This window comes from Wyeomyia smithii, chromosome 2, assembly GCF_029784165.1.
Source record: "Wyeomyia smithii strain HCP4-BCI-WySm-NY-G18 chromosome 2, ASM2978416v1, whole genome shotgun sequence".
In the NCBI taxonomy this organism is placed as follows: Eukaryota; Metazoa; Arthropoda; class Insecta; order Diptera; family Culicidae; genus Wyeomyia; species Wyeomyia smithii.
The window spans coordinates 66,435,621-66,579,799 of NC_073695.1; the positions used below are offsets into that span (position 1 = coordinate 66,435,621).

The following is a 144,179-nucleotide window of genomic DNA, read 5'->3' on the forward strand; positions in this document are numbered from 1 at the left end:
TTATTATATCGGATGATGTTGATTAGTTATGATTAGTGACTGATTCCTTCGTTAACAAATCGGACGTTTCCATAAAACTGCTGCTATCTGAAATAATAGTGAACATAACATTTACAATTACATACCATTATAATTAACACTGTGTGAATATTCTCAACATTCAGTGTAGTTGACCTCTAGATTCTTGCATCGTTGTTTTGTTTAAGTTTAGTTAACTCAAAATATTTACTGAACTGCATAATTAGAGATCAGCTCAATACTTACCTTACCAAACAGTCCCAAGCCGTGGTGTGGCCTTTGCTGTACTTAAGAGTCGTTTCCATTCCACTTGGTCCATGGCTGTCAAGCTATTGACATCCCTATACCGAATAACAGTGAATGACAATGAACTCATGTCCTGGACTCAATCTCATTTGTGCCCGCTGTCAGCTGTCAGATAGGGGTGTATGAAAAAAGGCGGTGATATGCTATCTCCGTTACACCTACGTTGAGATGTTAGCCCTTGAAACATGATGCGAGCGATGTCATAGGGCTGATGGCTGCAGTTCGCCAGCTCTGCAGTTTGCTTAGGGTCCGCAGGTCTTCCACCTGATCGATCAAACTTGCCCGCTGTGCACCTTTCCGTCTCGTCTGATTTCAAGCATCATCTCTACCGGGCTGTCGTCCGACATCCTTACTACATGCCCAATCCACCGCCACCTGAAGCTCAGCTCAATGATGGATTTAATATTAAAAATTGAAAAAAGCTTAATTGATGACTACCCCCAAAATCAATAACCATAATTGGGTGGTAGTCCATATGGTTTACCCATACAGTCATGACTATATCCCGAACTAGCTTTTAAGTACGTTTTATGGTTATTGATTATGCGGGTAAACTTTTATCTAGTCTCTTATTTTTTATCATAATAATGCTGTCGGGCCCATTGTGCTCAATAGTGTATACGTAGCTGAATGTTTTTGTCACTCTGCCATCATCATGGCGCAGTCATCATCGTACTTTTTTGTCTTCACACCACCAATCAAGATGCAATCTGTCAGAGTTTTTCGAATAATCGATTTCTAGCTCTGGTCGTGCGAAGTGTAATATTTCTGTGCGGTGCAATTTATCCTTTGAAAATAGTGAATTATTCTGGCTAGCGTCGGATAATAGCCTAAACCCGGTGGCCTTGGGAAGCGGTTCCGGATGCTTTGCTGACTTTTTGTGCAACGGTAAACTATCGAACAAACAGTGATAGAAAAGGAAAAGTTTATCATTGAATGATTTATCTGCCGTCCGCAAAACCTGCTGCTTAGCGGAGTCGGTGGCATTTGGTGTGAGTGCGTAATGGAAAAAGCCAAACTACAACTGGTAGTGAGTACGGTATCTGGAGAAAAGTGAAATCATTCCGAGCGATTTTTCGCTGATTTTTTTTATGATAAAACATTGCCTAAGGAAATTTGCAACCGTGCTTGCAGGTGTCAGCAGCGGTTATCTATCAGCGATTGGTGCTGTCGCATTGTTCTCCAGACAGGTGAATATTGTGTTAGAATTACGTTGGAACATACGTACGGCTATGTCAAGTGCATTATATCACAAGAGCGGTTGTACATTGGCTTAGCGAGATAGGATTATCGATTCGTCCGCTTGCAAGCTTGTGCACGGTGTAGGGGTGGGTATCTTTTTGATCATTGTAATTTTGAGCTGTTTATTGACCGATCCGACGCGTTGTCCGTATTGGGGTCATTGATACTGATTTGTGTAGTTGGTACCCGGTGCTATGCTGTGTGTTGCAAATACATTGTGTCTATTTTTTGAGCAGTCGAAATTGCGTTCGATTTTTTCCCTCTACTATCCTCTTACAAAGCAAATCGAAAAGCGCAAAAACTTGTTCAGTGAAGTTGTCGGTGCTGTTCCAGTTTCAACAATTGCGCACATTTTATTGTTTCCTTTTTAAATATTTATAGATAGGTTTAATATCCGTAACAAATCGCTGCTGTCAACTTGTGAATGGCTATGAACCGCCAGTTAGACCAACTATGAAAGGAATTTGTGTTGTATGCTTTTGAAGTTAGGTTTTAAAATAAATTGAGGTGTCCCAAATGTATAGGAGCACTACCTTAGTTGGGTATAATTTTATTCCAAGCACAAAACTAGTTTCCAATTTCAAATCATTTCATATTGGTTTTCGTTTTTGACTTATCGAAACGATAATCGGAAAGCCCAAATACGTGTAGGACTGTCTTTTACCAAAGTAATTAACCGTCGATGTGTTTTGATTTGCACGCATCGTTGGTCCTGTCTTCCTTTCTTTTCTCGTGCACTCGCTTTGGCAAGTTATAAATACGCATGGTGGCCCCCAAAACTACACCTTGAATGTGTGTCGCAAACTTGTCCGCGTCTTCGTCAGACGTGTGTACTATCTTGACCGGCGCAATACGAACGGGACGGCTGGTCGTTCAACATCCATGAGCAAGCAATCATCGCCTGTCAGTTTGCTGTTCACGCGGCTAGTGTTGCCCATCCCAGATGAGCAATGATTGGCACATGGATGGTGCTAAAGTCGAAGGTATCATCCTAAATGTTTTGCTGCGCGGAGGGATCGATGATGTCATGCATTTTGTTTCTCGGAACTCATCGATGCTGTGAGCTTTTTTTTACCATATTAGTATGCTTCATGGGAGAGAAAATGTTTGGGTCTGCTGAAGGGATTTGCAAAACAGGTTTCACATTTGACTGTTCGTTACTGTTCAATGCCTTAATCATTCAGCTGGAATTATGTTCAGTGTGTACAGACTTTGTACAACCCACGCGCATCGGAGCACGAATTAAACGTTTTTTTCTATTAGAGATGTGGCGAAGTAAATTAAATCTATCGATATTTTATAACCAGCACATTTTTCGTAGCAAACTGCAGACTACGTAATAAATAAAAACGCCGTATTACTTCGTATTTATCTACAAATTTGTTGTACTTTTAAGTTGAATTAAACATAAGCTCGTGAAGGCGATAGTCTGTGAGGGAGGAGTTCAATTGTTTTTTTTTTGTTGATGTTCCAGAGTTTCATAGAGCAACATATAGGTAATCATCAAGCACATACGAAAAGAATATGTACGTACTCCTCGTATTTACGAATAATGGTCTATCTAATGTACTTGCAGGTTGAAAAAAAATATAAAAAAAATTATATGTTGATTCTCCATATATTGCGGCATACGTGAATATTGTTAACAAAATTAGAATTCGGTTAAACGTAGTGCGAATTCTTTGAAGTAAAACATATTTTACATAATTTACAATAATTTCACAACAGTATGTGCACTGACAAATTAAAAAAAATATTTAGAGAATCGAAACAAGGCAAGTTTTTTAATTTTTACCACAAAAAGCACAAATTTTCAGTTCAAACACGGTTAAATTAACATTTTCTTCTATATATCTACCGTACAGTGCCCATTCACCGTGAGGGTTCCGATCACCGCACACTCCAGAAAAGCGTTGCTGAAGTATCGGTGGAAATATTTTTCAAAAAGTGTCTTTTGTTATGAAAAAAATACTTCCAAGAGAAAAGTGAATGGAACCTTCACGGTGAATGGACACTGTACGGTAAATATAGTGATGTGTTTGACGCCTGTGGGGCTAATAGCGGTTTCGATTAACTTAAGATTAGTTGAGAGAATTCGTTATCGATGTCGTTTTTGATTCATTCTGCACAAATTTGGCACATTTTAAAACTGCATATTTTCCTTATCGCGTCAAACACTAATTTGGTGAGTTCTCAAATCTTAACCAACTAAGAATTTCTCAAGACAAATTTGTTTTTTTTTAAATACGCACAACTTCCCACATTCTATTTTTTGGTCAAAAATTTCGAAAAATTGTTAAGCATACGTTGAGAAATCTACAAAAAATAGAATAAAAAAATGCTTTCTGATGAGCAATTTTTCTATTTAAGAAAAAATAGTTTGTTTGATTCATATAATGTGTTCAACAAAGTTGTTGATAGTACTTTTGTTGTCCCAAAAAAATGTACACCTTGATAAAATTTATTTTTCAATTTTTTTTTGGAAAGACAAAATTACTATCTATAACTTTGCCAGACAGTTTACCGATTAAACAAACCGTTTAGGCGCTAAAAATATTTTTACCAGTTATAGTTTTGTCTTTTTCATCGAACAGTGGGAACACGAAAAGTGCATGGGAGCTAACATTTATTTTTTGTGTCACCCTAGTAGGCATGTTTTTGAGTTCTTTCTCCGTTTTATTTATCAATTCCTCCTCAGTTTGGCGACAAAATTCTTGATGGGACGCAGCTGGAAGTGATGCGCGGGTTAAACGACTTGGGTACAACATTGATATTGTGCCCCTCCATCTCCTCCAACGATCGCTTCCAGTAGTGGGTCGACGCCAGATCCGGCTAGAACACCGCGCCTTCGCGGCCCACTTAAGGTATTTCTTGATGAACGACGCAACTTTTGGCCGGCACTTCGTACTATAAATTTCCTTGTTCAAGGCCAATCCGGAGCGAAGGTAGAGCGACTTTGGCATCCTTTTCTCGCTGATTGGCAGCTACAGCAGAACCTTCTTGAGAAACTTTGTGTGTGAAAGAACTTCACTTCACTTCCTTCGTGGGGTAAGTAGAATACGAAATGCCCTGCCAGTCGTTGTCGTCCAGGGTGAGATAGGTTTCGTAGTCCATCACCACCACCACGTCGCGGTTCGCCGGGAAACCATCCATCTTATTCAGTCGCTGCCACTTCGTTATTGCCTGCAACTCCGAGATCAGTGGACAGAACTGCCGCTTTCTGACATGTCCATGTTCGCCAGGTACTTTTTCACTATTTAACCAGTTGCACCGACCTCCCGGCCAAGCGCACGCAGCGATGTAGCCACTTTTTCCTCGGTTTTCCTCTTCAGCATGCATCGAAGCTTCCTGTCATTCAGGGCCGTCGGCCGTCCGGAACCGGGGTTTTTTTCGATGCCCCGATTGTTATGCCAAAATGTTGTAGATTCAAAATCAATTGGTTTCAAAATCATCCATGGTTGCAACGGATTTATCGTGTCTCATGCGTGCTTCCACAGCAGCATGGAAACTATTTGCAGCCATAAAAGTGTGGCTTGACTCGAAATATTAAAAAAAAAAAAAATCCTGTACTTGAATATTTTCTCTCCATTTGAACGCTTGCGTTTTCTGGTAACAGAATAAGCGAGAGTATCAAAAAAGCTTTCATCGGAATCCAAGTCAGCATTCACTAGAACTCGGAAGTTTTTCTGGTCGGCAGCCATGTCTAAACCACGCTCTACACTGAGGGATATATTTGAAACACGACACGACGTGTTTTGCAATTGCCACTCAGTGTTGGTGTTAGACAGACGGCATGAAGAGCGAAATTTGAAACACCGGAGCCAGTGTCAGTGTAGTATTTTCGGCCTCGGTGCTTCAAGCTTTGGCAAGCTCCGGAGACGAGGGCTTTAGTTCCGGAAAACACTGGCTTCACGTAAGAAATAATATCAACAATGTGAGCTTTTTCAACTGGTCCATAGTGCTCATTTTATGTTCGCTCTGCTTGGCCAGCATGTACGAACGTACACAAAAATTCAGGGGATTGGAGAGGGGAGCAGGAAGGCTACAAATTTTCATTGAGGAAATCGGTTTAATTCTCCCGACACCACACTTAGACGATATTCGCCGTGTGGACCGGTGCACCGTCCTGTTGAAGGGCATGAAGATACTTCTCGTAGAGGTCTCGAAGTGACAGAACCACAACCTTCTCCAGAACATCGGCCTTATAGTACGCGGCGTTGATTTTCACGTTTTTTTTCTCGATAAACACCAGTGGGAGCTTCCCACACCTGGATACGGCCCTCCAAACTTCACCCACGTGACGCTCCGGAACCGCGGGATTTTTCTGTGAAACAGGGGGATGCTGGCTAACGTTGCTGCCCACAGCTGATTGTTTTGGACATTGTGTGGCTGTTGCAAGACAAAGAGTTTCTCATCAAAAACATGAATTTCTGACCTCCGTGCCGAAACAATTTTACTACGACGTACTCTTTCATCGTGCTTGGTAAATAATCAACAAATGTTAGCAAGTTGATACCATGCGCGTCGGTTAGCCTATATATGAGGTTGAAGCTGACACCAATAAGGCAATCCACGGGTGACGTTTTTTTGCTTGTACGTTTGTTATTGTTGCTGTTTTTCAAGTTGTAAAATCAAAACACGGCCAAAACCGAAATCTTTTAATGTCGGCAATAATATCAAAAGTGATTTTATATTGTTGTATTTAGGATTGGCACTCCCGATACTAGAGCTACCGATCGGATAACATTTGTTTTTCACGCTTCTGGATCCGGATTGCATCCAAGTTGAGACCGATCGAACATACATAAAGCTGTCATAAGTTGAAAACAGACTGAAATCAGCTGATCGCAACTGTCTCGTGGATTGCCTTATACACAAAATGCACATGGTGCGCACCTACACAACGGTTGTATTCGAACTTATTGAGCACCTTGTAGGTGTCGGCAGTGCTGGCAAGATTGAAGGTTTATTTAGACAATTTTGTTGTACACAGATTACAAGATGCTTGCTTACTGCAACTGTGCTTCAATTCTATTATATACTTGATGAAACCAGTGACCGTTTCAGAATTAATGCTCCATACCTGGTATGGATCTGAGAGGTAGCTTTTGAAGAAATTGTACCTCGATAAGGAAGTGTCCCGCAAAAGCAGAGCAAAAGCACAAGTGTCGGTTAAAAGTTTGCCGATTTCTTTGAGCGATAAAGAGCAGTCCCGTGATGATGCATAGCACGTGTTGCCATGGAGTTGTGCTGTCATGTAATTGAAGGGTGTTATGGTCAAAAATGTTTGATTTTGTCATTTGCTTTTCGGTTGTGAAAACGGCGTCGAAGCAAGAGAAACAACGCACCAAAATTTCGCTCGCGCATTGTGAAATCCGAACTGCTCGCACGCTAAGTTGGCAAAGTCGCTGAGTTCGGCCAAATAAACCGTCACCAACGTAACGCGAAATAAACTGTCACCAACGTAACGCAAAAGTATTTGGAGAACGTTTGCCGACTGCCAGCAGGGCCGGCGGTTGATATGGGTAGTAGTACCCACTCGGAAAAACTACCCATGCAGCATCAATTGGGTCAGTTCCACCGGCCAAACTGTGAAAATTACCTGGCGAACATGGATATAAATGTCAGGAAGTGACAGTTCCGTCCCCTGGTCTTGGAGATGCAGGCAATGACGCAGCGGCAGCGGCTGAATAAAATGGATAAATCGATTTGCCCGGGAATTACGATGTATTGATGGTGATGGACGTCGAGCTTTATCTCACCCTGGATGGCAACGACTGGCAAGGCACTTCGTATTCTACTCTCCCACGAAGAAAGTGAGCACCGAGGTGAACTTCATTTCACACACCAGGCTTCCCTGAAAAGGTGGTGCTGTAGCTGACAATCAGTGAAAAAGGGATGCCAAAGCCGCCATTCTTTCGCTCCGGACTGGCCGTGATCGGGGAATTTTATAGTGTAGAAGTGCATGCCGGAATTTGCGTCGTTCATCAACTTCGTCGCGTAAACTGAGGAGGAATTGATAAATAAGACAAAGAAAGAATCCAAAAACATGTCTTCATGCATGTTTTTGCTCGCCATGGCGAATGTTTCGGGTCACTGCCGAAAGGCAGCCTGCAAGAGCGTCGAATATGGATGGAAAATTTATCAAACCCCTATCTTAGTTTTTTTTTCTATCACCATCTGAAAAAAGCAATTTTTTGATGCAAACATTACTGTTGAATAAAATTCGAATATCAAATTGTTCTCATACTCTGCTGATTTTTCGAAAATTTTTGTTCAGGTTTCAGTAGATCCCCCCAAGCTTTTTGACCATGCCTTTGTCACCCAGGAACCTTCCCTATTCGCTACTACCCACCCGAGAAAATAGTGTAACGCCGGCCCTGACTGCCAGGAAGACGAGGGGAAATCGGTTTCTGACGACGAAAAAACTGAGCAGCAGTTTCAAGCGGAATCCCAACCTTCCCGTCCGAGATGCCGTAAGTAAGCTGGGAGTGTCGTCTAAAATTGTGAGTTGTGCTAGAAAACGAACCGGACTGTCGATCATCAAAACCATCCAAATCCTGTAAATAAGCAAAACATGTCGGCCAGACAACGATCGCGAAAGCTGTACGTGAAAATGCTGACGAAGTTTGATTGCGTGGTACAGGATGATTACTGGAACTTAGGTTAAGGCAGACTTCAAACAGCTTTTTGGACAGCAATATAAGACAACTAAAAAGAGGAAAGGTGGAAGAGATTTTCAAACACATTAAGCTCTCGAAGTTTGCAAAGAAATATCTCGTATGGCAAGCCATCTGTTCTTGCGGTTTGAAGAGCAAGTCCAGGTGGTGTCATCACATAAACCTTCCCAACAATTCAGAGCTCCACCATGATGAAAAGAGTCAAAAGAAAAGTCCGCCAATTCGCATTCACTAAGAAGAAAATTTGAGTAAATATTTTTCTTTGTTCTAAACGAGAAAAACTTGACAAAAGAAACATGATTTGATTTTGTAATAAAAAAAGACCGATTTTAACACATTTTTGTTTGACCAATTTTGGACTGTAACACTCTTTAGTTTACTTTTTATGACGGGTATAGAGGCACCGAAGCCAAAAATGGTTCGGGTCCAACGAATTGTTGAGCAGATCCTTGTCTTACTAGGCTCACACCACAGCATATTCACTTTCCTCGTTGCCCCAGTGACCAGGTATCAAAAGTAACATAGCTTTGTTGAGGTGGAAAAGCTCTCTGAATATTGCACTGTCCGACCACCCGTACGAACACATACGATTCGCATAGATTCTCTAGAATTCCTCACATTGGATTCGTGAGCGTCCTTGAAAAGGATTCCTGAAAAAAGAATCCTCAAGAATGCCCTGTATATGGCTCTAGGGTTCTTGAATAAGAAACGTGAGTGGGAATCCTCTGAATCGTGTTTGCGATTCCTTTCACGATTCCGTCACCGAGTTATATGTATCCTGGGGATTCTTACTCAGGATTCTCTGCATGTTAGTAAGGGTAGTCTGGAATCACATTTGGCAGACCTTCATACCAGTAATGCAGCTTAATTGTCTGAAAAGATTTCGACTTTCGCATGTCCACAGTTGCATTTTAGAAATATCGTAGCGCTAATAGATTGCATAATTTGGTAATCGACCGTAATGTTGATATCGGGGGATTTTGGCTTAGCGGTCTTTCAATTATTAGAAACAAATTATTTGTTTCTGTCCGACGTTTCAACACCGGTTGGTGTCTTCATCAGGGAAAGAATGCTATGAATTCTTCGTCCTGTGGCTTTTTAAAGCTTATAGCATTCTTTCCCTGATGAAGACACCAACCGTTGTTGAAACGTTGGACAGAAACAAATAATTTGTAATTCAAATTAAAAGACCGCTTAGCCAAAATCCCTCGATGCTAATATATTGCGTAACTTTCTGCTTGAAAAAAGGTTGGCCACTTACCCAGAGAGTTAGTAGCCCTTATATCTCAGATACAGTCTGGGATTCGATTTTAAAGTCATCCGTGTAGAAACGGATGGTGGCCGATGGAAGACTTGGTTTTGGTGTCAATCATTCTGTACGGAACGTCCATGCTGGTGTTAGTTTGAACTTCTTAGGCCGCCATCGAGGATCGTTTCATGTCTGCGCAGGCTTAGGGTACCAAGCTCTGCTTTCTTCGTCACATGAAGATGTGGAGGCAGCAATCAGAGCATTGCTTCAAGGTTGCAGTCAGGCCTGACGTTGAACTTTCTTGAGCTTTGCCTGACCTGTCGTTTTATTTACCTTAGGCCTTAATACGAGAGCTGCGTAGGTTATTCGTGACCGAGCAATTGTGATATAAAACCAGAAGGTCAATTGCGGTTTTAGCACCCTGGTCTGATTTAGGCAATGCTTCATCTTTAACAATTTATCAGTGGTGTGTCTTTAAAAAGCGATTGTTTTCCACCCAAAAATCTTTTCGTATATTTCTGATTGATAAAGCAAATGACTTTTATTGTACATGCCTGCAGAACGAAGCCCTACATTAAAAAAATAATTCTCATGTGGTGTGTGAAGGATTGATGGAGATAGCGTCTTTTTTAATCATTATTCTCACGATTTAGCAAATGATTTGCGGCTTAAAGGCAACGTTCTTGTCGGTACACTGACTAGTCATGGCGAACTTAATTATCAAAGCGTACTCAACATGGTCATTGTGATTTGCGAAAATTTGATTGTGGTTCACATTGTCACATTTTCTCTGAACGTTCTGTTGTACGTATCTCTATTTTGGAGAATTATTAAACAGAATTTTACAAAATAAATAAGACGCCTATTCTTTTTCAGAAATTTGCAAACTTCTAACAGTCATTAGGGTGCTAATAATTGGAAAAATTGAATTTTATGCCTGACCTGGAATCTTCCGATTCGCCGTATGCTAAATACGAATAATAATTTTAGAGGGATGTGTTGTGAATTATTAAAGTATCTGGCATAGATCGATTTTTGAAGCCGCCAAAAACGTACAACTTGCGGACAATTAATATGACCGCAGCGGCACGCATGAAACCACCGTTTCTAATGCAGCGTAAAATAAATATTTTCATACACTGTCATCGCGCTTGTTGAGGTAATTTAGGCGGATTTGCAGGCATCTTAATAATTTATTCGACACACATGCACTCATCGAAAGCATGGCTGCTGACCGTAAATAGTAATTCGAGATGCAAGTAGATAAAATATTGCCACAATACCTACAAGCGCTGAAGGGGCTCCATATTTGATTCTGGTCGATCTGATGTCGACGTTAGAATCGTTTGAATACTAGCACTGTTCGAAGATTAACAAATGGAATTGCTATTTCGGTAAAAAAAAACATCAATTGATTGCACAAGGGGCATATCAAATCAACAGATTTCCACATGATTAAATTTATGTGTGATAAAAGCTCATGTTGAGCATCAAATAATTGCGGCGGCGAATTTTATAATTTGGCATCGGTTTGTTCAATTTGGAGACTGTTATGCGGTATTCAATGGCTCACGATGTGCGTTGTGTGCTATACGCATAATTCGATGTCGCCCGACGATGAAAAGGTGGAAATTGGAAGTCTTACAGCAATGCTTTGTGTTTGTTTGGTTGACTGTCGCCAACGATGCCCAAAATTTTTGATTGGAATGTAATTGTGCTGACCTACAATTTAATATGTGATAATTGGCACATTATTCAATTTCTCCAGCTGTTTTCCGGTGCCGGTCACGGTACGTTTTTGAGAGGACCGCTTCAAAATGTAATTAGTGCTATTCGGTTTCGCTTCTGCAAGGTAGATTTATAATGCGATGATCACCGATTAGGTTGTGTTAACGCGCTTCGAACAACAATGCTTGAAAATCATTAGTAGCAGATGTTGGACATTTATTGAGTCATCAGGGCGGCCGAGTGCTGCAAGTAGTGGGTGATTATTATATAGGAAACACATGCTAATTATATACATTCCGGTTTGTTGTTCAGAGATCAACAGTGACTGTATTTAGAATAAGTAATGTTACTTATATCTCTATATTAATCTATCTTTATTGCTTTTCAATTATGATTAATGGTTTAAAAGAATTACTTTATATTGAAAGTTACAGCCGTTACCGATACCGTTTTTGTTCATTTTTAAATTATTACACATACGTCGAAGCGATCGAAATTTGAAACGGGGACAACATTGTTAAACTGCATGGAATACTTAAGGTTTAAGATTGAAGCGGCATACATACTAGAAATGAGGATAAACGACGTTTCACACTGGAAAAATGTAGTTTCTACTATTTTAGTGGTTAGTACAAATGAATTGTATAGCGGTCTTGAACCGAATCCATTTAAATTGTGTTGATTTCGAAATCCATCAAAAAGTGTAAACTCTGTTTCATGCTATGATACCATTTACAATTTGAACTCCTTCCTAATTCATGGAACTGGCAAGGTTTAATAAATAGAAAATATTTATTTCGGTGTTTTTCATTTCGAATCAAACAATCATAAGCTGATTTTTATAGCCACGCTGTTTTTCAATAACATATAATTTGTCTTGAAGTTACCTACCGCTTTCAAATTTATTCGTTTGAAACTTGCGTACCTGACCCCTCCAGAGCCGAAGAAATGAAAATTCTTTTACCTGCCATTCCGTCAGGTCTAAACCGAATTTGATCCAACCTTTTTCAAAAGATCACAAATTCATCATAGTTTTTGGGACAGCACGAAATTTTTCGTTGTTCCGAATTTATCGAGGAGAACCGTGGGGTAAGTACCGTTCTAGAAACACAGGCTAGATTGAGAACGGTAGCAAAAACCTCAACTTTTAAGTTTGGGCAAGACAACACTGCTGGCAATTTGGCCACTACTGGTTGAAGCCTCTTTACTCCATATTGAAAATTATGCGACTCTACGAGTCAACCTCAAAGCAGTTTTTTTAATAGGGGGGTATGTTTTATGATGAATTAATTATTTTCTAATAATTATTCAGAATTTTTATTGTATGTTCTGCCACAAACGATGGCATATCAACACTATTACGTATATTTTAAGCTTAATTTCATTAAAAGATTGCGATTGCTTCCGCAGTTGAGTGAATATAATTGTAGGAAAATTGTAAACCTACTTGTCAAGAGAAAAGAAAGGAGTTTAAAATTAAACCTTAATCTAATCTTACACCTTTCTTACTGACTATAAAGTGAGCCAATCGTTGTCATTGAGGATTGCGATTTTTGGCAGAACTTATTGATAATTTGGGTTGACATATTTTCTAATGTTTCCACATTAGTAAGCCTGTGTAGTTCATTCGTGCTAAACCAGCGAGGACGCTTCAATATCATTTTCAGCAGTTTGTTCTGAATCCTTTGAAGCATCTTCTTTCTGGTTGTACAACAACTTGTCCAGATGGGGACTGCATATAACATTACTGGTCTAAATATTTGTTTGTAAATTAACAATCCTCAAAGCATTTAATTCCAACCATTTAGGGATCGTAAATTCTAGCGTGGCAGTTGTTCACCCAATTTAGTAACAGCGCGTTCCCATGACAGCACAGTCCACTGGTTTCAGCATCGGCTGAACGGTCAAATTACGGCCACCTTACAATGAATTCGACACTGCTCATGCGAGTAATTTATAACAGACAACAGCGTACAATGCAAATATTGAAACCTAATTAATAAACAACACGATAAATAAATACCTAATATGGACGGATTTTTTTGTTTCAAATAAAACTCACATTTTTTTACCTGTGTTATAAAAATCACATCCAAACCGACATAAATATAGATGATTTAGAACGGCTTTAAGAAGTGCTCGTTAACTCCATTGCGTGTGGATATTGCTTTATTTGCTACACACTGTTGTCACTGTAGGTGATTATCATCACTGTTACTACCAATTGGTCCAGGATGCAGTTAAAAATTCGAATCAAGAGTTCGATAGCGAATCATCGCTTATTTTCTTCTTATTTTCTTGTTATCAACAGTAAAGGTGACCAAAATGTTCGATCAAGTCATCAAGTTTGATTTTTTCTAATTTACAAAGATAGAAGAAACTTTTTTTACAAAATTGCTTAGAATTAATGGGACTACAACATTCTCTGTTCTTTTTCTACATTAATGTACATTATGTTCGGCTACATATTAGAGTGGCCATATTTTGGCCGTTTTTGAAACTATCGATCTTAATGAGCGCCGGGCTGAAAAAGTTTCCTCTTGACCTCTACAGTAAGCCACGAAAATTTGAAGTTGATCGGAGTTTATTTGATAGACCTACAAAGCGCTCATATTTTAGAAATCGATTTACATGAAAATTGTACGGTTTTTAAAATTTCTCTAACATATATCTCTCGCTAAACGTATTTATATATACTTATATTTACATAAAATAATAATTTTATTATTCTTATTTAAGTTTAAAATGATCTATAACTTTTGATGTTTGTAAAAAAGTGCGGATTTTGAATGAGATGGATATTTTTTCGGTATAAATCAACATGCAATAGAAACTGAAGTTCGTCTCCATTATGTATTGAAGCACGGTAATCTTTCATAATTTACATCGAGTAATTTTTTGACAGAAGTTTGCTTTTCCTCATTATTTTTCTCTTTGGCTGGGTTACGGTCTAAAAAATCAATATTAAGTTCAAAACTCGGAAAGAAAGCATCGGTTTTGTATGAAATGAGATGGGATCACATACTAGTAACTGTTCAGGATTTGAATGCTTGAGAAACTCGACAAAAGCTACAAAACGAAGTTTGCTTTTCCTCATTATTTTTCTCTTTGGCTGGGTTACGGTCTAAAAAATCAATATTAAGTTCAAAACTCGGAAAGAAAGCATCGGTTTTGTATGAAATGAGATGGGATCACATACTAGTAACTGTTCAGGATTTGAATGCTTGAGAAACTCGACAAAAGCTACAAAACGATCCCTTGCTTTCAATCGCGTGATTATTTTTCGTTAGATTTTGAGCAGGACATCTGAGTCTAAAAGCCAATCCAACTTATCCTGGGATAAAATACCACAAGTGATTCTTCATCATTTCAGTTACAGCGTCTGAAACTACTTTATTAATCTCGGCACATGCGAAAGAATCATGTAGAAAATTCATAACTCGATTAGAACATCGTTCGTACCGCCGCCTTGAGTTTTATTGACTGTTGTATTGCAAAAACTGAAATATCTAACTGCTGCTGAAAAACATACTTACGATATGTTTCGGCTCTGATTTGTTTTTAGTATTTTTTTCAATCCTGCGCTCGTAAAATTCTACGTTTTTATTTCATTAAGCATTATGAGGCACCTTTCAACCATAATCAAATCATTTCAATACATTTCTAAAAATAAACAGTTATTCTTTTAAATATTCTGAAGGAAATTATTACATTATTTTTTCAATTAGTCAAAAGCTTGGCTTAATGCAAATATAGTAATACCCTTCTGCCTGGCCAATCTCACTGGAACACATTTTATAAAAAACTTCAGAATTCTAAATAATTCAAGCTTGAAATTCGGAATATACGAAACATGTGAAAGTGGTCAAGGCGGTCCTAGCCACTAAATTCTATATATTCCACAATGTCGGGGTCAGGGTCACGTGAATATGCGACATAGAGCTGTCCATGTGAGAAGCATGAATACTCGGAGTTTATGCCACAAATTTTCAGTGACTGTCCTTGGGTTTTATCAATAGTTATCGCGAATGCGCGACGTACGGGAAATTGCAGACGTTTAAAATTTAACGGCAAATCGGTAGGAGTAATCGAGATACGCGAGTTATTACGACTTCTCCTTTGTAGTTTCCTGTCAGAATTGTCGCTTCAAGGACATTTGCCATCGGGTAGTGGCAGCAATGCATCTGTTCGGTGGTAAATTTGACCTTGAATCTATAAAGTAGTAGTATTTGAAAATATTTGATTAGCATTCCTCCCTCAATTGAGTGTTCAAGTTATTATACTTCATTTTTCTTTTGTTCAAGACTCGTTTAAAGACTATGGAAACTAAGTGTACGATTTTGAGATATATGGGGTGTCGAACGTCGTGCATTTCGAGCTCGTCTTGTTCTTAACCAATCAACTGCCCTTCGGGACTCGTATATTTCCTGACTTTTTAATATTCTATCTTCAGTGTTGCGGAACCTGACACTTTTATTGACCTGCTACTACTCGTGTCTTAACTCGCAAAACTGGAACAAAAACAACGAATTTAATTTTAATTCAACGGCATGTTAAGTATTTGAACATTCCACTTACAACAACTTCATCTGAACAAAAAACACTTCGATCACAGCAGAAATTTGTCAAAGTCAACTGGAAGATATGCAAGAATCAGTTTGATCATGTAGATTAGGGAACATTCCTTTTATAAAATACCCTTAGCGGCATCTTCGTTATGAAGCATTCCCACTACATGTGGAAGAAAATTATTCAAAACCAACTAAAACCAGTATGAATACTCCTCAGAATTCTTGCAATAACAAATTATTATTTTTAATCTATTATGTTTATTTCGTACCGACAGTGTTTTCTTCTTTCTTGACAAACAGTCACAGCACAGCACATTAACAGAAACCGACGTTGAATTTAAGTGGCACCAATACGAAAATCGCATAGAACTATTCCATAAAATATTAAAAAAAAATGAAGACTATCGTTTAAGTACGCCCCGGTGATGAAAACTTGTTTCGAATTTTTCCGATCAAAGGCAACAAAAAATCGTTATTCACTAAAACTCACAGAAAACCTCTCAGAATCTCAGAGGGGCGGGAAATATCAAGGGTTGGTTTTTAACGCTTTATAACTTTTCCAGTTGATTTTCGTTATTGCCATGGCATAGTGACAATATGGTTTTGTCCTGAACAAAAATTCTCGCAAAACCTAATGGCCAAACATTTTTTGGGTATCTTTTTTTTTCAAACATACATGATACCAATTGTTTTTCACGTGACCATGTGACATAAAGCTGTTTACGCGAGAATATGCATGTTTTAGGTTTCATGCCACCAGTTATCAGGGCTTTGGGCATTATCGAATATCACCCAACTGCGGAGCGCGAAGGTACATACAGACGTTTGAAATTGAATGGTGAATTGGTAGGTAAATATCTGGATACACGGATACACGGAGCTTAGAAATTTTCGCTTCAATGACATTGATATTCCATCTGTTTTTTGAGGCAGATCTGCTGCCTAAGCACAGTGCAATTGACACTTCGAACCAATATAGTTTTCGATTCAACATTCAACAACTAATTGTAAATCCAGAGATTTGTAGGGATGCGATAGTGCCTATTTAACGAAACATGAACAGAAATCGATGTTTTTTTGAGAAGCAAAAACTACACGTTCATTTTACCGGCTAACAGAATCATTGCAGCATGAGCAAATGTCAATGATCTGAGTCAGTGTGCATTTTAGAGAAAATTGAACATATTGATTAGACCCGAGCAATGGTAAATTAAATCATCGCACATGTTGTGTTATTGTTCTTTCTTCTCGTTTATCATATAAATAAAACGATTATTTGCAACTTTGCTCAAATAAGCCAGAAATTTTATTTACATTATCAAGCATATGCCCTTGAATTAAATCGAAGCCACGTTGAGAGTATTCACATGCATGTCGAGTTTGTTGCTACCACGCTATAGCTCTTTGCATAGAAAAGGTGTAGTAGGCAGCGAAAACGAATATCACTTTATATGTGAATCGTTAACAGGTGCTTGTTTACTCAACTACGACGCCTCAATAACGACGCTACAACAGCTTGTCTACCGCTCATAGCCTGCGAACATAGTAATCTAATGACGTTGTTTTTGGAGTAAAAGGCGGGAAAAGGCGAAAATGTATTTCAATTTTTTTTAAACTTTATCAGTTGATTATTGTTATTTTTATGGCTTATTAACTCGTCGGAGATCAAGACAAAACGAACACAAAAAGAATCATTTAAATCCGTTGTTTCTATTTGGAGTGAAACGCCGTTATACAGACACCAACTTATTTTTATTCAATAGAAGATAATAGCTTGGTGTGCTTCTTCTGAACAAAATAAGTCCCTCTTATAATAAACTGACCAGAAGGACGCCCAACGGAACTTCTCCAGGAAATTATAATTGGTGATATTTGGCAGAAGGAAAGAGGCTTGGTATAGTATAGCAAGTCAGTGTGTAAATTAAGGGTAAAATCTTTACACACAAGCAGGGATAAAATGATAACCAGCATGCCACCTTCAATAGCGGTATTGCTAATAACAGAAGTGCAGGATACAGCAGACACCCGGACATATCTCACAATAGGTCAACTATTCTAGTCGCAGTGAGCGGGTCCATACAGGAAAAAAAGGTCTTTATAATCGCCGTGAACTTGATTGCGTTTGAGCCGGTTTAACCGAACTATTGGATCATTGATTGGCTATGAATGAACTGGTTTCGCTTGATGCTTTTGTAAAACGGTTGAAGACGAGTGTTTAAGGGTTGCTGCTTTTGCCATATATTATATTATTGCATGAAAGTTCATAAATATGAAGAAGACAAGTAAGATTGGTTAGCTTTCGGCCGAGCAAATCACTTAAATGAAAACAGCAACACAAAATTGTCCGAAATACTCCAATCCACTAGCGTATTATGAGCTTCTTTGGCGTATTTTGGCCGGAACGGGAATCAATTTTAAGCGCGCCCAAGAACTTTGCTGTTCCATCGTAGCTCACAAGAATTGCGATTCGATCAACATAAAGTCTACCGACTATATTTGTTACAATTTTACCGTCCTCAGGGTGGCCACTCAATCGGGAAAACGGGAAATGCGGGAAAAAGTCGGGAATCGAATTACATCGGGGAAAATGCGGGAAAAAGTCGGGAATTTTTTTCATTTAATCGGGATTTTGTTACCAAGATTTTTTCAAAGTATTGTGTATGATGCAATTACAAATGATGGAGAAGTTGGAATACAGGACTGCAAGTTGGTCCCCTAAAAGTCACATTTTTCTTCAGCAGTCAATTTTTTAACCAAAAAGTCACTCAACTTACTTTTTTGACCCGCTGACCAGCTGACTACTTTTATCAGCCCTGCTTTTCAAATGAAATAAATGTTGACACCAAATGTCTTAGAAGAGCATAAAACGTCGAAATCTGGTGTTATCTGTAAAAATTGAATGGACTCTGTGGGACTTCGAGCGCGAATTGGAACCGGGGTCGAAAACCGGTCCGGAGTCTGGGAATGGAAGTTGCCAGTTTATCGAGAAAAGGTTTTTAGTGAGAGAATCAATAATAAATTCTTATATGTACAATAGAAACTGTTTCATTTTCTAAGAGCAATGCAAAATAAGTTTCACTGTACAATCTCACTAACATTACTAGTTATTAGTAGTTATTCGAATAAACAAATTGAGGATAAAATAAGTGGCACACAGTTCTGATTCTCCAGTTTTTCAAATAGATTTTTATTTCAGCTAGTATTTTTGAAGAAATATTTGGCGAACTCTAGCGAAACTAGCTACCATTTCCGCTTAGAAACTCAATGCTGGTGAAATTTTGGGTTAGGGACGAACTTGCTATGCGGAGCAGTTAATTGAAAAAACATTACAGACTTGCCACAAAATGGAGCAAACATTATTATTTTTGTACATATTTCAAATTCGTATTTTTCTGTGAATTACACAATTTGACTGTAAAAAAAAACTATTTTTGATGTAAATACAATCAGAAATGTTCTCAAAAAACAGCATAATCGTTTGCGAGGTTTTTCAAGAAAACATTTTATTTATATTATTTGTTGCAGCATACGACTTCTGATCTTAGGGTACGATGCTGGCCTAACTAGTCAGTCGTCGTAGGTTTGTGTCTCGGCTCGAGAGAGACTGTTACTGTCTGCAAGATCGTAGCGCTAGCCCTGCAATCGCCCCGTGCACTAAGAGCAAGCGCACCGGTGAGTTGCCATTTGAGTTGCTATTTTCACAACGCTGGCCGTTGCTATTTTGGATAGCAACCGATTTTCGCACCGGTCGTTGCTAATGGGGATTACCAATTCCACTATTTCTTTTTCACACCGGCAGTTGCCAATTTCTGAAGACCGTCACTAGCCAGCGTTGGCAAAATGTTTGTTTGTGATGTATTTCGCATATTTTTTGCGAATCTAGTAATAACCAACTTATCCGTCAGTCAATCGTTTCCGGAATGATCTACGTTCTTTCTACTTTATAAAATGTTCCCTCCATTTCCCGTAACTTTGTTTTAACTTTGTTTTCGTTCTCCAAAGTTAACGATAGCATAATTCTTTTGTAGATTTTTTTACTTGTGCGTACATAGGGATACCATCCGTCCTGATTTAGCAGGACATGTCCTGATTTTGAGATCATATTTGGGCGTCCTGATTTATTTTTCATATTCTAGCATTTGTCCTGATTTTCATAGGACATACAATTATCTACAATCACCAAGCTCATATTTCAAGGCACAAGTCGGTGAGTTTTTAACAGAAACGTAAATGTTGCCTGATATTAGAAATTGTTGGAGATTGCCCAATATTTTTTTTTTTCATTTCTGGTTGCCAGTTCGAATTCGTCGCTGGTAAAAATAAAAACAAAAGGACATTTTTCTCCGATAAAATTCTTAAAGTAACATTTTATGAGGTAAAATTGTAAAATTTGAAGTGATGACCGTTTTGCGGGCTAAAGAAATAAGGGGCCTATTACAGTCAACGAGGTGAGCAGCGAGTTACTCGCCTGGCCAATTTAGATATAACAGATGGTGAGTCGGCTGGATCTCGGACGAGTAGCTCGTCTGCGAAGCTGCTCCACTCAGCTGTCACCAGCCAAGTTTCAGTCGCGTTTCCTAATACAACATTTTGCTCGTCAGTGACTCTATGCGAGGCAAATTGCTCGCCTCGTTTCTTGTAATCGGTCCCAAAATCTGGAAAAATCTATAATGCAGAATTGAAATATCTGGGAGATCAAACCTGTCTATCTTGATACATGTTCAATAATGTGAATAATTCTGATAAATCTCGATACCTGACCACACAACGCTCACTGCGTAAATTATTTCTTTGGTTAAGCCTGAGTAAAGTGAATAGTGTTAAACATTTGACAATTTTTATATTTAATTTTAAACAGTTTGCGTGTGCTGAATTCTTTGGGGACATACAAATTCCTAAAACTTCAAAGTTGCTCGATAAAATTGGATCGTTCGAGATACATGTAGAATAAATTAACAACCGAATAGCATTTTGAAGTGCAAATCACATACCACCAGTTTAAACCAGAATAAAAATAATTTGGATCAAATTTGTGCCGAAAAAATAGATGTCCTGATTTTTACCTCTGACCAGATGGTATCCCTATGCGTACATAAACTTTTTCATCCTTATATGTTTATTTGAAGTAATTCCGTAAAACTGGGCACGTCCCGCAACGTTGCACAGTGCGTTGAATGTATGGGAACGCGGGACAAAAATCAAAACAGCTATTCTAGTTTTTTTTTCAATTGGTGTGACACGAAAAATGTTTAGTACTGATGAAGCTACTATTTGCATAATTGGCGAATGTCAAATACGTAATTGCAAAAATGTCTCAAACGCCATTTTTTGTAAATAGGCATAAAATGATAATATTCCAAGAATATTATCCATTACGAGATAAAAGGCTTGAAAAGCATATTCAAATAATTTAAAGGCGATGAAAAAGTGACCTAAACGCCATCTCAATTAGTTTTTATTATTATTTTTATTTAATACCCTTTTGATTATGTTTATATACGGTTTACTGTTGCAAAATATTCAGACATCACTACACTTTTCACTTTTTATTCACTCTCACTATTTAAATCTATCACTTTTCACTTTTCACTTGCAAATACGTATTTCGGCACTGACATAGTGCCTTCGTCAGTGCTTATTTGGACTGATTTGGACTGATTTGGACACAGTCCAAATAAGCACTGACGAAGGCACTATGTCAGTGCCGAAATACGTATTTGCTAGTGAAAAGTGAAAAGTGATAGAATTAAATAGTGAGAGTGAATAAAAAGTGAAAAGTGTAGTGAAAATTTTTCTATCAAGACGCTCGAACATAAGTGAATAAATTCAGACATCATTAAGCCAGGAATCTTTTATGTGTTTTACACATAAATACGTTTTAAACATAAAAATAAGGGACATATGTACGATAAACTGCTCACTCTTGGTTCCAGAGGTATCATTCGGAAACGCGAATTCCGGTTGAAAGAGCAAACTTGAGCAATGGGAATCACTTCCAAAGTTTGAAGGATATCCCAAATAAGGGGAAAAGGTGAAATTCAGAGAGGTGCTTTGGCGTACTTTTCTTGACGATCGATTTTAAATCGAAAGTGTCTTTTTTCTTCAAGCATAAAGGAGCATGACCAAGAAGCCTTTAACTTCCAAATGCGCTACGTTTTGTTTCAATAGTAACATGTATAATGTAGTAGTTACATGCCTCTACCGTTGGCATATTGGTTTTAACTTGAAAAGATATAGAGTATATTAAAAAATTAATTTGAAAACTATGAGAATTTTTCAAAAATAACGTATCTTTTGAATAGTTGAAACCACTTCACAGTAGATGCGTTTCATAATCGTATGGATGAACTTACGAGGTTAATAATATCATTACAGTACGTCTCAAACATGTATTAAACATATCAGCATATAGAATCGGTTCAATAAGAAATCAACTTTTTTGATTTTTGTCTATGGAACGTAGCACTTAAATGACTGTTCTACTGAAAGCTGGCGAACTGTCATTAGTTGTATTCTGTATTTCATGCTGTCTCGGTTCCCACAGTTTGCTATTATTATTTGAAAATTTGCTGCCAAAAAGAACTTAAATATAGAACGCGTAAATTGTTTTCGATTATTTGATTGATTCTGGTGATGAAGAAAGTGATTTCGCAAAACAAATTTCCTTATACGCGATTAAGAAAATGGTTTTTGGAAAGATTCGGGGCGACTCTCAGCCTAGTAAATAGCCAAATATTGACCGCCATACGGAGGAAGGTGCCATCCAGCGTTTTAACAACGGTCTATACCGATGACCATTTCCAACGCCGCTTTCGAACGCATCTTAGGTTGTTTTTGAAGAATGCGGTTTTGAGAACAGCGGTAAAGGAGAAAAATGGTTTTTTATACGACCGAACGAAACGAGAAAATAGTTGGTAATACTCCCGAGCAGATTTGCTTAAACCTTCCAGGTTTATTGAATAATATTGGCCAATCTTGTGAGAATTTGGGCTTTCCGCATCGTGTAGGTTGCAGACCAAAATGGTCATCTCAATAAAAAACCTATACAAAATGTTAACCTGCCCGAAAAAACACCATGTGAAAAATTTCAGCTTGATCGGAAATAAAATTGAGTAGTGGTTCACGCCGACACTTTCGTCCTACGACATGTTTAACAAGCGAGGCAAAACACTTCGTCTTCCGAGGCCGACCAATTGAGTCCGCATTCGAAACACTCACCATCTTCGTAATATTATTACGAACATTCACTATCGAGCACAAAAAAAACAACAGTTTGACATTTCATCAAATAGCAACGATTCGGCTCGTTGCTATCGCGTTGCCAAATTTAATAACTCGCTACTACCTAGCGACCCTATACATTAGAGAAATGACAAGACACTCACCGTTAAGGCAACTGTCAACATCAAAACGGATAACGGCAATGCAAAATGATACAACTCGCCCGTTTTGATGTTGACAGTTGCCTTAACGGTGAGTGTCTCGGCGTCTCTCTGGTGTATAGGCTGACTACTACTACCCGAGGAGAGGATTGTTATTTCCCAAACCAACATAGCAACGCCCGGTGCGGTTGCCGCGTTATGGTGGGAGTTGCCAAACTAGCTTTAAAAACTTCAATTTAGCCACTGGTGGGCTTGCTCTAAACAGTTGGCTGCCAAATCTGTGGCCAATAAACAAAAATACTTTAAATATTCCAAAAGCCAAAATAATTAGCTTGATTGGTTTGATGTTTCCGGCTAAGCTGTAGATGGTAGTTCTATTTAAAAAATTGATTGAATATCTCAAAAAGCTTATTTTTTTATTTCTAAGTTGCCAAATGTTACAACGTTGATTATTTGAACACGGGAGATGTTAAAATTTCTGAAGATTTTTTTTTCGAAACCAGAACGATTTGTTTGTTTGGTGCGATGTTTTCGGCAAAGTTGTTGGCAGTAGTTGAGTATTAAAAATATTCTAAAACAAACATTTCAAAGAACTGATTTTTGAAAAATATTATTATATTTTTTGAAAACTGCATAATGTAAACTGAACATTGATGCTCATGGAGAAATAAAAACTAAAAATTCTTTAGAAAAAATCCTAACAAAAAGTATTTGGGTAATTTCCAAGAAACATTTTTTTTTTCAAAAATTTAAAAGAAATTAAAAATAAATTTGTTTCCTTTTCAACGGTTTCTGCAAAACATGTTCGTGCAGTAAAAGACTTTTAATTTGAAAAATAACTCAAAAGCTCAAAAAGTTGTGAATTCACTTTTGAAAAATTTTGAATCTATGTAACGCGTGATAAACGAAATACAGTTAAATTGCAGTATTTTCCTGAACGTAAAATAACATTATCTTTAATTTGAAAAAAAAAACGCAAATCCATGTCACAAGTTTTGTTCCCTAAATACTCAATTCAATCAAAATATTTTTTACCCTTAGGTTAAGTAGTTTTATGTTCTCCCTTAACTTCCCATGACTTTTTCCGATGATTTGAACAACAACAAAAAAAAATTTACGCAAAGTGCTGTTTTGTTTGTTGTTGTTCCCCTAATTGGTTGTTATGCGTTGAATAAAAACGGTGCTTATATCATACTTTAAGAAGACAGAAAGACAAGCATAATGAATACACAAAATAGCTTACACGATTATTGACTGCCTAATGGAAGATTTGCAAATTTGAGAAAATCGCAAAAATTATATTTAACCTGTCTACCATGGAAAGGCAAAAGTTGCATTTTATGTAACTAATCAACTGTTTATGAAGAATGTCCCGAACAAATTCGGTAGAAGTGATATGCGCTGTTACTTCCAATTTAAGGTTCAAAAATTGATGTTCAACCGTCGATAGAACATAACCTAGTTTCCGTTTTTGAGAATCGGGAATTTCTGCAATCATGCGGGAAAAAGTCGGGAAAAATGCGGGAACTCGAAAATGTAAAATGAGTGGCCACCCTGCGTCCTAATGAACTAGATCTTTAGTGATGAACTATTTCATAAAAAAATAATAATGAAACTAAACAACAATATCGCACGCTTAGCCGTGGGGTTAATAGCGGTCTCAATCAACTAGATTATAGTTGAGAGAATTCGTTATCGATATTGTTTTTTGCACATTTTGCATGTGTAGGATAAGTACAACGATACACCGTGCCCCAGTGCTGAGTCGAGAAAATTTCTAGCTCGAAAAGTTCCTTGACTCGATCGGGAATCGAACCCGATATCACAACCGTGTGGGAGAGCTAGCCGACCGACCGACATCGCTAACCACAGAGCCACGGGGACCACCAATAATGATACTTAAACTAACAATAAATTTATACGAAAAGTTCCAAATAATAATTTACAGAATACTACATTGCCAATGCAGTCGGAATTTGCTTTACCATTTCGATTTTGACACGGATATGCTGCATTGAAGTACAATTTAGGGTATAATCACTGAATGGCAACTTCAAACCCTCTAACTTATTTAAGAGATCATTCACGCAAAAGTTGGAGTGTGCGTAACCAGATCATTTATGAGCGAAATTAGCGCATTTACTGATTAAAATTGGAACCAGTACAACGCATGTGCGTTGGGCATAACGCATTTGATGCTCTAGCGTATTTTGAATGTATTGCGCAGCTCCAAACCACTACACTTATAAAGCATCAGCCGATGTTCAGATGGTTGGCATCGTTAAAACAGTGCAACCAGCAATCAACACTGATAAGTTGGGTACTGACTCCATTGAAGAAATTATTGTCTGATCGATTCACTTTCATGAATCAGGTCATTTGAAAACATCATTCAATCATTAACAATAAACAAAAACATGAGATTAGTCCAAAACATTTTGCATTTAATTATGACTCTGGTTTCATTCACATGCATTCGGTTCTGGGTTATGTAGTGACACGGCCTAATAGAGCCGATCGATCAAGAGCATAAGATAAGGCCTCAGATAAATGAGTGCTGATCGAACAGATTGTAAAAGTGTTAAGTCGGACGAATTAAACAGCTAAGTGGATGATTCGCGTTTGATACGGTGTTTCAACGCGTGCTAGTGAAAATAAATTGTACATCGTGTAGTGAAAATCAGGATTACCAATAATTCTTTTGTGAGACAATTGATAATTGTTTTACAAAAGTGTGGCAAAAGAAAAGAAGGGACGCGGAAATATTTCAAAAGTGGTGAAAAGCACAGCAAGTCAAAAAGCAAGAAAGTCACAATTACGATCGTACGCTTGCTGTTATTCGCTGCATGGGCATTTGAGATCGTGCGGCTAGTGTTGGTTGCTGGATAGACGAAAAGGTTGCGCTGCTAGTGTTGGTTGCAATATACTAGAGCTTCGCGGAAGCTGGGTGACGGATTTCTGGAGAGTGGGTGACATCTCACACTTTGATCAATACTTGGGACTGTACACGGCGAGGCGAAGTGAACCTACACTTACGCGAGATACGGAGAATTATTTATTGATCATCATTGGAAGCGCGGTACTAAGCGCTCATCGCAATCAGCTGAGGACCATGAAGATAACTCGTAGGCCAAACGTAATTTCCCGTGCATCTGGAGCTGCTGAAGAAAAGCGGGTGGTTGCTGATGACGAACAAAACAAAAGCGAATTCCGAGGAGCCTTGGTGTCAGAAGAGCGGTTACCAAGAGATTCATTGCTAGATAGATACACAGCTGGAGGTTGTAAAAGAAAAATCATTAGCCCAATTGTTAGGCGTTCAGAAAGATTAAAACGAGCAAGAATAGAAAAACAAATCAATTTCAAATGATAAATTAACCCTACGACCACAGGCTATCGAATAAGTGAATATACGAAAAAAAACATTATATATAACTTATATTACAATTGTTTTAGCTAGTGTAATTAGCATTCGAACCCTATTTAAATTGAAATATTTATATTGATATATATATATATTTAAAAACCCTTATATTATCAGAATTCAAAAAAAATATAATGGATAAGAACTGTAGTGACACGGCCTAATAGAGCCGATCGATCAAGAGCATAAGATACGGCCTCAGATAAATGAGTGCTGATCGAACAGATTGTAGTTACCTCAAGAATTAATGTTCTCTTCTAGTTGAGACTCCAAACGAGTAACACGCATTTTATTAGGGTACTGGCACCAGCGTCAACAACTTCCGCGGCAACAAGGCTCGCCATTGGCTGTTTCGGTTGCTGACGATTTTCAGGGATGCACGAGCCGTTGATACACACCGGCTCGCGAAAGCAAAGAACGGTTTTTTGAGCGCCTCGAAACTGATCGTTCGCCCGAAGCCGAAGATAACCGAGACATTACGATTTTTGTGTATATGATACATATTCTGATTTTGATCTCTGTCAATGTATTACTTGTACAACTTTTGCGTTATGCATATCACGCATTGGTTGTGCGAAGTTAGAGCAAATTCTGTGCGAATTGAAAGGACACATTGGATGATTGAAGCTTGAACTTTTGCGTGTTCATTTATCACGTAACGTACTCAGAGGAGGGAGGTATTCAACAAAGCATTCAACTGCCGGAGGCCCCCATGCAAAATTGCGTTTCTTAGAAGTCGGAGGTACTCAAAATTGTCGAAATTTCCCGTTACGTAATATGTTAATGTCCCTAATTGTATGCTTTTATATTTAAGGCTGATACAAATTTCGAATTTTTTTTATGTTCAAGGTTATCAAAGTTAGCAGAGGCGGTGGCAAAAAATAAATAACACATAAAATGAAATTGAAATTTGTAACGGCCTAAAGAGTATTTCGACACAAAATATACAACTATTTTAAGAAACAAAGGCAAAAAACTGCAAAAAGTAGTAAAAAACCAGCATTTTTTATGAGAATCAATTTTTTTCAAATATTAACGTTTTGTGGGTCCATTAAATGACCTTGGATCGACTTAAAATTTTTATGGTTTATTATTGGAGTAAAAAGGAAACTTCTTCCGCCCGGCGCTAATCAAAATCGCATGATGTTGCAAAAAAGGCCACTCTACTACATATGCATAACGTACAGAAATAAACTGGCTAAGCTGAAACGAGACCCAACCGCAAGAAAAGCGAGCACTGCGAACGATCTCTTGTGGAAGCTGAGTGAGGTATGGTTCTCTAGGCACGATACTAGGTTTTACACTACTCGTCATAAATTTGGAACCGTTTTACTGAGTATTTCAACACCCAGTTTAGCATCACTTAAATTAGGCAGATTTATGTAACTCTATCTTTAGATTCTGGAAACCTAGAGAATTGTGGTCTTCAGCAAAGTTGCTCAGGATGTCAAGGGTTTGTAATTGGCGGATAATTTAGTGCGGAATTCAGCCGCAACTCAGCGCTAGTATGCATGTAGTTTTGGGCGTTTCGAACTTAGTTTAGCTCAATAATCCCATCATTCAGAGAGTTGCGTTTTTTAGCAAAATTACTCAGAAGATCAGAAGAAGAAGATTTCTGGTTGGCTAATAGTTTCGTTCGGAATTTTTCTTCAATGTGCGGCTAGTGTGCATAAAGTTTCTAGTGTTTTCAACTTACTCTATCTTAAACTCTGTTTAGAAAGTTGCAATATTCAGTAACTCAGCGAATATTCTAGTTTTGCATTTGAGGAGGTGACAACATGTAGCATGCGACTATGTTGGTATGTTGACTGTTTGATCAAAACATTTCACAACCCCTTTTAAAATTGACGATATCGCGACTAAATTGATTACCTCGGCTGCAAACAATTGCAGTAGACATGTCCCTAATCCGATGTTGAAGGATTTGAACAGCACAGAGGGCATTTCGTGATACTTTCTGCTCGAAAGACCGGAAAAATGTGTTCGAAATCTAAAAAAAATCTATCCGTGATCCGAAAAAATTTCGCTCGCGCAGGCAAAAGTCTGTAAAAATCTGCACACATTTCAAGAAAATCTGCACAAATATAAGGAGACTCTGACAAAAATCTGCAGGAACCTTGAAAAACAGCAAATATCTGCATATCAATAAAAATTTGCACACGGACTCCAAAAATCTGCGTTTTGCAGACAAATCTGCACATTCAGTATCCCTGGTCGGCTTACATGCAAGCCGAGTGGTTGTGACTTCAGTACATGGCACGTTCGAGAAAGCGCGTGTAACCCCATCCAACGAGCAGACACCCGAAATGTATACACGAAATCAGAAGCACTCGCCCTGGTGGTTGCAGAAGTCGTCGAGGTCGTGTTTCAATGAGAACACTGGGTGTTTTTGATTTGTGTTGACACTGAATTGTAATAAAAATAACCTCGATGGAATAGTTTGGAACACACATGCGGAGTTATACTGTGTTTCGACATGCTTTACAACTGGTGGTACTAGCCGAAGACCGCAACTTTCTGGGTAGTAATAAACGCACGATAAGTTGAAGTCTAAATACGAAGAACTGCATGCACCCTAGCGCCGCATAGCGGGGTAATTCTAGACTGCATGCACCCTAGCGCCGCATAGCGGGGTAAACTAGATTGTCTACCATGTAGAAGCCTTCAGCCTCCTGAACAAGTTTGCTGAGCACTACAACTTTCCAGCAGGTCGGAATCGTGAGACTAGTTTAGTTCAAAATACGACAAATTGTGGGACCACTACCGCCACATAGCGGTAAAACTTCACACTTAATTGACCACCATACAGTAGCCTTTGATCTTCTGAACAAGTTTGCTGGAAACCGCAACTTTCTAGGTTATCAAGAACACGAGATATCCGCCTATTCCAGGTGATGCCAAACATTTCAGGAGGCGTTGCAATATTCAAACTGGGTTTCGCAATACCTACTCAGTAAAGCGATTCCAAACTTATGACCGGTAGTCAACGGGATCCGGAACTTTGGAATGCTATTAACAGAGCTGTGAATTTTCACTGCCAGCAACAGAATATCAGTTGAATTTGAAGGCTGTGAGTATCGATTTAAGCAAGAACGAGCTGGAAATGAAGTTACTTTCAGGTTCAATCGGTTGACAGTGGTAATATGTACTGACAATTGTGATTTCGCGATGTTATGTACTTCACCGGTTTTATGCATTGGATCGGCTCAGACCAAATATATTCAAAATGTTACTAGATAATATCATTTTTTTCACTAACATGATTTTTACTGAGAATTGACACGGGTGGTACTCAATATCAGCCTCAATCTGAGAGAATGAAATTGCTGTTGTGTGATATTCATTTCGTAGTTTCGGAATTTCGCAGCTTTGGTTATTAATATCAAGATTCCATTCTGGAAGCGTTCTCAGACCCTTGAACACTCACCACGTTGGGTTTATCAACTTACAAAAGACATACATCGCTGGAGAATCACGATTAACTTAAGAAAAAGGTGTGTTTTACTAATTACACAAAATTTTCACGTAGTATTATTATTAACAGGAAGCTACGTGTGTAAATAAAAATGCAGCGATCGGCGTGAAATTTTGTATATAGGGGTTTTAGCGGCCGGGAAAAGTTACTAAGATAGTTCGGGACCCCCCCCCCTCTTCTGGAAGTGAGGGGTTCCATACGAATGAAACACAAATTTCTGCACATCTCGAGAACTAACCATGTAAATAAAACCAAATTTAACAGGAGAATGTGTTTAGGGGTAACAAATCTGTCCGTAATAGTTTGACACTCCTCTCTCTTCCGGAAGGGAGGAGTTTCCCTGATGGTTTGACACTCTTCCGTGCTCTGGAAGGGGAGGGAGGTTTTCCACTCAAATTAAAGAGATATTTCAACCGGGTTTTCCAGAAAACAGCCTAGAATGATCGGGTTGATGCAAAGAAGCCAAAACTCGACTCCAGACGCCATTTTTGAATTTAAGATGGAAACTTCCGGTTTACAGACTAATATGGGTGTTTCCGGGAACAGAATGACGCCAGCGATTTCCGGTTTCTGAAAACAGCTGACCAAATACCACCCTATATGGGTATTTCTAAAATCGTAATGATGCACTGAAGCCACAGATCGACCCCAGACAACAATTTGAATTGTAAAATGGCAACTTCCAGTTTCTGTAAATCAGCCAAAACTGGCCGATTTCCATCCAATATGATTGTATTCGGAAACAGAATAATACACAGGAGCTAATAATCGACAAAAGACACTGCTTTAAATTCTGAATAACCGAATACCACCCAATATATGTCTTTCGGGAATCAGATTGATGCCAGAAAAACAGCTGAAAATGACGACGAAGTGGGCGGGACGAAGTTTGCTGGGTCAGCTAGTGAAAATATTGAAATGAAACCATGAAAAAAGCTGTTATGTTTTGAGCATTTATTTCTTAGTAATTTTTCATCATGCCATGTGTCGATCTAGAATACTTTTAAAATTAGGTACTAGTTGTAATGGGGATATACTACAATAGTTCTAAGAAGCCATCCACATACCACGTGGACAGAATTTTAACGATTCTGACCCCCCCTCCCCCTCCGTGGACAACACTGCCGGTACCCGCATAACTGTCCCATACTGATTTTGGTCACTTTTTAGTTATCATCGGGAATCGACTTAATTGTTATCATATTTTCTGAAAAAAAATTAAAATTGATTCTTTTATATGGAAAAAATACCAAGTTGTTTTTGTCCCATATTGAAAGTATCCGCATTACAGTCCCACTACATAGTGGTACAAACTGCAAACATATAATTTTGTTCCAGATTAGTGTATATCGGATTATTTTAGGCATATAGAAGTATTTCATTTAATTAACTAGACTAATGTTGTTTTTCTGTAGTACAATTTACGTTGCCAATGATACTGCCGGTTGCTGGTTGAATTTATATGTGACTAGCTGACCCGGCAAACTAAGTCCCGCGTATTTTAGTGTTTAATTTAATAATTTTAAACATTTCAAATTTATAGATCCCTTGCGATTGGATTATATCGTTTAAAAATAATTGGTTTTATCGGAATGGCAACATCCTCAACTTTTGGCTTTTGTACATGACCTCTATTCCGGATATATATTGGGTGCATTACAGTTATTTTCGTTGTTTTCCAGAAACTGAAAGTGGTCATCTTCTGATTCAAAATGGTGTCCAGGGTCTATGCTTGGCTTCTTTACATCATTTCGATTACGGACTTATTCATATGTAGTAGTATTCGGTTATTTGCGGATGTTCTCCAGAAGTTGCCATTTTTCAATTAAAACTGTTGTTTAAGGTCAATTTATAGCTCCTTGCAAGTCGCCATTTTGGATTTAAAAATGGCATTTGGAGACAATTTCTGGCCCCTGAGCGTCATTCTGCTTTGAGAAACACCCATGGGTGTTATTTGGTCATTTTCGGCTGTTTTCCAGAAACCGGATGTCACCATCTTCGAATTCAAAATGGTGTCTGTGGTCGATTCTAGCTCCTGTGTATCATTCTGGTTCCGAAGATACTCATTTTGTATGGAAATCGGCCATTTTTGGTTGTTTTTTAGAAACCGGAAGTAGCCATCTTACAATTAATAATGGTGTCTGAGGTCATTTTTAGCTTAATTCTCGTTCCAGAGATACTCATATTGGGTGGTATTTGGTCACTTTAGGCTGTTTTCCGGACACCGGATGTCGCCATCTTGGATTTCAAAACAATTTCGGTCCTCCGTGCTGTCAATCTGCTTAAAGAAACGCTCATATTGAGTGGTATTTGATCATTTTAGGCTGTTTTCCAGACACCGGAAGTCGCCATCTTACAATTCAAAATATTGTCTGAGGTCGATTTTAGGCTTAAGTGGTCGATTTGTGGCTTCAGTGCATCATAGCAATCCCGGAAATACCCATATTGGGTGGTATTTGGTCATTTGCCGCTGTTTTTTCGGGAACCGGAAGTCGCCATCTTGGATTTTGAAATGGCATTTGGGAACAATTTCTGGCCTCCGTGCGTCAATATGATTGAAGAAACGCTCATATTAAGTGGTATTTGATCATTTTCGGCTGTTTTCCAGACACCCGAAGTTGCCATCTTACAATTCAAAATGTTGTCTGAGGTCGATTTGTGGCTTCAGTGCATCATAACAATCCCGGAAATACCCATATGGCGTAGTACACAAATCACGTAACGCTAAAAACCTAGATTTCAGACCCCCTCCCCCCCTATGTAACGATAAGTAACGTTAGATATGACTCCCCCCCCTAAGGTTACGTAACGCTGGACAACCTGCCCCCCCCTCCAAATTTGCAATTTTGAGCAAACATCTCAGTTACGTAACGGGCTCAACAACCCCCACCCCCTCCCCCTATGTAACAATAAGTAACGCAGACTTATCCCCCCCCCCCTTCATGCGTTACGTAATTTGTGTACGACGCCTGTTGGGTGGTATTTGGTCATTTGCCGCTGTTTTTCAGAAACCGGAAGTCGCCATCTTAGATTTCAGATTTTTGGCCTCTGAGCGTCATTCTGATTGTAATGGTCTGGTTCTGGTCTGAGGTCGAATTGTGGCTTCGGTGCATCATAACAATCCCGGAAATATCCATATTGGGTGGTATTTGGTCATTTTCGGCTGTTTTCCATACACCGGAAATCGCCATCTTACAATTCAAAATGTTGTCTAAGGTCGATTTGTGGCTTCAGTGCGTCATAACCATTCCGGAAATACCCATATTGCGTGGTATTTGCTCATTTGCCGCTGTTTTTCGGAAACCGGAAGCCGCCATCTTGGATTTCAAAATGGCATTTGGGAACAATTTCTGGCCTCCGTGCGTCAATCTGATTAAAGAAACGCTCATATTGAGTGGTATTTGATCATTTTCGGCTATTTTCCAGACACCGGAAGTTACCATCTTACAATTCGAAATGTTATCTGAGGTCGATTTGTGGCTTCAGTGCATCATAACAATCCCGGAAATACCCATATTGGGTGGTATTTGGTCATTTGCCGCTGTTTTTCAGAAACCGGAAGTCGCCATCTTAGATTTCAAAATGGCATTGGGAGACAATTTTTGGCCTCTGAGCGTCAATCTAGTTGAAGAAACATTTATATTGGATGGTATTTGGTCATTTTCGGCTGTTTTCCAGACACCGGAAGTCGCCATCTTACAATTCAAAATGTTGTCTAAGGTCGATTTGTGGCTTCAGTGCATCATAACAATCCCAGAAATACCCATATTGGGTGGTATTTGGTCATTTGCCGCTGATTTTCAGAAACCGGAAGTCGCCATCTTGGATTTCACATTGGCATTAGGAGACAATTTTTGGCCTCTTAGCGTCATTCTGGTTGAAGAAACACTCATATTGGGTGTTATTTGGTAATTTTCGGCTGTTTTCCAGACACCGGAAGTCGCCATCTTACAATTCAAAATGTTGTCTAAGGTCGATTTGTGGCTTCAGCGCATCATAACAATACCGGAAATACCCATATTGGGTGGTATTTGGTCATTTGCCGCTGATTTTCAGAAACCGGAAGTCGCCATCTTGGATTTCACATTGGCATTAGGAGACAATTTTTGGCCTCTGAGCGTCATTCTGGTTGAAGAAACACTCATATTGGGTGTTATTTGGTAATTTTCGGCTGTTTTCCAGACACCGGAAGTCGCCATCTTACAAATCAAAATGTTGTCTAAGGTCGATTTGTGGCTTCAGCGCATCATAACAATTCCGGAAATACCCATATTGGGTGGTATTTGGTCATTTGCCGCTGATTTTCAGAAACGGGAAGTCGCCATCTTGGATTTCACATTGGCATTAGGAGATAATCTTTGGCCTCTTAGCGTCATTCTGGTTGAAGAAACACTCATATTGGGTGGTATTTGGTAATTTTCGGCTGTTTTCCAGACACCGGAAGTCGCCATCTTACAATTTTAAATGTTGTCTAAGGTCGATTTGTGGCTTCAGCGCATTATAACAATACCAGAAATACCCATATTGGGTGGTATTTGGTCATTTGCCGCTGATTTTCAGAAACCGGAAGTCGCCATCTTGGTTTTCACATTGGCATTAGGAGACAATTTTTGGCCTCTTAGCGTCAATCTGGTTGAAGAAACACTCATATTGGGTGTTATTTGGTAATTTTCGGCTGTTTTCCAGACACCGGAAGTCGCCATCTTACAATTCAAAATGTTGTCTAAGGTCGATTTGTGGCTTCAGCGCATTAAAACAATACCGGAAATACCCATATTGGGTGGTATTTGGTCATTTGCCGCTGATTTCCAGAAACCGGAAGTCGCCATCTTGGATTTCACATTGGCCATTCTGGTTGAAGAAACACTCATATTGGGTGGTATTTGGTAATTTTCGGCTGTTTTCCAGACACCGGAAGTCGCCATCTTACAATTCGAAATGTTGTCTAAGGTCGATTTGTGGCTTCAGCGCATCATAACAATACCGGAAATACCCATATTGGGTGGTATTTGGTCATTTGCCGCTGATTTTCAGAAACCGGAAGTCGCCATCTTGGATTTCACATTGGCATTAGGAGATAATTTTTGGCCTCTTAGCGTCATTCTGGTTGAAGAAACACTCATATTGGGTGGTATTTGGTAATTTTCGGCTGTTTTCCAGACACCGGAAGTCGCCATCTTACAATTTAAAATGTTGTCTAAGGTCGATTTGTGGCTTCAGCGCATCATAACAATACCAGAAATACCCATATTGGGTGGTATTTGGTCATTTGCCGCTGATTTTCAGAAACCGGAAGTCGCCATCTTGGTTTTCACATTGGCATTAGGAGACAATTTTTGGCCTCTTAGCGTCAATCTGGTTGAAGAAACACTCATATTGGGTGTTATTTGGTCATTTCCAGACACCGGAAGTCGCCATCTTACAATTCAAATTGTTGTTTGTGGTCGATTTGTGGCTCCAGTGTATCATAACAATCCCAGAAATACCCATATTGGGTGGTATTTGGTCATTTGCCGCTGATTTTCAGAAACCGGAAGTCGCCATCTTGGATTTAACATTGGCATTAGGAGACAATTTTTGGCCTCTGAGCGTCATTCTGATTGAAGAAACACTCATATTGGGTGGTATTTGGTAATTTTCGGCTGTTTTCCAGACACCGGAAGTCGCCATCTTACAATTCAAAATGTTGTCTAAGGTCGATTTGTGGCTTCAGCGCATTAAAACAATACCGGAAATACCCATATTGGGTGGTATTTGGTCATTTGCCGCTGATTTTCAGAAACGGGAAGTCGCCATCTTGGATTTCACATTGGCCATTCTGGTTGAAGAAACACTCATATTGGGTGGTATTTGGTCATTTTCGGCTGTTTTCCAGACACCGGAAGTCGCCATCTTACAATTCAAAATGTTGTCTAAGGTCGATTTGTGGCTTCAGCGCATCATAACAATACCGGAAATACCCATATTGGGTGGTATTTGGTCATTTGCCGCTGATTTTCAGAAACCGGAAGTCGCCATCTTGGATTTCACATTGGCATTAGGAGATAATTTTTGGCCTCTTAGCGTCATTCTGGTTGAAGAAACACTCATATTGGGTGGTATTTGGTAATTTTCGGCTGTTTTCCAGACACCGGAAGTCGCCATCTTACAATTTAAAATGTTGTCTAAGGTCGATTTGTGGCTTCAGCGCATCATAACAATACCAGAAATACCCATATTGGGTGGTATTTGGTCATTTGCCGCTGATTTTCAGAAACCGGAAGTCGCCATCATGGTTTTCACATTGGCATTAGGAGACAATTTTTGGCCTCTTAGCGTCAATCTGGTTGAAGAAACACTCATATTGGGTGTTATTTGGTCATTTCCAGACACCGGAAGTCGCCATCTTACAATTCAAATTGTTGTTTGTGGTCGATTTGTGGCTTCAGTGTATCATAACAATCCCAGAAATACCCATATTGGGTGGTATTTGGTCATTTGCCGCTGATTTTCAGAAACCGGAAGTCGCCATCTTGGATTTAACATTGGCATTAGGAGACAATTTTTGGCCTCTGAGCGTCATTCTGATTGAAGAAACACTCATATTGGGTGGTATTTGGTTATTTTCGGCTGTTTTCCAGACACCGGAAGTCGCCATCTTACAATTCAAAATGTTGTCTAAGGTCGATTTGTGGCTTCAGCGCATCATAACAATACCGGAAATACCCATATTGGGTGGTATTTGGTCATTTGCCGCTGATTTTCAGAAACCGGAAGTCGCCATCTTGGATTTCACATTGGCATTAGGAGATAATTTTTGGCCTCTTAGCGTCATTCTGGTTGAAGAAACACTCATATTGGGTGGTATTTGGTAATTTTCGGCTGTTTTCCAGACACCGGAAGTTGCCATCTTACAATTTAAAATGTTGTCTAAGGTCGATTTGTGGCTTCAGCGCATCATAACAATACCAGAAATACCCATATTGGGTGGTATTTGGTCATTTGCCGCTGATTTTCAGAAACCGGAAGTCGCCATCTTGGATTTCACATTGGCATTAGGAGACAATTTTTGGCCTCTGAGCGTCAATCTGGTTGAAGAAACACTCATATTGGGTGTTATTTGGTCATTTCCAGACACCGGAAGTCGCCATCTTACAACTCAAATTGTTGTTTGTGGTCGATTTGTGGCTTCAGTGTATCATAACAATCCCAGAAATACCCATATTGGGTGGTATTTGGTCATTTGCCGCTGATTTTCAGAAACCGGAAGTCGCCATCTTGGATTTAACATTGGCATTAGGAGACAATTTTTGGCCTCTGAGCGTCATTCTGATTGAAGAAACACTCATATTGGGTGGTATTTGGTTATTTTCGGCTGTTTTCCAGACACCGGAAGTCGCCATCTTACAATTCAAAATTTTGTCTAAGGTCGATTTGTGGCTTCAGCGCATCATAACAATACCGGAAATACCCATATTGGGTGGTATTTGGTCATTTGCCGCTGATTTTCAGAAACCGGAAGTCGCCATCTTGGATTTCACATTGGGATTAGGATACAATTTTTGGCCTCTTAGCGTCAATCTGGATGAAGAAACACTCATATTGGGTGTTATTTGGTAATTTTCGGCTGTTTTCCAGACACCGGAAGTCGCCATCTTACAATTAGAAATGTTGTCTGAGGTCGATTTGTGGCTTCAGTGCACCATAACAATTCCGGAAATACCCATGTTTGGTTGTATAAGGTCATTTGCCGCTGATTTTCAGAAACCGGAAGTCGCCATCTTGGATTTCACATTGGGATTAGGATACAATTTTTGGCCTCTTAGCGTCAATCTGGATGAAGAAACACTCATATTGGGTGTTATTTGGTAATTTTCGGCTGTTTTCCAGACACCGGAAGTCGCCATCTTACAATTAGAAATGTTGTCTGAGGTCGATTTGTGGCTTCAGTGCACCATAACAATTCCGGAAATACCCATGTTTGGTTGTATAAGGTCATTTGCCGCTATTTTTCAGAAACGGGAAGTCGCCATCTTGGATTTCGAAATGGTATTTGGAGACATGCCAGAAGAAGGAAGGGTGTCGAAACATTATGGACATGTTTGTTACCCCTAGAAACAATCACCTGCCAAATTTGGTTCCATTTAGTTGATTAGTTCTCGAGATAAGCAGAGATTTGTGTTTCATTTGTTTTGAACTCCTCCCTCACAGAAGAAGGAGGGGAGTCGAACCACTATGGACATACTTGTTACCTCTAAAAACTTTCACATACCAAATTTGGTTGTATTTGGTTGATTGGTTCTCGAGCTGTGCGAAATTCGTATTTCATTTGTATGGGACCCCTCCCTTGTAGAAGCGGGAGGGGTGTCAAACCATTATGGATATATTTGTTACCCCTAAAAACATCTAGAAATTTGTGTTTCATTTGTATGGGACCCTTCCCTTCCAGAAGAGGGAAGGGTGTCGAACCAACATGGACATATTGGTTACTACTAAAAACATCCACTTGCCAAATTTGGTTCCATTTGCTTGGTTAGTTTTCGAGATGTGCAGAAGTTTGTGTTTCATTTGTATGGGACCCCTCCCTTCCAGAAGAGGGAAGAGTGTCGAACTAACATGGACATATTTGTTTCTCCTAAAAACATCCACTTGCCAAACTTGGTTCCATTCACTTGGTTAGTTCTCGAGATGTGCAGAAATTTGTGTTTCATTTGTATGGGATCCCTCCCTTCCAGAAGAGGGAAGGGTGTCGAACCAACATGGACATATTTGTTACTCCTAAAACCATCCACATGCCAAATTTGGTTCCATTCACTTGGTTAGTTCTCGAGATGTGCAGAAGTTTGTGTTTCATTTGTATGGGACCCCTCCCTTCCAGAAGAGGGAAGGGTGTCGAATCAACATCGACATATTTGTTACTCCTAAAAACATCCACATGCCAAATTTGGTTCCATTTGCTTGGTTAGTTTTCGAGATGTGCAGAAATTTGTGTTTCATTTGTATGGGACCCCTCCCTTCCAGAAGGGGGAGGGGTCTCGAGCTATCTTAGTCACCTTTCCCGGCCCCTAAAACCCCTATATACAAAATTCACGCCGATCGGTTCGGTAGTTTCCAAGCCTATATGAATCAGACAGACAGACAGACAGACAGAGCTGCATTTTTATATGTTTAGATGGGACAAAATATGCGAGTACTTTTGAAATGTACCCGCATATTTTGTCCCATTATGTCTTTTTTTCAAGTTATATAACGTAAAACCAATTCCATCCATGGTTTTTTTGTTCTCAACGATAAACTTGTGGTGCCATGAAACTGTGAAACTGTGTGGTTCTGGATGTAATTGCTGGAAATCCGAAAATTCACGGATAATATTAAATCGCCGTTTTCTCAACATGTTGTATTTCATTATGGGACAGTTATCCGGGTACCGGCAGAACAGCCCATATACCGGGTACCGGCAGAACAGCCCATATAATTCTTAAAAAAAATGTATGGACCGTGGACATTAGCAAATCCACCCCCCCCCCCCCCCCAAAGCTGTCCACGTGGTATGTGGATGGCCCCTATTGATTGGACGCAGTGCAGTGGAACTAGACTCCACTACAAATAAAAAAAAGGTAGGGTAGAGCGGGGCTAGTTGGTCATTTTTAGTTAAAATGTTCTGTAACTTTTTGTAGGGAATGTTTTGACAAAAACTGATTACATGGAAATGTTGCGTTAAGTCTGTAGTTTCTAGAAAAAATATGAATGACTCGAAATAGTCTACGATTTTGCGAATATTTTATGTTCTTTGAGTGGATGTCAAATTGACCAACTAGCCCCCAAGTTGGGGTAAGTTGGTCAAGATGTGGGGTAAATTGACCATTTTTATTTCGAAAGGACAATTCAGTGAACCTTCCTTCATTTTCAATCTATATCGAATTCGATATTGGAGGAATTTTTCATGCATCCCAGTTATATTATTTATCTGTCAAGCAATTATAACACTTATAAAGAACATATGATAAACAGCAAAGGTTGTATTTTATGTACCTGTCAGACATTCATGTCATACGAGAGATTATAATGAATACTTGTAATAAAAATCCGTTATCTGTTCATTTTATAGCATCAGATTAAATAACATGTAGGTACGTAAGACTTATTCCAATATTTTCTCCTTCCACAGGTCTGAAACTTCAATGTGCATGAAAACTGCCGCACAAATTATGCTCTCTAGCGCCAACTAGACAACGAAGCAAACGGAGAATGTACCAACAGGCGTTCTAATATTTCGCGTACATTGTATCGCAAAAGACCAATGGACGGTCAACCGTATCCAGGCTCACCTCCGTTGCTGCATGACCATAGCCACGAAAACGAACGACTCGAGGATGGGCCGAATGCTACCGTTCTAGGGGATGCGCTGCGACGGGAGGACAGCGGGCTGTTCTCCCCCGACGCCATGCGGAACGGGTCCAATCGTGTGTCGACAGATTCGACTTCGACGTATGAAATAGTTGACTGCCAGTCACCCGAATCCAACGATGAGCTGTGGAGCAATGTGGTTAAAATAACGCGAGCCACCAGTGCGACCGTGGCAGCGATGGTCAGTGGCTCTGCAGAAATCGATGAGGATCGCGATCAAGATAAGGATGAGTACGAAATACAGGAAGCTGCTGAAGGAGAAGCGCAACAACAGCATCGTAAGTTTGAGCTGGCTCGCTCCTCTACAAAAGAGGAAAAACAACGACATAATGAGGAGATCTTAATTATGAAATCAAATTCGATCTCATCGGAAAACAATTCCTGGGAGGCACTTTCGCCATCTAAGCCACTCGCAGAAGGTGAAATCGATACAAATACTAATCATGAAACGACTGAATTTCCTTCACTGGTGCGAAGTAAGCCAGGAACTTCGAAAGCGTGTTTTATAGATGCTTCGTCGTTGTATGACGATGAGGAAGTTCCTTACCCCTCTTTTGCAGAGTCTAGTCTGCAACGCCAGCCGCCACAGCAGCATCAACATGATATAGCTCCTATCTCATTATCGACAATTCTTAGTGATGATGAAAAATTACACGGCTCTTGTAGTGTGCCACCCTCGGTAGATGTGAAGGATCAGTATTCGCTATCAAACAATGATTTTTTGGCTGGTAAATTGAATATAAAGGAACGGGAGAGTACAGATTGCAGTGAAGAGGCGATTGCAAGGCAGGAATCTGAACGCAAACAAGGCACTTTTCTTTTCCAAAATTCTATTCAGCAGTACTCTGGTCACTTGATAGATCCTAGCTTACAATTTCCGGATGAAAGCTATAGTGACATTTCCCTTCCGAGTGTGTATTCTTCGAGTAGCGATCCAAATTATGAATACACATCCATCACAATGGATAATAATCCAACACGGTTTATCACAACTAGTGGGGGTATCAATACGAGTGGATATAACTCCGGATCGGCAGATTACTCCAACAGGATTGCGCATACGTTGGATAGCGATAACTCGCAGTACCCCGATACTCCTTTCAATTCTATTGTCCATGTTAATTCGGCTGTTAGTATTGCACCGATTACACACCGGATCTCAGAGGACAGTCGGGAAAGTTCCGTAGATAGGGAGTCGCATGCGAATCCGATTAGAATCCCTAAGCGGGTTCAGAAGCACGACGAATCTGCTCCAATTGTTTCCGGTGGTGCGTCGATTGAGGATTTTACCCCAAAGCAATGTGAAAGTCCTTCCGTTCGTAGAAGAACCGACACGTGTCCGATCGTATCCGGAGGAATGAGTTTTGAGGATAGTTTCAAACCGGAAACCCGCACACGAAAGCTTAGCAGCTCCGCAAAATCATGGGTTGTAGATTTGAAAAATTGTCCAGATGATGAAAAATCTGCAGCAATGTCTTCTATTGAGCACAATCGTAGCGGCATGGGCTTCTACGTAGATCTGGGCAGCATTAAAACTCCGGAAGAGGAAAAATCCATAGGTATGCACGCGAGACCGCAAAACCGCGCTCATCAAGATCTCATGAAGAAATCCACAGGCTTCTATATAGACCTCTCCGATGGAGAAAACTCACGAAGTAACACACCAAAACTACCTAGAGCTAACACTCCTCCGGTCATTGCCACTAATTCTGGTAGCGATTCTCGAGCGGAATCTGTTGAAAAGGATTCTGCGAAGAAAAACATATTTTCAATGTTCATCGATATTGGAAATGATGCATCGCCTAAGTCCTCATCCGTGCTTAAAAAAAGCGTTACCGGTTTCGCTCGAGCGAAGGAAGAAGAATCTGTTGCGACTTCAGCTGATGTATCTCAGCCAATTAGACCGATTAATTTATCTGCTGATGATAAAAAAAATTGCTACATGTTTATTGAATCCACAGCTGCGCCGATTGTACGTAGAAGTAACGCCTGCTCGGCTACAAAATCAGACTCGAAACGACACTCTTGGAATCCGACCAGCACCGAGGGTACTTTCCACGAGCGGCGTATTATGAATCGAGAGTATCAACGGTCGACTAGCGTAACCAGCGACAAAGGCATCATGAACATTTTGGAGAAGATTCCGTTGCTATCCAAGACGAGCAGCATGTCGATTGATTCCTCTGTGTCTCCATATGAAGACTTCACTTGTTCCAAATCAGAACTGAGCAATTATTCCAATCAGTCTATTTCTTCTAACTCTGCACAGTCTAGCAATGAGTCTAAAATTTCTCCAAAAGAAATAGTGAATGGTGCACCGGAAGGGGAAATGACAGCTTCAACCAAAAAGAAACGACGTGACGTAAAAATAAACGAAACCTTTGACAAGAGCAGTCAAGGGTCGGTCACTGATGGCGTTCTATCGTCCAATGACGATACTTCTCCGATCTCCACAACGACAGATACTGATGATGTAACATTCCAGAACAATCCAGCTGATGAACCGAATGCTACCCAACCGGTGGAAGAACCAGAAGAAATCCGACCGGTGAATGGAGTCAATAAGCAAATGGAAACGATAGTTGAAGCAGTTGAAAGCTCGCCGAAACACGTCGGCAATGGTTGTCGTGGAAAATCACAGCACACGATGGAAACTTTGCACGCAACCATCGAAAAGCAGATACAATTACTTGAGACCGTGTCAGAAAATGCTGAATCACAAAATACTTCCTTCGTAAAGTTATCCGATATGGACAAGCCTGGCCCTCCAGTGAAGTTCGAGCTTCACTCGAGCAATGGAAATACAAACAGGGGTGGCTCTACAGGCGGCACTGGCGGCTACATGTCAACGTCAGCCGGCTCAAATCGGGTGGCACGACTTTTCGGAGACAACCATAATAAATACAACACTATAGGCACATCTCATCAAACTCAACATCAGTTGCAGCACCAACAGCAACAACCCTCAAGTCACCCATATTATGGAAACGGTACAGGTTCAATAGAACGGCATTCTTGGAATATGTCCCGATCGACGGGAAATAACTTCATGAATCTAGTATCCTCGGTTGAGAACTCCCGCAGTCTCAGCCGACTGTTTCCGCATTTATCGAAAGGTAAGCTTAATGTTTCAATTGATGATCATTTTGATTGATGGGATTTTATTTGTAGCTTTTAGTAGCAGTTTACCTTCGGATGTGGGTATGAACTCCGTTAACCGTGGAACTGAGCTGCACGAGTTTTTGACGTCGGATTTTTCGTGTACTTCTAGTATCACTTCTAGTCGATCTGGTATTGGTGAGTGATTTGCTTTGTTTCTGCTATCATGATAAAATTATTGGTTAATTTCAGAGTCGATTGATGAGTCGATATCTAGTCGCCAGCCGCGCCGGCTTGGAGAAGATTTGCTGAAAATGTTCCTCCAGGAGATTGCTACCGATGTGACGATCGAAGCGGAGTCTAAGAAGATGCGTGCCCATAAGTGTATTCTACGATCGCGCTGCCAGTACTTCGCAGCCATATTGGCTGGTGGATGGATTCAAAATGCTGGCAATGTGATCAGCCTACCCGGCTATTCTTACGCGGCAGTACACTTCGCACTCTGCCATATCTACTCGGGGGCATCACATCCGCCAGAGGGCATCAGCTTGATGGAACTCGCGGCATTATCCGATTTGCTTGGTCTAGAAGGGCTGAAGGAAGTGACGGCGTATGCTCTGAAGACTAACTATTGTCACAATTTCCATAAGGTAAGTCGCTCATGTTTTGGACTAGTTCAAGTTTTGCTTCATTTGTGGTTTTTAGCCTTGTTCCGGCTGCACCGATGGAGTGCTGCAAGTTCTGCCGGTTACGTTGAACCATGGTTTGGATGAACTGTATCGTAAATGTCTGAAATGGGTTTGTAAACATTACGTGAAAATCTGGTCCAACAAACAGTTCTCTTCACTACCAGCGGATGTAGTTAACCGTTGTAGACAGCAAATTGTGGCTCATTTGGTAAGTATTGTTGGCATTGCATGTTTGCATCATATAAAATAACTTGGGAAATTGCTTTCAGACTTCCGAAACGGTGCTCAACACTATTCTGGACAGTGAACAGTTATTAACGATTTTACACCCTTACAAGTGGTCTGTTGACGTGGAAGGTGTGGTTCGAGATATTCTGGACGCTGCCTACGATTACATACACGATCACTTCGCCTCGCTGCTGGCCAGTGATTGTTTCCTTTCGCTCGGCCATAACTACAGCTGGGCCATTTTGCATGTGGAACCAATTTTGCTGCGTGCAGCTACTAGTCTTAGTCCAGATCAGGCATGCAAAAGCTACCCTCGTGCAACAAGACTTCACAAACTGTTACAAGCCAAGGTGCTTACAATGACCTCAACACCGCTCTCGTCAGGTGATAACCTGAATATCGTGAATGTGTACGAGAAGAAAAGCAAGTTGGACATCGAGTATAGCAGGGAGGAAGAGGAAATGGATTGGTGCGACGAATTTGTCGGGATGGTGAATGCGATTCTCTCGGCTGTGGAGCAGTGTTTGATCAGACAGTGCGCCCGAGCAATGCGAGTCAATTCCTGGCAGAGAATGGACGTCGAGTTGAGGAACAAAATACAGAAACTTGCTTGTCTGATGGAACCGGCGGAAGAACGAAAATCACGGTCAAGATATTCCTATTCCTCTCAGACATCTTCGTCGTCATCAATTCATTCCCGAACGAATGATTTACGCCAGGTTCGACTGGCTATTCAAGCTCACACAAAACGATCGTACGAAAATCAAAACAACCACAATGTCAATAATCGAACCAATACTCAACACACGCAGACCATTGGGCACCATAATGACTTTAACAGTGTGACGAAATCCCACAAGTCACATGAAATCACAGAACGAACAAACATTCGACCAGAGCTAACTGTTGAAAATGGCAGATTATCTAAAACCTCATCCAGAAGCAATGTCCCAGAAACGAAACAAACCAAAGCGAACGTGAAGGTGGGTTTGCTTAGCAAGAACAACTTATCTAGCCACAAACGGTCACAATCGGAAGACATGGGATCGAAGGTTGCGAAGACCGTTGAACCGTTGAATAATTTGAAACCCAAGCTCAGCAATGTGAAGCCCCGCTATCTCGAGCCGAAAAAGCCGAAAAATGCTAGTAATTTACAAGTGCAAAATGCATCCTCCAGTGGCAGCTCCACTCGAACTTCAAGCCCTGCTACAGGGCGCAAACGAGGACCGATGGGTATGTACTTAATGAATTATGATGTTCATCAGTTTTGGTCCGTAACAAGCTACGTTTTATTGAGAGTTAAATTGGAGGTTACACTCGGTTATTTCATAGCTAGATTCATTATGATTTGGTTGGCGTGCAGCCAAACCGAACCAAGGGACAAAAACATTATTTTAAGTAATCGTCTTTTGAAGTTTAATCACCCCGTATGTTTTCTGCAAGTTGCTACTGAGTACTGAGGGTTTCTGTTTATGTCGTTTCGTTTTCGCGGTGCAGCTACACTCGGACTACACTTTTTACACCGTAAATGTTTTATTTCACTTTCCGGACTGCACTTTTTCTGTCTCTGACTACACTTTTTATGTCCCGGACTACACCCGATAAAAACAGAGTGTACTGTAGAAAGTTACCAACACATTCACACGTATGTGTCAAAACTTGTTTGTTTTGGTTCTCGTTCCACGTTGTAAAGTGTCAGGTAAATTTTTTTCAGCACATTTGCGAGATGCACATGTAGCGTTCGAACACGAAATAAAACGCTTGTCGAAAGTTTTAACTACGTAAATCTTTATTTAAATCGCTCGTTACAGAATCCGCGTGCGCGTTCAAAGGGGTTCTTTGTTCTTCTGTCTTTGCTCACTTCTCCCACGGTTCAGTGTTGCCAGTGATACCATATAGTCCCCCCCAATTACGCAAGAAATCTAACGCGATGTCCCGAATTCGTAACTTTAGTGCGGTGGTCGTCTGGCGGGTATCTCTCTAGATCCCGGTTACAGGAAAAAGCTGGTTTAACACGGTCGATCGAAATACGCTGTTGTTTATCAGAAATAAGAACATCTATGAATTTTTCACCCCGCTGAATCACTTTAAACGGGCCCTCGTATGGATGTTGCAGCGGTCGTTTCACTGAGTCTACCCGAACAAATACATGTGTACACGTTTTTAAGTTAGCATTAACAAACATCGAGCGAGTGCCATGAGGTCGAATATTATGCGGTTTAATGTTATCGAATGTGCGATGCAGCATTTCGGCGAATTCAGACCGCGTTGAATATTCTGAAGAAGGCTGGAAGAATGCACCAGGAACACGCAAAGATTGGCCGTAAACCAAATTCGCGGCAGAGCCCCTTAAATCATCTCGGTACGCTGTTCTGAGGCCAAGTAGAATCATGGGAAGCTCGTTGAACCAGTTCTTTGGATTAACACACATTATCGATGCTTTCAACGTTCGGTGGAATCGTTCCACTAATCCGTTTGCTTGCGGATGGTAAGCCGTCGTGCGAATATGATGAACACCCAAAATATATGTCAACTCCCTGAACAGATCTGACTCAAATTGCCTTCCTTGGTCAGTTGTTAAGTTCTCCGGAACCCCAAATCTTGAAATCCACGTGGAGTAAAGTGCTTGAGCTACCGATGCTGCTGTCATGTCCACTAATGGGACTGCCTCTGGCCACCGTGTAAACCGATCGACCATAGTCAACAAATAGCGATGTCCGTTAGATGGGGGAAGAGGTCCCACCAGATCAATATGCAGATGTTGAAAACGAGCTCTGGGAACGTCAAATTGTCCTAGCGGTGACACAGTGTGTCGATGTACTTTCGATCGTTGACAAGCTAAACAATTTTTTACAAATGTATTTATGTCACTATTCATAGAAGGCCAAACAAAACGCTCCGAAATAAGCTTCCTTGTAGCTCTGGTACCGGGATGGAAAATTCCATGAAGGTTATGCATGACGTTTGTACGATGAGCCTTCAGGACAAATGGTCGTAATTTACCAGTAGAGGTGTCGCAGAAGATTAACTGTGAGCAGCCATTCATTTGTCTAGCTTCAAACCTTAATGAGGTGGATGACGACTTCATCAGCTCATCAAGATCAGATTTTTGTTCGCGTCCGATTTCTTCGTAATTTATTGAAACGGCGGCAACACTTTCGGCGCGAGACAGTGCATCGGCGACGTGGTTTTCCTTTCCACTGAGGTACTGAATATCCGTTGTAAACTGTGATATAAAACGCAGAGAGCGTTCTTCATGTGGCAACCGACAGTTAGATTCTGTTGTCAACGCGTAAGTCAGTGGACGGTGATCGGTAAAGATTGTAAAATTGCGTCCTTCCAGGAACAGCCGGAAGTACTTCACAGCCATTTTCATTGCAGTTTATTCTCGTCCAAAAGTGGAGTACTTAAGCTGTGACTTGGAAAATTTTTCCGAAAAAAATCCTACAGGTTCCCACACTCCATCTCTTAATTGCTGCAGGACGGCTCCAGCCGCAATATTTGATGCATCTACGTTCAAAGCAAGCGGTTTGGACGAATCGGGATAATGAAGAAGAGAGGCTTCCGCCAACGATTTTTTGCAACGCTCGAAACTTAACACGGCAGCATCTGTCCAGTTCAGTTTGATAAGTGCTAGAAATCGTCGAAGGTCCTTAACCGTGGAAGGCTTCTTGTATTCTAAAACCGCTTGAACGCGGGCTGGTAGCGGGCGTACTCCGTCATTGTTGACTAGGTATCCGAGAAACTTCACTTCCTTCTGGGCAAACACACTTTTCTCCAAGTTGATCACGAGTCCGTGCTGCCGTAAGCGTTCGAAGACCATTCGCAGATGCTTCTAGTGCTCCTGCAGGGATTTAGAGGCGATGCATATATCATCTATGAAGATGACAACAAAATCTAGGTCAATAAAAAGGCGATTCATATAGCGTTGGAAGGTTTGACTTGCGTTGCATAACCCAAATTGCATGCGGGTGAATTCAAACAAGCCAAACGGCGTGATGACCGCTGTTTTCGGAATGTCTGCCTTCTCTACTGCAACCTGGTGGTATGCTCGCTCCAAATCGAGGGTTGTAAAAACGGACTTACCGTGCAGCAAATTCAACAGATCGTGAATGTGCGGGACCGGGTAGCGATCAGGTGTTGTGGCCTGATTAAGACGCCGGTAATCTCCAACGAAGCGCCATTGTCCATTCTTTTTGGGTACGCAATGTAGAGGGCTCACCCAACTGCTGCTTGATGGTCTGCAGATTCCCAGGTCACACATAAGTCGAAACTCTTCCTTGGCTGCTTTGATTTTATCAGGATGCATCCCTCGTACTTTTGACGCTACCGGTGGACCACGAGTAACAATGTGGTGAGTTACGTCACTCTGTGACACAGAGCGCATTGTCGAAGGGAGAGTAATTTCCCGAAATTCTTCAAGCAACTTTCGAAAAGGATGACCGGTGTCCACATTTGTGATACTATGCTGATCAGCAGTTATCATACCACCAGAGGCTTTTGAGATCAACGAGAATACCAAAGTGGACCAAAAAATTGGCTCCAATTATTGGTACCGTCACTTCAGCGATCAGGAAGTTCCAGGTTAATTTACGTCTTAACCCAAGATCCGTGGATGGCAATTTCGTTCCAAACGTTCGAATGCGGCTGCCGTTGGCGGCATACAGTTGCTGAGTTTTAACACCTTCAACGCGGTCCATCCTAGAAACCGGCAAGATCGAAACGTCTGATCCAGTGTCAACTAAAAAGCGAGAATTGTTTGTTTTATCGAAGATTATCATTCGGCAGCTTTCAGATACTCCTGCCACCTTCGCCGACGACGGTGGGGAGATGTTTAGTTTTTTGAATTCCATGTACACGGCTCACGACATTGTTGAGCATCATTCCCATACTTCCGATGGTACCAGCACATCCTAAATCCCGATGACGAGCGTGAATCTCCAAACCGGCAGACAATTCTCTCATTTTTGCCAAGAGGTGGGTTGGTCTCGTGTCACCGAGGTCTTGGGCACCTAGCAGCTGCTCGAGGTGGTTTTCAGCGGATACCGCAAAGCGGGAAACTAAACGTTCCTTGACGGTTTTATACTTGTTTTGTTCCGGAGGCGCTGCTACCAAATCAGATATATGACAAATGACTGATTGGTCCACTTTCGCCACGATGTGGTAAAACTTAGTCTCATCATTAACGATTTTTGCTAAATGGAACTGTGCCTCGGCTTGGGCAAACCACATGGCCGGATATGTTTTCCAAAAATCCGGCAGTTTGATAGCGACAGACGCCGTAATGTGATTTTCGTTTGCATTCGCCATGTTGAGGTTAGATATCGCGTTTAACTAACAACACGAATGACGAGGTAAAATCGCGAAATTTTAATGTTCGCGACGTCGCGGGTCACCAATGTAGCGTTCGAACACGAAATAAAACGCTTGTCGAAAGTTTTAACTACGTAAATCTTTATTTAAATCGCTCGTTACAGAATCCGCGTGCGCGTTCAAAGGGGTTCTTTGTTCTTCTGTCTTTGCTCACTTCTCCCACGGTTCAGTGTTGCCAGTGATACCATAGACATATGAAATGGAAACGAGACAAAATGACGATGGCGATAATGACCAAAACAAAAACAGCTATCCCTATTACTACGCATATCAATGCAACTACACTGAAAATGTTTTATTTCAAGCTGCAAAGCTACAAACTAGAAAAGAAGAAAAATTCAAAATCATAAATGAAATGTCATGAAAAAAGATTATTCTTATCATAAATACTTGCTAGGTTGTTGAACTTCTAGTCTCATAGATATTGTTAATCCAGTAAATTTATTAGAACTGCTTTCTTTTCTCTTACTCATTACAGGAAATGTCACCAAACATACTCGGGACTCGAATATTTCACTTGACAGCCTCGCTTCACCGGCGAAAACCGGCAAAAATCTCAAATCAAACCATCAACCCACTATCAACGATATGGACGTGTCAATCGACTCACTGGCTGAGTCGTTGAAATCTAGCTCGATGAAAACCAACAGCAACACAATTTCTCACGAATCTCTCATTTATCACGAGTATTTCAAAACCAAAAATACAAATATCGATAAGCCCTCTCCTGTGTATTCCAAATCCAATCCAATCATATTTAATGACCGGCCCAGCGGACCCAAATCAACCGATTCTCTAGCGGCCAATAAAAATGCTTCACTGACAAAAAATAACCTAAAACCTAGTGGACCTAGTAGCACCAAGCTTGGTCCCGTTGTTAAATCGACCCCCAGCGGAATTAATCGTACCGCGTCAACGGCAAGTGTAAGCTCGAACTCATCATCCTCATTCGTGAAGAAAAGTTTTCTATCACAGCGCTCGCGGGAAATTCTCGCCCGCCGTTCACATGAAACCAAAACAAACTCGACTAATTCGAGCAACAAATCAGCTGCTTCATCACCGAGTCTTCTCTCGAGGGATAAGTCCACAGCGAGCGATGTAACAAAATCAGGGTCACCGGCCTCGCAGCATACTACGAATGGTGCAGGTGGAAGGAAAATTTTCCACACAACTTTACACCTTCGCAAAACAGCCAAGTTGCAGCAGGAACCTCATGTGGCTCACGTTAAAAATTCGAGCGATATACCTAGAGCGGTGAAACACAGTGCAATCCCGATTGCAGGCAATCATCAAGGGCGAAAGTCTTCATCATCGGTCAATCGGACAAACGGCAGCAATAGCAACAGCGGTCGCCCACTGAAACCAACCAACATGGTCGTGATCCAGACCACCAGGCTATCGGATGTTAGCAGTAATCCAATGCTCGACGAAATCACGTCTTCATCATCGTCTTCCGATAATGTCAATGCTGGTGGTAGTGCACCACCAGCCAGGCTGGAATCGAAACTCGAACGGTCGAACACATTCTGCATGGAGGCATCCGATAATCCGGTCATGCTGCAGATAATAGAGTAGACACAGCCCAGAATAGTCAACAGTAGTCTGATTATGCTATCAATCAAGTTGTGCATAGGTGAGTGCATTCACGTAACATTTGATGATAACGTTGGATGCAGGTTTTTTGTGAGCAGAGTGGAGAATACCTGCGTATTGTTTTTCCATCATTTAATAACTTTACAAAGTTTTATCGCTCAAAGACGTCATTTTCACTCTTTCTCCATTCTTCAGATGCGTTGGACCTCCGTTTTCAATGTGAGATGGAAATTGATTGCCTTCATCTGCTGTTGCGATTCACTATTACGTTCGCATCTAGGTAAGTTGAATGCTGCAAATGTCGGTCAGGTCTGTCGATCAGGCCAAACCGATAGATAAGAATGCGAGGTGAAAACAATTTTTTACTCATTTGATAGTGATAAACCAGTGTGAGGTTAAGCATACACCTATTTATTTATATTCTGGCACAAGTAATTCCAGATTAAGATTAATAATCAATACGAAGCAGTAAAAACAGCAAAGCACAGCTGATATACATTCTTCATCGTGTTACTTGTCTAGTCATTAATAATCTCAGATACTTAAAGTTTGTTTACTAAGTTTCGAACGGATCGGAATAATTAAAGTTAGAGATGGAAAACATTCCAAAAATCTATGGGGATTGAGTGTTTGCTAGGACAAGTTGATCAGTATTTTTGAGATGCATTTAAAAAGGGCAGGAAGTATGTTGTATCCATTTTAATCAACCAACTATAACTATCGGAGTACTTGACAGAAAATTTATTAGAACATTGAATGATGAATAACACAAACTGAAGCTAAAATTATAGATTTTTTTTTATAAATATATGATTAATAAGAGAGATCATAAATCACCTGCACTTTTGGCTGCAATATGCTTCTCAAAAATTAATCTACAAAGAAAATTGAAGAGAACAAAGCTTCCAGGCCAATTTTAGTGTTTAGTTTGGATATATGTATACTTATATTAGAGTTTTTGCCTAACCTTTTGCCGCTTTTCTTACGCGTGCGTAACAGAGCAAAGAAGGAAAGAATGCAACGTAACGAACACGGTTTATTTCTTGATTCGTTGAGACTAGTAAATTTTAATCATACGTTGGGAACAATATCGAACATAATTATACAACTTTTGCGATTTTTTGAATCATCGACTTCTTCAAAAAGTCACAATTTATATGAACAATCTTTACACGATGCTGTTGCTGCTTACTATGGAAAACAAGAAACAACTGACTTTAAATTGTATTTCGCGTAGTCACGCAATTTCCTCGGATTGTAGAATGATAGTGTGCAATGTCGACAGTTGCAATTGTATCTTTCGATATTTTTAGTTTTTGGTTTGATTATTTCTTCAATGCGATTGGTTAACTTGAAGATTTGATGAAAAAAAAAAACGTGTTCCTTCAATGTCCTACGTTTCAGTTCTTCTGGAGAATCAGTTTAAAATAGTACGTTTAGTGATCTGGTTAATACGCTTGTTATTATATCGTTTCATTAGTTTGGAAAAATGATTTTCCGTTGAACATTCATATCGCTTTCGTTCGAAATGCTGTGTACTAATTCGTCCTATATAATTTAGAACTATGTTTAAAAGCACATTCCCTCCAAATATACGCTTGGATTACTTCCCACTGAATATTTAGTGTTGTCAAATCAACGTACCGCAGTAAAAAAAATTAACTAAAACGAAGCAAAAGCAAATGAAATAGACTTATTCACAACATACAAAACAAATAATATTGGAGTTCTCTTTGACCCCTACTCGCTACAAAAAATGAGGTAATGATATAATAAAAACAGGCACGGCAACATTACTGCAAAGTCTGCATCAAATAGGTACTTAAACTTTAAATTAATAGGCTGGCAATTATTTATTCTGTTCGTCATTAGGACACTAGTCATTTGTACAAAGTTTAACAAAAGTATAAACATCAACAGAAACAGCGCAGTGAATAGATGTCAGAGCGTTAATAGATGAAAATAGTGTGTAGTAGCACCGATATTGGTTTGTTTTATATCAAAAATATCCTTTCGATTGAATTAAACTTTGATGCAACACTAAGTTCACCAGGATTTGTTCAACGTTCTCTAACACATAACTAGTGTACTAAGAAATGCAATATGTGATTTTTAGAAGTAAGAATATTTTGCCGCTGTCTATGTAGCTTGTGATATTTGTTTGAGTTCGGTTCTCTATCACGATTTTGATCGACTTTCTTTTTATTTACAACTTTGTTATATTTTTTCACATATATGCGAATTGTTTGACTTATAATTGATTACCTCTTTTTCCGGTCTGAATTCAGCCGCTATCGAAATGGTCTAATAAAGTGGATTGTATATTGAAAACAATAGATGTTAGCTTTCTGATTATCAAAGAAACGTCATAATAACAGTAATATTTAGCAACAATCGGACGAATCAGAGATGAACAAATGGAAATTCTGAGAAATAAAAAATAATAAGCTCATAAATGAATGAAGAGTCAAGCGAGTTAAATTTGGTGTACGGTTGTCGTTTCCAGTCTCAAATATGTTTTTTCCAGTCTCAAATAACTTTACATGACACTCTTCTGTGGTTACAATAAGTGCCATGTTAATATCAGTTATGCCTTCCCCATGAAGCAAAGACTATAAAGGGCTGTTCCCACTGCTTCCGATCCGGGACCGGGCCGGGACCGGGCCGTGGCTGATCCGTGTGTCATCCGGGCTCGTTTGATATTGATTGCATGCGTTCTTACGAACGCATTCACACCGACGCGACGTGCCCAGACCGGAGCGGCGCTGAGTTGCCGTCATGCTGCCGCCGTGCGAGAAAAAAACTATCGTTGCCGACGATACTTTGTGTTGGCCGGAGAGTGCACGGAAGGCACTCGGGTGGATGCGTGTATGTTGTAGTGACATATTTCGCGCGGAGTGAGCTGCGGTATGAAAAAAAGAGAAAGACGTTCTTTCACATACACACATCAACATTTCTCAGCCAGAGCGCAGCGCGGGCACGGTTCAAGCACGGCGCAGTGTGAATGCATGAAAAGTCCCGGACGAGCCCGGTCCCGGCCCGGTCCCTGAACGGAAGCAGTGGGAATAGCCCTTAAATTGGCCAAGTATTATTTTTCTATGGTAAATTTGCCGATCATTTTGCCTCTCAGGCAAAACAACCTCTAAAATTTTACTGCTTTCATTTTCATCTGGTTTTCGCACAGTGAACTAAGAAATTGGGATTTTTTTGGATTTGCTCGTACTGATGATAATGCATTGCACAATGCTAAAGTTTTACGTCCAAATTAGCTTCGCAACAATAATACTTTCGTTTTATAATTTAATGACCTTTCCTGCTGGGGAACACATGCTCAAGCTTGGAGACTGTTCCTGTCTGAAGAAACGATAATTCCGCGCTTTCATGATCATGACCGCTTAATGTTGTATCAGTGGCTGTCAGTTGTTTGTTTTATTGAAGAATTGATTATTGAAGTTATTTATTAACGGGGGTTTGTTTCTAGAATCATTCATTTTTGAAGATTTCGGAGTAATTCTTACAAGGAACTAGTATTTCCTCTATACACGATGAGATGTCTCTGGTTAACAAATTTTGCACTGTTCTTTGAAATATTTTTCAAGCAATGTTGAAGAAATGGTAAGCATTTTCGGAACAACCCTCAGTTTTGTAATCAAGTTTAAGTTTTTTTTCTAGGTACAACATTTATTCAATCTATCTTAGAACACTCCAATATAAAGACAAACGTTAGAAATTGTGCAATCAATGTGGCATCTAACTTATTGATTAGTACGTCTTGTTCACATCGTCCTTGTGGTAGATCCACACGTCCTTGAAGAGCATATTCTTGGTGTACCAGTAGGTGTAGTTGATTTCGCGATCGAATGGGAAGCCCATTGGCAGTTTGTCGACATACTTGAAGCCACCGCACATGTACGCCTTGTCGAATACCATGCTGTCCGTGGGTTTCATCATCGTGTACGGCGTGATGACGAAATAGAACTGCATCTTCATGCCGCTAGCCCAGCCCTTCGGCAGTATCATTCGATCGGGGAATCCACAGTGAGCCTCGGACATGTCCAGCACAAACTCCTCCTTACCGTCGAAGGCCATCATCATCTTCTTGTAAAGCTCAACATAGCTGGTGCGGTCCTTAACGCTCCAGAAGAAGTCGCGAGAGTTGCGCACGAAAGTGTTCTTACCCACAATCAAATCTACCACGTATTGATCGATCTCAACAAAGAACTTCTTATAGTAATCCAGTTCCATCATCTTATCGAACTTCGGTCCTAGGAAAACACGAAGTACACCTTTTCCAGCGTATTCAGACATAACATCCAAACTGTAGCTGAAGGGTTTGTGATTCAAGCGCATCGTGCGGCCAAGAACTGAGAAATCCCAATATTTTTTAACGTCGGTCATTGGTACAACGTTGGAGATGTCCGAATCGAAATATTCGAAGTAGGTAAGCAGTTTATCGATGACAACATCCTTGATGACAACGCCTTTAAAGTTGAGCTCATTGAAAGTGTAGTACGGAAGATAGCTCTTGAACAGATAGTAAAAGTCTAGAAGCCGGTTCCACATTGAGTAGAACATTGGGTCACGCAGCGAAGTCTCGAAGTGCATCAATGCCGAAGGCCACGACTTCATTGACATAAAGTCCATTCCGCTGAGCAAAGTGCGCGACATCATTTCGATGAAGCCGAACTTGCACATCTTGTAGTCCATATGTACATCCATACAGTTCATCATTCTTCCGAGGAAGTCGATGTTGTACCACTTGCGCATATCGATCTTGGTACCATCGTCCATCATGTAATATCCATCGTCGATCATCTTACGCACTCGCGTCTCCCAATCCTTGATCCAGTCCAGCTTGTAATAATGCTCATCGCTAATCAAATAGTTGTAATCTCTGCTCTTGAATGGCATACCGTTCCAGTAGCTCAGCAGTGAGAAGTATCCCATTTTTAGGGGGAATTTCCAACTCAAACCCATCACCGGGTACATGTAATTTGAGAATCGTTCCAAATTGTATCGGGCCAACAGCTGTTGGTGCATGTACAAATAAAGCTCACCACTGCGTTCCTTCATGAAGTCGAATTTATCATTGTTCAAGAAGAACGGATAATCCATCATAAAGTAGTAATAGAACGAATTCAGACCGACATCTCCATAGTAGTAATCCATCGTCTTATAATCTACCACGTAGTCTTTCTCGGCGACGGAAACTTCCCATGGATAGGTCATTGTGTAGTTTGAATACACGACGTTGTACTTTCCACTGCCATAGAATCCGAACTTGGGGTCGTACATCTTGCGGTAGGTAGCGGATCGGATCATGTCAGTGTTGAAGAAGTAGTACGGGTAGATTTCGTAGATGGCCGGAAGAACCATTCCTTGTAGCTCCATGCGGTGCATTACTGTGAGTGTGACAGCATAGATGAACATGCCTTCGTTTATGTTTTCTCGAGCCCATATTACATTCTTGTAGTATGTGTCCCAGTCCAGTGAGTTGTACAGGAACGAGAAGAGCATGTAGGTTTGCTTCATGAAGTATTTGTTGTAGACGGTGAAAACTTCGCCCTTGTCTAGGAACATGCCCATTTTGTACATGTTGAAGAATTCTTCCACGATTTCGTAATTCTGCCAAAGAAACGAAATAGATCTTTGATTTTTGACCTACAGTTATAGCTTTAGAACGTACCTTGTACATAGCCTTGTCCTCAACCCAGCTCTTGGTATACATCATGTATTCTTCATATTGCAGCGGAATATGAATATTTCGGAGAATTTCGAAGAAGAATTTCTGCTTCATGAGGAAGTCCTTGTCGGCTGTCGAGGACAAGATGAGAGGATAGTTGTAATGTTTTGAAACTGCTGTGAACTGTTTTGCCCTTCGAACTTACCAACATATTTGACAGGTTTTTCACCTCCCGGTACCCACGTTCCGCAGGCCACAACGGCGACGCTGATCGTGATCACTGCTATGATCAATTTCATATTGAACTGTTATAGCTTTCTACCAAAGAATGGCACGAACTGATGTGAAAGCCCCGGGAGTGCTTTTTATATGCTGACATTGATGCTACATGCTACCTTTGATACGTTTGTAGGTTATCAGTATGCAAGGGGAATTATTTGTGTCTAAAAGTAGGTACGCTGCAAGAATAATCCGCTTTGTTTTTATGTTCTTTAACAATATACAATCCTGCCATCGAGTAAGAGTAAGAATCGCTTTATTGTACAATAAAAAAGTATCTGTATTACTTCTTATCTATTTTTTCCTTGCAATGGTAATGAGAACAAGAATATTGCAACAATGTGCCTACTTATACCGGGTGATAACGATTGCTTGTCCGTAATATAAACACGCCTGAAATGAAAACAGATGTATTCAACTCTACAAACGTATGTTTTTTTTTGTAAAACTTACATCTTGGAACATTTTTCATATAGAAAAAGGATTTCACTACATATTAAATAAACTGCCGAGTTGCCTGAAATTTAAGATGGTTTCTTCGGATTTTTTTCCGAGGTGAAAAAAGTGATACAGAGAAATAATTTTTTTCATATTCTTGGGAGTAAGTTTGAGGCTGAGAAAAAAAATTGTTTCGATGAAAAATAGAGCAAAATGACGACCTTCCTAACAATCCCACACGGGCTGTCTACTATTGAAACATTACTTCGTTTGCCGACGGACCGTTTACCGGTCTAGGGCCGAAGGTATTAGAGATGCCCAAGTTCTGTCTAGGGCAGCCTGTCTCCAGTCACCTCGTATACCAGCAGATCGTGCATCTATTTGCACCGTGCACATCCACTGAGTGCGAGGCATACCTCGGAGTCAACGGGCTCTTCCTGGTTGTCTGCTGAAGATAGCTCTGACGAGAGTCTGAGTAGCCAGCCAGAATACAAGTCCAGTGTTTGCTCTTTGTAGCTCTGACGAGAGTCTGAGTAGCCAGCCAGAATACAAGTCCAGTGTTTGCTCTTTGTAGCTCTGACGAGAGTCTGAGTAGCCAGCCATTGAACGCCTCTGTCGAAAACCGGCCTGGTATTCGATGACGAAGGATTCCGTTAACGGTCTCAATCTAAACAACAGGACACGGGAGAGCCCTTTGTATGCGGAGTTGACCAACGTAATGCCTGCAACAATCCAGTAGATGGTCGTTCTTGTAGATTAGGCACATGAGATCATTCAACATATTCGGCATAGTATAAACTGGTAGATCATATGATACAGCCGTTCGCTTCCCGCTTTTAGAAGTTTCCCATCGTCGTCGCTCATAATCCTCATCCTGTTTCTATTTTGCTCGCCTTGCTTCTCGCCTTGCTCCTCGCCGTTCAATAGCGCCTGAAAGTGCTCCTTCCACATGGCTGCAACCACCGCAACCTCCTGGCATGGTTCTTTTCATCCGCTGCTCTTTTTTTGCAAGGTAGCGAGAAAATCTGCTAACACACACCTGAGACGACAGCTTTCCGAACTAAGTTGTCCGGAGTAGTGTCTGGTCTGCTCACTACCGTTATGTCGCTTCTCGAGCGTGCAAAGCGAGGGCATACGAGGAAGACATGCTCAGCGGTCTCCTCCACATCCACGCTTTTGGGACACATGGAGGATCCCGCGTGCCCGAACCTATGTAGACATTGCTTGAAGCAGCCATGACCTGGCAGGACCTGTGCCAGGTGGAAGTTCATTTCTCCATGGTGCCAATGCTGATAGGCATCATGCCGGATTGCGTCATATGACACTGATACGCACTCGCAACCCTCAGGCACATGAGCATGTAGCTACTTTCCAGTGTACCACGACAACTTTTTATCTAAGGCTCTGGATCACACTGGCCCACCATCCTAAATATGGACGAAACTACGCTGGCAAGAAGTTTCTGCTACAATAGCCGTTGGGACCCTCTTACAAACATAGTTGACGTGGCTCTTGAACGTAAGCTTGTCTCAACCATAACTCTTAAGAATTTCAAAGATCGCTTCGAGGTAATGGTGCAGTCCCTGGCTCTGACCACAGCCTGCTGCTCTGATTATTCACATTCACAACCGTGACCTCCTATTCTACAGCCCATTTATGTTTTCCACTTGTTCCTCCTGCTGTATTGCGATCCGTTGACTCAGCTTTCTGGCGTATTATTTTGCCACGCTATCAGTCTTTAATCGCTGTACACTGGGGTCTTTTTTTACGCGGTTGATTGTACCGCGTTTAAAAAAACCGGGTTATTTGAAAAAATCGCGTAGAAAAACTCCATTCAATAAATAAATCCGAATATAAATAATAATACGTAAGTGAATATATGCTTGAAAAATTATATGAAAATGGGAACAAAATGCTTTTATAGTGCATCCAAAATGAAAATTCATTGAAAGTCTTATTTCTTAGCTTTAGCATTCGTTCCTCAATCGAAAGTCTATCAAAACGACCTTTACTCGTATCGGTTTTCAATTATGAATGTTTTTTTGTTTCTATTTCCCGAATCAACGAAAATTGCCAGTTATCTGATAAGAACAGAAATTTTGGAACAAATATACATATAAAAAACATTCTTATATTGATTAGAATAGAAAAAAAAAACTTATTTTCATATATCATACGATTATTTTTTTCTTTATTACACTAAACTTTTTCGAAACCGCGTAAAAATAATCTTCCAAATGGCGTGAAAATAATCCGCGTTGTTTTTGAAAATCGCGTAAAAATAATCCGCGTTATAAAAAAAACGCATCTAAATAACCCGCGTAATAAGACCCAAGTGTATGCTGAAGCGCAGCCTTTTCAACTCATCTTTGACGAGATCATCGGATTGGTCGTTTTTCGGTGCGTAGGGATGGATTAAACTATAGAGACTCTCGTTTTCGGATTTCCCAGCACTACGAAACAAACGCCTCGATCCGCTGCTTTGCCGCCACTGCACAGTGGCCCAATAAGGCAAAAAGTGGAACTTAATTCCATAGCGCCTTTCACCTTCATCCTAGCTCAATAAAGTCTTCGGAACAATTGTTTGTATGAATGACCCATAAATGACATAATCGCAAATTGGCAAAAAGTATGAAAAGTTTACTATACTAAAAATAAAAAAAAACTTTTTTGTGTTAAGAGATAGAAGAATAGTTTATTCAGCAAGGTTGTAGAGAATTAAAAAATATGAAACTTTGTTGAACAAATGAAAATCCTATCTTCTTTCGGTACAAAGTTATAAAGTATATAACATGAAACTTACTTAAGTTTTTTGTACCTAACTTTTGTTAGTTGCATTTTACAGGGCACACAAAACACACATTTTTGCCAAAGGACATATATCTCCAAGACTTTTCTTTACAAAGTTATATCATATTTTAGCTTATTTTTTCGATGATTTCAAAAACGTATAGGTTAAAAAGGGGCAAGTGGAATATTGATGGCAATACTTTTTCTTGAAGTTAAGCTAAAGTACTATAAACTCCTTAAGGTTCCATTTGTCCCAATCCACCCATATTACAGTACGGCGAGCATATGTTACAGTAGGTTTTCATATATTCAAAATGCTAACTTTTTTGTGTTAAGAGATAGAGGAATTATTCGGCAAAGTTTTAGAACGCGTAAAAATATGAATCTTTGTTGAACAAACAAAATTCCTATCTTCATTGGGTACAGAGTTACAAAATATTTTCTGTAAAAGTTACTTAAAAGTTATTTTTTTGCACTTAACTTTTGTTAGCTACATTTTACAAGAAAACGTAGTTCTTAAGAATCATTTGGGTATACAAAACACACGTTTTTGTTGAAGGCCACACATCTCCAGGACTTTTTCTTACAAAGTTATAGCATGTTTTAACTTATTTTTCCGATAACTTTAAGAACGTACTGCACTGTAGTAGATGTGGTACTTGGAAGAAATGTGTGCTGCACGGTTTCGATATGACTCCTTCCTTTTCACGAAATAAATTAACTTAGTGGGTGTTTCTTGTAATGAAACTGATCAGAGAAATATTAGTTTTCTTCGGGGAATTGTAATTGTTGATATTGATAAGACGAACGAGGTTTCTCGATATGCCTCTTACGCTTCAAAGCATTTTTCCAGGATGTAGATAGTGTTAACTACAAAACTCCAAGTGAACCGTCAAATCGAGGCTCCAAGTATCCAAAGTAAACTCTACAACTCACGTAATACTTTTTATACTGAATAAGTATTGCAATCAGTATAGATTTTGTGAAACACTTGAACTATGGTTGCAACGACAAATGTTTTTCCACGCTTAATATCACGAGTGATGCATTGAAAATTTAAAATATTGTAAGTAGGTTCCAGCTCAAAAATTTAGTAATATATTTTTACAAAGTTTAGAAATTCTATGGGGCCGACCACATTCCAACTTTAAGGGGAGGGCGGTATTATTTGGTACGTCCACGCTTATTTACGGAAGGGGGGAGGAGGTCATTATAATGTCTATGTAAAAAATGTAAATCTGCCAGAAAAAAAATATTGGCTTAAAATAAAAATTCTACCGATATTCTGGCCTGGTACTCGTTGCCTCTTCGTTTTTTTTGGAAAGATTCTTCAGATATGTTGAGCATATGTTGAAAACCTTTGAAGAATTTCGGGTAAAATAAGATAATTTGTTTTCTCTTGTTTGTTAGCAGAGGCACAGTATGTTTTAGGCTAATTTGAAATCATTTTTCATAAACTTTGTTTTAACTCTTTGAAGCACTTTAAACTAAAGCTGTGAGCTAAATTTGGATTCAGTTTTGTCATCAGTCTCATTTATCTATGGAACCACTTTTGGCTAAATTGGAAATCAATTTTCGCTTTGGCCTCTTTCTTATTTAGGAGAGTCCAATCATTAGGCTGAATTTGAATCTTTTGCTTTTTGGCCTTTTTCTTTCGTTAGAATTATCTACTTTATAACTTTGAACCAAATTTAAGATCATTTTAATTTTTGGTTCCAACTGTTTTTTGAAGGAGGTATTTTTTTTTGGACTAAATTTAGAAATATTTTTTTGATTAGAAAAGAGTTTTTCCGGGTTGAGAAAAATTTATAATTCTTTTTATTCTCGATTTTTCCTTCCTTCGAAACGTTTTTGGATTTTTTATTCTCTTAACGTGTTTTACTCACTCAAAGTTATATTCAATTTTTTTTCTTTTCGACTTCTTCTGAATTTTAGGAATGTTTTTCAGTATAAACTTTTGTATGTTTTCATTCTTCTTTTTAGAAACGTTTTAAAGTTTTTTGAGGTTAGTTTGAGATAAATTTTTGATAGCACCTTTCGACCTTTTCCTGATGTTCAATTTTTACGATTTTTCTGTTTTCCTGAGAACTTGTTGAACTGAAATTGAAGTAATATTTTTTTACTTTCTGTTTTTCATGGTGGTCATTCAGTTTGCCTCTCGGGGCGTTTTCATGCATTTTGAGTTAAAATTGTTGTATTTGTTATACTTGTTGTATTTGTCTGAAACGCTTCAAAAAATTGAGAGTGGATATAGCCGACAGGAAGCACACCCAAGGATGGAAAAAATCACTCACTCGGAGAATCACTTCCGATTTTTTATCGCACGGAATCGTTTTGTTGATTTTCATTTATCAACAATGATACGGCTGCTTAGTTACAGAAATGAAACAGAATCGTTTATGATAATTTCAGGAGAATCGATACCAAAAATTTTCGTTTCCTGAAGACGAAAATTCTCTCACCGATTTTTTTTTTCAGTTCAATAGTTTTGGGCTGCAATTTTTTCAATACGTTCAACATTGAATCAACGACACAAAATGATGCATACTCTGAAGATTTGTCTCACAATGATATAGAATTGGATTTATAAAGTATAAAATAAAGGAAGTACAAACTAATCTCTCGATAATTCTCTAATGTATTTCTTGGTTGAAACCTCCAAACTATAAGGCATCTCAATCTTGCATGTACTTCATGTAGGATAGCGAACAGCTTCATCAGTGGTTTTTTTAGGCAGGTTTTCTGCAGTGATCTTATGCAGAAACTTACCGAAGAAAACCATTGCCGAAGCCGTTCACCACCCTATATTACATGAATGCTTGCATGTAATATACTTGAATACATGCTTTCTGGAGATCTGTTTGATGCGCCCCGGCCACAATACCAGTATCTAAATTCCTATTTCTCGTAGACCGACACCCCGTAGAACATCCAGCTTTCATTCTTGCTTAATTATTTCAAAAGAAGAATATTAGCTTCTCGTTTTTTTTAAAGGGGGTTAGTAGTTAGTAGCTTAAGTATTTATGATAAATATTAGTAAGTAATGAGTATGTGTGTGCAATCACAAATGGTGGCTTTTCAACACTGTTAGAAGTTTGTAATTTTAATTGTTAGGATTTGTTGCCTTCGCAATTAGGACTTATCGTTCGCAGGGATTTAAACCTACTTGTCAAAAAACGGGAAGTAAATTTACAACTAACTTAATAGGAACTTATTGGCTATAAAGAGATCAATTGGTAAGTCTATGTAATTCGAGTGTACCAAACCAAGGAGGACGCTTCAAAGTCATTTGCAGAATTTCATTCTTAATCCTTTGGAGCGTTTTATTCCTTGTTGAACAGCAACTTGACCAGATCGGTACAGCATAAAGCATTGCTGGTCTGAAAATTTGCTTGTAAATCAAAAGTTTGTTCTTTAAACAAAGTTTAGAATTCCTGTTAATGAGAGGATATAAACATCTCGTATATTTGATGCACTTGGCTTGTATACTCTCAATGTGCTCTTGAAAATAAGTTTTTCATCGTAAATTAGTCCCAAGCAGGGTTGATATTTATTGACACTCTTGAGTGAAAGTGAAAAAAAGCATCCATAAACGTTATTTTTTTACAATCCTTTCAGTGTTCTCCCTTCCCGCGTTTTGCATGGAAGTGAACTGTCAAAACACCTCATTATATTTCATGCGATGGAAGCAAGGCAACAAAATCAGTTTATCAGTTAACGAAGATTGTCAAGGCATCGGTCAGTGTCAGTTAAAAAGTGTTTCGGTGAGGTTCATTTTGGTTGAGTGGACTGTTTGTTTTTCTTTTTCGCTTTGGAGTGAAAATCATTTGGTTGGATTTGTCGTCAAATTTTATTCCGTAACCGTGAACGATGCGCGCGATCTATTTCATCTGAGTATAACAGCACGTTACTAGGACGAAAATCCAGTGTATCTGAAAGAGAGCTGCGATCATTGGAAGTGAAAATTGAAAACGATTGGCTGTAATTTTCGAAGAATTTTGCTGGGGAAAATGACTTTTATCAGCACTGGTCCCAAGTACTTAACCTTGTCAGACCAACTTAAAATAACCCCATTCATCTTGACAAGCTTCTCGGTTTGTGCGTGTGTACCTATCTACACGAGTGAAAAAAAAAATCGAAAGCACGATACGAAACAAACAAATCAAAGCAATAGCGAGTGAAAATTTTTCACCACATATCCTTTTGCAATTATCGAAAGCGATAAAGAATCAGTTTGGACTACTGATTAATTATCACTCGAACGATTTTTCCCATCCTTGAGCACACCAGTTGGCTAGGGATACCATCCGTCCAGATTTAGCAGGACATGTCCTGATTTTGAAGTCCCATTTGGGCGTCCTGATTTATTTTTTGTGTTTGAGCATTTGTCCTGATTTTCTTGAGACATTTAACTTTGTTGTGTGGCAATAAGCAGATTTTTTCAGAATTGCTCAATACGTGTTTTAGATTCCAGGTCACAACGCTCACTGCGATCGAAATTGTTCATTGGTTGAATCTCACTAGAGTGATAAGACGAATCTCTCACGCGTTGACCGTTACCATTAAGCATCTGGCATTTGTTAAGTTTAAGTTGAAGCAGTTTACGTGTGTTGAATTTTTAAAGTATCTACTAATGCGTAATAATTCAAAGTGGTTTGATGAAAGTGGATCGTCAGAGATACACTCAGATTTTTTACTAGGTATTTTTCTACACGGATTTTCGAATTAACGTTTTTTTCACGCAGATTTTTTAATCCTAGGATTTTCAAACTACGCGTTTTCATACGCGGATTTTTTTATTAACGCGTTTTTCTGCGAGGTACGTGTCCCCGCGTGAAAAAAACTGAGTAAATCACATATTACGTGTTATATTTACTTATGCTTCGAAGAATAGAATAAATTATTCAAATTTGTGCCCAGAAAAGGTGTCCTGATTTCTAACTTCGACCAGATGGTATCCCTACAGTTGGCTCAAATCCCACAGAGCACAACTGACCTCTCCAAACGGCCTAGAAACTCGGACCTGAATGGATCGAACAGCAGTGGAAATCCGCGACCTCCAAAACTGCCACGTTAGACAGGGAATGCTCGATCCACGACTACTAGATCCGTTCAGCAGCGTATCGAGGCGATTAGGGCTCAAGAAGTACACACTTCCTACAAAGATGTCGTTACTGGTGTTAAGCTTGGTATCCTCCCAGTCGGCTACCCAAATATAGAACTAACCACCCAACAGCTAAACGACGCCCAGAATGCGGTAATTTCAAAAGTGACATAGCAGAGGAAAAAGGCTTCAAAACCCAAGTTTGGACACTATGCGTTCAAATCGGGTCACTTGGTAATCCTTTGCAAAAACCTGGAAACAGCAGGATGGCTAAATTCCGCTGTGTCATCCATAAAACCCTGGCCGGGGGCAGAACTTTTTGCAGTTGATGAAAAAGACATCCCTCGCCCAGAAATATTTATCGGGTTCTTCCTTTCGCTACTTGAGAGCCAAAACGATGGGCTGGTAGTAGATGCGTGAAGAATACTCCAACGTAACGCTATAAACCAGCACGTAGAACTTGTGTTCACGGTCGATGGGGTTTCTTTGAACTCCATCAAAAATCCAAATTTGTGCTTGATTATAAATTTGGATCTGCCCAACTGAGGCAGAAGCTCAAGAAAAAAGTTCAGGTGGAAACCATGATGAGTAGAACATGGTGTAACGGTTTGACCAAAAACTAGGCGCGGGGTGAGGAAGCGTTTTTCACTTTGAAGGGTATGAGACGAAGCATCACTATGCAACAGCGAATAACTTTTTCGTGTTTGTTGATATATCCTAACTAACTAGGCAATTGAGTACTGCAAATTCAGGTGTTTTAAGTTGGAAATTGTTTCTTAAATTAGTAAATATTGGTAGCAAGGTATGTAGCATTGTCATATGCATAATTTAAATGCATCCAAATGATATATTATGAGATGCGATAATTTTTATGGCCTAGTTGTTTATAAACAAACCTACTCGCTGGCATTTTTTTCCAATATGGCCGATTCTGCTTTTGACATATCGTTACACCATGTCTTTATACATCATGGTGGAAACAACTGAATTAAATATGCAAAACAATTTATCAAGTGGGGGATCAGAGCTCACGAGCGGCCCCATTATCGTAGAACTCACAAGGAAACTGGAGAACTAAAATGAACGTCAAGTTGAAGTTCTTATTACACTGAGAAATATGGCTGAAGACTGCAAATAGGTTGGATAGAGTATCAGAGTACTGGATCGTGTATTTCATGCAATAAAACCTAAATTAATCCACCTAGTGGTGAGACCCAGCCTTTCTCCTTCGAACTTATAATTTGTTAAAATAGATTTACTCCAACACTTAAAAAATACACCTTGATTATTTCTGGTGGATTTGTTATTCATTCGAAACAACAAATTTTTGGTAGCCAACTGCACAACTATATCGAACATTCAAAATTTAACATATCATCGGCTTCGTGCAACACTGGCACAACTCAGAATTTTGCATTTTTAAGTTTTTGATAGCAAACGATGCCAAAAGTTTCATCACACGAAGTCCCATTTCGAAATTCACAAAAATTCCAGAGTTATGAGTAGAAGTGCCTTTGCTGCACAAATCGAAATTTCTCCATAAAGTTAGTAAAAATAAGGCTTTACTTGGACAACGTCAGCACGTAATATGTGCTTAATAGACCCAAAGGTGTTTAATAAGGATTGGTAATCTTAAACTTCAAAGTTTTCTTGAAAATCGAAAAATAAATTTTTGACGCAAATTTTCAAGCGCGTTTTTTTCGAAACTATGGTTTTTGAGTTGTGCCAGTGTTGCACGAAACCGACGATATGAATATAAATTAACACATATACATGAAAATAATATTAAATTCTTTCAACTATATGATGCGATTTTGTTTTTGATTGTGGTATAATCGATTTGTACTCATATACTGCCTATAAATATTCAGATTCTATAAGTCAACGTTAGTCAGTAGATTTCAAATAATGTATAATTAAATGTTGTTCCTTACACATTAATTTGAATGATCTTATCAGTGAAATTGAAATTCTTTAACGCAGTTGATATTACTGATCGTTTCTGAGAGGCATCCAATGAATGGCCAAATACCAATCAATATGGGTTCTTGAAACCTGGATGATACCCAGTGGCCAGAATCCGACCTAAAACCCAATTTTCAATCCAGATGACCACTTTTGGTTGCCTGATAATCATAAAATCATAAAATCCATCATAAAATTGCCAAACTGCCTAATCTGGGTATTTCTATGGCGAAGATGGCGACAGTTTCCGATCAACAGCCTAAAGTGACAAATATCATCCAATACGATTTGGGGAAGCGGTATAATACCATGAGGCCAGAAATCATCTTCAGACGCCATTTTAAATTTCTAGTCAGTAGCTTCCGGTTTCTACCAGTCTAAAAGGGACAAACATTACCCAATGTGAGTTTTCCAGTACCCAGGATGATGCTCAGAGACCAGGAATCAACTTCATACTTCATTTTGAAATCCGAATTTGCGACACCTGTTTTCTTTAAACAAGTTGTGTAACCTTTGAAAGAAGAGATTTTCAATATTTTTACAATTTAACACAGAATGGATAAAATGAAAGTCCGATTACACTGGTCAACACAAATGTTGCCCCGAAGGTCAAACTAAGAAAAAATGAAAAATTATAGCTTTTCCTGTGAATTTTTTACATTCTAGGGCAACTATTATGAGCATTAGAGCAGCATTTTTTCGATTTTGTCAACTTGTCATAAAGCAACTAAACCTTTAATTTAAAACTAAGATTGTTGAAATCAGTGATGCCATCTTTGGCAAAACGAGTGAATTTGATAAAGTTTTCTGAACATGTTTCTTTTCATAACTTTCAAACTACATGTTCAATCATCATAAAATTCGTTATTTAGGGGTTTTAAAGACAGCCCATTTATTTTATACCTATTTTGTTCAAATCGGTTTTGTAGTTTCTGAGATAATGGAGTTTCATAACTTTTACATTTTGATACATAACAGACAAAGTTACAGTCCGATTATAATAAAATTCAATAGGGTTTTATCAAGCAACTAGACCTTTCTATTCCACTTTTTTTGTGAAAATCGATCCATCCATCTCTGAGAAAAGTGGGTGAGCAATTGTATTTTTATATGAAACCTATGGTTATATTCAAATTGAAATATCACAAAAACACAAAACGAAAAACACTTCTTCCAATATTTCAGAAAATAAAGATTTTTTAATGGACAATTTTTAGAAAAATTTTTGATTGCTAATACTTGCTAACCTATGAGATATCTAATTCACAAAATTATGTATTTTTTTCAAATTTTGTGTAATATTTTCACTTAAGTACTTCAAAAACTTCTGTACTCGGAAGAAAACGACGTAATTATTACATTTCTATCAAGAAAAAAATTGTAAGAAATTAATTCGAGTGAACTCATAAAATTATCACAATAAAACGTGAAATTCAGAAAAATTTTATAAAAACTCGTAGATCTCTGAAACTTGAAGAGTTAGAAATTTTATGTATTCTGTAAAGATTCATAGAATTTAGAGTTCTACAACTTTGTCGAAAACCGTAAAGCTCTACCGTGTAAGGGAAAGAAGTTAGCATCGCAACGCGCCCTTCGCGGCTCAATTCCGAACTAATTCAAACATCCAAAATGAAGCCCTAACTATACCAAGAAACTTTGTAGAAGATCGGAAACCGATTGGTCAAACCCTGAGAGCGCTAATAATTTCGTTTCGCAAGATTCCATTCCTGGCCCAGTGTGCAATGCTAGAAACAATTTTTCGGAGTCTCAAAGTGCAGCTTCAGTGATGCTTTGGGAGTAGTTTACAAGCAAGGTAAGCTTCCACTGGTTTTCATCGACAAATGCGTCAATGTCAATGCTGTTAAATTTAAAACGGGTGTTTTGGAGACAATTGTTCTCTCGAGTTTTTGAAAACTCTTCTAACTATGCGTGCCTTGACACAAGTAAGAGATTTTTAAGGCAATTTATGTGTGAAAACAAAAGCAAAAATATTTCCTTCCTTCACTTTTGCGAGCAAAAACCAAACCAATATAAACAGAGTCGTCAGGGCCAATTGGGACAATTTTACGAATTTACTCAAATGGTTGCCAAGCTCCCCAGATCTGAAGCTCAATAGACTTTTTTGTCTTGTCCTACATGATGTCGAAGCTTGTTCATTTAATTCATGTCGATACAGCTATTGTCAAATAAAATTATTATCAACTTTTAATTCTTTGTCTCCTTTATTGCTACAATAAGCTCCCTTCAAAGGACATAAGCTAGCAATTAGATTAGCTGTAAGATTATTTCTTTTTTGTTCGACACATTTAGGTTCAAATCCCTCTAAATAATTAGCTTTAGTTGTGAAAGCAAATAAATCCTTTTGCACATATATTGAAAAGTTGGCATGGAATTGGCTGATAATTTATTACAAAATATTGGAGTTGCAATCAAAACCCTCCTATTTAAAAATAACACATAAAATAGCATTGCAAGATAAGTAATCCATTGCACACTGGAACCATCCCAGCGATGCACAATTGTATCTCTGCAGTGCAGCACGGGCAAAAAAGGTTATCGTACATAAATTGATGTTGACTGCAAACATAACTGCTATCAAAGTTTGGCACGGTTGGCCTACCGTTGATAGGCAGAGGGTGGATGCAAACCGCACATATAAAAGGTGAAGTTAGGCTCTGATCCTCAGACATTGCCCAGTTTGTCTTCCGACAGGACAACAGCGTGAAAAGATGCGGTGGATCGAAGCAGCGTTCGTAGTGACGCTGGCCGTTGTGGTCAGTGGATCGTACAGTCCTCCTGTGGTGAAAAATGACGTCATATACGGTAAGTTTCCTTCGGTCGTTTGTCTGTATCAAACTCAGATGCAGTAAAGTGGTTTCTACTTACAGCCGATAAGGATTTTCTGATGAAGGAGAAGTTCTTCTTCGAAATACTCAGAAACATACAGCTGCCGGTTCAGTTTGAAGAATATCTGCCCTACACGAAACTATGGGTTGAAGACAAATCCAAGTACTTGGTATGAGTTAAACTGGTGAAAAATTTTCAAACATCGAATAATTTTTTTGAGTTCTCTCTTCCATATAGAACTATGACCAAGTAGTAGAGTTCTTCGATTTCTTCAAGCTCGGTTATCTGGAGAAAGGAGAAATCTTCACGATCTACAATAAGTTCTATCTGAAGCAGACCTACCTGCTGTTCACCTTCCTGTACAACTCTGCTGATTGGGACACCTACTATAAGAACGTGATTTGGGCACGAGAGCATATTAACGAGGGTATGTTCATCTACGCCGTTACATTGTCAGTTCTGCACCGCCCCGATCTGAAGGGAGTCATTCTACCGGCTATTTACGAGATATATCCGTACTATTTCTTCAACACCGATGTGATCCGGTCGGCCACGTTCCGCAAGATGTATGATCCCAAGTTTGGATTTTACGGAAGCGGCAAGTACAATGTGGTTTACTCGAACTACACACTGACTTATCCGGTGAAAGATTCTTCTTTACACTTCCACAATGATCACTACAGCATGAGCTATTACTACGACGATATCGGTTTGAACTCGTACTATTACTACTTCATGATGGATTATCCCTTCTTCATGGGTGAGGATAAATTCGGACTCTTCAAGGATCGCTGGGGAGAGATGTACTTCTACATGCATCAACAATTGTTGGCTCGTTATAACCTGGAACGGTACTCGAACTACATGCACCCGATCAAGGGTCTTACTTGGAAGTTCCCTCTCAAGACTGGATACTTCTCGTTGCTGAGCTACTGGAATGGAGTACCGTTCAAGAGTCGCGATTTCAATTACATGATCAAGGAGAGTGACTACTACAAATTGGACATGATCAAAGACTGGGAGTCGCGAGTTCGTAAGATAATTGATGTTGGCTACTTCATGCTAGAAGATGGAACGAAGGTTGATCTACGCAAGTGGCAAAATATTGGTTACCTTGGACACATTTTCGCTGGCGATGTGCACAGTATGAAATACGGATTCTCTGGATTCCTGGAAGCCTTCTCTCGTTTCGTTCTATCGGGTGTAGATTATGTCACCTTCAAACCGTGGCCGTCTGCACTGATGCACTATGAAACCTCGCTGCGTGACCCAGTTTTCTATTCCATGTGGACTCGGTTGCTGGATTTCTACTATCTATTCAAGAGTTATCTCCCGTACTACACGTTCGAGGAACTGAACTTCAAGGGCGTCGTTATTAAGGATGTTGTAATCGACAAATTGATGACATATTTCGACTACTTCGATGCCGATATCTCCAACGTGATTCCAATGACCAACGTGGCCAAGTTCTGGGACTTTACCGTATTCGGACGCACCAAGCGGCTAAATCACAAGCCTTTCTCCTACAGTCTCGATGTTGTGTCCGAATACGCTAGCAAGGGTGTGATTCGCGCGTTCTTGGGACCGAAGTTCGATAACTTTATGGAATTGGACTACTATAAGAAGTTCTTCATCGAAATTGACCAATACTATGTGGATCTTGTCGTGGGCAAGAATACGTTCACTCGCATGTCGAAGGACTTTTTCTGGAGCGTCAAGGACCGTACCACGTACACGGAGTTGTACAAGAAGATTATGACTTCTTTCTCTGGAGGCGATAAGTTCGTACTGGATATGTCCGAGGCTCACTGTGGATTCCCGGATCGCATGATCTTACCGAAGGGTTGGCCAAGTGGTCTGAAAATGCAATTGTTCTTCATCGTTACGCCATACTACACCAGCAGTGAGATGACAAACGTCTCATACGCCGACAAATCGTTCTTCTGCGGACAGTACTACACGGACAAGTTCCCAATGGGATTCCCATTCGATCGCCAGATCGACTTCACCTACTGGTACACGAAGAACATGTTCTTCAAAGATGTGTTAATCTACCACACCGACGACATGAAGTTCAACTACTAAGATCTGGACTCAACAGAAAAATGACTACATGAATATTTGTTTTGTTGATTTTTTTTTGTTTCTTTTAATTAAATATAAGAGCAGAGCATATTAAGATGCTAGAAATGAAATCGTTATCTTTGCTTCTGTATAATAGATGACAAGTCCTGGCTGAAATTTGCTAGTCGGTTTCGGATTATCTGACGGAACTTGCAGATTCTTGCAGAAATGTCGGGTTAATGCTAGATTCGGATTTATGAGTGGGCAGGGGAGCTGGGCCTTGCCTCTCCAATATTGGCGCCTATGGCACGGCGTGTAAAAAGAATAAATTTATTTTAAAAAAATGGGCATCGCCAAAATCTTCACCATTTGGAAATATAGCCTTTTACCTTTCATTTGAGACCCTCCGGTAAATCATCCATCGCGGGCTTTCGAACAACTTTTTTTGACGTAGGACTACGTCTAACCGCACTATATTGAGATACATTCTGCGGAAACTATAACCAAGGTGTAACTTTGGAATGAAAGATTTCAAACGGTAATACTGATGTAACCACAGGATGGATCACAATAACCAATATATCGCTGGATAGATAAAATGCTGGGCAATTTTGTAATTCTTCAGTTATCGTTATCACTTCATTGTTAAACAGTGAAAATCTCATAAAAGTTTCAAGGTCGAATTTTCACAAAAAATGTACCAATCACATGCAAGCACGCCTAGCACAGACTTCATGAGTAGACACCCACTGCCTGCTGAGATATTCTGTATAACAGTGGCAAAAAATTTTTGACAGCATTTCCCCGGCCCAATAGGTCAACCAACGTTTGCTTCTATGAGCCTACACTATTTTGATGTCTTGAAAGTGAAGCTTTTTCGGAAAGTTCGTGACTACCTCCACTATCAGACAGGTTTACGTTCTACTATTAGAATGTTTTATAAACTGATGTCTTGAAGGAAAACATGCTGGCACAGGCAACAATACTGCCCCGAGCAATGTAGGAATAGAGCGCTGGTCACTCGTCATCTGTTAGTACAGAAGAACTCGATATTCATTTGTGTGCAGTCAAGCCAAAAGACCACATTGCTGCTGTCGACGCACAGTGAGGCGTGTTGGGTTAACGCGTAGGTGTCGTTTTGCAATCTGGAACACAATCGAATTGCCGTTTGAATGGTCTTCTTCTTCTTCTTGTTTCGTATAGTAGCAAATATCAGTATTCATTATAATAATTCGGGTGTTGCAAAATACGCTGCGCCACCGGGGACAACAAAATTCTGTACGTTTCGTAGAGGCAGTCGAGGCAAAAGTATATAAATTCGGTGCAATCTGCAGATAAAATACGTTGTTTAGTTTTGAACTCTACACTTTGTTTTTCTCAGATTTATTAAAATAACTGAATATAGAGTATTTAAAAGAAAATGGAGAACTAAAATGCTCCGTAAAGAACCTTCAAAAGGTAATTAAACGAGCTGTACTGATGATTATATTTTGCAAGCTAAATGAATTTAATGCAATATGACCCTATTTGCATCCTGCGGTGGCGGTATAGAGGAAAACCAAATTCATTTCATCTTGATACTAGAGCTCCCACATTTATATTTATATTTTTCAATGAAAATTTTTTTTACATTAACATCTTCAAAATAATATTACTTTCTTGATAACCTCACATGTAATTGAACAACACTATGCGAACAATAATTGCTGAGACCAATGTAGTTTATTATTATAGCCCGGTTGATTTTTTTAGATAACAGACATATGACACTCAAATATGGCACTTTCGTTGTTTTTTGGTATCTTGTAACTGATTCATTTTTTTCTGATTCTGTTTACTGATAAACTGTTTAAATTGATCTGAATTGAATGTTTTTTTTTCTCTCTGTATGCCTGAAGGGCACTGGGTACTGAAATGCCACTGCGACATTCTTGCTGATTGTCTTTTGTGGCGGGCCCCGATTGCTGTGCACAGGTTACGGATTGTTCGTACTCATTGATGGAGTAGAACTGTTTTGTTGTAAACCTGTACCCCAATTAGGTACAACATAGTTGATGAAACTAATGACCTGCTTGGGATTGGAGCTCCATGCTTGGTATGGAGTTAAAAGGTAACTTCCTAAGAAGTTGTACCTAGAGGAAGCAAGAGCTTCGCAAGAGCAAAACAAATGCTCTGAACTCTCTGGTTTAGATTTGCAGAATCGGCAGGTGTCGTTCAACACTACGCCGATTTTCTCTAAATGATAAAAAGCGGGACAGTGTCCGGTGAGGAGTCCCGTGATTATCCGTAGGTCACTACGATTTAGACTAAGTAGCTTTCTGGCGGTTCCAGGGTTCGGATAGATAAACTGTTTGCCTTGTCTACAACCCTTGCCTGTTGCCATTGGGATACTATTTCTAGCCTTTCCCAAGTTAGTAGTTCGCTTTTGATAGCGGAAATTGACGTACCCAGAAACGGCTCGGGGCCAATGAACCGCTGAGCTGATCCCTGTCTTGCTAGGTAGTCAGCGTGTTCATTACCCTCGACTCCGCAGTGTCCGGGCACCCAAAACAGAAAAACTGAATTCTGTCGGGAAAGTTCCCGTAGAGTTTCAATGCATTCCCAAACAAGTTTGAAAGCGCATTTGACGGACTTAAGTGCTAGTAGTGCTGCTTGACTGTCCGAGAATATACCGATTTTCGCATGTCTGTAGTTGCAGACATATTTTTGCGCAGATATATATATATATATATATATATATATATATATATATATATATATATATATATATATATATATATTTGCGCAGATATATATATATATATATATATATATATATATATATATATATATATATATATATATATATATATATATATATATATATATATATATATATATATATATATATATATATATATATATATATATATATATATATATATATATATATATATATATATATATATATATATATATATATAGGCATATACCTCTGCTTGAAAAACGGTGGGCCATTTTCCCAGTGAAAACGTTTCCCTGATACCGGGTCCGTATATACCAGATCCCGTTAGGGATCTAATTTTCGAGCCGTCCGTATAAAAACTGACGATGCCAGGTGGAAGATTAGGCCCTCCATTGTTCCACATAGAGCGGTTTGTTTCAATCACTCTATATGGAATATCCATGTTGGTCCTAACGTCCATCCAGTCGGAGACTGTGGTTAATAGCGGAATTAGTTTGAACTCCCTAAGTATGCGAAGGTGGCAGATTTGGTCCCCTTCAAGTATGGTTTTCCTCCTTTGCAACCTTAGAGCGCCAAGCTCTGCTTCCTTTTTCACATGAAGATGTAGAGGTAGTAGGCAAAGCATAGCTTCCATGGCTGCAGTTGGAGTTGTTCGCATAGCGCTGGTAACCGAAAGACATGCAAGTCTTTGAACTTTTTTGAGTTTGGCTTGCGCAGTCACGTTCACCTTAGGCCACCACACTAGGGCAGCATAGGTGATTCTTGGTCGGGCAATGGTCTTGTAAGACCAGAGTGCCAAGTATGGTTTCAGTCCTCAGGTCTTACCGAACAGAGTTTTGCAGGCCCAGATCGCTGAGATCGCTTTCTTAGCGGCATGATCCAGTTGTGCAGACCAGTTCAGTTTCTTGTCCAGAATAATTCCGAGATATTTGACTTCATTGCTGAAGCCCAGTCTAACTCCATTCAGTATTGGAGGAGTGATGGAGATCGTCCTTCGTCTGCCGAATGGAATTAGGACTGTTTTTAAGGGGTTTATGTTTAGATCCTCCTGTAAACACCATTACATGGTGGTATTCAGAGCCGTTTGCATTCGGCTCGACAGATTTGCGTCATCTTTACCTCTGACGATGAGGACGATGTCATCGGCGTATCCAATGACCTCGTAACCAAGCTGTGAAAGCTTGTTGAGAAGTGCGTCGACAACTAGTGACCATAACAAGGGCGAGAGAACTCCTCCTTGCGGGCATCCCTTGATCACTGACATTGTTACAGACGAATCTCCCAGGGTTGCTGTGATCACTCTGCTAGAGAGCATTGCGTGTATCCAGTTCCTTGAAGTTTGGTCGATTCCCTTATGAGAAAGAGCCGTATCAATTGATGCAAAGGACGTGTTATCGAAGGCCCCTTCAATATCAAGAAAGGCACATAGCGCCGTCTCCTGATAACTCAGGGACTTTTCAATCAACGTCACTAAGCTGTGAAGAGCAGTTTCTGTTGACTTGCCGCTTTGATAGGCATGTTGGTTCCTGTTCAGCGGGGAGTCTTTAAGAAACTCATCACGGATATATTTATCCATTATTTTCTCCATCAACTTGAGAAGCGATGAAGTCAGACTTATGGGTCTGAAAGATTTAGGTAGGGTTTTGTTCTTTCTTCCAGCTTTGGGGATAAACACTACCTTCGTCTTCAGCCAGTTATCCGGAATATGGCCCAGGATAAAGCTGGCTCTGAAGAGGTTGATGAGTTCGGACATGATAACTGCGGCCGATTTTTGTAGAAAGATGGGTAGTATACCGTCTGGACCAGGAGACTTCATAGGGTCGAATGAGCTTAGAGCCCAACCTATTGAAGCTTCCGTGAACAGTCGACGGGCCAGCAGGATGGACTCCCGAGACGCCATATGTCTTGAATTGTCCTGCCGCGACCCATCACTATTCAGTTCTTCGGTCTCTGTCGATCCAGGAAAGTGGGTGTTTATAAGAACCTCCAGCGTTTCCTTGGTAGTGACAGTGAGGCATCCATCCTCTTTCCTAACCTGTCCTAAACCGTTAGTATGGTCTTTGGACATCGCCTTTTGGAGCCGCGTAGTTTCCGGCAGAGTTTGGATTCTTTCACAGAAACTAACTCTGGATTTCCGTTTAGCCTTGCGTAGCTCGGCGTTGTACTTAGTGAGGGACGCCCTGTAGTCGTCCCAGTTAGACGTGACTTTTGCCCTGTTGAACAACCCCTAGTTTCCCGACGAAGGTCACTAAGTTGATCATTCCACCAAGGTACGTCACGGCATACTGACCGCTGTGTTAGTGGACAGTTGGCGTCGAAAGCATCCATGATTCTGTTTTGTAGATCATTTGCTGCCGAATTCAGGTCAACTGAATTTCGAATGTTGCTGTAACTGAAAGTTCGTGAATCGATCAGGTGTTCCTTAAAGGATTCCCAATCTGTATTCTTAGGATTTCTGAACAGCTCTCTTTTCAGAGGGTTAGCCTCTATATTAAAAACGATGTGTCTGTGGTCCGACAAACTAGTTTCATCGGAGACATGCCAATTTTTAATCCTTTCAGAAATAGAGGCGCTACACAGAGTGAGATCAAGGACCTCCTGTCTGATAGCGTTGATAAACGTGGGGTTATTCCCTACATTACATACATTGACATCGTTAGAAGTAAGGTATTCAAGTAGGTACTCACCCCTGGTGTTGGTGTCCGAGCTGCCCCAGATCGTGTGGTGAGCGTTGGCATCGCAGCCGATCAGAAACGGCTTGTTGATGGCCTTGCAGTACCGCACGAGCGCAGCAACTTCGGGTGGCGGTATATCACCTTGGTCGCCCGGGAAGTAGGCCGACGCGACAACCATTTCCTGCTTTCCTCTGGTTGTCGGTACTTCAACCGTGACGGCAACGACGTCGCGTTGGATAAATTCTGTAATAGGTAAAAATTTCGAACTCTCCCACCCAAGTAAAAATTTTAGTTCTCTATTTAGCAGAATTGCAGTCCTTGGTTTGGGCTGCGTGTCACAGTGGATCAACCTACCGTTAGGAGCGTTAAGTCCGAGAACTTTGGATTCGTTGATCCACGGCTCCTGGATGAATGCAGCCGCTAGCTGCTCTTTGGCGAATCTCCTGCAGAGAACACCCGAGGCGCCTTTTGCGTGATGGAGATTCGCTTGCACGCAGCGAAGGCTGCTCACTTTGCAGTGAAGTTGCCGTCTTTGTCCGGATCGGAAGATGATCCTGGTATTGGCTGACGGCTGCCAACAGCAGTTTGGCTGGTTGATGGAAGTTGCTCTTCCTCACTGTTCGGCTTCGGTTGCAGCAGTCGATTGGCAACAGAAGGTCGTCGCGCACACTGTGGCGGTTTTTGACTCCGGGGGGTGCAACTTTTCGGTTGTTGATGTTTCACACTTTTGCGAGTCTTCGGCGGAACCGTCCGAGCAGCCGCTGGGTTGCGTTGCTTGGGTGGTGACAGGGCACTCACGGGGGAGCATCCTGCGCGTACCTTCCCAATCGCAGGGTTGCGTTTGGGTGGTTGTGGGGCACTCCCGGAGGAGTTTCCCACGCGAAACTTTAGCCCATTCGCAGGATCGCTTTGCCTGGGTGGTGGCAGAGTACTCCTGGAGGAGTTACCCGCACGTACCTTCCCTGACATTGCGACGCAGTCTTTCCTGCCTGTGACGTTCGGCCTCCCGCTCAACTTTCGGATGCGTGCTTTGCCGAAACCGTAGTGCAGTTCATTATTTCTACTCTCAACGAGTTTGGCCGATTCTTCGTCAATATCCAGAACTAGTTCGACCAAGGTCTTTACCAATTTGCGTTTACAGACTCGCCACATTTTGGTAGAGAGATGGTCGTTCTGATTCTGGAGTGAACGAAGAATCTTCTCGTCCGGAGAGTTCGCACTGTCCGCGAAGTAACCGACATACCGTCTGGCCTTCGGCAGATCCTTCATGTGGTATACACGAAGTTGTGCTCCCTCCCATGGTACGAGAGAAGGTACCTCCCTTTCCAACCACTGCACTGTGTCGTTGTCCGCACAGGAAAGTTGCAGGAAGCCATTTTTTAGATGGCAACCGTTAAACTTGGGCTTGGTGGTTGGATTTTCCTGGTCCGCAATGTGATCGAGGATGGAAGTCCGGACAGCCTGAAGCTGGTCCGTTGTGAGTAGGGAGCTGGGGTGGGTAGCAGAAGTAACCGCAAGGCTTATAGCTCCCACCATGTCCCTATATGTGGCCTTCGGGAGCGGCTTCGAACCCGATGACCCCAAACCAGTGCCGTTCCGCAGTTTTTTAGGCTGTGGACACTTAGTACTGGTGTTTGGGGACACCAAGTCGTCCGACCGCTGTCGCTTGACGGCGACTTGGTTCGATTGAGCAGGCTGCTCTGTTGGAAGGAGGGCCAGCTTCCTGGCTTCTTCGTACGAGAGACTCAGTCGCCGCCTTTGCGCATTTGAAAGACGCTTGACAAGGGGTGCCGATGATTCGGGTTTCCCTTCGTCATCGGGCCTTGTCTGTGAACCGGGAACTAAGTCCATTTGACTTTCGTCATTCCCTTGTGGAGAAAGTAGGATTAAGGATGAAGCAGAGGGTCCTCCGTCCAGCGATTCGCTGTCGAGGTTGAAATCATCCTCATGCTCCATCTCCTCCGTTCTGCCCGGTGCGTTTGTTTTTATTGGACTACGCTCAGATGAGTCCATGGGTTCCGGCAAAGAAAGGCTACCGGTGGCCGAATTTTGTGAAGTTTTGTCGTTCATAAAATTCCCACGAGTCGCTGGGTAAAGAAGAGTCCGCTGCATCAGTGACCCGCGTGATGCAGTAAGGGCTAATTACTGTAAAGGGTGCCCTGGTACTCCACAGGCTCCGTTAGAGGCTGGGTATTTCTTAACCTCCCCCCCCCCCACCACGTCATCCATCGACACGGGTCGCATAACACCTTAGCTTAGGGGTTTTAACCATTGGATTTTACGCAACAGCCATGGTTAAGAGCTGTTGCAACCATCCTCCTTTACAGGGGCTTTGGACCCTCTGCTACAGTTCTCAATAATTCAAGTCTATTCGTAAAGGCTAAACTGAACCAAGAGAATCGTAACAGGCGGAGTTCAAATTCTGTTAACATGTTTATAAATTGAATGTTAACATGTTTATAAAATTCTATATGTATTATAATGAAAGGTATTCATCAATATTGAAGAGATTTTTTTTTCTCCAAAATAGAGTGCTGCAAATTAATAATAAAAGTACAGGCCCTGGTCGATTTTGGGAACACACCAGAATTTTTTCTGTTGCCAAAATCGAACCATGCCAAAAATGAACGGTTCTCTCTTCATGACTTTTTTCACTTTTTAAACGGCCAAAGACAACATTAACCGGAGATATGGCCACCAATAAACTAGTTTTAGTTCTAAGTCGTTTGAGGTGTCGCTTGATGAAATTAGGCAGACGACCTAGATACTGATATTACCATCCGAGTAATTAGAGGCATGATCATGATCATTATATTACCGGTAATGTTCCAGTCATTTCTCAGGAATTATTTTAACGGTTCCATACGCTTTGGCAATATAAAGAACCAAAATACCTTTCTTTTGGAGGATGTTGAGCCTAAATTGGGTAAAAAAATCAAGAAAACTGGAAAAATGTGATTAAACATAATCGCTCGTTTTTGACCCATGTGTGCGAAAATTGAACCGTGCCGAAAGTAAAACGAGCTCTAATCAAACAGAGCCTTAAAAGGAAATGTAAAACTATTGTAGTCCTACGTCAACTATGCGGTCGTGTCTTGGGTACCACCCTCCTACTATTTTCTTTAAAAAAAATTCTGACAGCAAAGCGTTTAACTACCGAGAGGATAGTACGGTGCTACAAATGAAAATAAAAATGCAAGAACTTTTGAAGTGACGCAGTGCAAGTTGTAAGTTTAGTCGAGTGCAACTTTCGCTCATACTAGATTTTTTTTTTCAAACACCCCTAAAATTTAAAATTATGGTCAAAATGCCGGTATTCTGACCTCAGCGCATGAAAATTATTTTTAATTCATTTGTTTTTCAACCGATTTTGAATGTTTTAGCAGTTTTGGAAAAGGTAAAAATAGAGTTTTCAAAATATATACAGGTTTGTACTAACTTTATTAAAATATGTTGAGTTATTCGCGCGTAAATCTAATTTTTCAAACTTCTCCACGCAAATTTTCAACTTCACTTGAAATTTGTCAGTTATTTTTGTAAGAACAGTACTACAAGCACACAAACACTTATAAACTATATTCAATTTTAAAGAAAATAGAAGCTGTTCTATGTAAATCGGTAGATATTACGTTGAGTTATATGTTTCTTAAAAAATCAGAGTTTTTCACTCTCATCGAACAATAATATTTGGACTGTTTATTTTACGGTGCTATAAATGAAAAAAAAAAAAAAGGCAAGTGCTTCTGATGTGAGCAAGTGTAGGTTGTAGCTCTAGTCGTGTGTTACTTACGCCCGAACTTGAAGTTTTTCAAATACCCTTAAACCCTCTTAACGAAGTCGAAATCGTATACCACGCTTATTATGAGGCACAGAAATTCAGTTTGAATTGTATATCATGATGAAGTCTAACCCATTTACGATTGTAGGCTTAGAATTGTAAGAAAGTATGAAACAAATCACCTTTAATCGGAAATTATCGTATATAAATACGTATTTCAATAAATTGCATACCATTAATCCTCTGCACGTATATCGCCTCTAAAATAGTACGCATATGCTGTTTTTGTGCATCAAATACGATTTTGTATGATATATATATATATATATATATATATATATATCGATTGGCCGTTTAAAAAGTGAAAAAAGTCATGAAGAGAGAACCGTTCATTTTTGGCATGGTTCGATTTTGGCAACAGAAAAAATTCTGGTGTGTTCCCAAAATCGACCAGGGCCTGTACTTTTATTATTAATTTGCAGCACTCTATTTTGGAGAAAAAAAAATCTCTTCAATATTGATGAATACCTTTCATTATAATACATATAGAATTTTATAAACATGTTAACATTCAATTTATAAACATGTTAACAGAATTTGAACTCCGCCTGTTACGATTCTCTTGGTTCAGTTTAGCCTTTACGAATAGACTTGAATTATTGAGAACTGTAGCAGAGGGTCCAAAGCCCCTGTAAAGGAGGATGGTTGCAACAGCTCTTAACCATGGCTGTTGCGTAAAATCCAATGGTTAAAACCCCTAAGCTAAGGTGTTATGCGACCCGTGCCGATGGATGACGTGGTGGGGGGGGGGGGGGGGGGGGGTTAAGAAATACCCAGCCTCTAACGGAGCCTGTGGAGTACCAGGGCACCCTTTACAGTAGGTGGGAGCTATAAGCCTTGCGGTTACTTCTGCTACCCACCCCAGCTCCCTACTCACAACGGACCAGCTTCAGGCTGTCCGGACTTCCATCCTCGATCACATTGCGGACCAGGAAAATCCAACCACCAAGCCCAAGTTTAACGGTTGCCATCTAAAAAATGGCTTCCTGCAACTTGCCTGTGCGGACAACGACACAGTGGTTGGAAAGGGAGGTACCTTCTCTCGTACCATGGGAGGGAGCACAACTTCGTGTATACCACATGAAGGATCTGCCGAAGGCCAGACGGTATGTCGGTTACTTCGCGGACAGTGCGAACTCTCCGGACGAGAAGATTCTTCGTTCACTCCAGAATCAGAACGACCATCTCTCTACCAAAATGTGGCGAGTCTGTAAACGCAAATCGGTAAAGACCTTGGTCGAACTAGTTCTGGATATTGACGAAGAATCGGCCAAACTCGTTGAGAGTAGAAATAATGAACTGCACTACGGTTTCGGCAAAGCACGCATCCGAAAGGTGAGCGGAAGGCCGAACGTCACAGGCAGGAAAGACTGCGTCGCAATGTCAGGGAAGGTATTCCCAAAGGCGAAAAATAGGGCTTTCAAAATGTATAGATAGATCTATATATTTCACCTAGGTGTACGTGTAATGAGTAGTTTAAAAAAAAAAAAAAAAAAAATATATATATATATATATATATATATATATATATATATATATATATATATATATATATATATATATATATATATATATTAAACTACTCATTACACGTACACCTAGGTGAAATATATAGATCTATCTATACATTTTGAATCTATATATATATATATATATATATATATATATATATATATATATATATATATATATATATATATATATTTATATATATATATATATATATATATATATATATATATATATATATATATATATATATATATAAAAGTTACAATTCTTTCTAGCCTGAAGGGCTTTTTAAAAAATGATTAATGAAAACCTAAAGTTAACTATCCTCTATCGTGTCCCAATTAGAACTAACTTTATTATTTTTATGCCCTGGTTACAAAGCTAGAAAAGCAACTGCACCGCTGACCAAGCAAACTGCAGCCCGCGTCGTTGTCGTCGTCGATGCCGTTGCATGCGCTGCCAACGCCCGTGGGAATCGTTCCAGTCAGCGTCTGTAGAAATCCGACTCGCTCACTTCGAATGAAATAATGTGGCGAGTGGTTCCTCGAGTCGGTGGACTTCGCGTTCCAGTTCTTGCAATCTGCTGATCTGGGAGGTTTCGTCTGTAACTTGCCCCTCCTTGAAGATCGAAACGTCCTCGTTTGCAGTGAATTCAACTCTGTGACCGGATGAGGGTTTCTCGTTGTGATGGTTCCAGTGGTTGCTAAATTTCCTGCTTATTAAGAAAAATATAGCGATTGTTGCGATTATCAGGCTTATGCTCGACAAAGATATGGAAGTAAAGGCGGTTACGTTGGTTTTAGAATTTAATGTCTCCAAATGATGCCTGTTAATGAAATGAAGTTTTTCAAACTTATTTGAGGCTCTATATCAATAGTTTGGATTTCTAAACCATCCATGGGAACGACCAATAATGGCTCTACCTTGTACCATTCTTTGTTGGTAAATTCCAACCCATTTATAATTATGGTACAATTGTGGTATTCGATTAGGAATGTTCCCGAGAGGGTTCGATTCCGCGTCCCGCAAGTGGTTGCTATCTCTTGACTGTTTATTTGTTTTGCAATCAAGTGATTATCGGTTATAGACTTGATTTCTGAGGGTAGACTTACTTCCTTGAACGAGCAGTTCGCAGGGATTCCTTTTAGCAAGTAGCAACCATCTAAGGTGAAATTGTTCAAATTTTCTGGGTGGCAGATTTGGTTATGGCCGACTCGTTGGCACTCCTCGATGATGAAGTAGAATTGTTGGTCATTGGTGATTGCTGTGTGAGCGGGTAGCTTAAGTGTTTTATTTTTGACTATTAATGGCTCTAATAGCAGCGTTCTATAAGCAAGTTCATCTAGTAAGGGAATTTCTACTATGAAAACAATTTTTGTGTGATTATAAAATGCGCTGAAATTAAGGAATTGATAAACCTGATCAATGCTATCTATGATAATTTTATGGTTGGTAAAATGATCTAATATTATGCTCAACTCGTCGGGGGAAAGGATGTCTCTTGGTATGGTATTTAGTTTAGCTAGTTGGATTGATTCGAAAATAAGCTTCAAGTGAGATTCTAAATTATCTAGCTGGATATTAATTTTCAATATTTCTCTCAGTAGTTTGATTGTTTTGTCGATTCCTGAATTTGACTTAGCTGCTATAAGATTTTTCCTGATTAGGTTGTGATCAAATTCAAACTGTTCTATAAACTTGTTTAACCTGTCCTGAAGTTGGGTGTTAATCCTAGCTTGCTCGTTATTTTCGTTAATTAAAATTTTGTCATCGATTTCTAGAGCTTTGAGAGTTTTTGATATTTCTATTAGATCGTCATTATCGAGATTTCCGGTTATCTGCTTTATGGATGATCCTACAAAGTTGAGCAACCCTCTCTTGTTTCTTTGCCTTGGCATTAAATTTTGAAACATCTTGCGAGTATTGCTAAACTTTGATTCCAACATTGCTGTCAAGTCTGAGAGGTTTCCAAAGCTTTTCAGTCCGTGTATGGCGACGTCTAGTCTGGCGAAAATTGGTTCTCACTGCTTAAGGTCAACAACGTGATATAAGCGATGTTTCCCAATCCTCACGAAAGACTTGCCCATATCTAGTGCCAATAATCCGGGATTATGTTGGAGGTCGGTTATTTGAATGGAGGAGCTGGAATGGGATGGATTAAGGAAAGCGAGAACCCACACTGCCATGGCCAGTCGAAAATCCATTGGTGCTAATCCTAAAATGAGACTGTGTTAATATGATTGAAATCGTAAATAAGATGAATAAAAAATTTAATGCTAGTATTACATAAAACTAATTACTGGGTTTTTTTTTTTATGTACGGACCCTTTTTATTTTACTCTTTTGCAATTTCCGGTTGTTAGAGTCCGTGAATGTCTGGTGGCCGTCATTGGCTACTGTTACGGGGTTGAAGAAACTCTGTTGTTTGCTTTTTATCCCCTGCCGTTTATTATAAACAATTTGGCCGGGCTCCAACGCGGGTGGATCCTCTCTTGAAGGGTTTCGCTGGTCGTTCTGTTTCTCTTGGGATTGCCTGATTTGATGAATTACTTCATCGTATACTTTGTTGCGGGCTTCCTGCATTCTTTGAGGGTCGAGGGGTCTCTCTTCACCATCTTTAATCCCATAGAAAGCTTCTCGAGGTTTGATTTTCAGAGAGGAGTGTACGCTGTTGTTGTATAAGGTACAGCGAATCAAAAACATCTCCTTGATTGAAACATTGGGAAACTTATGCCTATTGCATTTGTAGATTTCATTAATGGTCGAATGAAATCGCTCTACAATCCCGTTAGTTTCACTTCTATCAACCGGTGTAAAATATTGCTGGACATTGAGGTCGGCGAGCATGCCTCTCATTTCGATAGACCGTATTCCCGGTTCGTTATCAGAAACCATTAGCTTCGGTGTGCCATATAGCGAGATATATTTTAATATGGCCCTTCGTATATCCGGTGTGGTTCTTGACTTCATGGAAATCAAAGTTCCAAAGCGTGTCAATTTATCGACCACTGATAGGAAGGTGTATGGTCGCGAAATCAATATGTCAACATGGATAATGTCCAAGGGTTTCTCTGGTATAGGAGTTTCCCCATGTTTGATTTTGTATGGTCTACGCTCGTACTTCATTTTGTTACACGTAGGGCACAAAACAATGTACGTGCGGATTTTTCTCTTCATTTTTGGGAAATACCACCTTCGTAGTATTTCTTCTCTATTTTCTCGAATACCCCGGTGTGCGGTTTCATGCGTTTCCTCTATAACTTGATCTTGTTCGGTATCTGTGGTTAAATCGGTTAGTAGTCTTTGTGAAATTTTTACTTTGAACGTCTTGCATCTACTGAAATAATTTCGATACACTAGTTGAAGGGTTCCGAACAACTGTTCAGGGCAATGAATACAATTTACCTTTCGTGGATCCATGTATTCACGAAATATTCTAATTAAAATTGGCACCCCGAACGCGAAATTTGTAATAGTTCGCCGGTGCATCTGCGGAAACACTTCACTGTAATCTTCAGTGTAATGATCGCCAATTTTCAATATAACTTGATTATGAAAGAAGTTAACGGGCAGCTCAGTGAACTCAATTAGATTTGACGAGTCAGAGTCTGCGGAATGCACGGAATTGCTATCTGTTGATTCATCTTCATTGGCATTTACCTCTTCGGGAATTCTGGATAGAGCGTCTGCTACCACATTTTGTTTCCCTGGTCGATGAGTTATTTGGAAGTCATATTCCAGGAGTCTCAGCCTCCACTTCACTAATCTGGTATTAGGTGTCTTCAGATTAAGTGCGTAAGTAAGAGGTTGGTGGTCAGTATAGAGGGTGAATTTCCTCCCGAAAAGATATGGTCGGAAGTACTGAGTTGCCCATACTATAGCCAAAAGCTCCTTTTATATAGCGGAATAATTTTCTTCCGTCTTCGTAAGCGTCCGAGACGCGAACGCGACCGGTCTGTCTCTTCCTATACAACCCTGCGACAGCACGGCTCCCAACGCAAAGTTAGTAGCATCGGTTGTCAAAATAAATGGACGTTCGAAATCGGGATACTGCAATACGTCACTTTGCGTAAGCAATTCTTTACACTTTTCAAAGGTTTTTACGAATAAAGGTGTATGTTCAATCGTTTCCCCTTTTCGCAGCTGCGCAGTTAGTGGTTTGGAAATTTTTGCAAAGTCGCGAATGAATCGTCTATAATAGCTCAAAATTCCAAGGAATCCTTTCAGCTCCTTTTGGTTTTTCGGCAGTGGCCAACTTTTGATTGCATCAATCTTAGCAGGGTTCGGTTTAACGCCCTGATCCGTAACGATATGCCCTAAGAAAGCTACTTCTTTTTTAAGAAACTCACACTTGTCGAGCTGAAGCTTTAAATTTACTTTTTCAAGTGCTCTCAGTATTTTTTCTAAGTTCTCGAGATGCTCTTGCAAGGAAGCTGAAAAAACAATTATGTCGTCCATGTAAATGAGACAACATTTTCCAATGAATTCTCTGAGTACATGGTCCATAACCCGTTGAAACGTACCCGGAGCATTTTTCAGACCAAACGGCATTCGTAAATATTCGTATAAGCCGTGGTTAACTTGAAACGCTGTTTTCTGTACATCTCTAGCGTCGACCTCGATCTGGTGAAAACCAGAGGCCAGATCAAGTGTGCTAAAGTATTGGCACCTGCCTAGCTTGTCCAGTATCTCGGTGATATTGGGCAGCGGATATTTGTCATCTATAGTCTTCGCATTTAGTTTTCTATAGTCGACTACTAGGCGCCATTTTTGCTTACCAGATGCATCGGCCTTTTTTGGTACTATCCATATGGGTGATCCCCATGGCGATGTACTTGGCTGTATGATGCCTTGGCTGAGCATTTTAGAAATTTGTTTCTGTACCTCTTCCTTATGGACGAAGGGGTACCTGTAATTTTTTGTATAAACGGGCAGCTCGTCGCTGGTGTTTATACGATGTTTAATCACGTTAGTAAACGGTAGGTCGTCACCCTCTCTGTAGAACACTGTTGGGTTTCTTGTAAGCAAGCTGAGGAGCTTCGATCTCTCCTCGTCGTTCAAATGATCTGTACGCACTTCGTTTTCAATATTTCGCCTACATGCTTTAATTTGTGATGGAAAATCCTTCACTTCAAAATTATTAATTTCAGAAACGATTTGCCCATAATCAATTTTCTTGTTTGTTGAACATTCCTGTGTGTAAACAAAAACTAATCTTGCTTTACTCTCTTGAATACTGTACACTCCGGAGGGCACGTATACGTCAGCGGCAACTTGTAGGTCGTCTTCCAGGAAGAAATCTCCGGAGGCGACCGAAACCGGGACCTCGTGAATTGTGGACATTAATTCATGAAAGTTCAACTCAATCAAATCGGGATACTTTTTCTTCAAAGGTATGACGGTGTCTTTAATAATCAATTCGGCTGTTGAGGTGTCGAACAGGGCTCCCAACTCGTGAAGTGTCTGAAATCCAATCAGACCATCGAAAAAGTTATGAAACTCAAAAAGATGAAATTTCTGATTGGAAATACTAGTTATGTATTTTGCGAATGGGTTAAAAAAGGTGTGTTGGTGAATTATATAGGATCCATTGATGTTTTTCACTCTATGAAGTGATCCTGAAGCTACGGATTTTGTTGGAACTATTTTTGGAGAAATGTAATTTCGATTAGCTCCTGTATCTATTAAAATTTTTAGAGGGGGCCCGGTTCTTCTATTGATCTCTAAATATGGAAGAAAGGTCATTCCCTTGCTTGTTGTTCGGAATCGGGCATAAAATTTACATCGTCATCTTCATCTGCATATGGACAGCCATTATCAATGTCCTCGGTCTGTTTATTTTCGGTTAGGGGTTCAACACACTCCTCGTGCGAATTTACTTGCGTCGGACGATAGTTGTTCGTTCTAAGTTGACCGGATGGGTCCGGTTTGATAGCGAGACGCGGGGGTACTGTCGAAATTGATTCGAGTTCCAATCTGGTCGATTTTGAACAACGTTTCTGTTCTGGGAATTTATATTAGGATTTGGATTGGGGTTAGGAATGGGATTGGATTTTGTGTTAAATCCTTGTTGAGCAGGCCATTTTTGAACGTCCTGCGGTCTCGCAGAAAATTTGGGCAAAAATTTTGTTTGCTCGAAGCCAACATTCATGGATCTTCGCTCTCGTTTTCTCCGTTGTGCACTTTCTAAAGACAAGGCGCTCTGGTATGCTGAATGCAATGTTTTCGGTAGACCCACTCGCACTAAAGATGAAAGGCTGTCATGCAGTCCGTCAATGAATGCGTCGATAATCATACTTTCGTACGATTCCAGGATAACGTTAGAACACTGCTTGAGTCGATCGTCAAGTTGAATTTTGGCATTGATGCTTGCCAAAATTCCTTTGCATTCATAATGAAAATCGGTAACATTTTTGTTACCTTGGCGTAAGTATGAAATACTGGTTACTATGGCAGACAAGTCGCGCTTGTCGCCGAAATGGTCTTTCAATGTACACTTTATTGCCTCCCACTCGAGCCTACATTGACTCATAGTGAGTGCTTCGTTTGCATTTCCGTGGATTTTATCCCGAATAATGCCAACCCAAAGGGGCATCACTAGCGGCAGATCTGTTTCACTCACTAGATTTTTTGAAATTTGTAGCTTTTGCTCTACGGATTCGAGCCAACAGGCCAGAGAATTAGGACTTCCATTATATTCTGGAACCACCCTAATCGCGTCAGGGATGCGTGAAATGTCAAATTTTGGCATCTCCATGATCGAAGACGTGCTTGCGATCGCTTGGTTTGCGGTATTTGTCCGCGCATTTTCTAACAAAGAGGCTATTTGTAGCCGTTGTGCCTTTAACTGGGCGGTTAGAGTATCTAAACGCGCTTGCATTTCATCACTCATTCTTCTGGTTATCATAAAACACTTTCACTGCACTTAGTTAAACAAGCAAAAAAAAAGTATTGCAACTAAAATAGAAAAAAAAATTAAAATTACTCACGGTTTTGTTTTTATTTTATTGAACAGAATTCTCAAGTATACCCCGTCCTTCGGGAAGAGCCTCGAATCCTCGATATCACCTCGAGGTGTGATTCCACTTTGTCGATATTCCTTCGATTAAGTTTTATCACGGACACTTGCACTCGCGGACTAAGGATTTACTTGAATCCTACCGACTGCGCCAGTTACAATTCTTTCTAGCCTGAAATGATTATGAAATGATAAAAAATGATTAATGAAAACCTAAAGTTAACTATCCTCTATCGTGTCCCAATTAGAACTAACTTTATTATTTTTATGCCCTGGTTACAAAGCTAGAAAAGCAACTGCACCGCTGACCAAGCAAACTGCAGCCCGCGTCGTTGTCGTCGTCGATGCCGTTGCATGCGCTGCCAACGCCCGTGGGAATCGTTCCAGTCAGCGTCTGTAGAAATCCGACTCGCTCACTTCGAATGAAATAATGTGGCGAGTGGTTCCTCGAGTCGGTGGACTTCGCGTTCCAGTTCTTGCAATCTGCTGATCTGGGAGGTTTCGTCTGTAACTTATATATATATATATATATATATATATATATATATATATATATATATATATATATATATATATATATATATATATATATATATATATATATATATATATATATATATATATATATATATATATATATATATATATATATATATATATATATATATATATATATATATATATATATATATATATATATATATATATATATATTATGTTTTTTCTTTAATTTGAGAAAAAAATTTCACACATTTTTATAAAAATGTACTTCAAATGCTCATTAATTTGTTCCAATCTACACTAGGTGGCATCAGAAGTTGTTGCAATTTCTTCCATTTGTAGCACCGTGGAATAAACAGCCCAAATATTATTGTTCGATGAAAGTAAAAATTCTGATTTCCTTAAAAAACATGTTACTCAGCGAATTATCAGCCGATTTACTTAAAACAGCTTCCATTTTATATCGTAATTGAATATAGTTTCAATGTGTTAGTGTACTTTTCTTACAAAAATAACCGACAAATTTCAAGTGAAGTTGAAAGTTTGCTTGGAGAAGTTTAAAAAATTAGATTTACGCTCGAATAACTCAACATATTTTAATGAAGTTAGTACAAACCTGTAAATATTTTGAAAACTCTATTTTTGCCCTTCCCAAAACGGCTAAAACATTCAAAATCGGTTGAAAAACAAATGAATTAAAAATAATTTTCATGCGCTGAGGTCAAAATACCGGCATTTTGACCATAACTTCAAATTTTTGCACTCGACTAACTTACAACCTTCACTGTGTCACTTCGAAAGTTCTTGCATTTTTATTTCCATTTGTAGCACCGTACTATCCTCTCGGTAGTTAGACGCTTTGCTGTCAGAATACTTTTTAATGAAAAAAAAAAGTTGTTCGAAAGCCCGCGATGGATGATTTTACGGAGGGTCCCAGATGAAGGGTAAAAAGCTATATTTTCAAATGGTGAAGATTTTGGCGATGCCCATTTTTTTAAAATAAAGTTGTTCTACGATACACGCCGTGATGCATTCTACTAAGACGTTCAAGAAGAAATTTATTTTTTATCGAAGATTAAGCTGATCAAAAATAGGTTGCTATGGCGAAAGAAAGTCTGTCAAATTCGGCATGTTTATGTTGCGAGTACGATAGGATTTAATTGTTGATTATAGAATTAATAAGTTTTTCAGCAAGAAACCTTGTGAAAAGATGTTTTAACTCTCTCTCTCTACCATGGTTATTCTAGAGCACCACAGGTTTGGATGCAAAAAGCCTTTCAAAATATTTTCAATGGCATTTGAAATGCACAAGTATATTCTTGAACAGTATACTGATTGTTCAAAAACATATTTATGCATTTTGAGTAAGATTGGTAAATAAAAGGAAGGCTTTTTTTTTTGGTAGAGAGGGTAAAAATTTTCTGACCAATATTTGTAAAGTTTTCAAAGACAGAAGAAGGTTTTATAGGCAAGTACGATCAAAAAACGGTTTGTTCTATTTTGGGGCCCCCAAAATCCTAATTCCGACTCTGGTAATTATGAGTGAAACACAGTTTGTTATGCTAAAATTAAGTTTATGTACCAACTTCTCTATCAACCATCCAACAACGTTCCCCGATTTTTCTTCGCCGGTGGTGCTTCACATTTTTCCTTAATAACCGTCTCGTTGGATTTCCCTCCTTTCCGTTCCAGCTGCTTCTCGATAATACGGGCATTGTTGGCGTAACTGTCGGCCACTTCGCGTGCTTCGATTTCGTCCTCTTCCTCGTCAATGGTGGAAACGGTGACCGAGCTGAATTTGCCCATATTTTTGGTGTGCTTCGTAACCATGACCTTCTTCGGTTCGTTTGCCGAGGATAGGGTAGTCGGTTTGAACATCTCTGTGATTCTGGTGTCGCTTTTCGATTTCACCAAAGCTCTGCGAATGATGAACGTTACCTGAGTGTCATTGTTGTGTCGATAGTAGAGCGGGAGAGAGCATTTTTTACACTTGAACCGATGTTGCTTTTCGATGCCAGCCTCTCGTCGGATAAACACCGTTTCTCCCGGCTCAGCGGTGATTTTGTTTGCATGCTTAGCAGAGTCAATAACGCGTGCTCCGTCTAGCTGACGCAATGGTAGTTTTTCAACGATGCAGTCTGATAAAAAATAAATCATAGTGATTGTAGTCTTAAATCGAAATAAACCAGTTCTTACCTAGAATAAGACTCATTTGTCCACACAAGCAATAATAGATGTTTAATGGACCCGTATCTGTGTACTCCTCTTGATCCTTAGAATCAGAACAGACAATGCTTCTTGATACGACTTTCGGCATGTTGCAATTATGTTTTTAAAGTGCTGTAGAATTCAATCTAATATTTAGTTAAACGTTTTGTAAATAAAATGCACTGTATAATGATGCTGTTGTTTATTTTGACAGTTCACTACATTGAGCAGAGATGCCAAAGGTTTTGTAAGATAAGATTTCTACAGAAGAGTGAAATTGTTGGTTAAAAATAAAACAAATTTTCGCTAATGTATGTTTTGAATGATTATATTCTGAGATTTCATTTTTTTCTGTGTGAATCAGAAAAAATATGTTATGAATATTTAAAATGAAATCTACTAACAAATCTACTTGTATGGCAAGCCTGTCTTCAGGACGCAGCCAGATTAGGTTGAATGGTCAAAGCAGAATTCAGTTAGGTATATTATTCTTACTGAACTGTTAAGGCAAGTGAGATTTAAGAAAATTTTTTAAAACCTTTCAAGGTGCCTTCTAGCTTCTATCACCTTTCACACGTCTGAACTAAAGCCCTAGAGTTAAGGTTTGGCCGACTGTCACTGAAAAGTTCCAATGGAACAGTCAAAAGTTTTTCATTATAGTTTTAACACAGACAAACAGACGTGCCACTCGATGACGATTTCATCGACCAGAAAAATAACGATTGTTTTGAAATTTTCTTAGTGGGCAATAATGCCGCTAGTGTAGCTATAAGCAAGCGTGCAAATTAATCATCGAAGACAAAAACCGTCAGTAATGCCGCTGGTGTTAATTTAAGCAAGCGTGCACACCTATTAGCAAAAAAAACCGTTTTAGGATAATAAGTTAGTAGGCAGTTAGCCCACATGTAGCGCACGAGTGTAACGTTCCGGATAAGGACGAAGATTTTTCAGGATTTTTCTTCGAAGAGGCACGTCTGCTTGTCTGTGGTTTTAACATTGCTTTTGTTAGATTGGAACGAATTTTGACAGTTCGATTGGAGCTGTTAGTGACAATCGCCCAAACTTTAACTCTAGGGCTTTAGTCTAAACGGAAGGCGCAATTGTGCAGTCTAGAGCTCCGTTGTGTGCACACCTTCTTGTCGCACCTTCTTGTTGGAGGAAAAAATAAAACAACATTCGCCCTGACGGAATTAAATCATCTCCTTCACACACATTGAACTGTCCGTAAGCGAATTTTAGGGAGAATTACCAAAATGGTTGCTATCCCATTCACCCTTGAAGAAATTCCTATCCTCTGCACTCATAGAGTAAACAAATTGAAGGTGGCAGCACCGTAACTCCGTCAGAGCGAATAGGTACTTATCGAATAACCACCAGGCGGAAAATGATACAACACGGCGTTGCCAGCGTCTTCGCCAGTAGAAGGCGACACATGGCCGTGTGTAAGGCACGATGCGTCTGCATGGAAAGCAGTCAGGTGCGCCGTAGAATGCAAAGGGCGACCACTTTCTTTGCTAGAAGGCGAAGCTTGTAGGTTGTAGCTAGAAGGCGTCCCAACGGAAGGCGCATTCTAATTTGTATGGAGAAGGCGTCATTACGCCGTGTGTGTATTCGGGCCTTTAGTGTTGTCATTCAATTAGCCAAAAAGAATATCGAAATTCATAAGTTTCTCCTTTTGAAGCTTTGAAAAATTCAAGAAATACAATTCCTTAATGCTGGTATGAATTTCATATCACAATAATAAATTGTGAATTTGCCAGATAATCCTGCATTATCAATAACCATACAACGTGCCTAAAACTAGTTCGGGATATAGTCTCATAACTGTATGGGTTATCATTGAACCATGTGGATTATCATCCGTTTGCGATAATGGATTATGCGGGATATATTTAGCTACCTTTGTAGAAGATCTGAATGGAAACATAACCTATTCTCAATATTGTATTCCATTCTTTTAAGACGCTCAATGAGAAATTTATTTAAACCCTAAAATACATAAACAGTCTACTCCCAGTTGAAAAATGTTTGTGATTGAAATACAAATCATGTCGAAACAAATTTAAGTTAGTACAACTCTTTTTAAGCTTAAGTAGATTTTTTCTACTGGTTTAGATGTTCGTTATTGATCTGGCAGAAAATATTTCTGGGTTCAGCAGTATACTAGATTCACTGTTATGTTCACAGTATATAACTTTTCTCAATAAAGAACGCTATTTTTACCTAGAGAAAACAAGCGAGCTGTATAATTTTGCATTGCCGTTATCCGTTTTGATGTTGACAGTTGCCTTAACGGTAAGTGTCTCTGCGTTTCTCTGGCGTATAGGCTCCCTATTTTTACCCACCTACTCTCACGACGAAATTTGAAAAACAGATTTGTTCCCTGTTCCTGCTACGTTACTTCGAACGATGCTTATATACCCTCTAGGAAAAGTTCAACTGTTCACCATTATGATTAACGGAAAACTGGATAGAAGTTTTTGGTAGCACCGTTAGTGTCACATATTTAATTAATTAAGCTGAGCAATTCCACAAAAAAGTTGCAGTTTTATTTTTTTTCAATTGTCATTTTTAATTTTGCTGAAACTTTGCATAGATGTTTCTATGGGCAAACCATACCATTTTGAGCTATTGGATATTTTTTTAAATCACGACTTGATTTTGAGAAGCTCTATGTTGTATTTCTACGTGGGGCAATGAAATTAACACTAAGTGGACGAACTTTTTACTATTAATCGCGTAACTAACGAATTAAAATATCTAACTTTATTAACAGAAGGTACTTAAAAAACAATATGGTACAATACAGTCGCCGTTCGATAACTGCAAGACTTTTAACTGCAACGTTTTTTAACTTTGCAGTTATCGGACCGTAATTCGTTAAAACTGATGTTAAAGTCATATTTGACATTGAAGTGACAGATCTCACGGGGGGATTTTTGAGGAAAATTGTTGAATCTCTAGAAACATTTCAAAAGGACCATGTTATGTGGTTCACTTTCCGTAATTATTATAAGAGAAAAAAAAAATCCCTTGTGCATTGTTTGACAATCTTTCACTACTAGGCGAGGCATTGCATAGTAGATCACAAACAATATTTTGTGATCTAGCGTTAAATAGATCATTTTACGAACTGACAGGTGTCACGGATCCTGCTGACACTGATGTTGCTTTTACTTGCGTTGTGTCAGCAGTTCCGAGCTTTCTGTCAAAATTTCATTCATGAATTAGGTTCAAAAACGTCTCGTAAAATGGTCTATTGTAGTGATGAATTTTATCTTCGCCTACATAAATATTGGTTATGAAAAGTAGCAATACATTATGATGCGGAAATATGAATATCAAATTGATTAATCGAAAAGCTTGCCTACCCTTACTAACACGCAGAGAATCCTGAGTAGGAATCCCCAGGATACCGATTAACACGGTGACGGAATCGTGAAAGAAATCGGAGGATTCCCACTCACGATTCTTATTCAAGAATCCTAGAGCCATATACAGGGCATTCCTGAGGATTCTTTTTTCAGGAATCCTTTTCAAGGACGCTCACGAATCCAATGTGAGGAATCCTAGAGAATCTATGCGAATCGTATGTGTTCGTCCGGGTATTTTATTTTTCTGCTATTTTTTGCAACTATTCCATTAAAAGCCTAAATTAATCCATCTAGCGGTCAGACCCAGCCTTTCTCGTTCAAACTTTTATTTGTAAAAATAAATTTACATGAACGCTTCAATCCAATTCATTTATATTCACTCTTAAAAAATATTGATGTTGTAATCTATATATATAAAAATGCAATCCGTTCTGTCTGTCTATCTGATCCATATAGGCTCGAAAATTACCGAACCGATCGGCGTGTAGGGATTTTTGGTGCCGATAAAGGTTCCCATGATAGTTTGAGACCCCTCCCTTTTCTGGAAGGGAGGGGTCCCATACAAATGAAACATAAATTCTGCACAACTCAAGAACAAACCAAGCAAATGAAACCGAATTTGGCATGTAGATGTTTTAAGGGGTAAAAAATATGTCCATAATGTTTTGACACCCCTCCTTCTTTTGGAAAGAAGGGATGCCATACAAATGAAACACAAATTTCTGCACATCTCGAGAGCTAACCAACTAGATGGAACCAAATTTGGCAGGTGAATGTTTTAGTGGTAAAAAATATGTTCCATAATCGACCTTAGGCAACATTTTGGATTGTAAGATAGCAACTTCCGGTTTCTGGGAATCAGCCTAAAATGGACGCTTCCCGTTAAATATGAGTATCTCAGGAACCAGAAAGATGCACAGAAGCTAAAAATTGATCACAGACACAATCTTGAATTTTAAGATGGTGACTTCCGGTGTCTGGCAAACAGCCGGAAATGACCAAATACCATTCAATATGAATGTTTTCGGAAGCAGAATTACGCCCAGATGACAGAAATTGATTTCACAGGCAATTTTAAAGTTCAAAATGACGACTTTTGGTTTCTGAAAAACAGCCCAAAGTGACCAAATACCACCCAATATGAGTATCTCCGGAGCCAGAATGTTGCAAGAACACCACTATGAATTGTAGGATGGCAACTTCTGGTTTCTAGAAAACAGCCAAAAATGGCCGATTTCCGTCTGACATGAGTATCTCCGGATCTAGAATGATACACAGCAGCTGAAATCGACCACAGACCCCATTTTGGATTCTAGGTTGGCGACTTCCGGTTCCTGGGAAACAGCCGAATATGATCGAATAACATCCAATATGGGTGTTTCTTCAACCAGAATGACGCTCAGAGGCTAAAAATTATCTCAAATATCATTTTGAAATCCAAGATGGCGATTTACGGTTTATGAAAAACATCCTAAAATAACCAAATACCATCCAATATGAGTATATCTGGAACTAGAATGATGCAATGAGCTAACGATTGACCTCAGGCACTTTTTTGAATTGCTAAATGGCAACTTTTAGGAAACAGTCGAAAATGACCGAATAATACTCAAGATGAATATTTCTGTAATCGAGATGATGCATAAAAACCAAACATTGACCCTGGACACCATTTTGAATTTAAAGACGACCACTTTTAGTTTCTGGAAAACAACCAAAATAACTAAATACCGTCCAATATGGGTATTTCCGGTGTCAGATTGATGCCAGAAAATCTGCTAAAAATGACCGAATACCACCCAATATGAATATATTCAGACTTAAGGCGATGTACAGAAGCCAAAAGTTAAAGAGGATATTGTCATTTCGATAAACCCAATCTTTTCAAACGATTTGTTATTTGACTTTGATCTTATCCTATGGCCGATTCGTCGTGCATTTGCAGACTTTTAACACATCGCAAGGAATCAATTAAATTGGAACGTTCAAATAGTACGATATCACATTTAAATTATGTTGAGGCCAGATATATCGATCAAAGCAGGTATAGTTTTAAATAGTCTTTGAATTTCTTCGCTTTCCATAACTTTTGAGCCACATATCAAATTGTTATGTAGTTTGTTATTTGTAAGTTTGAGAGATGACTCGTTCGTATGACACTAGTTATGTTCAAATAAGTCATGTAATCTTTGAGATAATAGACTTTCGTTGTTTTATTAACAATTTAATACATAACGGTTGCTTAAGTTCGATTATAATTAAATGAAATGGGAACGTATAGGGCAGCGAAACTTTTGAACCACGTGTTCAATCATAATTCATCAGTTACCTCTTAACTAGCTCGTTCATTTTATATCAATATTGTTCAAATCGGTTGTGTAGTTTCTGAGATAATGAAGTTTCGTGATTTTCACATTTCGATACATTACAGACGAAGTTACAGTCCGCTTACAGTAAAATTCAATAGGGTGTTATGAGGCAGCTATACATTTCATTTGACACTAATTCTGTGGAAATCGGGTCAGCCATCTTTGAGAAAAGTGAGTGAGTCCAAGTAGTCTTCAGAACACGTTTCTTTTCATAACTTTTGAACCACAAGTTCAATCTTCATAAAATTCAAAAGTTAAGGGTTTTTAAGGCAGCCCGTTCATTTGAAATCAATTTTGTTCAAATCGGTTGTGTAGTTTTCGAGATAATGATGTTTCGTGATTTTCACATTTTGATACATAACCTCTAAACTAAAAATCCGATTACAATAAAATTTAACAGGGTCTTATGGGACAATAAGACCTTTCATTTGCAATTAATTTCATGAAAATCGGTCCAGCCATCTCTGAGAAAAGTGAGTGAGAATAAAAATCTGCACACACACACACACACATACACACACACATACAGAAAATGCTCAGCTCGTCGAGCTGAGTCGAGTGATATATGCCATTCGGCCCTTTGGAGCACTTTTATACTTTCGGTTTTGCAAGTGATTGCTATACCTTTCTAGGAGAAAGGCAAAAATACATAACGCCATCATTGAAAACACAAATGGTAGTGACGGACCCCTCTCTAAATTTTGGCATGTGTCAAGTGTTGCAGTTATCGAACGGCATTCGATAACTGCAATGTAAACATGTTGCAGTTATCGATCGACGACTGTATTATGAACAATTTAGAATCCACTCATGACATTTATGTTGTTGACGGGGCATCTGTCGCAGTGACAGTCTTGTTGTCCTAGGAGAGTCCCAGTTCTGCTCCAGTTACTTCCTTACTTCCAACACTATGTCAAAATGCTATGCAGAAAAAGTATCGATCATTACAAATATTTTGAAAGTCAAAACAGTTTGTTTGATTGGTGTAACGTCTTCGGCAAAGCCGTTGATTTTTTTTCTTACTAAAAAAAACACTCCTAAACTCTCTTTTTTAAAAAAAATAGTTAGAATATTAAAAAATCAGTTATCTAGAAAAGCACATTTTTAATTTTTTTTCATAAAAACTACGCATGAGCATGAGCATGAGCATGATTGACCGCCCGCGGTTGCTACTCCGTTATTGCCAGATCAGCTGTAATTACACAGAGAACCAATGGATGATGCTTGGGATTAACATTCATCCTCAATGTGTAAAAACTGGTGACCTTAATCTTTATATTAGGCAATACCAGCGCCGGCCGCATCCGAATGCAGGTCAAAGAAGGAATGTGTATGGGAATATGTTGACGTGATACTCGCTTTATTGGAAGCCGAGAACACCTCTGCACTTCCACGAAAAATCACTGGGATGTTGGAGAAAAGGGTGAGGTTTGCAGCAGGTTTCGTTTTGGTAAACGATGCGCTGAGTTCTAATACCGGGTTCATAATAACAAATATCGCGCGTACGAGTTCATTATATCTTCTACGGAAATCATAACGCGATCCGAACTCATTCCGGTTGATGATGTAACACCGCAAAAATAAAGCGCACGCGAGGATACCGGACCTATAACCTAATCAAGACAGACTCAAATATTCGAAAATATGCTTATGAAGTCATTATGCAACTACCGAAACGTATCTCTACTTGATTTATCTCAGCTGACTACACAATGTTACGAAGCAACCAGATATGCATTAACCAAAAACAAGAAAAAAGTAAATATATAGACCCTCAACACATACTGCAAGCGGTCAGCAAGAGAGCTTCAAAAACGGCCTATTTGCTTGGCCATCGCCGTTAGAATCGAACGAAAAAAAAAGAAAAAGAAAAAAAAAGATGTGTGCGTTGGCAGACGAGTCGCGTATAATCCTGATATTAATTGCAAATAATTGCGATATTTGTTGGCGATTAATTACAATGTTTTGTCGCGATTAATTATTTACGATAATTATCGAACGAACGGAACCTACTCTGAATCACTGCGTGCTGGAATAGAACCAACGGGTGGACAGTCTGCGAATAAATGGATTGGTACACCTCGGAAGTCACAACACACCGAAAATCTATATTTGAGCAAAGTTCACCTGGGCCGAAAACACGTTCACCCCGGAAAGTTATGCGCGACCGCTCTATTCCCTCTTACCGACGCATACGCGCGGAGACACGGTATTTCGCGTTGATTACCACTTACTTCTTGACTAATAAAGCGAAGATACCTACTAAGTATGAAAAACTGGCAAAGTTTCATGCATTTATAGCTAGAAAATTTTAAAAAATGCAAATATGCATATCTAACAAGACCGAGTACTAATTAGATTTAACAAAATGCCAAAACAATCGCAATCAAAATTTATTTGCCATGCTGACCGACAAGATTTCTACTTAATTAAATTTAAAATTGTCTATGTGTTTCAGTATTTACTCAAAAGCTAGAAAAATCATAAAACAAGGGCATAAAACTGCTCAAAATGTTCGTAACAGCGTCTCCGTTCACCTGAGGTAATAATATCAACAATGAAGACTGACGCGCAACTGTTTCGACGCAGTTTCGGCCCAATCGGTAGATTAAAAAAATTCAAAACCGGCTTCCACGAAGCCGCGGTCACAAGCAGGGATGCCACAAACACAGACCAATCTGTGCAAAACAAAATTCCCACACAAGTATATGTACATACAGAACTGCAAACGCGCCCTTCAAAATACAGGCCGATGTTAGGCCGACGCCACACTGCAAAGGACGCGGCGCGAAATGCGTCATTTCTCACGCAAGGAGAAAAAAAAACAACAATGAAAACTGACGCGCGTTAAAACACATCCCGAACTGTTTCGACGCAGTCATCCGAACAGCATCGGCACCAGTACGCACCGTACCTACTGTAAACGATTGAGTGAGAAAATTCCAAAACCGGCATCTAAAAAACCGCGATAACAATCAGAGATGCCACATATGTAAATTTAAATTTATTTGTGAATTATAAATTTCTCATCCATACAGTTTACAGTTTACAGATTTGTAAAGCCATATAGATTCCTACGATTTTCTACGAAATCTACAAATTTTTATACAGACTTTTATACTGGAAATCTGTAAAACATTTTCGATGTTCAGTATACAGAAATGTAGGATCCCCACAAAAGGAATTGTGAAAAGCAGAAAAAAACATTGGTTCCCTTTTGCATGCAAATCAAACAAAAAAAAAAACACAGGCAAAACGTCACCAACACTAATACTTATCCTTTAATTCTCGCGTCCTCTCTGAACCATCATGCTGGTGCGAGAACGTGCCGCACGCAAGAGCAACCTTGCACTTACTCACACACACTTATGGCAAGGCAAGGGCTAGTGGGAAACGTGCTCCGCCACCGAAAAAGAAATGCAGCTTAGCCACAAAATTGCACGAATCTTTCACGGATTTCAACATTGACGTCACTCTCACCGATAATACGAAACCGCCACATTTCGTATTACCTTTTACTGCACCCTTTGCACTTAAAATATAACGATTACGTGACGGGAAGGCTAAATAAAATACGTCGACATTATTGCACTATCCTCAATCGTACACGACAACCCTCGGAACACTTCATCGCGATTCAAATCAAACACTTGGAATTCACACCGAAACAACAGCGGCCTTCATTCAATAAACGTAGACACATCCCTTTTCCGGATAGAAAATATATCTTATAAAAACTTGAAAAAACGATGAAAAATTCCGACGAGGAACATTTTCACGTCCGTTCTTGATCACAGCTTGCTTCGATCCCCCTATAGTCTTCGGAAGTTGCACAGGAAAAAAGAAAAACTAAACGATACGTAAACTACCGAGATTCCTAGGATTTTCTTCATAGATTTCCTTCGGACCATACATGATACAGTCAGTACGTAGCTTTCGGCGTCACTGAAACCCTTGAGACGACGGATGTCTCCGAGTGGCGATGGGTTCCGACCAAGCACAATGTTGCTGACGATGGAAAGGAGTACCAAACCTGACAAACGATATATGGCTGCGGGAACCAGAATTCCTTCGCCTTCAGAAAGGAGATTGGCCAACAAACCTGTTTTCTGCTAAGACCACTGAAGCAGAACTGAGATCGCATCTACTGGTGTACACCCAGCCTAGTGAACAAGCGATTCGTCTAGAGAATTTCTTGCGTGACGGCCTACGCGTGGCGGTTCATCAGCAATTCGAAACGCAGTTGTTACAAGAAAGCCTGCGTGGCTGGGAATCTACAGAAAAAGAACTACATCGACGCAGAAAACTATCTGTTTCGAAGTGCTCAGTTCGCTGCCTTCGCTGAGGGGAAATTGATACTTCTCCGATCTAGCCTGCTGTCCCTATGGGATGCGTTTCTAGACGACTCGACCTAGAGTTTCTAGACGATTAATCGATCGAGGTGCAACTGAACCGATCATTCTCCAGATAGATCATCCTGTAACTGGTTGCATCATCTGGCCAACAAAACGGCATTAACGAAATTCTGGGACGTTTTTGGAACAATTTTCAGTCTTTTCTAATACGAAACATTTTTTTGCGTAGTAACTAATCCAGCTTTCCACGAGCGGTAATACACACTGCAATCTTGTCTCGATCTCGCTACGATCGGTACTGTGAAACTGTTCATTGGACCCTCTGTTTCCCGAATTTCCTCCAGACACGCACCACCCAACCTAGTTTTACTGGCGACTGGTTCGCTGCTGCTGCCTTCCCGAATTTTTAAATAAGTGAGCAGCTTCACGTGCTCAATCATAAATAGCCAGGTTCGCTTTCAATAGCCTACTGTTCCGCGATCTCTTCTTCAAGCAACGACGATGACGATCCATCATCTAAAAATACGAAAGTCTCGACTTGCTTCCCGTCTCCATACAGCGTGAAGGCCTATACAAAATGGGTACGTTGCGGCTGCGTTAACGGCAATTTGACAGTTAGCCCATACATTTTCTGTCAAATTAACGTCAACGCAACGCAAACGTATCGATTGTGTTTAGGCCTTAACTGGGACATACCGGAACAGCGAATATGATTTTGTGCCGTATTGATTATGGTGAACGGTCTCAGCCGGTCTTGCGTAGCAATACTCAGAGGGAGAGAATGTTGTGAGCCAAACGAACATGAGAGGTGACACATTGAGAGGCATCAGGGTTCACTTCATCTCCTCCAACGATCGCTTCGAGTGGTATGCCGACGCCACCGTGTCTTCGCCCTTATGGCATTTCTTGATAAACGACGCAACTTCTAGCAGGCACCTCGTACTATAAATTCCCCGTTCACGACCAGCCCGGAGCGAAGGAAGAGCAACTTTGACATCCATTTCTCGCTGATTGTCAGCCACAGCCGCACCTTCTTGGGGAACTTGGTCGGTGAAATAAACTACACCTCGGTGCTCACATCCTTCGTGGGGGAGGTAAAATACGAAGTGCCCTGCTAATCGATGCCATCCAAGGTGAGATAGGTCTCGTCGTCCATCACCACTGCCACGTCGCGATTCGCCGGGAAAATCGACTTGACCATCTTATTCAACCGCTGTCGCTGCGTCATTGCCTGCAGCTCCGAGACCAGTGGACGGGACTGCCGCTTCCTGACATGCATGTCCATGTTCTCCGGATACTTTTTCACTGTTTTACCGCATGCACCAACTTCCCGGCCAAGTGCACGCAGCGATTAAGGCACTTTTTCTCGGTCTTTCTCTTCAGCATCGCTTGAAGCTTCTTGTCGCTCAGGGTCGCTGGCCGTCCGGAACCGGGCTTTCTTTCGATGCTCTGATCGTTGTCCAATAGTGTCAAGATATTGTAGATGCCGGAACGGGCATACCCGGCGTCCACAAAGTGCCGCACGATGTCCGTTTTTGACGTGGCGGGAATACTCTCCTTTGAACACGCACACTTCTGAACGGAGTAGCTTCACTTTTTTCGCCATCACAGTTAGAGTTTGACTGGTAGAACTGTCAAATTTCTTTAATTAATTTTTTTTTTTTTTTTCATAAAAACTACGAAGGATTAACTAAACATTAATGGCTATCCAATCATGGTGAAATAAGAAACAAAAAGTTAAAAATTACTGTCTACAACTTTGCCAAACAAAACGTTTTGACTCTAGAAATATTTGTAATCATTAATACTTTTTCTGCATAGCATTTTCAATAGCTTCTCAAAAGCGAATCGTGATTCAAAAAAAGTACCATAAAATGGCATCTTTTGCCCAAAGTTTCGTCCAAATTAAAAATGGTCGATTAAAATGTTCAACGGTTTTGTCTCGGAGCCATGTTAGTGATATTAAAATGTTAAACACTCTAAATGGAGGTTTTTCATTACACTTTAAAAGCAAAATAACAAAAAATAATATTTCGTTTTGATTTTGATGAAACTTCGAACTGTTCTTCGAATATCACTCACATTTTAGGCACTCTGTGGGCTGACCTGAGCAGCTATTTTGTTCCATCATCTCTCATCTTACACTAACTGATGGCTGACCTTTCAGTCGGCACTATGTAATTTTATTTTTCTTAGTACTCTACGATGTTGTTTTAATTTTTTTAATTTTTACTAGCTACCAAATAGTGCAAAAGTGACATTTCTACAGAAAGACAGCTGGCTAGATTATGAGAAATATAATCCTGGTTCACGTATCATGACAGCAATGCCAGATGTTGAGGCATCTCTCTATTACCGGATATTTTTCAATTGTGCGGCATTGAGGACAGATAAATGGATTGATATCCACGGTAGAAGGAGACATATTAAAGAAAAAATTTTGCTTGTAATGATTCAGAAAATCGTTTTTCGGTATCTTGACTGACATTTCAAAGGTTCTAGAATAGTTTTCAATATTTTTTATTGAGGTACTTCTCTCCGGCTCTTTCTGCACTCTACTATGCTCTTCTTTGAATGTGGGTTTCTAGAAAAAAAAACATTGTTCTATTCGGCGTGCTACTCTTTCAGTTTATTTAATTCTTACATGTCTGTTTTAACAATCTTAAGTATAACATACTTATAAACTACAAAAATGATTTTATTGATTTTGGATATTTTTGTACAATTCGATATGATTTAAGTTTAAGGAGTAAATGTAGTAATGAAGATAGAAAATTAAATTAACTGAAAATACGATTGTAGAAACTACGAAAAATATAGTTTAGCATGTGGGACTCGATCCCACAACTTGCAATTTGATATGGTCTACAATTTTTAAATAGAGTAGTATTTACGTTTAATTCAAAGTTAATAAATAGAAAACAGTATTATGGCATCCAGTAGCTAATAACACATTCGGGATTGGCTATTACCATACTTAAGTTGACATTTCCTCTGTTGTTGGTTCTGTGAACAAACGATAAATGAATATCAGAAAAACTATGCCATCTTTCACAATCGAAATGCAATACATTAAGTAGCGTTCACCCATCAGCAGTGAACGTGGTTGTAAACGAACAGATGCGCGATGTGACCACTTGGTTGCAGCAAAGCGAAAGGATGTTAATTTATTTGAGTTCCGTTCAGCATTGAATGCACTCTCCAGCTATTTGATCGTACACATCGATTTGTTGACTAACTACTTACACGATGCAATCGGTGCGTACGCTTTTCCAACGCCGTACACACAGCACACAGTACGCATCCTGTATATTACAGACTGCGAAAGGTTGAGTGGAAGGACATCTCTCACCCTCCCATAGCTATCCCGAATTTGTAATTCGCAGCAGTGCATACATTGGAAAAATTGGCGCACACAAACACACACAAAGGCGCACGCTACGTACTTCGATCTGGTCCCTATGGCGGCCCTATTTATATTTAATCCTTTTCCGCTCGGTTGCGCTATGATTGTGGCCAGATTTGCAGCTTAAAATAGCGGGTAAGTTGACAAAACCTGGCGATTTAATAATGGATTTGAGTTACACATTTTTGGGTTAATTTATAAAATTAGGAGCTTATTTCAAAAATCTTATCTAAAATACAATTTAGCTCCAATAGTGCATAACAAAGAAAAAAAAATTTCCACCGGCAACATTGACGGTTGCTTTGTTCCGCTTGAATGTCGTAGAGCATCCCTCCGTGTGTACGTACACCCCACCGAAAAGGACTAGCGCCACACTCTGCTGCAAAATTATGAATGAACCTCATGTCTAGCATCCTATGGCGTGCTTTGGTTTTTTTTCGTTCGTCAAACGATACGCGCGCTGTGCTTTCGACCGGCAACCAACGTGGTCCTTGCGCGTGTGTGCGACGCCCAATAGAACCTCGAAGTGGGGTGGCCTCTTTCGGGTGGCTGTATGTGTGCGCCTGAAGAAAATCGCTACAACCCTCCGTTCGCGCTTAGGTGTGTGCGTGCTACGTTGGATTGAAGTGAAAATCCTTGCGACGCCTGTCGGACAACCCGGGAAACTTTTCGCCATAATGTTTTCGAGTTTTTTCACTCAAATCTAGTAATATAGATTTTGCCTTAAAAATTATTAAAAAAGTTCTATTTAAACTAGTTTAAACGAATTAAAACTACTTTTAAAGCTAGGCGTATGGTCGAGTGGATGCGTTCGTGTAGAAATTAAATCGCTGTAAGTGTACGTTCGATGGAAATTTCGACTTTTGCTCGTCCGATCTGTGGTGGAGGAAAATTTTCCTCATGATGGAACACATTCTGTGGGGTTGGTTTTCGCTTGTGGGTCAACTTGAAATTACTTCAAGATGCAGTGAACTTTGGGTGCAAAAACTAGTGCCTGGAGGGAAACATGGTTCACTCAACTGTATGCATGCAAGCTGACTCGAAGAAATAATTGATTTTGATGAAAAATCTGCCAGCGAAAAAAAACTGCACGGAATACAAGTGGGGGGCATGCAGAAGTGATGAAAATTATTCGTTTGTTCTGCGGATCGAAACGGAGGCCAGTTGGGTAGTGCAGATTAGTTAGAGTCTACAGTAGCGAATTGCCGTAGGCTTGTGTGGAGCTTTTGGGCATTTTTTTCTTCTTCTGGATGTGAAGCTCATATTTGATCAAGTGGCATTTATTGAGTATTAATAGTAAACGAAGACAAAATCGTATCGAAGTGATGTTTCTTTGTGCACAGTTATATGGAGAAGATTCGTGTGTCTTGTATCTTCCTCTGTGTCTAACATTTCGGCTGTGGATCGCTGCACGCGTGTCAGTGTGGAAGTGTTACAGTACAACACTACAGTCATAGCAGCAACGACATATGGAACATGTTTATAAATTTGGTGAGGCGACGTTCTTGACACTTCCATATGTTATATTTTGATCATCTGGCGATCAGAATCAGTTCAGTTCACTGTAATTAGCGCGCGTTAGAGAATCATAGTGTACATTTTCAAATTTCGGTTGTTTTCCTTTTCTGTGTTTTTTATCAAATTTACAAACGTAGTATTTTTTCAAATTCTTTTTTACTACAAATTATTTAGACGAACACTGAATTTTAATTAACAGAAAAACAATAGCTGAATTTTTCTCTATTTTTTATACGGAGCTTGAAGTTTAAATGAAATTTTTGGTCAAACGGACAGGATGGAGAAATGGCAAATACATTTTCTATTGAAAGTTAACTGTGGAAGCATATTTTGGTTACAACATTTTAAACAATGATTGTGTTTCAATGATGTTAAATAATTTGAGCAACTATTTAAAATCTTCGTATATGCATCCGTTTTCAAGTTATTTTTAATTAGAGTTGTAAAATTGAGCAGAAGATAAACTCTAAACTATATGTTATATCGAAACAAGATTGAATTTTCTCTTCAAATTTAGTTTTTTTGGAAGCTTGACATTCTTTCGTAACTTTCAGTAAAAAGTAAAAAAAAAAAATATTTGAAAATAAAGTTCAACACTAGTTTTGAATTTCAATTCTAGTCTTTCAGAATTAAGTTGGGAAAATTTCATATTTTTTTTTATAAAAACACGCTTTTTTGTGAGTTATTTGTGGTTAATTAGCAGCAAACATAAGTTCATTGAAGTGTACGATTTTCTCTTTGCTGTCAACGAATAACTTGTGTTAAGTTATTTGTTAACAGCAAGGAGAATTGATGAACATTTAATGGTCGATGTGCGATGATATGTTATTTTTTAAGTCACTCTAAAACGATAAACGAAAAATGATTCAACAATAATCCTGAAATTTGTCTCATATGTTTTTTATGAATCAATAATTTTTGAATGATTCTAAAATAACCTCAAATTATTTCTAGGTCATTCAAAGATGATTTCACTATCATTAACAATTTAAATTATGAAATGTGCTTCTGATGGTTCTCAAACTAATCACAAATTATACGCTTTTTCAATGCCTTACATAGATTTGAAAATGAGTCTGAAAAAAATTTGAATGAAATTAATTTTCACAAATTTTAAATAATCCCAAAACAAATCTATAATTCAGAAAAAAACTCTAGAATAATTTTAAAATGATATCGAAATAGTTCAATGCTTGAAAAATAGTTCGAGAATAATTGTTAAACTTTCTGAGTAAACTTTTTTTGCATAGTTTGTTTTGCATTGTTTTTCGGAAAATGTTTTCTTGTTCTAAGATGCCGTAAAGGTGTATAAACGCTGAGTTGTGATGGTTTTTTTTTCTTCATCTATAGTTTATTTGACACGGCACAAATACAATTCAATGTTCAACGGCGCCAATTATATCTGGAAGCTTACTTTCTAAAGTATCTTAATAACTAAAAGCAAATTTTTTATCCTCGCTGCCGACTACGAGCTGAAACTAAATCTAACTTAAAGCTAGAATATTTTGCATTAAAAGCACAGGTTTGCTGTTTGAAGGTTTTCATTGCCATAGGTAAGCAGCATATTAAATTTGTTCCGCTGCTGGGCCAAGATATTACGGACTGGCATATTGGGTTGTTTCCATCGGGCCTTGAGAGTATCGTGCGGGTCTGATTGCTGTTTCCGGATCCGGGGTCTTAACGTGTTCTTGTCGTTTGGTTGGATGTAGGCGGAAGGGGATAGGACTAAACTGGGGCGTGGATGGATTTCAGTAAAACGTATATATGGGACATGTAGGATAGGTCACGGCTCGCCAAGACATCACGAACAGGAACAGCCAGCTGCCTACCTTCGGCCTGCAGGGAAGCTATTAATCTAGACCTGGCGTCACGGTGTACAGGGCATGACCAAACAACGTGCTCTATGTCGTGATAACCTTCACCACAGGCACAGATACCACTTTCCCCGAGCCCAACACGACGGAGATGCGCGTCAAATCTATAGTGATTGGACATAAGCCGGGACATCACGCAAATGAAATCCCGACCTACATCCAACCCCTTGAACCACGGGTTCGTCGATACCTTGGGGTTCCCCCTTGGTCCAAGAATTTTGCCAACTGATGATCGTATTCTGACGTACAAATGCGAAAAATTCATTAAAGGCAATTGGTCTTTCATAAATATCACCGCTTGTTGCGCCCACCTTAGCCAAAGAGTCCGCTTTCTCATTACCCGGTATCGAGCAGTGAGAAGGGACCCAAGCTAAGGTAATCTGAGTAGATTTTTCGGATAAAGCACTCAGATGTTCCCGTATTTTCCCCAGGAAATACGGAGAGTGCTTAACATCTTTCATCGATCGGAGAGCCTCAATGGAACTGAGACTGTCCGTAAAGATGAAATAATGGTCCGTGGGTATTTTTTCGATAATCCCTAGGGTGTACTGAATTGCAGCTAATTCTGCGACGTAAACAGAAGCAGGATTATCGAGCTTATGGGAGACGGTTAAATTGTTATTGAAAATACCGAAGCCAGTGGACCCATCAAGAAGTGATCCGTCAGTGTAGTACATTCCACGAGTTTCTTCTATCATGGATGTATCGAAAAACACGGTAGAATCAGAAGTATTTGATAAGTCGACATGATTTGGAATATTCGAAGAAGGGTTAATATTTTGGGACATGTGATTGAAATACAATGTCATAAAAAGGGTTTGAGAATTAAGTTCGATTAACCTTTCAAAATTTTCAATCACGGGACGGTTCAAGACCTCACATTTGATTAGAATACGAGAAGACAGGCTCCAGAAGCGGTTTTTCAATGGTAGTACTCCAGCTAAGATTTCCAAACTCATCGTATGGGTCGATTGCATGCAACCCAAGGCGATACGCAAACAACGATATAGTATTCGCTCCAGTTTGATCAAATGTGTGTTTGCTGCGGAGCGGAAGCAGAAACACCCGTACTCAATAACAGACAGTATCGTTGTTTGGTAAAGCCTTATAAGGTCTCCTGGGTGGGCTCCCCACCATTGTCCGGTTATTGTACGAAGAAAATTCACTCTTTGTTGACATTTTTTCATCAGATACCTCACGTGACAACCCCAGGTGCCTTTAGAGTCGAACCAGATACCAAGATATTTGTGTACCAAAACCTGAGGAATCGTTTTACCCATTAATTGTGTTTGAAGCTGAGCAGGTTCATGCTTCCTAGAAAAAACTACTATCTCAGTCTTCTCCGGAGAGAATTCGATACCTAGCTGTAAAGCCCAAGCAGACAAATTGTCCAAGGTATCTTGCAATGGTCCTTGCAAATCGGCTTTGGCTCCTGTAACAGAGATTACACTGTGGTCTGCAAGTTGTCTTATCGTGCATGAATTTGCCAGACATTCGTCGATGTCATTTACATAAAAGTTGTAAAGAAGGGGGCTTAAACATGAGCCCTGAGAAGACCCATGTAGCTAATGCTAAAAGTTGCCAAATCGCCGTGCGTAAAATGCATGTGCTTTTCGGACCCAATGGTCTAAACGACGGAGTATCATTTTTTCCATCAATTTCCGGATACAGGATAGCATTGCAATCGGCCTATAAGAGTTGTGATCATAAGCTGGTTTCCCTGGTTTTTGGATGGCGATCACCTTCACTTGCCTCCAATCCTGCGGTACAATGTTTTGCTCCAGGAACTTATTGAACAAGTTCAACAAGCGCCTCTTGGCATTGCCGGGTAGATTCTTCAACAAGTTGAATTTGATTCTATCTAACCCAGGCGCGTTATTGTTACAGGACAGGAGGGCAACTGAAAATTCTGCCATCGTAAAAGGTGATTCTATCGCGTCGTGGCCCGGAGACGCATCACGAACAATGTTTTGCTCAGGAACAGAGTCCGGACATACTTTCCTGGCAAAATCAAATATCCACCGACTTGAAGACTCCTCGCTTTCGTTGACCGTTACGCGATTCCGCATTCTTCGGGCTGTGTTCCAAAGAGTGCTCATCGATGTCTCCCTCGACGTCTCGTTCACGAACCGACGCCAATATCCGCGTTTCTTTGCTTTAGCCAAACTTTTAAGCTTGGTATTAAGCTCCGAATACCGTAAATAGTCGCCAGGTATACCTCCCTTCTGGTAGGCCTTAAACGCGTCAGATCTTTGCGTGTAGACATCGGAGCACCCTTGGTCCCACCACGGAGTGGGAGGCCGTTCTTTGATCGTTAAGCCGGGATATTTCTTCGTTTGGGCTTGCAACGCGGCGTCGAGAATCAAGCCCGCGAGGAGGTTTTATTCTTCAAGTGGTGGATGATGTTGAATCGACTCGACCGCTTTTGAAATCATTTCCTCGTATGACTTCCAATCGACATTCCGTGTGAGGTCATACGGAATGTCAATTGGTCGCATGCGAGTTGACCCGTTATCAATTGAAATAAGAATAGGCAAATGGTCGCTACCGTGAGAATCGAGGATTACCTTCCATGTGCAATCCAACCGTAGCGACGTCGAACATAAGGATAGATCCAAAGCGCTTGGGCGCGCTGGAGGTTTCGGGATACGTGTCATTTCACCGTTGTTTAAAATAGTCATGTCGAAGTCATCGCAAAGGTTATAGATTAAAGAGGAGCGGTTATCATTGTAAGGGGAACTCCAAGCCACACCATGAGAGTTGAAGTCTCCCAAAATCAAACGTGGCGAGGGAAGAAGTTCTATTAAATCAAAGAGCAGCCGTTGCCCAACCTGTGCTCTGGGAGGAATATATATTGAGGCAATACAAAGCTCTTTACCTTGTATTGTCATTTGACATGCGACAACTTCGATGCCTGGAATCGAGGGGAGGTTAATACGATAGAAAGAATAGCACTTTTTAATCCCTAAAAGTACTCCTCCATATGGGGTGTCTCGATCAAGGCGAATAATATTAAAATCATGGAAGTTGAGATCAATATTTGAAGTAAGCCAAGTTTCACAAAAGGAAAATGCATCGCATTTGTTTTTATTTATCAAAACTTCAAACGAATCAATTTTTGGTAAAATACTTCTACAATTCCACTGTAAGACAGAGATAGAATCCTTCATATACGCAATTGAATTAGGCATCAAAGGATACAATCGCTGCAAGGAGGGGCCATTGGGCAGTCAACTGCTTCAAAAATGATCTAGCTGTTGGTAGGAATGCTGTAAAACAAATTTTAATTGGATCGGGTACATTGAAATTTTCAAAAATCCAGTCCACAATGTCAGAAAATTTCACTAATCCAGAGTTTGTTTCATCAACTGGATGTGCAAAAGGGACAACTGGGGTTTTAGATGTTCCAGGCAGTGCTGGGAACTCCTTCTGGGACTTTAAATTTGCAAGCCCAGGAGGAGTTTGCTTCGGTTTTTCCGCAGCACTGTTTGGTTTGTTCGTACTTTTCATTACACTTTGGGAAATCTTAGGACCTTTACGGGGAAGTTTAGGAGAAGAAACATTTTTCCTCTTCCTAGACTTCCCAGGATTGGCATAAGATGTTCCCGCTGATGAATCGTCAGAATCGGTTTCATCAGAGGACAACAGATCAAAGGGGTTCGGGTTATGGTAGAAGTGGTCACGGTCTTCTTCAGCATCTCAGCGTAAGAACGCTTTGAACGCTCCTTAAGTGACCGCTTGATTTTATCTCTGCGCTGCATGTACACCGGGCATGTGGAGTGCTCATGCTGGTTTTCCCCACAGTGAATACATTTTTCATCATTAACACTGCAAGAATCTTCCGCATGAGTCTCCCCACACTTGCTACATCGTGCCTTATTGCAGCAGTAGGCGGCTGTGTGGCCTAACTGCTTGTAATTGGTGCAATTCATAACACGGGGTACATACAATCGCACAGGCAGACGAACCCGGTCGATCGAGACGTGGCTAGGGAGTGCAGATCCGGCAAACGTAGCGCGAAACGAGTCTGACGGAGTGTAAACTTTTTTACCGCCGACGAGAGACATGGACCGCAATTGCTTACAATCCAAAATCTTCGCCTGTGTTACGATATTTTTGAAGCAGCCGGTTGCGCTTTTTAGGATACACTCGACAGACAGACTCGAATCGGTTATGACACCGTCGATCTCCACGTCTCGTGCGGGTATGTAAACGCGATACTCGCGTGTGAAGAGCTCAGAGCTTGTTAGGTCGGACCTTGGAAATTTCGGTCACGGCCTTGTACCCCTTCGTCAGGTCTTTAGAAATTTGCAGTATGTTTAATCGCTTTGAATTCACTCCTGCCTTTGGACGAAAATAAACAGTATAGCTGCCCTGTTGAGATCCGTCCGGGTAAAGCCTGGGGCGAGGGGGGACTGGAGAATGAACAGGGGAGGGGGTAACAGAAGGGTCAGGGTCAGGGGGGTTCGGGGATGGTGGCACGGGAGGCGAGGGATCTATATCCATCGCGCTAAATGTAGCGCACTAGCGCACTAGCGCCGACAAGAACACGTACCTATTTACTTCTTCCTTCCAGCAGTGGTTGTCCGATCGTTCGAAGCTGCACCCAAAGCAGCCAGCAGCACCAGTACAGCAGCACCAATACAGCCACCAGCAGTGAGCCGGGTGTGAGATCACTCAGCACAGCGACACGACTCGACTGTCAACTGATGGCCTTGAACTCGAATGATCTATTCACTGTGCACAGATCAAAACTGCAGCTGGTATTTTGCACCAATACAGCCAAAGTTGCGAGCCGGGTACAGAACGTAGCGACACAACTCACAATCTAGTTGGCCTTTAGCGCGAATAATACACTCTTTTGTTTGGCTATTCGTACACACGGACCGGATTGTAATAGAACGACCACTTTGCACGTCCGTTTCTGTCGAGTGTTCGACGCGGAATGAGTTGTGATAGTAATGCAGCTGAGTCTATACTATCTTAAATAATGTCATTGACGAATAATAGCGTTGCAAGTTCGTGGCGCTGTTTGAGTGCTCGAAAATAATGAGCATGCAGCGTGCTTCGTAGGATGGCAGAGGAAATGCAGATCATTTCACATTGCGAAGCGCGTATAAAAGGAATTGTTTTTGGCCAGATTCTTAGCGTTCTTCATGTGTGCTGGCATAAAGATTCCATATGAGATTACAATATTCCACAATAGGGCTCACAAATGTATTATACAATAGTTTGATAGTGTACGGGTCTTGTAAATTGTGGCTGAACCGATCAATAGAGTCCAGTACACTATTTACTTTACTTATGATGGAGTTATAGTGTTCTACAAAAGTTAGCTTGGTATGGGGAACCGCTACGAAGTCCCTAACAATCTCGCATCTTTGTACAGTTTGATTTATTAGAGATACGTTTTTCGTTACATTTTTTGTCATTGAGTTCAAGTAGGCTTTTATTACTTTACGAACTAATTTCATTTTTGTCATATGACTTACATTTTAAGTTTAGTAAAGCGGGCAATGTATGTAGTTTGCGAGAACGCGAAAATGAATGGGAATAGAAGGTGTGACTTTAGGCTTAGAAAAAAAAATTTTTTCGTCCCGCCTCGACGCGGGAAATTTTTTCTAAGACTAAAGTCACACCTTCTATTCCCGTTTATTTTCGCATTCTCGCAAACTACATACATTGCCCGCTTAACTAGGCTTTTATTGCACCAAGTGTAGCATAAATTTCCTACTTTTTGGAATTATCCTGTGTCGCTAGAGTTGCTGATTTCGATGAAGAATTTCACGTCGTCTGCGTGAATTATATTTATTTTTCTGAGAAATTCAAATTTTCATGAAAATATGTACTTTGGTGAATTTTTTTTATTTTTTCTCAAACTCTGTGCATGCTAAAATAAATATTTCATCGTGTATGGATTCAGGAAATCATATTTTAAAAACTAAAAACTTGAAGGACAACAATGTGTTTAGATTTTTTTGAAAATATGTAGTTTTGTGATCTTGTACTGAAGTAAACTTTAAAATTCACTCAATTGAATTGATGAAAATTCCCAGCATTTGCTGAAAAAGCAGAAAAAAAACTGATATATTTGCGTCTCACGGAAACAGGGAAGGGGTCCAGAGGGGTGTTACTTACCAAAACATTGAGCAATTACGACGGTCGACCATTTTCAAAAAAATTCCGTCTCGGGTCGTTACGGGTTAAGTATGAGAGTAATGTCACTCACATACGAAACGAAAAGAAGTGGGCCCAAATGCAACCCGTAAGGCAACCAAGAGCTGACTGAATGAGTTTTGAGAGCTTGTTTTTGAAGCGTACTATTTGTTTGCATTTTGTTTGACTAGAGCCAACAGAAGTTGAGACGCCAATCCATTTTCTTGCAGTTCTAAGAGTAGTAACCGTAAATCGATTCGGGCAAATGCGTTACTGAAATCAGTATAAAGAGCTTTTATGTGCCTACCATTATCCATTGCGTTGAGAATAAAAGTTAAAAATTCCACAAGATTCGAGATCGTTGAGCGTTGGTTTCTTACTTGCTGAAAATTTTGTCTTTCACAAGTGAGTCAGGAAGTTTTGGAATGCAAGAAGTAATTTCACGACAGTTATGGACGTCAGATCTCGCACTTGATTGATTAATAGACACTGAATAAGAACATTTTCAGATTTCCATTTTCCATTTTTCAGAGATAACTTGACAAGTTCTTCAAAAATATTCTTCATATAGGGTGTCCCAAATGTTGCAAAAGTCAACTTTCTCAATCCTAAATTGAAACTTACTTACTTACTTACTTATGTGTCCATGGCCGCCGGTAGGGAGGCACAAAGGGATGAAGTTAGATTTCTCCATTGTCGACGATCGCGTGCCATGGCTTTCACTTGTCGCCATGACAGATTCTCGTCAGCAGCCTGGATGTCACTGGCCACGGTGTCCCTGTGGGTTCCAGTCGAGAGATTCCTTGCAGATTTCGCCCGCTCCTTTCCTCAAGTTGTGGCCGATCCATCCCCACTTTCGTTCTCGTATCTTTGTTGTTATCGGCCGTTGGCAACATCGACGGTGGAATTCCGAATGGATATCCAGTTGTGAGGCCACCAGGTACGAATAATAGAACGCAGGCAACGATTGACGAAAACCTGCAGTTTTTGCGTTACATCCGCCGAGATGCACCACGTTTTACAGGCGTACAGCAGTATGGATTTCACGTTAGAATTGAAGATACGGATTTTCGTTTGCAGGGTGATCTGGTTTGAGTGCCAAATGTTGCGCAAACCTGCAAAGGCACCCCGAGCCTTGCCTATGCGCATCGCAACATCTTTCGTGGTCCCGTAATCCGGCGTAGTCCGACCTCCTCCGACCTCCTCAACCTGTTCTCCCGCTACTATGAAGTTAGGGGAAATGTTAGCGTTTATACTCATCGATTTGGTCTTGGCGACATTCACTGTGAGACCTGCATCCTTGGAGCTATTGCAGAGGTCATCAAGCTTGCTTTGCATGTCCGCACATCGTTGCGCAAGCAAGACTATGTCGTCGGCCACGTCGCATGATCGCATGATCGGCCAGCACGGAACCCAGCTTGCTGCCGACGGCGAGCAGCGTCAATTTTCTCCTGAATCCTATTCAGGATTACCTTGCAAAGTATTTGTACAGTTTTGCATAGCAGTGTGATGCCGCGCCAGTTTCCACATTCCGTTAGATCCCCTTCATTAAAGACTTCTACTAAAATGCCCTGCATCCAGTCTACCTAAAAAGTCGCTGTTTCCCATATATTGCCGAAGAGCTGATGCATCATCCGTGTTGACAGGGTTGGGTCAGCTTTGAGCAATTCGGCTGAAATGCAGTCAATTCTTGGCGCTCTGTTGGATTTCATGCTTTTGATTGCCGCTTCAATTTCAACTAATGTTGGAGCCTCAGAGTTGACGCGGTTAATACGTCGAACTACGGGAGCTACACGCTGCGGGTTCTCTTGATCAGCACGTTTGAGACTCGGAAGAATTGCTCAAAGTGATCTGTCCAGCGCTAAAGCTGGTCGGTTCTGTCAATTAGTAACTGACCGGCTCTGTCTTTCAGCTGCATTCTGGCATTCGTCCTAACACCCCTAAGGCGGCTAGAAATGTCATGCAACAAGAGGAGATCTCCATAAGCAGCGGCCCTTTCTCCCTTTTCGGTCAGGGAATTGGCCCAGGCTATCTTGTCCCGTCTACAAGAGCGTTTGACAGCCTTTCCAGATTAGCGTATTGTTGACGGGCAGCTGTTTTGTCTGGTCTGGTTCGTGCCTGCACAATGTTGGCTTTTGCCTCTTTCCGCTCGTCGCCGTTCTACCGATTGGCAGCTCCGAGGCTCGGGCTTCAAGTTGTTCGACGAAGGCCCTTTTCACTTCGGCATTCTCCAGCCGGCGAACGTCGTGCCGACATCCAACTTTCTCTTCTCTTCGCTGGACACGAGCGACGCGTAGGCGTATCTCCGCGATGACAAGATGATGGTCGGATGCAATATCGGCGTTGCGTTTGTAGTGGACATCCAGAAGTCTCCGTTTCCGTTTTCGACTGATGCAGACTAAATTGACCAATTTAGTTTTTTGTTCGGTCATCGTGGGAAACCCAGGTGACCTTATGTGCTGGTCGATGAGGGAAGAGCGATCCCCAATCACCATGTTGTTGTTGCCACAATACTCCACAAACAGTTCTCCGTTTTCGCTCATTTCTCTTAAACCATGGCGTCCTATGACGCATTCGAGGTCTTCGTTGTTGGAACCAATCTTAGTGTTGAAGTCGCCCAAACGGACTTGGATGTCCTTCTTTGGGACTTTCTCTACCACACTATTCAACTGACTGTAAAAACTCGTTTTCTCCTGCAAGTCGGCAGCATCAGTTGGCGCATAATACTGGATTATCGTTAGGCTTCTAACCCGTGTTCTAAATCTGGCAATGATTATTCTTTCGTTTATCGGTTCCCATCATCTCATCAAGACTGCATGAGTCTGCGGGCTTAGCAGGAACCCAACGCCTCGCTCCCGAGTCGCGTTTTCTCCTTGTGTTCGGCCAACGGACTTCGCTCAGTCCCAGAATTTCGAGCTTTAAGCGGCTAGCTTCCCTAGCTAATTGAGCCAGCTTGCCCTGCTGGTTCAAGATGCTCCATGTACCGATTCGTGTCTGTGTTTTCATTTTGTTATCGGGTACAGTAAGGCATTTATCCTAAGGCCCCTATCCCGCGATGGGGCTGCCATCTTAGATTTTTTAAGGTGGCGGGGAAATCTGCGAACAGACACTTTAGAAGAGAACTCAGGGTGTGGGGATGAGACCAGGGGAGAGATGCTGGGGTAGTTACACTCCCCCAAACACCTACTGCTCCCTGTCCCGACCCACTAAAACCTCTCCAGTCTCCAGACCTGGTCTTCCCGGAACGACGGTTAAGTATCACGTCGGGGAGTGGCTTTTGTGCGTGATGCACCCTCTTTACTCTTATAACCTCCTAGCTAACTACCTGGAGACTGGTAGTTAGCTACCACTGGCCGCCACACACGTTGCAGCTCCAGGACAATCTGGAAGGCGCACATCCTCCGGACTAGATTGTTCTCTCACAGTCATCATGTCGCTCCTCGCTTTCACGAAACGGGGGCATACGAAGAAGACATACTCAGCAGTCTCTTCTTCCTCTACGCACTCGGGACACATGGGGGACTCAGCGTGTCCGAACCTGTGTAGATGTTGTAGATAAGTCGGTGCGTCCATCTGCCCTTTGTGGAGTTAGACCATTTCCGCTGCCAGCGGAGCATCGAGAATGACCTTCTGGTACCTCGTATGCCCCTTATGTCACGTTGGTCAAAACACTCTCTGTCCTCCTTGAAGGCGATGCTGATAGGCGGACAAGACACAGATTGCATCGTATGATATCGTACGATACGCACCCGCAACTCTCAGGCACATGAGCCTGTAGGTACTTTCCAGTTTACCGCGGTAAGTGTTAGTACCTAGCGCTTTGGGCCACACTGGCACACCATATCTAAGTATGGACGAAACCACGCTGGCAAGAAGTATTCGCTTGCTGCTATAAACCGTTGAGCAATTGGACATCATACGAGATAGTGCTGCAATATCCGATGAGGCTCTCTTATAGGCATAGTCGACGTGACTCCCGAACGTGAGCTTGTCGTCCACCATAACCCCCAAGAGCTTCAGAGATCGCTTTGAGGTGATGGTGCAGTCTCCGACTCTGACCACCGTTTGTTGCTCCGACTTACAATTGTTCACAACCGTGACCTTCGTCTTATGATGCGCGAGCCCCAGTTTTCTGGAGCGCATCCAGTCCTCGACCTTGCGTATACAGTGCGCGGCCGTCAACTAGACCTCCTCGCGCGACTCACCGTAAACCTCCAGCATTATGACGTCTACAAAGCCGACTATCACAACCCCCACTTGAGTTATAACACTCCGTCATACATGACATTCCACAACACCGGACCAAGGATAGAACCTTGCGGAACTCCTGCGGTGATTGGGACGCACTTCTGACCCTCCTCCGTGTCATAAACAAGTACTTTATTCTGGAAATAATTTTCCAGAATCTTGTAGCGTGCGGAATCCGCATTTCTTATTCAGCCGCTCGCTCCGAGTCGTACGCTGTTTGAGCCGCCTCTAACATGGAGAACAGACGCTCGGTTTTGTAGCTCATTTAACGCTACACAAAGGGCACCACGAGGAGGCGAACTACGTTTGCACTTCCCTAAATTGAAAGCTTATGTTTTTTATAGTATTTCTGTAGAACATTCCAACTTCATAAAAAATGTTTTCAGGTTGCCCAAGCATGATTTATAGAAAAAAGACTTTTTCAAGCTACAAAACCACTCTTTAGCACGTTTTGCAATTCTGTTCGATTCCCACATTCTTTCATATATTTTTGTGGGTTTTTTTTTAATATTTTACTTGGTTTGGTTCATCATCGCATTCAGTTATTTGACTCACACATCGCAAAAAAATCCCTTAATTTTTAGATAAAACCCTTCAAAACACATACAAAAAACCTAAATTAATCCACCAAGCGGTCAGATTCAGCCTTTCTCATTCAAACTTATTATTTGTAAAAATAGATTTACATGAATGCTTAAATACAATAAAGGTAAATTCACTTTTTGGGTTCTAAAATATTGATGTTGTAATTAAGGTATAAAATATGAAATTTGACGTAATGTTAGTGCTTAAGAAATAGCGAAATAAAAGGAATGACTCTTAATTTCGAACAATTTAATCACGAGCGATACCGGGAACGTTCGAATAGTACGATACCACATTTAAATCATGTTGAGGCCATATATATTGATCAAAGCAGGTATAGTTTTAAATAGTCTTTGAATTTCTTTTCTTTCCAAAACTTTTGAACCAAATATCAAATTGTTATGAAGTTTGTTATTTGTAAGTTTGAGAGATGACTCGTTTGTATGACACTAGTTATGTTCAAATCAGTCGTGTAATACTTGAAATAATAGACTTTCGTTGTTTCAACAATTTAATACATAACGGTTGCTTAAGTTCGATTATAATCAAATGAAAGGGGAACGTATAGGGCAGCCAAACTTCGAAACAACGTGTTCAATCATAATTCATCAGTTAACCCCTTATTCAAATCGGTTGTGTAGTTTCTAAGATAATGAAGTTTCGTGATTTTCTCATTTCGATACATCACAGACAAAGTTACAGTCCGATTACAGTAAAATTCGATAGGGTGTTTTGAGGCAGCTAGACCTTTCATTTACAAATAATTTCATTGAAATCGGGTCAGCCATCTCTGCGAAAATCGAGTGAGAATGGGAGAGCGTTACACACACACATACACACACACATACAGAAAATGCTCAGCTCGTCGAACTGAGTCGAGTGATATACGACATTCGGACCTTTTGAGCACTTTTATACCTTTAGTTTTTGCAGTGATTGCTATACCTTTCTAGGAGAAAGGCAAAAATGTTTAGGCAGAAATTTAAATTTTTACTGAAAAGCGGGATTCATGACGAAAATATACATGAAAAGATCCTTGATATCTTATCGGGAGACTAATATATTGCCATATTTGTATGTGACGGAAAACTAAACATTTTCACAAATATGTCAAATAACTTTTTTTTGGAGAAAAAAATAACATTGTTCAGAAAACAAATACATTTTTGGATGGCTGATAACTTAGTAGAAGGTCTAAACATTCGGAAAAATCTGAGAGAATAGTTAGAACGAAAATTTAAATTTTTAGTGTCTTCTCATAGAAAAATTTATGTTGCTTCTGCTTGCTCGTTATATGTTAGAAATAGAAAAATGATGTCTTCGGTGAAGTTTCTTGGTTTGAGATGAGCTAAAATTTTATCGAAGACTTCTTGCGTCTATCTCAATCTGCTTAAAAAATAAGTTTTCTATCTCACTCATTGGTGGATGAATCACCCATCATTCTACATTACATAGATACAATGATGCATTTTTGAATATCCTGAAACTTCTCCGAACACACATTATAGCTATAATCAACATTTGGATCACTATTGAGGGGATTAATCGCAAACGGCAAAATAAAACACAGTGCAATGGAGATATTGATCTTTAGCGGCATTTTTGTACAAAAGCTTAGTTTTCCATCACATGTAAAAATATCAATATCTCAGCTCCCCGATAAGATATCAAGGATCTTTTTGCCTTTCTCCTAGAAAGGTATAGCAATCACTTGCAAAACCGAAAGTATAAAAGTGCTCCAAAGGGCCGAATGGCATATATCACTCGATTAGATCGACGAGCTGAGCATTTTCTGTATGTGTGTGTGTGTGTGTGTGTGTATGTGCAGATTTTTATTCTCACTCACTTTTCTCAGAGATGGCTGGACCGATTTTCATGAAATTAATTGCAAATGAAAGGCCTAGTTGCCCCATAAGACCCTATTAAATTTCATTAAAATCGGATTTTTAGTTTAGAGGTTATGTATCAAAATGTGAAAATCATGAAACATCATTATCTCAAAAACTACACAACCAATTTGAACAAAATTAGTTTTAAATGAACGGGCTACCTGAAAAACCCTCAACTTTTGAATTTCATAAAGATTGGACATATGGTTCAAAAGTTATGAAAAGAAACGTGTTCTGAAGACTGTTCAATCTCACTCATGTTTCTCAGAGATGGCTGTACCGATTTTCATAAAATCAGTGTCAAATGGAAGGTCTAGTTGCCCCATGAGACCTTATTGATTTGTTTTGCAATCGGACTGTTACTTTGCCTGTTATGTTTAAAAATGTGAAATTCAGCTATGAAAAGGAACATATTCCGAAGACTACTTAAACTCGGCCATTTTTGGCTGTTTTTTCTGCCAAAAATGGCCGATTTCCATCTAACATGAGTATCTCCGTATCTAGAATGATACACAGCAGCTGAAATCGACCACAGACCCAATTTTGGATTCTAGGTTGGCGACCTCCGGTTTCTGGGAAACAGCCGAATATGATCGAATAACACCCAATATGGGTGTTTCTCCAACCAGAAACCAGAAGTCGCCATCCTGCAACTCATGATGGTGTCTGAGGTCAATTTTTAGCTTCTTGAAACATTCTGGCTCCGGAGAAACTCATGTTGGGTGGTATTTGGTCACTTTGGGCTGTTTTTCGGAAACCGAAAATCGTGATTTTGGACTTTAAAATTGCCTGCGAAATCAATTTCTATCATCTGGGAGTTATTCTGGTTCCGAAAACATTCATATTGAATGCTATTTGGTCATTTCCGCATGTTTGCTAGACATCGGAAGCCACCATCTTAAAATTCACGATTGTGTCTGTGATCAATTTTTAGCTTCTGTGCATCTTTCTGGTACCGCAGATACTCATATTTAATGGGAATCGTCCATTTCAGGCTGTTTTTCAGAAACTGGAAGTTGCAATCTCACAATTCAAAATGTTGTCTGAAGTCGATTTGTGGTTCCAGTGCATCATTCCGATTTCGGAAATACCCATATTGGGTGGTATTTGGTCATTTTCAGCTGTTGTTCAGAAAAAACCTGAATTAATCCACCTAGCGGTCAGACCCAGCCTTTCTCATTCAATTTTCTTATTTGTAAAAATAAATTTACATGAACGCTTCAATCCAATAAATGTATATTCACTCTTTAGGTTCTAAAATATTGATGTTGTAATCTTTAATATAAAAATGCAGTCAAGTCTGTCTGTCTGTTTGATCCATATAGGCCCGAAAACTACCGAACCGATCGACGTGAAAATTTGTATGTAGGGGTTTTTGGTGCCGATAAAGGTTTCTATGATAGTTTGAGACCCCTCCCTCTTCTGGAAGGGAGGAGTCCCATACAAATGAAACATAAATTTCTGCACAACTCAAGAACAAACCAAGCGAATGAAACCGAATTTGGCATGTGGATGTTTTAAGGGGTAACTAATATGTCCATAATAGTTGGATGAAACACAAATTTGTGCACATCTCGAGAACTAATCAACCAAATGGAACAAAATTTGGCATGTAAATGTTTTTAGTGGTAACAAATATGTACATAATGGTTTGAAACCCGACTCCCTCTTCTATAAAGGAGGGATCCCATGAAAATGAAACACAAATTTCGCACAGCTCAAGAACCAATCAAGAAAATACAACCAAATTTGGTATGTGAATGTTTTTAGAGGTAACAAATATGTCCATAATGGTTTGACGCCCCTCCCTCTTTTGGAAGTACATGTTTCTTCACAAATTTTTGCACATCTCGCGAACTAATCAACTAAATGGAACCATATTAGCAGGTGAATGTTTTTAGTGGTAACAAATATTTTCCATAATCGACCTCGGACAACATTTTGGATTGTAAGATGGCAACTTCCGGTTTCTGGAAAACAGCCGAAAATGGCCGATTTCCACCCAATATAATAATATCCGGATCTAGAATAATAGACAGGAGCTAAAACCGACCACATATAGCATTTTAAATTCTAATATGGCGACTTCCGGTTTCTGAAAACAGCAAGAAAGGCCCAAATGCTACCCAATATGAGTTTTTCTTTAACCAGTATGCCGTTCAAAATCCAGAAATTGTCTCCAAATGCCATTATGAAATCCAAGCGACTTCCGGTGTCGGAAAAACAGCGGCAAATGACCAAATACCACCCAATATGGGTATTTCCGGAATCGTAATGATGCACTGGAGCCACAAATCGACTTCAGACAACATTTTGAATTGTAAGATGGCAACATCCGGTTTCTGGAAAACAGCCTGAAATGGACGCTTCCCAATAAATATTAGTATTTCTGGAACCAGAAAGATGCACAGAAGCTAAAAATTTATCACAGACACAATCTTGAATTTTAAGATGGTGACTGGCAAACAGCCGGAAATGACCAAATACCATTCAATATGAATGTTTTCGGAACCAGAATTACGCCCAGATGACAGAAATTGATTTCACAGGCAATTTTAAAGTCCAAAATGACGACTTTCGGCTTCTGAAAAACAGTCCAAAGTGACCAAATATCACCCAATATGAGTTTTCCCTTAACCAGTATCCTAAATACCATTTTGAAATCCAAGATGGCGACTACCGGTTTGTGAAAAACAGCCGAAAATATACAAATACTATCCATTATGAGTATCTCTGGAACTAGAATGATGCAAGGAGCTAACGATTGACCTCAGGCACCATTTTGAATTGCTAAATGGCAACTTATAGGCAACAGTCGGAAATGATCGAATTATACTCAATATGGATATTTCCGTAAACGTGATGATGCATAGAAACCAAACATTGACCCTGGACACTATTTTGAATTTGAAGACGACCACTTTTAGTTTCTGGAAAACAACCAAAAATACCTCCCAATATGGGTATTTCCGGTGTCAGATTGATGCCAGAAAAACTGCTGAAAATGACCGAACCCACCCAATATGAATATATTCAGAATTAAGGCGATGTACAGAAGCCAAAAGACGAGGATGTTGTCATTTCGATAAAACCAATCATTTCAAACGAGTTGTTTTTTGACTTTGATCATATCTCATGGCCGATTCGTCGTGCATTTGCAGACTTCAAACAAACCGCAAGGTACAAAGAACTTAGAACGTTCAAATAGTACGACACCACATTTAAATTATGTTGAGGCCACATATATCGATCAAAGCAGGTATAGTTTTAAATAGTCTTTGAATTTCTCTTCTTTCCATAACTTTTGAGCCACATATCAAATTGTTATGAAGTTAGTTATTTGTAAGTTTGAGAGATGACTCGTTCGTATGACACTAGTTATGTTCAAATAAGTCATGTAATCTTTGAGATAATAGACTTTCGTTGTTTTATTAACAATTTAATACATAACGGTTGCTTAAGTTCGATTATAATCAAATGAAATGGGAACGTGTAGGGCAGCCAAACTTTGAAACCACGTGTTCAATCATAATTCATCAGTTAACCCTTAGCTAGCCCGCTCATCTGATAATAATATTAATCAAATTGGTTGTGTAGTTTCTGAGATAATGAAGTTTCGTGATTTTCACAAGTCGGCACATTACAAATGAAGTTACAGTTCGATTACAGTAAAATTCAATAGGGTCTTCTGAGGCAGCTAGACCATTCATTTGACACTAATTTTGTGGAAATCGGGTCGGCTATCTCTGAGAAAAGTGAGTGAGTCCAAGTAGTCTTCGGAATATGTTCCTTTGCATAGCTGGATTTCACATTTTTAATCATAACAGGCAAAGTAATAGTCCGATTCAAAACAAATCAATAGGGTCTTATGGGGCAATCGGACCTTCCATTTGACACTGATTTTATGAAAATCGGTACAGCCATCTCTGAGAAACATGAGTGAGATTAAACAGTCTTCAGAACACGTTTCTTTTCATAACTTTTAAACCACAAGTTCAATCTTTATGAAATTCAAAAGTTAAGGGTTTTTCAGATAGCCCGTTCTTTTGAGATAAATTTTGTTCAAATCGGTTGTGTAGTTTCTGAGATATTGATGTTTCATGATTTTCACATTTTTAAACATAACCTCTAAACTAAAAATCCGATTTCAATGAAAATCAATAGGGTCTTATGGGGCAATAAGACCTTTCATTTGCAATTAATTTCATGAAAATCGGTCCAGCCATCTCTGAGAAAAGTGAGTGAGAATAAAAATCTGCACATACACACACACATACACACACACACACATACACACACACATACAGAAAATGCTCAGCTCGTCGAGTGATATATGCCATTCGGCCCTTTGGAGCACTTTTATACTTTCGGTTTTGCAAGTGATTGCTATACCTTTCTAGGAGAAAGGCAAAAATGTTGCCTGAGGTCGATTATGGAACATTTTTGCTACCACTAAAACATTCACCTGCCAATTATGGTTCCATTTAGTTGATTAGTTCGCGAGATGTGCAGAAGTTTGTGCACCACTATGGACAGATTTGTATTTTCTTGATTGGTTATTGAGCTGTGCGAAATTTGTGTTTCATTTGTATGGGACCCCTCACTTATAGAAGAGGGAGGGGTGTCAAACCATTATGCACATATTTGTTGTTTCTAAAAACATTTACCTGCCAAATTTGGTTTCATTTAGTTGGTTAACTCTCGAGATGTGCAGCAATTTGTGTTGCATTTGTATGCAACCCCTCCCTTCCAGAAAATGGAGGGGTATTAAACCATTATGCACATATTTGTTACCTCCAAAAACATTCACATGCAAAATTTGGTTCCATTTTCTCGGTTAGTTTTCCAGATATGCAGAAATTTGTGTTTTACTTGTATGGCACCCGCCCTTCAAAAAGAAGAAGAGGTGTCAAAACATTATGGACATATTTTTAACCACTTAAAAAATTTACCTGCCAAATTTGGTTCCATTTAATTGATTAGTTCTCGAGATGTGCAGAAATTTATGTTTCATTTGTATGGGACTCCTCCCTTTCAGAAGAGGGAGGGGTCTCAAACTATCATAAGAACCTTTATCGGCACCAAAAACCCCTACATACAAATTTTCACGTCGATCGGTTCGGTAGTTTTTGAGCCAATAAGGATCAGACAGACAGACAGACCGGACTGTATTTTTATATGTATAGATTACAACATCAATTTTTTAGAACTTAAAGAGTGAATATACATTTACTGAATTGAAGCGTTCCTGTAAATCTATTTTTACAAATAATAAGTTTAAATGAGAAAGGCTGGGTCTGACCGCTAGGTGGATTAATTTAGGTTTTTTTTTCGTTATTACATTAGTTTCGAAATTATGTTCTTCGTAATTATATCACTAGATTCATTCATTAGAGTTTTTCAAACACTGTTATCCAGTGTTGTATCTGGATTGTATACCACAAGAGATCAAAATAATGGTCGCAGAGGTCCTAATCTTAGAAAAAAATCTGGATCGTAATGAAGCAGAGGTACTCATAAATGCAAAATCATAATCATGCAGCGACACGTCCATACATAGATGCAACCTGAGACGCTAAGCAAAAAATAAATTTCAAATCCAAATTTATGTAGGTAACGTTTTCGGCAGTGGCTTACTTCGGCAAGTTTTTGCATAAGACTGCGGCAGAAAACCACTACCGGAGACGTTCGACACCCCATATCTTTAATTATTTTTCAGTTTTATTTTTAAATAGCACAGGGAAAATGACTTGCGTTTTTTTTCGCGGACAATCATTATTACTTCCCCGAACTATGATTTTAAGAACTTTTTAGTTAAAAAAGCAGGTTTAAAGACCACGAGTCACCCCTGGTTTGTATTAATCCGAAAGAAATAAAAATACCGGTTTTTTACCGGTTTTACCGGTTTTTATTTTTATGAATACCGAAATACCGGTTTTTCGAAAAGTCGGTAATACCGACCACCCTAGTTGCGAACGTATATTTTGCCAAAAAAATGGACATGAGACCAGAAAATCAAGCATATTCTATTTTACTGTTAAATCCCGTACAACAAATCGTCACATTTGGAACGCTACAATGGGTATGTACTTAAGCACTCATATGCTGCCATCACATGCTGAGTGACAGTCCGCAGAGGGCAAATGATGTCATAATTTTAGCCAATTGTGCCCCTTCGTTGTGGGAATTTCGATGAAGCCTTCAACATAAAACATACTGCTGTGAGGCAATTCGACGAGATTCATTTTCATTTCATGCCTGACCAATCGATGAGTAATCCGCAAATTGCTACATGCTTTACAGTGTCGCTAGCAAGTGTATGATTTTCCGTATTCAATTTTGGTGCTCTGTCCAGTCAGCTTGATAACCGAGAAAATATTTTCGGTTCGATACTCGTGTATAACGATGCAAAACTTTTATCATGTGGTGTAGAAGGTTGAAATAAACTGAAATGGTGCTCTCAACCATTCAAATCATCGATGTATTGCAGAAGCATAATCTTACCCTGTGCGCCCGAGAAGATGACTGAGCCCCAGATTGTAATGACCCGGGTCTTGAATGCGTGATATTGCTTTCGATTCGCAATTGAGTATTATGTTGTTCGGACGTTCTGTTCTATGGTTTGCTATATCAGGCTGACCGGTTCAATTCCACTGAAAACGTTGCAGAAGAGCTAAAAGGTACCAAATATCGTTCAGGCTCAATTATCGTTGTGAAAAAGGGGAGCTTTAACTGTTTACCAGGGTTTAACTGTCTGTTTGTTCTTTACTACCAGTAGGCATCAGATAAGTTTTGAAAAAGTGTGAATGAAAACAAAAACATTAAAAATTTGGGCAAAAAATCACGTATTTTTCCCGACATAACTACCCATTTTCGAAAAATATTTTGTAATATTAACAGGCAGGTTGCTCGTGTGAGTACTCCAGGTACTAGAGTCGTTAAAAAGAAGTTACATTGCTATTTTATAAGAACTTTACAACCACCGTTTTTTAAGTTGGTGTGGATAATTGCCTCCCCCTGGTCTCGAGGTACGATGCTGGCCTAACAAGCCAGTCGTCGTAGGTTCGAGTCTTGTCTCGGGGGAGACTGTTAGTGTCAGTAGGATCGTAGCGCTAGCCCCGCAATTGTCCTGTACACTTAACGGTTGGCTGCGAAGTCTGTGTATAGTAAACAGAAGGTCGAGTTCCGAATCGGAATGTAGCACCAAGGCTTTGGATAATTGATTTAAAATATAAATAAAATACAGTCAAGTTTTTTTAGGCAAATTTTTTTACGAGGTATTTCTACATACATTTCAGATTTGCGGCGTAAATTTACTTGTCAAGCAAAAAAATGAGTAATAATAAAACTTAAAGTTAAACTTGAACCTACACCTATCTTACTGACCATAAATCGAGCTAATCGTTTTGAAGACTGCGACGTTTTTCATCGGAATTTATTGATAATTTGGTTTGATTTATTTCTTGAAATTAAGATTCTTATCGTAAATTGACCTGAGTATTTAATTTTATAAGATCAATTTAAGATCGCACGGTTCATCCTAATAACGTGATTATTAGTAGGTTTAAGTAATAATACTCTTGGCTTATGAAGCAAAATAATTAATTATGTCTTTGATGCATTAGAAGAAATGTTTTATAAGAAGAAATGTATTAAGGAAATATATCTAGACTTTTAGGCAGCCGACTGGGTGTGACACAAGGGTTTTTTCCTTTTACGAAAATGCTAGTATCGTCACAAAACAGAGATTTCTCACATTCTGGTGGTAAATCAAAAAGATCAGAAGTACAAATATTGTACTAGATTGGGTCCAATATACTTGCTTGTAGTACACCAGCTCTAACAGGGAATCTATCAAACTTACCATTCAAATGCTTAACCTGAAACGTGCGGTCAGTCCAGAAGAGCAGCTCCAGTGGAATATATATTCATTTGCATAAATTGAATTTGATTAATTTGTGTAATCATCCTGTTAAGAATTACACTGGTAAACACAAGTTTTGCCCTAGAGGCCAAACTGAAAAAGAAAGAAAGATTATAGCTTTTTGGTTGCTGAAGACAAAAAAATTTTTAGTCGGTAGGTGGAACATTGTAGTTTTTGGTATAAAAGTTAATTTATTGAAGAAGATAAAGCAACTAATAAATGTTTACCGAATAACAAAACCCGTCGAAAGGCGGTTTCAGGCATTAACGTCGAGTTTTTTTCCCCTGGAAAACAGTGTTTAAAAAAAACGACGCCTGGCATAACTAGTAACGCAAATAGTTGAATTATTGTAGATAATTTCGCTGACATTTCTATTGCAATTGCTAGCGCTAGTTAGTCTAGACATGCATGTGATTGTAGGTACGAAGGAAATACAGTGTCGTGCTTTGAAAACCGAAGGTTTCAAAAACATCATGTGGCTCAAAGGTAAAAGGTAACTGCTGATTTGAATCTTGTCTTTTAAAACCAGCATTGGGATCTTTGAAGATCTTAGCACACCATACAAATGGCTTAAAGTTAATCTACTCTAATATATTTACAATGCCTAGTTTCTTTCTTTCAAAAAACGAGAGGGTTACGAGAGGCGTAAAACCCAAAAAAAATCATTAGTTTAGTGCTTCGGTGCCAGTTGGTCGTTCTGCTGTGGAATGCAGCGATCGAATGAGTCGCCTGCTCAGCTGCTGCTTTGCTGGCTGCGGGTCGAGCCAGTTTCCAGTTTTCAGTAAGAGTTATACAAAGAAGACTAAATTTCTGCAAGCTGGAGCTTTTGTGTGTGACTACTCTAAGATAAATTTCCGGTAGGCATGGCATGTGCATTAGAGCGAGTAAAACAACAACAATAATAACAAAATCTCATTCTGTGCCGAACACGCATCAGTACTGGACGTGTTTGGTGATCGGTCCGATAGAGTATAAAACAAAAGACGTGTGAACAAGTGTTGGCATTGTTTGCCTGGTCGAGTGAAATAAATCCGGGTTCAAGGTCGTTCCTTTGTGCAACTGTTTCGCATCGTGACTGCCAGCTGGTGCGTAAGCCGATTTGGCTGCTGGCTGGATTGTGCTACAGCAGTGGACGAGACACAAACGAGGAAAAAGAAGAAGCCATCAGTGTCAGCGAGTCGTATCGCTGTGCGGAGTGATCTCACACCTGGCTCGCTGCTGGTGGCTGTTTGGTGCTGCTGTATTGGTGCTGCTGGCTGTAACGGCTGCTACTTCGAACGATCGGACAACCAACCTTACTGGAAGGGAGAAATAAAAAGGTACGTGTTCTTGTCAGCGCTAGTGCGCTAAACATAGCGCGATGGATGTAGATCCCTCGCCTCCCGCGCCACCATCCCCGAACCCCTCTGACCCTGACCCTTCTGTTACCCCCTCCCCTGTTCATTCTTCAGTCCCCCCTCGCCCCAGGCTTTACCCAGACGGAGCCCAGGGCAGCTATACTGTTTATTTTCGGCCAAAGGCAGGACCGAAATCGAAAAAGTTGAACCTCTTGCAGATTTCTAAAGACCTGACGAAGGAGTACAAGGGCGTGACCGAAATTTCCAAGGTCCGGCCTAACAAGCTCCGTGTCGTGGTCGGTAACCTGAAAGAGGCCAACGATATAGCTTGCTCTGAGCTCTTCACACGCGAGTATCGCGTTTACATACCCGCACGAGACGTGGAGATCGACGGTGTCATAACCGATTCGAGTCTGTCCGTCGAGTGTATACTGCAAAGTGCCAAAGGGTGCTTTAAGAACAAAACGTGTCCCGAAGTAAAGGTGCTCGACTGCAAGCAATTGCGGTCAGCATCGATCATCGGTGGCAAAACAGTATACACTCCGTCAGACTCGTTTCGAGTTACGTTCGCCGGGTCTGCACTACCAAGCCACGTCTCGATCCACCGGGTTCGTCTCCCTGTGAGGCTCTACGTGCCCCGCGTCATGAACTGCCTGAATTGCAAGCAGTTAGGCCATACAGCCGCCTACTGCTGCAATAAGGCACGTTGTGGCAAGTGTGGGGAGTCTCATGCGGAAGATTCTTGCAGTGTTAACGCTGAAAAGTGTATTCACTGCGGAGAAAATCTGCATGAGCTCTCGACATGTGCGGTGTACATGCAGCGCAGGGATAAAATAAAACGGTCTCTCAAAGAGCGTTCAAAGCGTTCCTACGCTGACATGCTGAAGAAGACCGTTACCACTTCTCCCGTTACTTCGAACCCCTTCGATCTGTTGCCCTCTGAGGAAACCGATTCTGACGATTCACCAGCGGGAGCATCTTACGCCAATCCTGGGGAGTCTAGAAAGAGGAAAAGTGTTTCCTCTCCTAAACTTCCCAGAAAAGGACCTAAGATTTCTCAAAGTGAAATGAAGGTTACAAACAAACCAAACAGTGCTGCGGAAAAACCGAAGCAAACTCCTCCTGGGCTGGCAAATTTAAAGTCCCAGAAGGAGTTCCCAGCACTGCCAGGAACATCTAAAACCCCAGTTGCTCCTTTTACACTCCCAGTTGATGAAACAAACTCTGGATTAGTGAAATTTTCTGACATTGTGGACTGGATTTTTGAAACTTTCAATGTACCCGATCCAATTAAAATTTTTCTTACAGCATTCCTCCCAACAGTTAGATCATTTTTGAAGCAGTTGACTGCCCAATGGCCTCTCCTTGCAGCGATTGTATCCTTCGATGCCTAATTCAACTGCGTATATGAAGGATTCTATCTCTGTCTTACAGTGGAATTGTAGAAGTATTTTACCAAAAATTGATTCGTTTAAAGTTTTGATAAATAAAAACAAATGCGATGCATTTTCCCTTTGTGAAACTTGGCTTACTTCAAATATTGATCTCAACTTCCATGATTTTAATATTATTCGCCTTGATCGAGACACCCCATATGGAGGAGTACTTTTAGGGATTAAAAAGTGCTATTCTTTCTATCGTATTAACCTCCCCTCGATTCCAGGCATCGAAGTTGTCGCATGTCAAATGACAATACAAGGTAAAGAGCTTTGTATTGCCTCAATATATATTCCCCCCAGAGCACAGGTTGGGCAACGGCTGCTCTTTGATTTAATAGAACTTCTTCCCTCGCCACGTTTGATTTTGGGAGACTTCAACTCTCATGGCGTGGCTTGGGGTTCCCCATACAATGATAACCGCTCCTCTTTAATCTATAACCTTTGCGATGACTTCGACATGACTATTTTAAACAACGGTGAAATGACACGTATCCCGAAACCTCCAGCGCGCCCAAGCGCTTTGGATCTATCCTTATGTTCGACGTCGCTACGGTTGGATTGCACATGGAAGGTAATCCTCGATCCTCACGGTAGCGACCATCTGCCTATTCTTATTTCATTTACTAACGGGTCAACTCGCATGCGACCAATTGACATTCCGTATGACCTCACACGAAATGTCGATTGGAAGTTATACGAGGAAATGATTTCAAAAGCGGTCGAGTCGATTCAACATCATTCACCACTTGAAGAATACAACCTCCTCGCGGGCTTGATTCTCGACGCCGCGTTGCAAGCCCAAACGAAGAAATATCCCGGCGTAACGATCAAAGAACGGCCTCCCACTCCGTGGTGGGACCAAGAGTGCTCCGATGTCTACACGCAAAGATCCGACGCGTTTAAGGCCTACCAGACGGGAGGTATACCTGGCGACTATTTACGGTATTCGGAGCTTGATACCAAGCTTAAAAGCTTGGCTAAAGCAAAGAAACGTGGATATTGGCGTCGGTTCGTGAACGAGACGTCGAGGGAGACATCGATGAGCACTCTTTGGAACACAGCCCGAAGAATGCGGAATCGCGTAACGGTCAACGAAAGCGAGGAGTCTTCAAGTAGGTGGATATTTGATTTTGCCAGGAAAGTATGTCCGGACTCTGTTCCTGAGCAAAATATTGTTCGCGATGCGTCTCCGGGCCACGACGCGATAGAATCACCTTTTACGATGGCAGAACTTTCAGTTGCCCTCCTGTCCTGTAACAATAACGCGCCTGGATTAGATAGAATCAAATTCAACTTGTTGAAGAATCTACCCGGCAATGCCAAGAGGCGCTTGTTGAACTTGTTCAATAAGTTCCTGGAGCAAAACATTGTACCGCAGGATTGGAGGCAAGTGAAGGTGATCGCCATCCAAAAACCAGGGAAACCAGCTTCTAATCACAACTCTTATAGGCCGATTGCAATGCTATCCTGTATCCGGAAATTGATGGAAAAAATGATACTCCGTCGTTTAGACCACTGGGTCGAATCAAATGGTCTACTATCAGAAACTCAATTTGGCTTCCGCCGTGCCAAAGGGACGAATGATTGTCTTGCGTTGCTTTCAACAGATATTCAGCTGGCGTATGCTCGTAAAGAACAAATGGCGTCTGCGTTCTTGGACATTAAGGGGGCTTTTGATTCCGTTTCTATTGACATTCTTTCGGGTAAACTTCACCGACAAGGATTTTCTCCAATTTTGAACAATTTTTTGCACAACTTGTTGTCCGAAAAGCACATGCATTTTACGCATGGCGATTTGGCAACTTTTCGCATTAGCTACATGGGTCTTCCCCAGGGCTCATGTTTAAGCCCCCTTCTTTACAACTTTTATGTAAATGACATCGACGAATGTCTGGCAAATTCATGCACGATAAGACAACTTGCAGACGACAGTGTAATCTCTGTTACAGGAGCCAAAGCTGCCGATTTGCAAGGACCATTGCAAGATACCTTGGACAATTTGTCTGCTTGGGCTTTACAGCTAGGTATCGAATTCTCTCCGGAGAAGACTGAGATAGTAGTTTTTTCTAGGAAGCATGAACCTGCTCAGCTTCAAACACAATTAATGGGTAAAACGATTTCTCAGGTTTTGGTACACAAATATCTTGGTGTCTGGTTCGACTCTAAAGGCACCTGGGGTTGTCACGTGAGGTATCTGATGAAAAAATGTCAACAAAGAGTGAATTTTCTTCGTACAATAACCGGACAATGGTGGGGAGCCCATCCAGGAGACCTTATAAGGCTTTACCAAACAACGATATTGTCTGTTATTGAATACGGGTGTTTCTGCTTCCGCTCCGCAGCAAACACACATTTGATCAAACTGGAGCGAATACAATATCGTTGTTTGCGTATCGCCTTAGGTTGCATGCAGTCGACCCATACGATGAGTTTGGAGGTTTTAGCTGGAGTACTACCATTGAAAAACCGCTTCTGGAGCCTGTCTTCTCGTATTCTAATCAAATGTGAGGTCTTGAACCGTCCCGTGATTGAAAATTTTGAAAGGTTAATCGAACTTAATTCTCAAACCCGTTTTATGACATTGTATTTCAATCACATGTCCCAAAATATTAACCCTTCTTCGAATATTCCAAATCGTGTCGACTTATCAAATACTTCTGATTCTACTGTGTTTTTCGATACATCCATGATTGAAGAAACTCGTGGAATCCCGGATCATTTACGCGTGCAGCAGATCCCTAAAATTTTTTCCAATAAATATCGAAACATCAACTGCGACAATATGTACTACACTGACGGATCACTTCTTGATGGGTCCACTGGCTTCGGTATCTTCAATAACAATTTAACCGTCTCCCATAAGCTCGATAATCCTGCTTCTGTTTACGTCGCAGAATTAGCTGCAATTCAGTACACCCTAGGGATTATCGAAAAAATGCCCACGGACCATTATTTCATCTTTACGGACAGTCTCAGTTCCATTGAGGCTCTCCGATCGATGAAAGATGTTAAGCACTCTCCGTATTTCCTGGGGAAAATACGGGAACATCTGAGTGCTTTATCCGAAAAATCTACTCAGATTACCTTAGCGTGGGTCCCTTCTCACTGCTCGATACCGGGTAATGAGAAAGCGGACTCTTTGGCTAAGGTGGGCGCAACAAACGGTGATATTTATGAAAGACCAATTGCCTTTAATGAATTTTTCGCACTTGTACGTCAGAATACGATCATCAGTTGGCAAAATGCTTGGACCAGAGGGGAATTGGGAAGGTGGTTACATTCCATAATCCCCAAAGTATCGACGAACCCGTGGTTCAAGGGGTTGGATGTAGGTCGGGATTTCATTTGCGTGATGTCCCGGCTTATGTCCAATCACTATAGATTTGACGCGCTCCTCCGTCGTGTTGGGCTCGGGGAAAGTGGTATCTGTGCCTGTGGTGAAGGTTATCACGACATAGAGCATGTGGTTTGGTCATGCCCTGTACACCGTGACGCCAGGTCTAAATTAATAGCTTCCCTGCAGGCCGAGGGTAGACAGCCGGCTGTTCCTGTTCGTGATGTCTTGGCGAGCCGTGACCTATCCTACATGTCCCTTATATACGTTTTCCTGAAATCCATCCACGCCCCAGTCTAGTCCCGTTCCCCTCCGTCTACACCCAACAAAACGACAAGAACACGTTTGAACCTTAAGCACAAAACCAGCAACCAGACCCCGCACAACAGAACCAGGACCCAAGGACTACGAGCCTCTGTCCCAACTCACGACATCGTGGCTCAGCAGAACGAATCCATACATGCCATTCGACGATTATCAGACGACCATTGAACAACAAAACACTGATTGGAAATCCCATGCTAGTTTTAAGTTAGACTTAATTTCAGCTCGTAGTCGGCAGCGAGGATAAAAAATTTGCTTTAGTTTTTAAGTCATCAGATATAATTGGCGCCGTTAAACATTAAATTGTATTTGTGCCGTGTCAAATAAATGTTATGTGAAGAAAAAAAAAATAACAAAATCTTCCCCAAAGTCAGATCGGTTGCATATTTTAGTGTTGGCTGTGCAATCCGTGTTATTTACCAATTCTTCAATACTGTAGTTCTATTAATTGGTTGGTTCTGTTACAAAAACTCCACCGTAAACGAATTTCTGATCGGTTGATGCCAAAACCTTGATAATCCCTGATAAAACCCCTGACCACTTTTTGATGGTTGAATTACTAGATTTTCAATTTCAGGCACCTAACTTCCAGATAGACGTTGGTCCAATGCAAAATACAGAAAATCAGTTGTTTTCTTGGTAATCATGATCGTCATTTTTGTAAAACACAATTTCAACTTATTCGTTAAATTTTTATAAAAAAAACCTAAATTAATCCACCTAGCGGTCAGACCCAGCCTTTCTCATTCAAACTTCTATTTGTTGATATAGATTTACATGAACGCTTCAATCCAATAAATGTATATTCAATCTTTAGGTTCTAAAATATTGATGTTGTAATCTATACATATAAAAATGCAGTCCGGTCTGACTGCCTGTCTGTCTGTCTGATCCATGTAGGCTCGAAAACTACCAAACCGATCCGAAGGTTCCTATGATAGTTTGAGACCCCTCTCTCCTCTGGAAGGGAGGGGTCCCATACAAATGAAACATAAATTTCTGCACAACTCACAAACAAACCATGCAAATGAAACCGAATTTGGCATGTGAATGTTTTAAGGGGTAACAAATATGTTCATAACAGTTGGACGCCCCTCCCTTTTCAGGAAGGGAGGAGTTCCATGCAAATGAAACACAAATTTCTGCACATCTCGAGAACTAATCAACTAAATGTAACCAAATCTGGCAGGTAAATGTTTTAGTGGTAGAAAATATGTCCAAAATGTTTTGATACCCCTCCATTTTTTGGAAGAGAGGGGTGCCATACAAATGAAACACGAATTTCTGCACATCTCGAGAGCTAACCAACTAAATGGAACCATATTTGACAGGTGCATGTTTTTAGTGGTAACAAATTTGTCCCATAATCGACCTCAGGCAACATTTTGGAATGTAAAATGGCAACTTCCGGTTTCTGGAAAACAGCCAAAAATGGCCGATTTCCACCCAATATAATAATATCCGGATCTAGAATGACACACAGGAGCTAAAATCGATCGAAATTGTCTTCAAATGCCATCATGAAATCCAAAATGGCGACCTGCGATTTCGGAAAAACAGCGGCAAACGACCAATATAGGTATTTCCGGAACCGTAATGATGCACTGGAGCCACAAATCGACTTCAGAAAACATTTTGAATTGTAAGATGGCAATTTCCGGTTTCTGGAAAACGGCCTGAAATGGACGATTCCCATTAAATATGAGTATCTCAGGAACCAGAAAAATGCACAGAAGCTAAAAATTGATCACAGACACAATCTTGAATTTTAAGATGGTGACTTCCGGTGTCTGGCAAACAGCCGGCAACGACCAAATACCATTCAATATGTATATTTTCAGAACCAGAATTACGCCCAGATGACAGAAATTGATTTCACAGGCAATTTTAAAGTCCAAAATGACGACTTTCGGTTTCTGAAAAACAGCTCAAAGTGACCAAATATCACCCAATATGAGTATCTCCGGAGCCAGAATGTTGCAAGAAGCTATAGATTGACCTCAGACACCATAATGAATTGTAGGATGGCAACTTCTGGTTTCTGGAAAACAGCCAAAAATGGCCGATTTCCATCTAACATGAGTATCTCCGGATCTAGAATGGTACACAGCAGCTGGAATAGACCACAGGCCTCATTTTGGATTCTAGGTTGGCGACTTCTGGTTCCTGGGAAACAGCCGAAAATGATCGAATTACACCCAATATGGGTGTTTCTTCAACCAGAATGACGCTCATAGGCCAGAAATTATCTTAAATACCATTTTGAAATCCAAGATGGCGACTTCCGGTTTGTGAAAAACAGCATAAAGAAACCAAATACCATCCAGTATAAGTATCTCTGGAACCAGAATGATTTAATGAGCTAACAATTGACCTCAGGCACCATTTTGAATTGCTAAATGGCAACTTCTAGGAAACAGTCGAAAATGACCGAATAATACTCAATATGGATATTTCCGTTATCGAGATGATGCATAGAAACCAAAAATTAACCCTGAACATCATTTTGAATTTAAAGACGACCACTTTTAGTTTCTGGAAAACAACCAAAATAACTAAATACCTACCAATATGGGTATTTCCAGTGTCAAATTGATGCCAGAAAATCTGCTGAAAATGACCGAGCCCATCCAATATGAATATATTCAGAATTAAGGCGATGTACAGAAGCAAAAAGTCGAGGATGTTGTCATTTCGATAAAATCAATCATTTCAAACGATTTGTTATTTGACTTTGATCATATCCTATGGCCGATTCGTCGTGCATTTGCAGACTTTAAACACATCGCAAAGAATCAATGAATTCCGAACGTAGTACGACACCACATTTAAATTATGTTGAGGCCACATATATCGATCAAAACAGGTATAGTTTTCAATAGTCTTTGAATTTCTTTTCTTTCCAAAACTTTTGAGCCACTTATCAAATTGTTTTGAAGTTTGTTTTTTGTGGGTTTGTGAGATGACTCGTTCGTATGACACTAGTTATGTTCAAATAAGTCGTGTAATCTTTGAGATAATAGACTTTCATTGTTTTAAAAATTTTATACATAACGGTTGCTTAAGTTCGATTATAATCAAATGAAATGGGAACCCGATCAGAAGAGCATAACTAAAAAATTACAAAATTCTATCAACGTGAGATACAAATAACATATTTTGATACAATTTTGTATTTTTCCATATAATTTTGATAACAAAATTGAATCTGAATGAGTTATAACAACAAAACGTGAAATGGAGTAGTTCTGGACCAAGTTTAAATACTTTTTCGTTTTTATCAAAACCTGTTGTTTCTAACAATGTTTGTTATTATATTGTTCTATTAACTATCTTATTTTGTTCCAAAGCTGATATATTAGTAACAAATTTTGATCTGTGTTTGATAATAGTAGAATCATTTCTGTTATAATTTCTGTTATTTTAACACCTAACGGGACCAAATTAATAACACAGCCAGTAAGGTTTTTCCCGTAATGAACTAACAACTTCTGTTACATTTTTGTTTTTTCTTTCCGATCGGGAAAGTATAGGGCAGCCAAAATTTGAAACCGCGTGTTCAATCATAATTCATCAGTAAACCCTTAACTAGCCCGCTCATCTTATAATAATATTGATCAAATCGGTTGTGTAGTTTCTGAGATACTGAAGTTTCGTGATTTTCACATTCCAGTACATTACAGACGAAGTTACAGTTCGATTACAGTAAAATTCAATAGGGTGTTATGAGGCAGCTTATTTGACACTAATTTTGTGGAAATCGGGTCAGCCATCTCTGAGAAAAGTGAGTGAGTCCAAGTAGTCTCCGGAATTTATTCCTTTTCAAAGCTGGATTTCACATTTTTAAACATAACAGGCAAAGTAATAGTCCGATTGCAAAACAAATCAATAGGGTTTTATGGGGCAACTAGACCTTCCATTTGACACTGAATACCAAGTTGTTTTGTCACATAGCGTAAATAACCGCATAATTGTCACACTACTTAAACTTTTCCAACTTTTTTGTTAAAAAAGCTTCCATCCAAATCCACATCTGGATTTCTTGAAACTCGGAGGTTATTCTGGTCCGGTAGCCAACCACTGGTGATCCGTTTCTAATGTTCAGCTCAGGCTTGTTGAATATATGAAAAACTTCATTTTCCCTGTAATATATTCCAAAAGTAGCTTGAAAGTGACGGCATAAATGTATCATTGCAAAAATTTCAACCAATTTGACTTCAAAAGTAATGTTTAATGCATACAGAGTGTAAAGTAGTGCTTTCTTCATGATACAAAGTTCAGTTAAAGTGTTTATTTGCAAGAATATATAGGGAACAAAGCATTCAAGGTCAAAATATAAAAGTGCGATTTGCTCGAACAACCAATTTTGCAAATGTTACAAATATGCGATTATGGGCAGCATAGAAGTGATACCCGTATTCGAGTGTCCCTCGTTGTATTCTCTGTCACAAACATCTGAGTATGTTTTGAAAGAGTTATGTGTTTACTGTTTATTCGGAATAAATACAGTCAGTTTTCAGCTCCGCTCTCGAGAAACTTGCAATGGATTCAAATAAAGAACAAATAAGGATCTTGCACCTGCAAGGATTGATCGAGATCAGGAGGAAGCTGTCACATCTGGCACGTTTGTTTCTCAAGAACAAACCTGGTAAAAAATGGAGTGTTCGGACTCTAGCGGTCATCAAAGCAGTGAAGGAACGTTTCCGGCGAAATCCAGCCTGTTCGGGAAGTAAAATGGCGTGTGAAATGAATATGAACCACACTTCCTTGCAAAATGTTATCAAAAAGGACCTCGGATATTCAGTTTTTAAGAAGCAGAAAATTCACGGATTAACTCGTAAATATATTGCCGGCAGGATTGCTTAATCTCGGTTGCTGCTGAAGACGCACGCAGATCACAACATTTTTTTTCGAACGAAAAAAGAGGGAGGTAATTTTGAACAAGCAAAATGACCGTGTTTATGGAGCGTGCCTTCGTGATAAATATATCGCACGCTAACCTGGAGAGCTAATAGTGGTCTCGATCTACTAGATTAGTTGAGAGAAATTCGTTATCGATATGTTTTTGACACATTTTCCATGTTGTAGGATAAGTACAACGATACACCATCTCCAGCTCGAGAAGATTTTAGACCTGATCGGGAATCGAACCGGACATCCCAACCGTACCGATATCGCTAACCACAGAACCACGGGGACCACGTGATATACCAACCGATAAAAGAGCAGTCGAGTGATATTAAAATGCGTCAGCTGTTATGTGGTTTGGGAAGGTATATCGACCAAAGGAAAATTACCATTGCAATTCATTGACAGGGGCGTGAAAATAAACAAGGAGTACTACTTGATACACGTTATCAAAGGCCATTTGCATCCTTACGCTAAAATACTTTTTGGGAAAGACAGTTTTTGCTTTCAACAGGATTCAGCACCAGCGCATAAATTCAGAAATGGTGTAATCATCTGAATGGCCTGCATCGTCAACAGATTTGAACCCGTTAGACTCCAGTATCTGGGAATATATGTTAGGAAAGTGGGACGATGTTCGACATTTGAGTTTCGACACATTTAAAAACGTTTGGTGAAGCTTTGGGATGAAATGCCGAACGAAGATGTGCGTGCGGCTTGCATTGACTTCGAAAAACGTCTAAGAGGCGTTATCAAACACAAAGGTGAAAGATTTGAACTCAACTAAGCACATTGTAATTTTACTACTTATGGATGCTATTGAAATCTATTCCGAAGAGGAATAAGTTTGGTTTGAGTTTTCTGACATCAATAAAGTGTATCACTTTTACGTTGCCACCCTGTAAAAAGGGATATATTACTCCTTTTAACTAATTAATTGTATTCATTCTATACTTCAAACAGGAACAATCTGATGAGAATCGCTTTTTTAAAAACCTTGTCAAACATGATCCATTTATGTTGGTACAGAAATTAGAATACTAAGTTTGAACAGACTAATTTCCCTTGAAATATAGAAGATGAGTCGAGAGTTTCTTCTTTTCAATAATATCGATATCGATATTTTTTAGACTCTATAAATTCGAGATTCTAAGACATACACCCGCCAAACATAGTTCTATTGTGAAGTTATTTGTTTTTGTTTGATAAAATAATTTGTTCTAGTGTTTTTTTTTTTTTCAATTTTATACAAAAATAAGGTTGAAATCTAGTAAACAAAATCAATGTCATCAAACACGCAGGTGAGACAGACTTGACGGCGGCCAGTGTCCCGTCATTTGACATTGCTCTTGTACAATAAAACGAGAAATGAGTAAAGAAAAGTAGAGATTATTAGCAAAGTACAACTTGAGTTTTGTCTTGAAGATAGAACGAAGCGTCATGGTGCATTTATGGAATGAAATTGTAGCCTTTATCTAGTTCAGTAAATACAGCAAGCATTCAATTGCCGAAATCCGTCCGGGGATGTAGATGAGAAATGTTGAAATTAAGATATACAGCTGTGAATTTCTTTCGGAATTTTTGGTATATATTCGTGTTTGGAAAAATAATCTTTTTCCGTTTTTTCATTGCAGATAGCTTACAAATGAACATCTGACGGCATGGTTAAAATGGCCGCAACCGAGGAGCAAGATAGGAAAATAGTACTGGAGTTCTGCCACCTGTTGGAGAAGTCGAAGCAACTGTTCAACGGTCTGCGCGATCTCCCTCAGTACGGACACCGACAGTGGCAGGCATACTTTGGGCGTACCTTCGACGTGTACACGAAGCTGTGGAAGTTCCAGCAGCAACATAGATTAGTTCTAGATTCTAAGTACGGATTAAAGCGATGGCAAATCGGTGAAATAGCTAGTAAAATCGGACAACTCTACTATCATTACTAGTGCGTTCGCGTTAGAAGTGGGAAACATGGTCGACCTGTTTTTACTAATCATTTTTCGTTCTCCATTGCAGTCTTAGGACGAGTGAAACAAATTATCTTAATGAGGCATA

The 144,179-nt window shown here is 40.0% G+C and overlaps 6 protein-coding genes across 9 annotated transcripts in view; 3 read left to right on the plus strand and 3 right to left on the minus strand.

The window, feature by feature from the left end:
- Positions 1-1,013: 1,013 nt before the first annotated feature.
- LOC129720971 (uncharacterized) lies at positions 1,014-53,221 on the plus strand. Of its 3 annotated transcripts, none has more exons than XM_055672954.1 (8): positions 1,014-1,514; positions 40,220-43,574; positions 43,630-43,749; positions 43,810-44,207; positions 44,263-44,454; positions 44,516-45,707; positions 50,326-51,480; positions 51,636-53,221. In XM_055672954.1, exons 2-7 carry the CDS (start codon positions 40,352-40,354, stop codon positions 51,420-51,422), a joined length of 6,222 nt encoding a protein of 2,073 aa, XP_055528929.1. In that variant the 5' UTR covers positions 1,014-1,514; positions 40,220-40,351; the 3' UTR covers positions 51,423-51,480; positions 51,636-53,221. The 3 variants fall into 3 exon arrangements, with proteins under 3 accessions (XP_055528929.1, XP_055528926.1, XP_055528927.1); XM_055672951.1 differs by having other exon boundaries at positions 1,015-1,514; positions 43,630-43,755; XM_055672952.1 differs by lacking the exon at positions 1,014-1,514 and adding an exon at positions 1,516-1,652 and having other exon boundaries at positions 43,630-43,755.
- A 1,873-nt stretch (positions 53,222-55,094) lies between these two features.
- LOC129720972 (hexamerin-1.1-like) lies at positions 55,095-57,489 on the minus strand. Its single transcript, XM_055672955.1, has 3 exons — positions 57,329-57,489; positions 57,127-57,254; positions 55,095-57,065 (listed from the first exon to the last, which is right to left on the minus strand). Exons 1-3 carry the CDS (start codon positions 57,420-57,422, stop codon positions 55,203-55,205), a joined length of 2,085 nt encoding a protein of 694 aa, XP_055528930.1. The 5' UTR covers positions 57,423-57,489; the 3' UTR covers positions 55,095-55,202.
- A 12,873-nt stretch (positions 57,490-70,362) lies between these two features.
- Positions 70,363-72,741, plus strand: LOC129721312 (hexamerin-1.1-like). Its single transcript, XM_055673749.1, has 3 exons — positions 70,363-70,522; positions 70,588-70,715; positions 70,784-72,741. The coding sequence occupies exons 1-3, from the start codon at positions 70,429-70,431 to the stop codon at positions 72,629-72,631; spliced, it is 2,070 nt and encodes a 689-aa protein (XP_055529724.1). The 5' UTR covers positions 70,363-70,428; the 3' UTR covers positions 72,632-72,741.
- A 19,691-nt stretch (positions 72,742-92,432) lies between these two features.
- Positions 92,433-93,289, minus strand: LOC129723245 (STING ER exit protein). Its single transcript, XM_055677338.1, has 2 exons — positions 93,076-93,289; positions 92,433-93,017 (listed from the first exon to the last, which is right to left on the minus strand). The coding sequence occupies exons 1-2, from the start codon at positions 93,194-93,196 to the stop codon at positions 92,473-92,475; spliced, it is 666 nt and encodes a 221-aa protein (XP_055533313.1). The 5' UTR covers positions 93,197-93,289; the 3' UTR covers positions 92,433-92,472.
- Positions 93,290-107,263: 13,974 nt separating this feature from the next.
- The window catches only part of LOC129723422 (protein SCAI), a 39,367-nt gene continuing 2,451 nt past the window's right edge, over positions 107,264-144,179 (plus strand). Inside the window, exons 1-3 of one of the 2 annotated variants that reach the window (XM_055677629.1) lie at positions 107,264-107,423; positions 143,762-144,069; positions 144,141-144,179. The exon at positions 144,141-144,179 is cut by the window's right edge and continues 192 nt beyond it. In XM_055677629.1, coding sequence (XP_055533604.1) covers positions 143,789-144,069; positions 144,141-144,179 — 320 coding nt within the window. In that variant the 5' untranslated portion in view covers positions 107,264-107,423; positions 143,762-143,788. Of the gene's footprint in view, positions 107,424-107,468; positions 108,083-143,761; positions 144,070-144,140 lie in introns of those variants that run through there. The other variant, XM_055677630.1, reaches the window with a different exon arrangement.
- LOC129719653 (uncharacterized) lies at positions 117,016-117,477 on the minus strand. Its single transcript, XM_055671047.1, has one exon. The coding sequence runs from the start codon at positions 117,475-117,477 to the stop codon at positions 117,016-117,018; it is 462 nt and encodes a 153-aa protein (XP_055527022.1).

Coding starts and splice junctions, on each gene's coding strand:
- LOC129720971 (XM_055672951.1), top strand. CDS start 40,352: ATGGACGGTCAACCGTATCCAGGCTCACCTCCGTTGCTGCATGACCAT. Junction 43,575..43,629: donor GTTTCCGCATTTATCGAAAG/GTAAGCTTAATG, acceptor TTTTATTTGTAG/CTTTTAGTAGCAGTTTACCT. Junction 44,455..44,515: donor AGCAAATTGTGGCTCATTTG/GTAAGTATTGTT, acceptor AATTGCTTTCAG/ACTTCCGAAACGGTGCTCAA.
- LOC129723245 (XM_055677338.1), bottom strand. CDS start 93,196: ATGCCGAAAGTCGTATCAAGAAGCATTGTCTGTTCTGATTCTAAGGAT. Junction 93,018..93,075: donor ACAAATGAGTCTTATTCTAG/GTAAGAACTGGT, acceptor ATTTTTTATCAG/ACTGCATCGTTGAAAAACTA.
- LOC129719653 (XM_055671047.1), bottom strand. CDS start 117,477: ATGCAAAGCAAGCTTGATGACCTCTGCAATAGCTCCAAGGATGCAGGT.
- LOC129720972 (XM_055672955.1), bottom strand. CDS start 57,422: ATGAAATTGATCATAGCAGTGATCACGATCAGCGTCGCCGTTGTGGCC. Junction 57,255..57,328: donor AAAACCTGTCAAATATGTTG/GTAAGTTCGAAG, acceptor TGTCCTCGACAG/CCGACAAGGACTTCCTCATG. Junction 57,066..57,126: donor AGGACAAGGCTATGTACAAG/GTACGTTCTAAA, acceptor TTTCTTTGGCAG/AATTACGAAATCGTGGAAGA.
- LOC129721312 (XM_055673749.1), top strand. CDS start 70,429: ATGCGGTGGATCGAAGCAGCGTTCGTAGTGACGCTGGCCGTTGTGGTC. Junction 70,523..70,587: donor GAAAAATGACGTCATATACG/GTAAGTTTCCTT, acceptor TTCTACTTACAG/CCGATAAGGATTTTCTGATG. Junction 70,716..70,783: donor AAGACAAATCCAAGTACTTG/GTATGAGTTAAA, acceptor TCTTCCATATAG/AACTATGACCAAGTAGTAGA.